Genomic DNA, 144,179 nt, shown 5'->3' with positions numbered 1-144,179 from the left:
CCTGCTGACTGGTCCTTTTTGCCTTAGAGAAAGCCAAAGCACTGAATGCTTTATGCCAATACGCTCTCAGCACTGTATGTACAGCTCACACTGCACTAAACGCATTTAATATTACCATATGCAGAGAAATGTTGTAAATAGCACCATAATACCGGTAAAGTTCAATATAAAATTGTATCATGTAGCTAATGTACCCCTTAATGCCCCATATAAAATTGTGCCATGTATAGTATATTTAGTCCTCCTCTACACCAAATTGAGAGCTGCTATACTGGCAAACATCTTTTTAACCCTCCCCTCCAATGAGTCTAAGGCCTTTCTCCCATTTGCATATAAAAACTGTGAGTGCAATGTGCAAAAAATCACATTGCGCTCACACCAATGTTATTAAATAATGGAGTGTTCATCTGCGAGTCGGCTATAATCAGGATGAGTTAAAAAAAAGCAGCATACTGCGAGTGGTCGCGTATATCGGATTGGATTTGCCAACGTAAGTCAATGGGTGAGAGAAAAATCAGGCGGCACACAGACCATGTGTATGCCGTCCGATTTTTACGTACACATCTCAAAAAGAGCCACGAAATTTCATCTGCCAAGTACAGTAAATTCACAGAAAAGAGAGATGAACTTTTAGATAGATACAATATATAGATAAAATAGAAAAGAATAGATAGATGTACTATATATGTATATATATATATATATATATATATATATATATATATATATATATACACTGCTCAAAAAAATAAAAGGAACACTAAAATCCCACATCATAGATATCACTGAATGAAATATTCCAGTTGTCTTTTTTCATTATATAGTGGAATGTGTTGAGAACGGTAAAACCTAAAATGATCAATGTAAATCACAACTAATATCCCATGGAGCTAGCATGGGAGAAACAAGAGTCAAAAAACTGGCCAAAAGAGTGACATAAAATTATATTTATTAATAATTAATTATCCACTAAAAGACATCATATATAGTAGTACAACGTTTGTAAACAGTGACTAAATCCAAAGTGCAACCAGTGCTCCAGGTTCACAAGATGGGACAATAGTATCCAAATTATTGCGGTAACAGTAACTTATAGTCTCTGCATATATGCAATTAGTTCTGATGCGTACTAAAATGTATACCGTAGTGGCGCAATATCACCAACCATATAACGCATCATATACTGACATCCCGCAATATGTAACATATTGGTAACAAAACAAAGGGGATTAGTTACCCATAGATGTCCGTAGTGGCCCGTCCGGATCCTGGATTCGTGCCCCAACGCGCATTTTGCGCTCGTATGTGACCGCTTCCTCACACCCCCTGATTAATAATATAATTTTATGTCACTCTTTTGGCCAGTTTTTTGACTCTTGTTTCTCCCATGCTAGTTATATGCTATTGAGTCGCCGTGTGCAGTAATTAACTGACGTTCATGTTTATGTAATATCCCATGGAGGTCTGGAGTTGAAATGATGCTCAAAATCAAAGTGGAAAATCAAATTGCAGGGTGATCCAACTTCAGTCGAAATGCCTCAAGACAAGGAAATAATGCGTGTGGCCTTCACGTGCCTGTATGACCTCCCTACAATGCCTGGGTATGCTCCTGATGAGGCGGTGGATGGTCTCCTTAGGGATCTCCTCCCAGACCTGGACTAAAGCATCCGCCAACTCCTGGACAGTCTGTGGTGCAACGTGACGTTGGTGGATGGAGCGAGACATGATGTCCCAGATGTATTCAATCGGATTCAAGTCTGGGGAACGGGCGGGCCAGTCCATAGCTTCAATGCCTTCATCTTGCAGGAACTGCTGACACACTCCAGCCACATGAGGTCTGGCATTGTCCTGCAGTAGGAGAAATCCAGGGCCAACCGCACCAGCATATGGCCTCACAAGGGGTCTGAGGATCTCTGTTATGATCTGGTGACCTTGGAGCCGCATGAAACTTTCTCTGGAGTCGGTGGAACCTGTACTGACCGCAAACCCTAAACTAACACCGCAACTAGAAGTAGCCGTGGGGTGTGCCTAACATACCCTAGACACCTCGACACAGCCGGAGGACTAAATACCCCTATAGATGGAAATAGGAATGCTACCTTGCCTCAGAGCAGACCCCCAAAGGATAGGCAGCCCTACACGAATAATGACTGTGAGTAGGAGAAGAATAGACACACGCAGGTAGAAAACAGGATTTAGCAAAAGAGGCCACTCTAGCTAAATAGGAAAGGATAGGACAGATTACTAGGCGGTCAGTATTAAAACCCTTCCAAAAATATCCACAGCAGATAATACAAAAAGTTCCACAATCTAACTAAAGACATGGAATGTATATCTGCCACTCCAGAGAATCCAGCAAGACTGAGAAAATACTGACACAATCTAAGCTGGACAAGAAAACACAAACAATAGCACTGAATTGTGAAGCACACAACATGTGTGCCACAGGAAAAAAAACCAGACACTTATCTTTGCTGATTTGGCAGAAAGGCAGGAGGAACCAGGCAGAGGTCCAACACCTCCCAACAACAATTGACAACTGGCAAGGACTAATGAATCCTGCACGCCTAAATACCCCAGTCAGAACTGCAATCAGCAGATACACCTGACCAGGACTGCAACTCAGGGGCAACTGCATTACCACCTACAACCACCGGAGGGAGACCAAAAGCAGAATTCACAACAGATCTCATCTCGGTACCTAATAGCAGACAGGCTACCTCTGGTGACTGGTGAGCACATGGAGGGCTGTGTGGCCCTCCAAAGAAATGCCACCCCACACCATTACTGATCCACTGGCAAATCGGTCATGCTGAAAATTGTTGCAGGCAGCAGATCGCTCTCCATGGCTTCTCCAGACTCTGTCACGTCTGTCACATGTGCTCAATGTGAACCTGCTTTCATCTGTGAAGAGCACAGGGCACTAATTGCGAATTTGCCAATCCTGGTATTCTGGGGCAAATACCAATCATCCTGCACGGTGTTGGGCTGTGAGCACAACCCACATCTGTGGACGTCAGGCACTCAGACAATCCTCATGGAGTCGGTTTCTAACCGTTTATGCAGACACATGCACATTTGTGGCCTGCTGGAGGTCGTTTTGCAGGGCTCTGGCAGTGTTCCTCCTGTTCCTCCTCGCACAAAGGCTGAGGTAGTGGTCCTGCTGCTGGGTTGTTGCCCTCCTATGGCCCCCTCCACATCTCCTGGTGTACTGGCCTGTATCCTGGTAGTGCCTCCAGCCTCTGGACACTTTGCTGACAGACACAGCAAACCTTCTTGCCACAGCTCGCATTGATGTGCCATCCTGGATGAGCTGCACTACCTGAGCAACTTGTGTGGGTTGTAGAGTCCGTCTCATGCTACTACAAGTGTGAAAGCACAACCAGCATTCAAAAATGACCAAAACATTAACCAGAAAGCATTGATACTGAGATGTGGTCTGTGGTTCCCACCTGCAGAACCACTCTTTTATTGAGTGTGTCTTGATAATTGCCAATAATTTCCATCTGTTGTCTATTCCATTTGCACAACAGCATGTGAAATTGATTGTCAAACAGTGTTGCTTCCTAAGTGGACAATTTGATTTCACAGAAGTTTGATTTACTTGGAGTTATATTCTGTTGTTTAAGTGTTTTCTTTATTTTTATTTTCTAAAGGTCAGGCAGCAGTAGATCAGAACTCACAGTACAGGAATCAGGCAAGCACACACCAGAGAACTTAAGTTTTTGACTTGCAGTGATCTGGGCCAGACACCTTACCTAAATAGCAGGGCAATAACTAAGAACAGCGAGCACCTGGAGAAATCTTAGCACCTTCTAGTTTCAGATAGGTCAACTAAGCTGTCAACCAAAGCGCTGACAGCTCAGCTCGCCCCAGCACAGGATAGGATGACAGAGCTTTCCATCACTGAGTCCCAGACACTCTGAGCGTAGGAATCGTGACAGTACCCTCTCTTCTGGGATGGGGCCACCAGACCCCCAGGTTTCCCAGGAAACCTACGATAAAAAGCTCTGACCAAACGAACAGCCTTCACCGAACGAGCCGGAACCCAGGATCACTCCTTAGGTTCGTATCCCTTCCAATGAACAAGATATTGGAGGGAATTTCAGATCCTCCAAGAATCCATGATAGTCTGCACCTTGTACTCCAAACCTCCATCAACAGAGACTGGAGGAGGCAGGGATGAGACAGACAAAACCGAAGGGACAAACTTTTTTAACAGGGATCTGTGGAAAACATTGGGGACATGAAGGGACAGTGGAATCTTTAATCTAAAGGCAACTGGATTGACTACCTCCAGAATCTCATAGGGGCCAATAAATTTAGGACCCAACTTCACAGAAGGTAATTTTAAAATTCTTGAACGATAACCATACTTTACTCTGAATGTGGAACCCGCCGAACTTTTCCTAATCGGCCTTACATTTTTTACCAAACTGAGACACCCCAATAATCTTCTGAACCTCGCTCCAAACATCCCCCACTTTCTGAATTCACCAAAAATTTGTTCTAACTATTGATTCAACCTCTATCTGACCTCTATAGAACAGGATGTGAAGACATTAAAGGGCCACTGTCACCCCCCTCCAGCCGTTATAAACTAAAAGAGCCACCTTGTGCAGCAGTAATGCTGCATTCTAACAAGGTGGCTCTTTTAGTTTTTGGTTCAAGTATTCCCAAAATAAAGCGCTTTGAAACTTAGCCAAAATACCTGTCTTTAGCCAGGGAGGCGGGTCCTCACTCCCCAGCTTGAACCGCTACTCTGCCGTCACTCAAATCTTCAGGGGCTTTCGGCGCCACCCCCTCCGCGCTTTTTTCTCTTCAAAACCGGCGCCTGCGCTGTGTGTAAGCTCTGGCCGTGTGACGTCCCAGCCAGGCTTGCAGACTGTGCCTGTGCGGGCATTGCGGCCACCCACCTTGGGAATCCCAGCCCCGCAGTGTGTTATGCATTATGCACAGTGCAGGGCTAGGATTCCTGGGCATGCGCACTGCGTGTGTCAGCCTGTCACCCAGGTCCCCCGCCTTACAGTGTCTGTATACTGTATTCAGCTGATCGTGCCTCCTCATACAGTATACAGTACAGTACAGTACAGTACACAGACGCTGTAAGGCGGGGGACCTGGGTGACAGGCTGACACACGCAGTGCGCATGCCCAGGAATCCTAGCCCCGCACTGTGCATAATGCATAACACACTGCAGGGCTGGGATTCCCAAGGTGGGTGGCCGCAATGCCCGCACAGGCACAGTCTGCAAGCCTGGCTGGGACGTCACACGGCCAGAGCTTACACACAGCGCAGGCGCCGGTTTTGAAGAGAAAAAAGCGCGGAGGGGGTGGCGCCGAAAGCCCCTGAAGATTTGAGTGACGGCAGAGTAGCGGTTCAAGCTGGGGAGTGAGGACCCGCCTCCCTGGCTAAAGACAGGTATTTTGGCTAAGTTTCAAAGCGCTTTATTTTGGGAATACTTGAACCAAAAACTAAAAGAGCCACCTTGTTAGAATGCAGCATTACTGCTGCACAAGGTGGCTCTTTTAGTTTATAACGGCTGGAGGGGGGTGACAGTGGCCCTTTAATGTCTTCACATCCTGTTCTATCCAGATGTGTCCGGATCCCAGAATTCCAAGCGGCGGAAGTTCACGACTTCCATATTTGGACACCCAAGTGATGGGAGTCTCAATATGGAAACTGCTGGTGGTACCAGCCTTTTGCGCGGTGCCACCAGCAGAACACTGTCGTACCACACACACACTCACACACACACACACAGTATACGCCATACGCACCGCACACACACAAACACACACTGTACATGCCATATGCACCACACACACACACGATGTATACGCCGTATGCACCACATACACACTGTATTCGCCATACGCAGCCTCTTGCACAGTACCACCATCGGAACACTGTTGTGAACACGCCACCGCCGGGATCAGCCAAATAATTCACTGACCGCCGCCATCTTTGTACAGGAGGAGCGCATGCGCAGTTTTAATGTGCAGTTTTAATGTTAAAAATTGTCTGTGTCTGACCGTGTACGGAGCATACCACATTTCCTGGGCAGGGGAGGAAGCAAAAGACAATACTGACATTACAGCAGGGGATCGCAGAGGATTCATTTTTTCAGGTAAAATATTTCACTGACTGTTTTTAAACAATATTTTACCTCACAAAATGTATCCTCTTGCTTCCTCCCCTGCCCAGGAGCTGTGGTATGTTCTGTACAAGGTCAGGCATAGACAATTTTTAAAGTGAACTTCCGTTCATGGGAAAACCCCTTTAAAAAGCAAAAATCAACGCCAACATGGCTCCTCCTAAAAAGTACGCCAATGACAATGAAAGGAAAGCAGCAAAGGCACAACACAGCAGACAGGGGGAATAGCACATGGGGTAGACAGGTCAAAGAAGAGCGCACAGACGGAAGAAGTCAGCACATGGGAAAAGAGAGAGTGTATAGGTGGGTGAGCACATGGGGAAGAGATTCTCAACGCTGCAAAGCCTGCCCCCATTGTGACATTATCGCCCTCCTGATGCGATAGCATCAGGCCTCCATCTAGTTGATAAATAACTTGGAGCGCATTTCAGCATTAGGTAACCCAGATAATGGAACAAAATGAGCTTGTTTACTGTATCTGTCAACTACCACACAAATAACATTTTGCATAATAATAATCTGTTTGCATCAGACAAAGGCAAATGCCCTCTGCTTGCTGTCTCATCTGCTGCAATATATTCTAATGGTACAACTCCCCTCTGCTTGTTGTCTCATCTGCTGCAATATATTCTAATGGTACAACTCCCCTTTGCTTCATATCTGATGTCTGTCATCTGCCGCTTTACAGTCTAGCAATATATTTTAATGTGCCTGCTAAATCATTGGTATAATTAATTTGCTGCAGTGTACTTAATACTCACTGTTGTATATCCATGACTGGGATCAGTCTAGACGTTATCTGGTGGAAGGTGCTATAGCATATAGATGTAGCCAGGCCCAATGTTTTTGATCATCTAGCGACCCCCTGGTGTGCTGGACCCAGCTGCAAATTATCCCAAACCAGCTCCCACAATCCATCTCTCCTGACCCTTTATTGTGGCATATAAATTTAGAAACATCTTAAGGGGTGCACGCAGGGCAGGGTGCACGCATCCCATAAGCAAAGCATCACAGAAGCTAAAAAAAGCAGTTATTCCATGGCAGTTAGTCAGGGCAGGAGTCAGGTAACCCACACTTAGCTCTCCCTTCTATCTATGTGCTTTATTTCTATCCTCCTATGTTCCCTTGCCATCCAAATTCACAGCACCATCCCCCCTCCCTCTCGACACATACACATCAGCCCCTCTCTACTTCCTTCTCCCATGTACAGCTCCCATGCACTTCTCACCTTCCTGAAAAACCTCAGCCCATCTTGCCCAAACTTGCTCCTTGTCTTCCTACTCCTACTGATTTCAGGGGATAGCACCCCCAACCCTGGTCCACCATTCCCCAACCTCCTCCCAAATAATATCCTTTAATTAGCCCCTACAGTAATAATATCCCACATTCTGGACCCTACATATCCTCCTATTCTGGACTCCACATGTCCTCCCATTCTGGACCCCAAATGTCCTCCCATTCTGGACCCCACATATCCTCCTATTCTGCCTCAAGTCTCTCCATATTGCCCCCATAGTCATCCATAATAGTATAATGCATCCCATAGTCATATATAGTAGTATAATGCATCCCATAGTCATATAAAGCAGTATAATGCAGCCCCATAGCAGTATAATGCAGCCTCATAGCAGTATAATGCAGCCCATAGTTATATATGGCAGTATAATGCAGCCCCATAGCGGCATAATGCAGCCCCATAGCGGTATAATGCAGTCCCATAAATCAAACTTATTGGCCACAACTTTAAGCGTTACATTTGGAGAGAGGTCAACAAGGCCTACGATGAACACTTTTCCTACTGTAAAGCACGGAGGTAGATCGCTGATGTTTTGGGGATGTGTGAGTTACAAAGGCACAGGAAAGTTGGTCAAAGTTGAAGGAAAGATGAATGCAGCACGTTATCAGCAAATACTGGAGGGAATTTTGCAAACACCATCCCGCAAGCTGTGCATGGGACGTACTTGGATGTTCCAATATGACAACGATCCAAAACACAAGACCAAGTCGACCTGTCAGTGGCTACAGCAGAACAAAGTGAAGGTTCTGGAGTGGCCATCTCAGTCTCCTGACCTCAATATCATTGTGCCACTCTGGGGAGATCTCAAGCGCACAGTTCATGCTAGACAGCCTAGGAATTTACAGGAACTGGAGGCTTTTTGCCAAGAAGAGTGGGCAGCTTTACCATCTGAGAAAATAAAGAACCTCATCCACAACTACCACAAAAGACGTCAAGCTGTCACTGATGCTAGAGGGTGCAATACACGGTATTAAGAAATGGGGTATGTGAACTTTTGATCAGGGTCATTTGGATGTTTTGGGTTGTAATTATGATTTATAAAGAGAAAACACAGTAGTTTGACAATAAATGGCTTCACCCAACCAATAACCATGAGTGGAGAAAAAGTTTTGGTGTTATTAATATTGTCTGAAAAAAGGCCAAGACAAAAATTCTGCCGGGGTATGTAAACTTTCGAGCACAACTGTATCTCTTCTATTCTATTCTATTCTATTCTATTCTATTCTATCTATCTATCTATCTATCTCTATCTATCTAGTCAAGATCAAAAAGGAAGGCAGCACTCCATTGATTAAAGGTGAAAAAAAGTCGATTTTATTCAGACCCACATAGCATTGAGACTTTTCTGCTCACACTGAGCCTTCCTCAAGCAGTGAGTCCCACACACAGGTGAGTATATATACACATTATTTCACAATTAATAATCATTCATAGTTATAATATAATGTGCAGAATTGTACATAATTCATTCCAATTCATATATATCAATTCAAAAAATGCACCTGGACCCGTAGAAGCGCTAGCAGCGCGAAACGGCAGTCGTCCACTCCTCACTCCCCGCTCCCTCGCATATACCTGCTTTGTCCAAGAAAATGTCTGTAATCTTTGGATGATTAATAAAAGACACTGATTTCACTGCAAACAGGGTGAGTGCCACATTTTTTCTTTACTTTTCAAATGGACACAATCACGGCTGTTCAATGTTGTGCACCAGACCCTTGCAGTAGTTTTCAACCATTCTCAGCAAGTCCATAAAGACTGAAGTTCGCACGGTCTGATTTTGCTCAACACCTGGTGCCATTCACCTTCTCTTTATTGAATATATATCAATTCCTTGTGCAATAACCATATGTTGAATGTGACCATAAAAAAGTGCTTTAGTGCCTAAAGTGCCTTGTGAGTACATTTGTAATAGTCCAAAATCATTATACAAGTAATTATCAACAAGATAAGTGCAGCTGTGATCATTTTTACCTAGCACATGGAGGACACCATTAACGTCGAATCCAGAGTTCTAAAACACCAACTGCACATGTACAAGGGCTTCAATACACAAACAAAAGCTGCCGGCCAATGTTAGAATGTGTGTGGCACATTTTTTATGCGCGCATGCGCAAATAAAGAATGTGCCACACACATTCTAATATTGGCCGGCAGCTTGTTAAATAATGTGTATGTACTGTATACTCACCTGTGTGTGGGACTCACTGCTTGAGAAAGGCTCAGTGTGAGCTGAAACGTCGCCATGCTATGTGGGTCTGAATAAAATCCACTTTTTTTCACCTTTAATCAACGGAGTGCTGCCTTTGTTTTTGATTTTATCTGGATTGGAGCAAGTATTGGATGGTATCGTGCTGTTCCAGTTTTTTGCAAATATCTGTCTATCTATATATCTTGGACACACATTCAGCTGAAGTGTTGAGAGACCCACCTGGTCTGTGCGCTGCAGTACACACTGCCAGCCAATCAAAGGCCAGCAGCTGACCATGGCGTGCATGTGACCCAGGGCGCGTGGCAGTAACATCATGCACTATCATTGTTTGCATGCTGAAGTCAGCGACTGGCTTCAGAAGAGGACACAGCATGGCGGGGAGCGGAGGGAAGGTGAGTAGAAACATTTTTTTTTTCTATGCATTAAACAACAGCAGCAGAATGAGGGATAAGAGTCATGATACTGTGAAGAGGGCTGTGGGAACATTATACTCTGTGGGAGGCTTTGAGTGCATCATATTGTTTGGGTGATTATCGGGGCCATCATGATGTGGGTGGGGTGGCAGTGTGAAAATCATACTGAGTTCCAAAGACATTATACTGTGGGGAGATCACTTTAGTGGCATTAGGCTGTGTTACAAGTTTTGGAGAAAATTATACTGTGTTATGGGCATTATACTGTGTTGGGAGCACTATATAAGTATTTTAATGTTTGGGGGGCATTTTTGGATCATCATACATTGTTATGGGACTGGGTAAATATCATGCTTTGCTGGGAAAAAGGTGGAGTCACAGTAGCGTACTGTATGGGGGAACTCACTGTGGGGGTATAATACTGTGTGTCTGGTGAGCATTTTTTGGGGTATCATACTTCCAAGGGCCCAAGAAAGGGGTATTGTAGTGGGTGAGAACACTAAGGGGCATCAGTATGGGCGCAATTATTGTGTTTGTGCTGCAATACATGTCCTCCTGTCTTTAAAATATATGAGGTATGCCCTCACTTTAGCACCATTTTTTTATTTTTACAAGGGTAATGGGAGAAATGGACCCCAAAATGTGTAGTGCAATTTCTCCTGAGTACACTGATATCCCATATTTGGGGGGAAACTACTGTTTAGACCATTGGCAGGGCTTGGAAGGAATCTTTTCAACTAAAAAATTACTGTAATCAAGAACGAACACCATGTCGCATTTGGAGAGCCCCTGATGTGCTTAAACAGTCGTACCCCCCACAAGTAACTCCAGTTTGGAAACTAGACCCCTCCAGGAATGTATCTATATGTGTGGTGGGCACCTTAAACCCCCATGTGCTTCACAGACATGAAAATAATAAGTCACATCTTTCCCACCAAAATGTTCTTTAGCCCCAAATTTTGCATTTTCACAAGGATGATAGGAGAAAATGCACTATACAATTTTTGTGAACTTTCTCCTCAGTACACCTAGACCCCATATCTGGAGGAAATCTACTATTTGGGCGCATGGCAGGGCTTGAAATGGAAAGGGTGCCATTTGAATTTTTGAACACAACATTTGTTGGACTCATTAATGGATGCCATGTCGGGTTTGGAGAGCCCCTGATATGCATAAACCGTTAAAAAAACACACAAGTGACCCCATTTAGAAACTTGACCCCTCAATGAATGTATCTAGATATGTGGTGAGCTCCTTGAACACCCTGGGGATTCACAGAAGTTTATAATGTAGAGCCATGAAAATAAATCATCACTTTTTTCTCATCAAAAAATGTTCTTTTAGATCTAAATTTTGCATTTTCAGAAGGGTCACAGGAGAAAATGCACCATACAATTTGCTGTGCAATTGCTCCTGAGTACAGCAATACCCCATATGTGGAGAAAAACTACTGTTTGGGTGCACGGCAGGGCTTGGAAGGGAAGGAGCGCCGTTTGACTTTTTTAACCCAAAATTAGCTGGAATCATTAGTGGACGCTAAGTCACATTTGGAGAGCCCCTGATGTGCCTAAACAGTAAAATCCCCCCACAAGTGACCCAATTTCAAAACTAGACCCCTCAAGGAATGTATCTCAATGTGTGGTGAGCAGCTTGAATCCCCAGTTGCTTCCCAAAAGTTAACATTGTGCAAATAAAAAAAAAAATCACATTTTTCTGACAAAAATGTTATTTTATCCACAAATTTTGCATTTTCATAGGAGAAAATGCACAGTACAATTTGTTGTGTAATTTCTCCTGAGTATGCCAAAAACTACTGTTTGGGTGCACAGCAGTGCTCGAAAGGGAAGGAGTGCCATTTGACTTTTCAAACTCAAAATTTGCTAAAATCATTAGCGGACACCATATTGCATTGGGAAAGCTTCTGATGTGTTTAAACAGTGGAAAGCCCCACATGTGGTCCCATTTTGCAAACTAGACTGCTCTAGGAATGTATGCAGATGTGCGGTGAGCACTTTGAATGCCCAGATGACCCCCATGGTAACAGGAGAAAATGCACAGTACAATTTTTAGTGTACTTTCTCCTGAGTACGCCAATACCCCATATGTAGAGGAAAGCTATCCCCAGGTTCTTTACAGAAGCAGAAGTAGAGCTGTGTAAATACTAAGTCACATTTTTCTGACAAAATGTTTTTTTAGCCCCAAATTTTGCAATGTCACAAGGATAACAGGAGAAAGTGCAACATTTATTGAGCAATTTCTCCTGAGTACACTGATACCTCATATGTGGAGAAAAGCTACTGTTTCAGTTGTGCAATTTCTCCTTAGTAAGGCGATACCCAATATATGGAGGAAAACTACTGTTTGGGCGCACGGCGCCACATTGGAGTTGAGATTTTGCTGGAATGATTTGAAGGTGCCATGTCACATTGAAAGAGTCCCATAGGTGCTAGAACAACAGAACCCCCCCATAAGTGACATCATTTTACAAACTGAACCTCTCAATGAATTCAACTAGGGGTGCAGTGATCATGTAGACACCACATGTGCCTCACAAAAATGTATACCATTGGGCACTGAGGAAAGAATAATTACATTTTTACCACTAAAATGATGTTTTAGTCCCAATTTTTTTATTTTTATAAGGGCTAATAGAAAAAAATGGACCACTCAGTTTGTTGTGCAATTTCTCCTGAGTACGCCAATACCCTACATGTTATTGGGAACTAGTTTTGATACACAGTGCGAAACTCAGAAGCGAAGGAGCGCCATATTATAGTGCAAATTTTACTGTTAAGGTTTGCAGGTGCAATAACCCACTGGAAGAGCCCCTCAGGTGTCAGACCAACAGAACCCCCACAAGTGACCCAATTGTACAAACTACACATCTCAATGAATTCATCTAAGGGTGCAGTGATCATATTGACACCACGGGTGTGTCACAGAATTTTATACAATTGGGCAGTGAAGAAAAAATAATTACATTTTACCACAGAAATTTTCTTTTCGAACCAGATTTTACAGTTTCATTAGGGGAAATGGGTAGAAATGGCACCAAACTTTGTCACTAGTGTTGAGCATTCCGATACCGCAAGTATCGGGTATCGGCCGATATTTGCTGTATCGGAATTCCGATACCGAGATCCGATACTTTTGTGGTATCGGGTATCGGTATCGAAACAACATTAATGTGTAAAATAAAGAATTAAAATAAAAAATATTGCTATACTCACCTCTCCGACGCAGCCTGGACTTCAGCGAGGGAACCGGCAGCGTTGTTTGCTTAAAATTCGCGCTTTAACTTCCTTACTTGAAGTCCCGGCTTGTGATTGGTCGCACGCCGCCCATGTGACCGCGACGCGACCAATCACAGCAAGCCGTGACGTAATTTTAGGTCCATCAGGATTTTAAAATTACGTTCCGGCGTTGTGATTGGTCGCGTCGCGGTCACATGGGCGACGCGACCAATCACAAGCCGTGACGTCACGGGAGGCAGGAGACGCGCGCATTTTAAAATGCGCGCGTCTCCAGCCTCCCGTGACGTCACGGCTTGTGATTGGTCGCGTCGCCCATGTGACCGCGACGCGACCAATCACAACGCCGGAACGTAATTTTAAAATCCTGAAGGACCTAAAATTACGTCACGGCTTGCTGTGATTGGTTGCGTCGCGGCCACATGGGCGACGCGACCAATCACAAGCCGTGACGTCACGGGAGGCTGGACACGCGCGCATTTTAAAATGCGCGCGTCTCCTGCCTCCCGTGACGTCACGGCTTGTGATTGGTCGCGTCGCCCATGTGACCGCGACGCAACCAATCACAACGCCGGAACGTAATTTTAAAATCCTGAAGGACCTAAAATTACGTCACGGCTTGCTGTGATTGGTCGCGTCGCGGTCACATGGGCGGCGCGCGACCAATCACAAGCCGGGACTTCAAGTAAGGAAGTTAAAGCGCGAATTTTAAGCAAACAACGCTGCCGGTTCCCTCGCTGAAGTCCAGGCTGCGTCGGAGAGGTGAGTATAGCAATATTTTTTATTTTAATTCTTTCTTTTACACATTAATATGGTTCCCAGGGCCTGAAGGAGAGTTTCCCTCCTTCAGACCCTGGGAACCATCAGGAATACCGTCCGATACATGAGTCCCATTGACTTGTATTGGTATCGGGTATCGGTATCGGATTAGATCCGATACTTTGCCGGTATCGGCCGATACTTTCCGATACCGATACTTTCAAGTATCGGACGGTATCGCTCAACACTATTTGTCACACAATTTCTGCTGAATGTGAAAAAAAATCCATATGTGGCTGTACAGTACTGCTTAGCCACATGGTATGAATAAGGAGAGACGAAGTGACCACTAGAGTAGTTTGCAGACTCCATATACAGAGCTCCTCAGTGCTGGAAGAGCAGAACACTCCCTTCAAGTGACCCCATTTTTAAAATTATACCCCTTTGGTAATTTATCTACAGGTTTAGTGCTAATTTGATGTTGTTGAGTGAAAATTGCAAATGTGCTATTGTGGTGTTTCTACTTTGTAATGCCCACACATTGTAGTGCCTAGTACAATGTAGTACCCAGTACATTATGCCCAGCTCGTGCTTCTGGAGACATGTACCCGTAAATTAGGTGAGCTCTCATCGCTTCAAAAATATCAGTGTGGACTCTAAATGTGGTTTACGCACACTGAGGGGCTCAGAAGGGAGGGCGGCATTTGGATTTGGGAGTGCAGATTTTTTTTTTTTTTTTTTGGGGGGGGGGGGTGAGGAGCCATGGTGCTTTTCCAGAGCCGTTGTGCTACCAGTAACGTGGAAGCCCCCTATATTTCCATTAACACTGACCAAAGTGGAGACTTGCTTTTTTTGTGGAATGAGCTGAAGTTTTTATTGGAAACGTTTTACGTAACATTTGGGATCACATTTATCCCTCTATGCTGTTCACTATAATGAAATTTTTTTTTACAATATTTTAACTTTTTTCACTTAGTCCCTTTGAGGGACTTTATGGGACTTTCACTTTCACTTTTTGCAGTCTGATCACTGTTATAAAGCATTGCAATACAGGAGCATTGCAATGTTTTAGAACTGTCAGTGTTGCACTGACACAAGCTTGTTAGACCATGCTCTGAGCATGGGCTTGGTGACCCTGATGTCATCATGACGACATCGGGTTACCATGGCAACGACAGGGCACTCACAATGATGTGGCGGTGGGGTGCCTATTGGAGGGGAGAGGGAGACCTCTCCCTTTCCCTGCCTTCTACTGTAAATGCTGCGATCAATATCAATTGCAGCATTTAGAGAGTTAAACTGTGGGCACCGCTTCTGGCAGTGAGAGTTGAGTGTCAGCTTCACTGAACACCAAGCAGCGATCGTGCATGCACAGCTTCTGTGGGTGCAAAATCACCATTACGTATCCATACATCTAAGGTCAGGAAGCCCTTCCCAAGCAGGAATTATGGATACGTCTAAGGTCGAGAAGTGGTTAAGATTGACAGTTCGGACCTGTGGCATGGTTGCGCCGCTGGTCCGAACTGTGCACTCTCCAATGCTGCAGCAGTATCCGAGGAGTGAAGGGGCATTAAAGATAGCAGAATCATGAGTTCCAGTGATCCAGCCAGTTTTACACTTTGCTTACAAACTATCAAATGAAGCTTGTAAGCTCTACACAAGCTCGGCCTGTAACCTAGACCAGAGGTGTCAAACTGCATTCCTCGAGGGCCGCCAACAGGTCATGTTTTCAGGATTTCCTTAGCATTCCACAAGGTGCTGGAATCATTCTGTGCAGGTGATTAAATTATTACCTGTGCAATACAAGGAAATCCTGAAAACATGACCTGTTGGCGGCCCTCGAGGAATGCAGTTTGACAACTCTGACTTAGACAATGACCTTTAAATAATAAAATAGAAGATTGCTTCATTCTTGATAATGGAGAGCATTTTAGTAAGAGGTAATATGCATAGTTGCTTGTTTTTACAAAGCATTTTGCAATTTAAACCATTAGTGCTGTTGAGACTAACCCTATAATAGGAATGTGAAACTATTGGCGGTTTCCTTTACTCTCATAAACTACAATGAGATGCGTTTATGTGTGGACACCTCAACTTTTTTTTCTGGAGTGCCAAATTGGGAAGGGGAGACCTTATTGTTTGAAAACTACATAAAGGGAACCCCTGTTTATCAGATGTTTTTAGGGTTCAATCAGACGTTCGATTGTTCCACCCATGACTGAAAAAACTGACCAACTATTTTTATCAGACTTTGATCAGAGTGTTGTCCCAGTGTCCTCAGCTTTTCTGATCTGTGGAGAGAAAAAAAAAGTTTCTCCATATTCTCCATTCTGATAGTTCATGAAAATTACACCGCACTCAAATGGCATCTGCATGCCATCTGACTTTTTCATGGACCCATTGACCCTTGGATCAAAATCAGACATGTCTCCACAATTTTATGCAGACCTATCAGTTCGCAAAAAATCATGGGCGCATGAATAGACTATCACATGTACGAGTGCTATCAGTGAAAAACACGGATGGTTCTTATACTTGAAACTCTTGGACACACAGTCATTGCCAAAAGTGTTGGCACCCTTGAAATTGTTCAGGAAAATGAAGTATTTCTCCCAGAAAATTATTGCAATTACACATGTTTTGTTATACAGTTGTTTATTTCCTTTGTGTGTATTGGAACAACACCTATTAAAATGTGGGTCCAATTACAACATAAAACTAGACTTGAGCTGACGATGTTAGCTTTTTCTGGTGACTGGTTTCTTTTAACAAAACAAGTTTTAACTAAAAAAGGTTATGCAAATTATAACTTATTCTACGTTCCCACGATGAACCCTGTGGTGAGGTTTTGATGTTGCAGATTTTCTGCACCATTTCTGCGCCTATTAGGTAAATTTGGTTAGGTTATGTGCTCAAACTGTCAGAAACAGACTCAATAAGCGTGGCATGAGGGCCCAACGTCCACAAGTGGGTGTTGTACTTACAGCCCAACATTGTGCAGGGAAATAGGCATTTGTCAAAGCACACCAAGATTGGCAGATTCGACATTGGCGCCCTGTCCTCTTCAAGGATGAGAGCAGGTTCACACTGAGCTCATGTGACAGACATGACAGAGTCTGGAGACGCTGTGGAGGACATTCAGCTGCCTGCAACATCCTCCAGGATGACCAGTTTGGCAGTGGGTCATTAATGGTTTGAGGAGGTATTTTTTTGGAGGGCTGCACAGTCCTCCATGTGCTGGCCAGAGGTGGCCTGACTGCCATTAGGTACCAGTATGAGATTCCCATACCCATTGTAAGACCATATGCAGGTGCAGTGGGCACTGGTTTCTTTCTGATGCATGACAATTCTAGGCCTCATGTGGCTGAAGTGTGTCAGCAGTTCCTGCATGATGAAGGCATTAATGCTATGGACTGGCTTGCCCATTTCCTAGACCTGAATCCAATCAAGCACATCTGGGACATCATGTCTCATTTCATCGACCAATGCCACTTTGTAGCACAGACTGTAGAAGAGTTGACTGATGCTTCAATCCACATCTGGACAGAGATCCCTCACGAGAACATCCGCTGCCTCATCAGGACCATGCCCAGGTGTTGCAGGGAGGTCATATAGGCATGCGGAGGCCACCCACACTATTGAGCATCATTTCCTTGTCTTGAGTTGTGTTGAGGCATTTCCACTGAAGTTGGATCAACCTGTAATTTGATTTTCCACTTTGATTTTGAGTATCATTCCAAATTCAGACCTCCATTGGATATTAATTTTGATTTACATTGTTCATATTTATGTTTTATTGTTTTCAACACATTCCACTATGTAATGAATAAAGATTTGCAACTGGAATATTTAATTCAGTGATGTTTTAGATGTGGTATTTTAGTGTCCCCTTTATTTTTTTGAGTAGTGTAGATCCTTCTGAATTCTTTCTCTTTCTTTTCTACTGTTAGTTATATCCCTCCTAGCTTTGAATCATCTGCAAATTTGATTAGTTTACCTTCAGGTCCCTTATCTAGATAATTTATAAAAATGTTGAACAACACTGGGTCCAAGAGAGAGCCTTGTGGTACAGCACTCTTATAATTGGACGTGCAACCACTTATTACCACTCTTTGAGTACGATCACTGAGCCAGTTATGAATCCACCTAACCATAGCCTTATCAATCCCATAATTTGTTATGTTTTCATTAAGGATAGTGTGAGACACTTCATCAAATGCTTTGCTAAAGTCAAGATATACTATATCTACCACATTTCCCTGATCTACCCAGGCAGAGATTCCATCATAAAAGGAAATTAGATTAGCCTGGCATGACTTGTTTGCCGCAAACCTATGCTGGCTCTGATTAATTACTGTATTCTTATCCAAGTACTTACGTACATGCTGTTTAATAATTTGTTCAAAGATCTTTCCTGGTATCGAAGTAAGACTCACTGGCCTGTAATTTCCCTGCTCCATCTTCTTTATTTTTTTTAGATAGGGGCAACAATTTCCCTTCTCCAGTCTTCTGGGACTTCTGTTCTCCAGGAATTTTCAAAGATTCTGGCTAGCTGTTCTGAAATTATTTCTGCTATCTCTTTCAGTACCCTAGGATGTAACTCATCTGGACCAGGAGATTTAATTTAAATTAGCTAAGTGTTCTCTCAACATCTCTCTGTTATAGATAGTGTGGATTTTGTATTCTTTCAATAGCACAGTGAAGATCAGTTGATGTTACAATTGCTTTCTTAGAGATCACAGATGCAAAATAGGAATTTAAAAGTTCTGTCTTCTCAACATAATTTTTGACCACATCTCCCTTTCATCCTATAAAAATGCTATAGCATCTTTGACTTTTCTTTTGCTTTTGACATACCCCCAAAATCCTTTTTTATTGCTTTTGGTCTCCCTTGCAAGCCTCACTTCATTACTGGGCTTAGCTCTTCTAACGCTTGCTCTGAATTCCTTGCAAACAGTATTATATTCTTCTTTATATATGCACCTCTCTTTCCATTTGATATACATTTCTTTATCCTGTTTTAGCAAATGTTCAATACCAGGAGTGGAACAATCAGCGGAAAAGTGTAATAGAAACAATGACAATCTTAAAATAATGCTATCGTTAACATCTTTCTGTTTCTGTATATTTTATAAAATGTAAAATAAAGGGCAAACATTTTTTGGGAAAAATTATATTCTCACTTGCTGACTGTGCATACACACGAATGAGTCACACAAGAGCCTAGATCACGCTGACCTCTACAACCTTTCCACTCCGCTTGTGAATCATGGCTGGTGGGCGGGAGATACAGCGTCTTACAAGTGTCTTTCTCTCGTGACTGATGACAACTTTTTATTTTGTAATTTCCTGGAACATGAAACAATTGTACTGGGGTCCTGAACTACAAAAAATGATGATTCTAAGGGGGCCTGAGTAAGGGGTCATTTCCTGGAACATGTATAGGATAGCAGATGGAAAACTCCTACAGGGATTTCTGGGAAACCCTAGTTAGTCTTGATTATGCCACTAATAGTCTTCTAAAATTGCAGCTTAGCGTTTTTGACAATTATGAACTATATCATAGCAAAGCGATACATCATAACAAATTAAAGGAGTGTTGTTGCATAATGGGATATTTGTGAGAAACACAGGAATAATTATTCTCCAACACTGGTTAATCTCTGCACACACCAATTTCACGTAAAAAATTCTACATTTAGGTAAGTCAAAAGATCAATGATAAACTCTAAAGCGATCATCAACTTAAAATTGATTATGCATACTTAACAGTCATCCTTAGCAATAATATTCCCAGTTAATATTGGTTGTGCATTTTTTGTCCTGAAATACATATGTTTTATTACAATGCTTAAAACGTTAAATTCATTCATGTTCCATGACCAATAGAATGCTATCAGTACACTACAGTCTTTCTATATGAAAGAAAATGATAGAGAAAAGCTACTTATACAGATAGCAGGCATTGTCCCATTAACTCTATATCCCAACTTATTAATACTTAACCTCTTCAACACCTTGGGATTTTCCATTTTTGCATTTCTGTTTTTTGCTTTTCTTCTTCCCAGAGCCATATTTTTTTTTATTTTACTGTCAATATGTCCATGTGAGGACTTTTTTACTGTGGGACAAGTTGTACTTTTGAACGACATGATTGATTTTGATACAGGAAAGAAATATATCTTGGTACCGTGTTAGCCAGTAGATAGAAAAATATTTAGAATTGAGAGCATTGATGAACTCTCATCGCCATACAATAAAAGAAAAAAGAATGGATATACCTGTGGCAATACATTTCTGTCTCCCAAATCATAACATTATGGACATGAAATTACTTGTATTAAAGGGTAACTTCAAATCGCAGAAAGACAGGAGAGTCTGGGAATATAAACTGATGACGACTAGTGTTGAGCGATACTTTCCGATATCGGAAAGTATCGGTATCGGAAAGTATCGGCCGATACCGTCACAGTATCGGAATCCAATCCGATACCGATACCCGATACCAATACAAGTCAATGGGACTCAAGTATCGGACGGTATTCCTGATGGTTCCCAGGGTCTGAAGGAGAGGAAACTCTCCTTCAGGCCCTGGGAACCATATAAATGTGTAAAAGAAAGAATTAAAATAAAAAATATCGCTATACTCACCTGTCCGACGCAGCCGGGACTTCAGCGAGGGAACCGGCAGCGTTGTTTGTTTAAAATTCGCGCTATTACTTGGTTACGTGAATTCCCGGCTTGTGATTGGTCAGGTCGGCCATGTTGCCGGGACGCGGACCAATCACAGCAAGCCGTGACGAAATTACGTCACGGCTTGCTGTGATTGGTCCGCGTCCCGGCAATATGGCCGCCCTGACCAATCACAAGCCGTGACGTCACGGGAGGCTGGACACGCGCTCATTTTAAAATGGGCGCGTGTCCAGCCTCCCGTGACGTCACGGCTTGTGATTGGTTGCGCCGCGATCAACCAATCACAAGCCGGGAGGCTGGACGCGCTCATTTTGAAATGGGCGCGTGTCCAGCCTCCCGGCTTGTGATTGGTTGACCGCGACGCAACCAATCACAAGCCGTGACGTCACGGGAGGCTGGACACGCGCCCTTTTTAAAATGAGCGCGTTTCCAGCCTCCTGTGACGTCACGGCTTGTGATTGGTTAATGGCGGCCATGTTGCCGGGACGCGGACCAATCACAGCAAGCCGTGACGTATTTTCGTCACGGCTTGCTGTGATTGGTCCGCGGCCCGGCAACATGGCCGCCCTGACCAATCACAAGCCGGGACTTCGCGTAACCATGTAAAAGCGGGAATTTTAAACAAACAACGCTGCCGGTTCCTGCGCTGAGGTCCCGGCTGCGTCGGACAGGTGAGTATAGCGATATTTTTTATTTTAATTCTCTATTTTACACATTTTAACATTAATGTTGTTCCGATACCCGATACCCGATACCACAAGAGTATCGGAATCCCGGTATCGGAATTCCGATACAGCAAGTATCGGCCGATACCCGATACTTGCAGCATCGGAATGCTCAACACTAATGACGACCTTTGACACTCTAAATGCAGGAATGAATGTGTCACACGGATTTATGTCTTTTTACATCAACTAATGAACTTGCCCATCAGACCATGTGGGGTCATCACAACAGAACCAGACCCTAATCACAGGACAATAAAACAATCCTTATCTAAGAATTGTCCCAATATTTATGGACGTAACTGTTTATCACCCATGGTAATTCTGCTTCATGTCACCTGGCTTATCCATGGTTTTTTTCCCCTCTCCCTTTTTTTTTCTATACTATGTTGTGCATAAATATGTGATTCTTCAGAATTTGTTTTAGTCTTTGCCTGATGAAGAGACGTATGTAGTCTCGAAAGCTTGCAATTTGTTACCATCTTTTCAGTTAGCCATTAAAAGGTATCAACCACTGAGGACTCTCAATTCTAAATATGATTGATTTTAACATATTGTGTACTGGAAAACATGGAAAACAATCATTGTGTTGTGAAATTGCAAAAAAGTGCAATTCCACAGTTGTTTTTTGTGTTTTTTTTTTACTATGTTCACCAAATGCTAAAACTGACCTGCCATTATGATTCTTCAGGTCATTATGAGTTTGTAGATACCAAACATGTCTAGGTTTATTTTTATTTAAGTGGTAAAACAGAAACTATATCAAGCACTCCAGTAAGTGACATATTTCTGGAATCAGGCTATGTGCCCCACCATCATGCTGCTCTCAGATCAATTAGCAAAAACCTGCCAACAGATTTCCTTTAAAATCTTTTCAATTAGGAAGAATATTTGATTATGTAATTGTAATATAGATATGATTGACTTGTCATTCTGTACTTATAGCATATAACAGAATTAATAGTGCAAGATACCGTATTTCTCCCAGTGCAGACACATATGACGGTAAGTGTAAAAATATCAAATACACCAAAGTCCAAATAATGGGCATCAGTAAATAGAAATATACAGATACACACAAACGTCCATATGACGGACCTTTGTTAATACACTTCCAATAACTGAAGTGTGGGTATATGCATATGCTCAGATCCTGACACGTTTCTGGCGTCCAGGAAGCCCTTAACAATTTTTTACTATGATTAAGGGTGTCCTTGGCACCAGAAATGCATCAGTTTTTTACCCTGTTTGTCTTTTTTATGTCTTGGAAAATAAAATCCTTCTTTTATCGAGCCACTGGAAGTGCTGCTCTCCCGCTTTTTTCCATCTATTGCTGCTGTCCTGCACCAGCTGGAGACATGGCACCCACCGTTTTGCCTCCGATGGACTCTAATCTTACAAGAGTGGTAAACATCCAACCATGCCCTTTTTCTCTACCATGAATGATTACACTTTAAAGATTTTATATAGATGCACTAGAGTACGGATGGTGGACAGATATCAGCTTGGGGAAATTAGCTAAAGGCCCCGTCTCACATAGCGATTTACCAATGATCACGACCAGCGATACGACCTGGCCGTGATCGTTGGTAAGTCGTTGTGTGGTCGCTGGGGAGCTGTCACACAGACAGCTCTCTCCAGCGACCAACGATCAGGGGAACGACTTTGGCATCGTTGAAACTGTCTTCAACGATGCCGAAGTCCCCCTGCAGCACCCGGGTAACCAGGGTAAACATCGGGTTACTAAGCGCAGGGACGCGCTTAGTAACCCGATGTTTACCCTGGTTACCAAAAAAAACAAACAGTACATACTCGCCTTTCGGTGTCCGTCAGGTCCCTTGCCGTCTGCTTCCTGCTCTGACTGAGCCGCCGTACAGTGAGAGCAGAGCGCAGCGGTGACGTCACTGCTGTGCTGTGCTCTCACTGTACGGCGGCACTCAGAGCAGGAAGCAGACGGCTAGGGACCTGACGGACATCAGATGGTGAGTATGTACTGTTTGTTTTTTTTTACATTTACGCTGGTAACCAGGGTAAACATCGGGTTACTAAGCGCGGCCCTGCGCTTAGTAACCCGATGTTTACCCTGGTTACCAGTGAAGACATCGCTGGATCGGTGTCACACACACCGATTCAGCGATGTCAGCGGGACCTCAACGACCAAAAAAAGGTCCAGGCCATTCCGACACGACCAGCGATCTCACAGCAGGGGCCTGGTCGCTGGTACGTGTCACACATAGCGAGATCGCTACTGAGGTCGCTGTTGCGTCACAAAACTAGTGACTCAGCAGCGATCTCGCTAGCGATCTCGCTATGTGAGACGGGGCCTTAAGACTTAAGCTAGAGCCCCGATGGTGGACTTTGGCCAGTGTGGTCACAAGAAATCTTTTTCTGTTGCATAGGGAGACTGTAGTGTATGCAAAGCATTCTATTGTTCATGGAACACAATTGAATTTTAAATTTTAAGTGTTAAAATGAAATCTAGTTTTAATAATATGTTTCTGACTTTTATCAATGATATTTTCAATATTTGGTGGACAGTACACATCTTGCAGCACGCGTGCTTGATCAATTATATTTTTTACAAATATATTCTATAAATGTATGCTGCTCTGATTAGATATAAAGTTGTGGGAAAAAGTGTTTGCCCCTTCCTGATTTCCTATTCTTTTGCATGTTTGTCACACTTAAATGTTTTAGATCACCAAACAAATTTAAATATTAGACAAAGATAACACAAGTAAAAACAAAGTGCAGTTTTTAAATGAAGGTATTTATTATTAAAGGAAAAAAAAGTTCAAACTTACAGGGCCCTGTGTGAAAAAGTGATTGCCTCCTGAACCTAATAACTGGTTGGGCCACCCTTAGCAGCAACAAATGCAATTAAGCTTTTGCAATTACTGGCAATGAGTCTTTTACCATGTTCTGGAGAAATTTTGAACCATTGATATTTGCAGAATTGTTGTAATTCAGCCACATTGGATGGTTTCTAAGCAAGAAGTACTTTTTTAAGGTCATGTCACAACATCTCAATCGGATTAAGGTCATGGCATTGACTAGGTCACTCCAAAGTCTCAATTATGTTTTTCTAAAGCTATTCAGAGGTGGACTTGCTGGGGTGTTTTGGATCATTGTCCTGCTGCATAACCCAAGTGTGCTTCAGCTTGAGATCACAAATAGATGACCGGACATTCTCCTTCAGGATTTTTTGGTAGACAGCAGATTTCATGGTTCCATTTACCACAGCAAGTCTTCTAGGTCCTGAAGTAGCAAAACAGCCCCAGACCATCACACTACTACCACCATATTTTGCTGCTGGTATAATGTTCCTTTTCTGAAATGACATCCTTCTTCTACGCCAGATGTATGGGACATACACTTTCTAAAAAGTTCAACTTTTGTCTCGTCAGTCCACTGAGATGAGCTTTTATGTTCTTTGGATCGCGGCTTGATGTCTAGGTTTTGAATATCTTTTAGTTTACTTCACTTTGTCAGGCAGATCCTATTTAAGTGATTTCTTGATTGAGAACAGGTGTGGCAGTAATTAGGCCTGCTTGTGGTTAGGGAATTTGAACAACTTCCCAAAGATGTGATAAACCACAGTTAGTTTTTGTTTTAAGGGAGGGGGGGGGGGGGGGGGTGGACAATCACTTTTTCACACAGGGCCCTGTAGGTTTGGATTTATTTTTCCCTTAATAATAAAGACTTTCATTTAAAAACTGCATTTTGTGTTTAGTTGTGTTATCTTTATCTATTTAAATTTGTTTGGTGATATGAAACAATTAAGTGTGACAAATATGCAAAAGAATAGGAAATCAGGAAGGGGTCAATACTTTTTCACACAACTGTAAGTGAATTTTGACATTCAAATTCAGATGCAATAAATTCTCTAAATAATTTTGATTTGCAGTAAATTGGTTTGCTGTGAATCAAAAGTGTTCCAAACTTCTAATTTCACTTATTTTTTCTTACACATTAATCTTCTTCTTAATTGCTACTCTGTCACTCACCACCTGTATAGTTTCTTCAATGCTTTAGGGCTTTCTTTTCCTACGACTATGGCTAAGCTGTGAGCTGTAACGTTCTCTCACCATCCAAATTCACCACCAAAATTTCAGCTGTATTTCCTGCTTCTGCTTTTATATAGGCTATTATAATCCCTGCTGATTGGCTGCGATATGCCATGTGATGTAAAAGCCGTAGCCACACCCAAGGTCCAGTGATCCTTCTCTGGTTGATGCAATATTCTGTACATTGTAAAATGACAGTGGCCATTTTATTTAATCCACGTGAAGTAAATCACAGAGTGTTGAAATTTGCTCAGTTCAAGGAACTAATAAAAAATTAACACAAATTTGATTAGCATCAAATCAATCCATTCATCTCTAGCTCTAAATGAACATGCATTAAAAATGGCTGTGTTTACATGGTACAGAGGATTTTAGATCTTTTGACTAGAAATAAATGGATGAAGAATCATACTGTAAAAGGGAAAATTTTCGAGAAAATCATCAGTGCCTAAAAATAGCAATAAAACTAATGCTAATTCAGTAATGTAAGAACTTGCTGACAAATGTTTAGCCGAGCCTAATTAGTATACAAGCCATTCACATGCTCTGATGGATTAGTTTTATGTCGAATCACACCAAGCAGCTTTAATGCTTTATGAAATGAGACAGTATCTCATACAAAGAATTCATTGCTGGCCTCCTCCCAGAATTCTCCTCTCTTGCTAAGCCAGTATAATATCACATAGACCAAATTAAAACATGAATTACAGTATGTGAAAGTAGCCCATCTAGTTATTATAGGCAATAGTGGTGGCTAGGGATATTTTTATATTACCTTTTTGAATTGATTTTATGTCTGATTTTTTTTTTCCTGAAAGACGAATGGCCATTGCTATTAAGAGTATTAAATAAGTAATAATATTCGCATACATGCAGATCTCTGTTCACTTCTATGGAAGTTAGCCTAGTAAAACGTGATCTGCTGTTCCTCTATTTTCGTTATTCCCATAGAAAAAGTGTGGATATGTTATACACAGCATGTTTAAAGCTGGTTTACAGAGGCATTTCTGCGTTTATTGAGCACTTGATGATTTAACATGTCAATCAGAACGCATTCAAAGATGTTATCCACTACTAGGAAAACCCTTTCTTATAGCATATGTTTGCCCCGTTAAAATAAAAACACTTATACTCCCTCACGTGCCGGCGCGGTTACAGCGGTGTCAACACTTGTGTTCCTAGAGTTCACATGAGACTATTATGTCATGCAAGCCCTGCGCACAGTCAGCACAGTCAGCACCGGCTTCACTGTCCCGGCCTTCAGACTTATCAAACGTCATCAGGAAGCCAGGGCTAAGGCAGCTCTCTGACTTCCTATTGTTGTTCGCTTTGTCCAAAGATGGGGCAGTGAAGCCGGTGCCCATTATACCAGAACAGTTTTTCCATTTTGGTTTTGTGGCAAAATTCTTTTTTACTTATGACTGCAAAGAGAAATAACATACTGGGGCTGATTTACTAAGTTATATACACCACAAATTTGACTTCTTTTGTGATAATTCATGCTTCTTATCACATTTATTTATGCGTTTTATACATATTAGTTATATATTTTGACATATACTCCAAGTTGGTATGGCCTGTTGAGAAATGATCGGAGAAATAGTGTACCTAAATTGTCCCAAAATTATATGTAACACGTTTTTCGGACTATAAGACGCACAATTTTCCCAAAAAATTTGGGAGGAAAATGGGGGTGCGTCTTAGACTCTGAATGTAGCTTACCTGGTTCTCTGTGAGGGGGAGAGGCAGCATCGATGGAGTAGGGTCACAGAAGGCAGGAGCAGAGCTCCTACATTGGCAGTCTACAGCAAAATTAGATCTCTATCGAGATCTCGGCTTAATGACTCATCTGAAACTGTGTGGAGCGCCCCCACGTTCAGGGCAATGGGGTACTCAGTACCGGGTCTCTCTCTGGGTTCTGAGGATGTCATGGTGGCCCGACCCGGTCTGTGGCCCTTCTGAGGGGCGTCCAAATTAAAGGTGTGAAGTTTGTCAAGTGTTCGTGACGCCACCTGTGGTATTCGGTCAGGGTGATCGACGCTGCTTAGGGGTCCACAGGGGTGATGTTATGGCAGCTAGATGGTATACCTTCCCACAGGTGAAGTATGTCCCCAGGGCTTCCCAAGATGTGTAGATGGTGATGGTGGACGAAGTAAGGCGCAGTGAATAATGAGGACACAAGGTTGCAGTCTCTTTACCGTTTACTGAAGACTTCAGCGTCCACAGTCCAGAGCACTGATCACAGGGCTGGCAGAGTCCGGCCGGTCCGAAGGCACATCCAGAGTTCCCTTGTGCAGGTGGAAATCAGTAGCCTTCCTACTAGCGCCTGTGTGTTGTAGTACCTGCCTGATGAGCACCACGGGATAGTCCTCACAACTTTTGTGGATGTTTCTGATGTTCTCTCTCTCTGTCCGCCAGATGGTATGGATAGGACAACCCGTATGACGGGGTAGGCCTGGAGCTATTTTATAGGGACCCTAGAGACGCCCCTCTCCCACAAATTGCCTCCGTGTCTTCATAGGTATTAAGGTCAGGCAACCAACTTGGAATTGACTGTCCTGCCAGTCTCTCAAGTAATGCCTATTACTCCCTCGGTGTTCCAGCCACCGGCTACGTGCCTCAGAAGGAGGCTGCCGATCTTGGGGCAGAATTCCTCCCGGTATTATCTCCTTGTGCTGTGACCTCGTTTCTCACTCTCCACAATATACTTCACTTCGTGTCCTTTCTTAGGATACTGCCGCAATGGGGTGCAGGCGCAGCTCCGTAATGTTCTATCTCGTGCTTTGCCTCTGTCAGGATCCCACCCCTGACAGGGATCCTCTGTCTGCAGCTCAGATGTTCCTCCTTTCCCCCTGTCTGCCTGACAGGTCCTCTCTGGGTCAAACCCAGGTAGCTTCTGACTAACTTCCTATCCAACCCACCAGTTTTACCCGTGTGTGAGGAGTGGCCTAGTAGATAGAACCTTTGCTCCCCCTGGTGGACTGGAGTGTGAAGTGTAGTGTGTGACTGTGATACCTGGCAAGGTGAACTCCTTTAGTACCATCAGACTTAATATCACTCCCCCTGGTGGAAGAGCGACATTACTGCAATGACCAGGACTCTGGGGCGCTGCATGTGCATGCGCAGCCACCATGCTAGCTGGAGACCGCCAGAAGTTAATCTGAGCATGCTGGAGAACACAGAAACATTAATCCCTTTACCCTCAAGGGTGGTTTGCACGTTAATGACCGGGCCGATTTTTACAATTCTGACCACTGTCCCTTTATGAGGTTATAACTCTGGAACACTTCAATGGATGCCGGTGATTCTGACACAGTTTTCTCGTGACATATTGGGCTTCATGATAGTGGTAAAATTTCTTTGATATTACCTGCGATTATTTGTGAAAAAAATGGAAATTTGGCAAAATTTTTTGAAAATTTTGCAATTTTCCAAATTTGAATTTTTATGCCCTTAAATCACAGAGATATGTCACACAAAATACTTAATAAGTAACATTTCCCACATGTCTACTTTACATCAGCACAATTTTGGAACCAAAAACACCATTTTTTTTTAGGGACCACATCACATTTGTAGTCATTTTGAGGGGTCTATATGATAAAAAAATAACCAAGTGTGACAACATTCTAAAAACTGCACCCCTCAAGGTGCTCAAAACCGCATTCACAAAGTTTATTAACCCTTCAGGTGTTTCACAGGAATTTTTGGAATGTTTAAAAAAAAATGAACATTTAACTTTTTTTCACAAAAAAATTACTTCAGCTCCAATTTGTTTTATTTTACCAAGGGTAACAGGAGAAAATGGAACCCAAAAGTTGTTGTACAACTTGTTCTGAGTACACCGATACCCAATATGTGGGGGTAAACCACTTTTTGGGTGCATGGCAGAGCTCGGAAGCGAAGGAACAACATTTGACTTTTCAATGCAAAATTGACTGGAATTGAGATGTGACGCCATGTTGCATTTGGAGAGCCCCTGATGTGCCTTAACATTGAAACCCCCACAAGTGACACCATTTTGGAAACTAGACCCCCTAAGGAACTTATCTAGATGTGTGGTGAGCACTTTGACCCACCAAGTGCTTCACAGAAGTTTATAATGTAGAGCCGTAAAAATAAAAAAAATTTGTTTCCCACAAAAATTATTTTTTTAGCCCCCAGTTTTGTATTTTCCCAAGGGTAACAGAAGAAATTGTACCCCAAAAGTTGTTGTACAATTTGCCCTGAGTACGCTGATACCCCATATGTGGGGGTAAACCACCGTTTGGGCGCATGGGAGAGCTCGGAAGGGAAGGAGCGCCATTTGGAATGCAGACTTAGATGGAATGGTCTGCAAGGCATCACATTGCGTTTGCAGAGCCACTAATGTACCTAAACAGTAGAAAACCCCCACAAGTGACCCCATATTGGAAACTAGACCCCCCCAAGGAACTTATCTAGCTAGATGTGTTGTGAGAACTTTGAACCCCCAAGAATTTCACTACAGTTTATAACGCAGAGCCGTGAAAATAAAAATATTTTTTTTTCCACAAAAATTATTTTTTAGCCCCCAGTTTAAAATTTTCCCAAGGGTAACAGGAGAAATTGGACCCCAAAAGTTGTTGTCAATGTGTCCTGAGTACGCTGATACCCCATATGTTGGGGTAAATCCCTGTTTGGGCACACGGTAGAGCTCGGAAGGGAAGGAGCACTGTTTTACTTTTTCAACGCAGAATTGGCTGGAATTGAGATCGGACGCCATGTCGCGTTTGGAGAGCCCCTGATGTGCCTAAATAGTGGAAACCCCCCAATTATAACTGAAACCCTAATCCAAACACACCCCTAACCCTATGCTCAATGGTAACCCTAACCACACCCCTAACCCTGACACATCCCTAACCCTAATCCCAACCATAAATGTAATCCAAACCCTAACTTTAGCCCCAACCCTAACTTTAGCCCCAACCCTAACTTTAGCCCCAACCCTAACTTTAGCCCCAACCCTAGCCCCAACCCTAACCCTAGCCCTAACCCTAGCCCTAACCCTAGCCCTAACCCTAATTCTAGCCCTAGCCCTAACCCTATCCCTAACCCTAACCCTAGCCTTAACCCTAAAGAGAAAATGGAAATAAATAAATTTTTTTAATTTTTTAATTTTTTCCTAACTAAGGGGGTGATGAAGGGGGTTTTTATTTACTTTTATAGCGGGTTTTTTAGCGGATTTTTATGATTGGCAGCCGTCACACACTAAAAGATGCTTTTTATTGCAAAAAATATTTTTTGCGTTACCACATTTTGAGAGCTATAATTTTTCCATATTTTGGTCCACAGAGTCATGTGAGGTCCTGTTTTTTGCGGGATGAGTTGACGTTTTTATTGGTAACATATTCGGGCATGTGACATTTTTTGATCGCTTTTTATTCCGATTTTTGTGAGGCAGAATGACCAAAAAACAGCTATTTATGAATTTCTTTTGGGGGGGTGTTTATACCGTTCCGCGTCTGGTAAAATGGATAAAGCGGTTTTATTCTTCGGGTCAGTACGATTACAGTGACACCTCATTTAGATCATTTTTTTATGTTTTGGCGCTTTTATACGATAAAAACTATTTTATAGAAAAAATAATTATTTTTCCATCGCTTTATTCTGAGGACTATAACTTTTTTATTTTTTGCTGATGATGCTGTATTGTTGCTTGTTTTTTTGCGGGATAAGATGACGTTTTCAGCGGTACCATGGTTATTTATATCAGTCTTTTTGATCGCGTGTTATTCCACTTTTTGTTTGGCGGTATGATAACACAGCGTTGTTTTTTGCCTTGTTTTTTTTTTTTTTAACGGTGTTCACTGAAGGGGTTAACTAGTGGGACAGTTTTATAGCTCGGGTCGTTACGGATGCGGCGATACTAAATATGTGTACTTTTATTGTTTTTTTTTTATTTAGATAAAGGAATGTATTTATTGGAACAATATATATATTTTTTTATTATTTATTTAGGAATTTTTTGTTTTGTTTTTCACACATGTATTTTTTTTTTTTTTAACTTTTTAACTTTGCCCCAGGGGGGGACATCACAGTAAAGTGACAGATCACTGATCTGACAATTTGCTGTGCACTGTGTCAGATCAGCGATCTGACATGCACACAGAGAGGCTTAACGGCGCCTGCTCTGAGCAGGCGTTGTGAAGCCACCTCTCTGCAGGACCCGGATGCAGCCCCGCGGCCATTTTGGATCAGGGCCTGCAGGGAGGAGGAGGTAAGAGACCCTCGCAGCAACGAGATCACATCGCATTGCTCCGAAGGTCTCAGGGAAGCACGCAGGGAGCCCCCTCCCTGTGCGATGCTTCCCTGTACCTCCGGAACACTGCGATCATGTTTGATCTCAGTGTGACAGGGGTTAATGTGCTGGGGGCGGTCCGTGACCGTCCTGGCACATAGTGCCGGATGTCAGCTGCAATAGTCAGCTGACACCCGGCCGCGATCGGCCGCGCTCCCCCCGTGAGCGTGGCCGATCGCTCTGGACGTACTATTCCATCCTTGGGAAGTAAGGCCCACCCTGTTATGATCCGGTGGTAGGATCTCAAAACTGACCTGATACATATAACCAGAATGTTAGGACAAGTTCTGGGGATGTGGAAGCTATACTGACCGCAATCCTGATCCTATCCACACACACTAAAGGCAGCCGTGGAGCGTTACCTAAAAACCTAGACTCCTCTTCACAGCCTGAGAAACTGACTGCCCCTAGAGAGAAAGCAAAGACCTCACTTGCCTCAGAGAAATAACCCCAAAGTTATAGACAGCCCCCCACAAATAATAACGGTGAGTTAAGGGGAAAATACAAACGTAGAAATGAAACAGGTTTAGCAAATGAGGCCCGCTAACACTAGATAGACAGAAAATAGATAGGAATCTGTGCGGTCAGTACAAAAACTATCAAAAATAAACCACACAGAAAATACAAGAACCCCCACACTGACTCACGATGTGAGGGGCGCACTCTGCACCCCAGAACTAACCAGCAAGCAAAAAATCACATAGAAGCAAGCTGGACTGAACTCATCATATACTGAGAAACGTTTTCAAGGAAATAATGAGCAAAATGAACAAGCAAACTTAGCTTCTCCAGCAGGAGACTGGTCACAAGGAATATTCAGGAGAGCTCAGAATCAGGACTGAATACACCGACAGCAGGCAACAAATGAAGGTCCAGGTGAGTTAAATAGGCCCAGCATAGAAGGAAATGAAGCAGCTGAGCCCAGCCATATCGCTAAAGGCCACCAGAGGGAGCCCAAGAACAACTCACAAAGTACCACTCATGACCACAGGAGGGAGCCCGAGAACGGAATTCACAACACCACCCCACATGGATGGAATAGTACGTCCAATGGCAGAAAGGGGTTAATATACGTCATGGGCGGCACTAGTGCAAAATTTTAAAAAAAGAGGCTCATGAAAATGCGAAGGGGCTACAGCAGAGCTGAAGATATTACCCACAGTGTCGCCCCAATGCACGAAGAGGCTATTGCACGAAAACTTCTAAAGTGAATTAAACAAGAACCAGGCTACAGATTTTCTCACTACAGGTATCCATTAAATCAGTATAGCAGTGCCATTATGGCCATACGTTTACTGTAACAGGTTAGATTGTGATGACAGGTTCCCTGTAACAAAGGCAAATTCCACTGCAGGGCCATCTGTCAACGTCACCCTGCAGCTGTTGCAAAACTACAACTTCTATCATGCTTGGACAGATTGGGATGATTGGAGCGGTAATTTAGCAACAGCTATAAAGCCACACAGGTTGTGCAAAACTGCTGTTCCCATATAAGCAGGTTTCACAACCTGCAGATCTCCGCCGTAACAGTGTCAGCAGATCTCCTCCATAACAGAGTCAGCATACATGTTATTAAATATTTTACCACATTTTATGTTTCAACATTTTTTTTCCTTATTTTCCTCCTCTAAAACCTAAGTGCATTGTATGATCCAGTGCATTTTATATTCTGAAAAATATAGTAATTCATTGACCGAAGCAAGCAAGCTAACAAATGGTATACAGACAGTTTAAAGACACACCTTGACGTGGTGTTAGCAATCTTTGATTAAAAATCGCTAAGTACCTTTACGTTTTTAACGTTTACAGCAATATTGGAGTGCATATATTCATTAGTCACAGTGTGCTTATGTAATGCAGGAGACCGAATGCAACACACAGAAAATGCAAGGCATTTACCACTGGGTAAATCTGACATGGAGAAGGACTTGGGTTCCTAGTTAACCCCTTTCTGCCATCTGACGTACTATCCCATCCATGTGCCGATCACGGCCATGTGTCAGCTGATTCTCACAGCTGACACCCTGCACAAAGTGCCATAAGTGGTTAAGGACCGCTCCCGGCACTTTAACCCCCGGAACACTGCGATCAAACAAGATCGCAGCGTTCCGGTGAAGGCAGAGGCATAGAGAAGCATCACGCAGGGAGGGGGCTCCCTGCGTGCTTCCTTCAGAACAACGCGATGTGATCGCGTTGGCCTGAGGCTCTCCTTTCAGACCCCCGGCTCCAAGATCACTGCGGGGTCCTGCAGGATCTGAGTCGCCCACCAGGGCCGTGGGGTACCCGGTACCGGGTCATGTATTCACAGGGGGATGTCACAGTGGCGACCCAGTCCGTGGCCCTGGGCACCCATGTAAAATAGAAATCGAATAAAGTTTATGTTCGTGACGCCACCTGTGGTATTCAGTCAGTAGGGACCGACGCTGCTTTAAGGGGTCCTCTGGGGTGAAGTACATTCCCAGGGCTCCCGGTGTGTAGATGGAAGATGATGGTGAATGGTCCAGTAAGGAACGTGGAAACACAGGTTTGCAGTCTCTTTACCTTGTTTACTGAAGACTTCAGGCAACCGCAGTCCAGAGCACCAGATCACAGGACAGGCAGATTCCGGCCGGCTTGGAGGCAAGTTGGGAGTCCCCTTTTCCAGGTGGAAATTAAAGCCTTCCTTCTAGCACAGTGGTAATGTAGTACCTTACTGCCTATTGCCTCAGACTGCTCCAGACTGCTCTCTGGCACTATCTGACTAACTTTCCCTCCAAGCCACAATATACATATAGGGGAGTCACCTAGGAATAGGATCAAAAGCTCCCCCTTGAGGCCTGGAGTGTGAACATGTTGCATGTTTGTGTTTACCTGGTGAAAGTTATCCTTCCTTGCCTCTAAGCGTGACATCACTCTCCCCGTGAGGAAAGCAATTCCACTGTGACGACCAGGACCCTGGGGCATCATAGATCCTGCAGGGAGGTGGCTTCTCAGTGCCTGCTAAGAGCAGGCACCAGCAAGCCTCCTTCACTGCCTGACAGATCGCTGATCTGATACAGTGCAGTGCAAAGTGTCAGATCAGCGATCTGACTTTACACAGTGATGTCCCATCCTGGGACAGCGTAAAAAAGTTTTTTTAGTTTTTTTTCCAATAAATACATTTCTTTATGTAAATAAAAAAACAATAAAAGTACACATATTTAGTATCACCGCGTCCATAACGACCCGACCTATAAAACTGTCCTACTAGTTAACCCCTTTAGTGAACCGCATAAAAAAAGGGAAAAAAAAACAATACTTTATCATCATACCATCGAACAAAAAGTGGAATAACACGCGATCAAAAAGACAGATATAAAAAAACATGGTACCGCTGAAAACATCATCTTGTTCTGCAAAAAAAGAGGCACCATACAGCATCATCAGCAAAAAATAAAAAAGTTATAGCTCTCAGAATAAAGCGATGCAAAAATAATTATTTTTTATATAAAATAGTTTTTATTGTATAAAAGTGCCAAAACATAAAAAAAGATATAAGTGAGGTATCGCTGTAATTGTACTAACGCGAAGAATAAAATTGCTTTATCAATTTTACAACAAGCAGAACGGGATAAACGCCCACCCCCCCCCCCCCCCAAAAAAAAAAAGAAATTCATGAATTGCTAGTTTTTGTTCATTCTGCTTCCCAAAAATCATAATAAAAAGCGATCAAAAAATGTCATGTGCCCGAAAATGATACCAATGAAAACATCGACTTGTCCCGCAAAAAACAAGATCTCGCATGACACTGTGGGCCAAAATATGGAAAAATTATAGCTCTCAAAATGTGGTGATGCAAAAACAATTTTTTGCAATAAGAAGTGTCTTTTAGCATCTGACAGCTGCCAAACATAAAAACCTGCTATAAATAGTAAATCAATCCCCCCTTTATCACCCCAGAGGCGTTTCTAGGGTTTCTGGCACCCGGGGCAAGAATTCATTTTGGCGCCCCCCCAGGACATATGCGATTTGCACACTTAGTCATGTACCCACGAGCCGCTCTCCTTAATGCTCTCAATATTCAGTGAAAAACTGAGAGAAGCAGGAAGAGAAGCTTGTTGTCACAGGACCATAAGTATGAAAATCACATATGAGTGAAGTGTCCATGTGATGACTACTGGAACCTGCAGAGCTGAATCCTGACATCGCAGCTTCTGAATTCTCACAACGCATGCACTGCACACTTTTAGGATTCTCCCTTGCCGGTGGACAGTCATGTCAGCACAAGCATGTGATTTGTATACTTCTGACCACATTCGGACCAGACGTGCTTGGCCTCACTCAGTTCATTTTCATAGAGTGAGGCCACGCATGTCTAGTCAGCACGTGACCGCATGTATGTAAATCGCCGGCACGAGAGAATCCTGACAGTGTGCAGTGCGCACTGTGAGAACTCAGAAGTCTGCAATCACATAGAATGACTGCAGACTCATCACAAACCTGGACATCCCCTTTAATGCTCCTAACATAAATAAAAACATGAGAATTAGTCAGTATCACAAATAACATTTATATCCAGGTACCTTATAGATGACGTCGTCTCTGGAGCCGTTCGCCTTCTTTTCTTCATCTTGTCCAGACCCCATGATGAGTTTTCTCATCCACAGCCGTCTCTGCAGACTTCCATCTCCGCTCTATTGCAGAAAATCTCCACATGATGCCCTTAAAGATACAAGTGTCATTATAATGCTCCTGAATAAAAAATTGCCCCTCACTATATTGTCTGCATAAAATATGACCCCCACACTGTCCCTCTTATGGTACATGCTCTTCACACTGACCTCTCCTTTCCATACCGGACCCCTCTTCACACTGTACTCTCACACTGTGTCCCCCCTATAGGGCCCAGTATTTATACTGTACTCTCTCATCACACTCCCCCTCCTTGGTATACTGTCCCCTCCTGGCTGTGCCCTTACACTGTCCCTCCATGCTACGCCCCCACTACTCAGTTTCTATTCTATGCCCAATCACTTTTCTCCCCCCATACTGGCTCCTCACACTATTCCACTCCCTCCTCATACTGTCTCCTCTCACATCCCTCCTGTTCACCATACTGTCTCGTCATATATTTACCCCCTCACTTTCTATACTGTCTGCTCACCTGACTCCCCATTGTGTCTGCACACATCCCATCACCCTCACTCCCCGTACTCTGTAAACATGCATTTTTCACATCGCTACTCATACTGTGCCCGCATACATTCCCCCATTCGCTCCCCATACTGTCTGCACCCATCCCCCCGTACTGTTTCCTCATACATGCCCCCCATTGCCCATACATGCCCCCCATTCTCCTGTACTGTTTCCTCATATATGCCTATTATTTTCCTCTACCCCACCCCATCATTGCTCTCTTCACCACCTCCATCTTCGCCTTCACCACCACTATCACTGCTTTCTCCCCCACCACCCCATAATTTCCCATTCCACCACCTCAATCATTTCCTCCTTTGTCTTTTCCACCATATCCATCATTTTCTCTTCCCCCACCATCCCCATCATTGCCCTTTCCACCACGATCATCATTGTCCTTTCCGCCGCCATCACCATACTTGCCCATTCCACCACCTCCATCATTTTCTCCCCCTCCGATATCATCAGTGTGCTTTACACCACCACCATCCTTGTCCATTCTACCACGTCCATAATTTCTTCCCCCCCCTCATTATTGCCCTTTCCACCACCTCCATGATTTCCTCCTCCCCACCATCATTGCATTCTCCCCCCCACCACCATCGACCATTCCAATTTCCACCTCCATCATTGCCCATTCCACCACCTCCATCATTTCCTCCCCCAAACATTGCCTATTCCACCTCCATCATTGCCCATTCCACCACATCCATCATTTCCTCCTCTCCCTCCATCCCAATTATTGCATTCTCCCCGTCAGCCCCATCATTGCCCTCTCCTCCCCGTACACACTCACACAAAACCATTTACCTCTCTGCACATTCACCCGCAGCGCTATGCATGCACACATAAACACACACACACATATTGCGTACAGTATAATGGCCACACCTAGTTACTCCTACACATGCGGCTGAGCTCCGTACACCTTGCACACACGGCTCCACTCCGTACACCTCGTACACACCCAGCTCCGCTCCATACACCTTGCACACACGGCTCCGCTCTGTACACCTCGTACACACCCAGCTCCGCTCCATACACCTTGCACACACGGCTCCGCTCTGTACACCTCGTACACACCCAGCTCCACCCCATACACCTTGCACACACGGCTTCCACTCTGTACACCTCGTACACACCCAGCTCCGCTCCATACACCTTGCACACATGGCTTCCGCTCCGCACACCTCGTACACACCCAGCTCCGCTCCATACACCTTGCACACACGGCTCCGCTCTGTACACCTCGTACACACCCAGCTCCTCTCCATACACCTTGCACACACGGCTTCCGCTCTGTACACCTCGTACACACATGGCTCCACTCCGTACACACACGGCTCCGCTCCATACACCTTGCACACACAGCTCCGCTCTGTACACCTCATACACACACGGCTCTGCTACATCCACACAAACCACAGTGACCCCACACAAAACCTTACCCTCGTCCAGCACCATGAAAACCAGCAGAGTCCTGCACTACACAGAGGTCCTCCCGTCCCGAACATGTGACTCTGACTCCTCCCCTCCTGTGACCTCATCCTAGGTCCTGTGCGCACAGAGCAGCAGCAGCCATAGTTGTGGTGTGCGGCTCTCTGCGGTGGAGGGGCTCTGCTTCGGGACAAGTGCAGTCCCACCTGCGACCGCGGTAGTTACGCTGCTGACACTTGGGATTCCACGCACAGCACTTTCTCTGAGCCGGCTGTCAATTTGACAGCTGGCTCAGAGAACGGGACTATAATCTCAGTGTGGGGGCGGCAGAATGCCGCCGACGAGGAGCCTCCTTGGACCGCCGCATCATCAGGCGGCCTGCTGGCGCCCCCTGTCGGCTGCGCCCAGGGCACATGCCCCGGCTGCCCCCCCCCTGGATACACCACTGTATCACCCCCTTAGTTAGGGAAAAACAAAGTAAAAAATGTATTTATTTCCATTTTCCCACTAGGGTTAGGGTTAGGGATAAAGTTACGGCTGCGCCGATTCTTTGGAATGCATCACCTAGGTTAATACGATTAATCCCCTATCCCCACAGTTTTAAGCGTGCCCTAAAAACTCATTTGTTCAGACTGGCCTACCGCTTCAATACATTAACCTAACCATCCCTGTGCGGCCCATTCAAAAAAAAAAAAAAAAAACATAATATGGTTCCTCTCATCATGTTCTCATACACTTTATGCAGTTAATAGCTGTTATGACCCCAATGGCGAGGGTCTCAGAGGAACGTGGAAGTCTGCAGAATACAAAAATCCAGCTCATAGGGCAGTGGTAACTGGGTTGACCATATATCTACTCCTAACGCCAACACTAGAAGTAGCCGGGGATCATTCCTACGTTGATTCTAGATGACACGCGCCAGCCGGAGAATCTAGCTACCCCTAGTAGAGGAAAACAAAGACCTTTCTTGCCTCCAGAGAAGGGGACCCCAAAGCTGGATAGAAGCCCCCCACAAATAATGACGGTGAGGTAAGAGGAAATGACAAACACAGAAATGAACCAGGTTTAGCACAGAGAGGCCCGCTAGCTGATAGCAGAATAAAGAAAGGTAACTTATATGGTCAACAAAAACCCTATCAAAATCCACACTGGAAATTCAAGAACCCCCGAACCGTCTAACGGTCCGGGGGGAGAACACCAGCCCCCTAGAGCTTCCAGCAAAGGTCAGGATATAGATTAGGAACAAGCTGGACAAAAATACAAAACCAAAACAAATAGCAAAAAGCAAAAGGCAGACTTAGCTGATATAACTGGAACCAGGATCAGTAGACAAGAGCACAGCAGACTAGCTCTGATAACTACGTTGCCAGGCATTGAACTGAAGGTCCAGGGAGCTTATATAGCAACACCCCTAACTAACGACCCAGGTGCGGATAAAAGGAATGACAGAAAAACCAGAGTCAAAAAACTAGTAACCACTAGAGGGAGCAAAAAGCAAATTCACAACAGTACCCCCCCCTTAGTGAGGGGTCACCGAACCCTCACCACGACCACCAGGGCGATCAGGATGAGCAGCGTGAAAGGCACGAACTAAATCGGCCGCATGAACATCAGAGGCGACCACCCAGGAATTATCCTCCTGACCATAGCCCTTCCACTTGACCAGGTACTGAAGCCTCCGCCTGGAGAGGCGAGAATCCAAGATCTTCTCCACCACGTACTCCAACTCGCCCTCAACCAACACCGGAGCAGGAGGCTCAGCAGAAGGAACTACAGGCACAATGTACCGCCGCAACAAGGACCTATGAAATACATTGTGAATAGCAAACGACACAGGAAGATCCAGACGAAAAGATACAGGATTAAGGATTTCCAATATCTTGTAAGGCCCAATAAAACGAGGTTTAAATTTGGGAGAGGAGACCTTCATAGGAACAAAGCGGGAAGAAAGCCATACCAAATCCCCAACGCGTAGTCGGGGACCCACACCGCGGCGGCGGTTGGCAAAGCGCTGAGCCTTCTCCTGTGACAACTTCAAGTTGTCCACCACATGATTCCAGATCTGCTGCAACCTATCCACCACAGAATCCACCCCAGGACAGTCAGAAGGCTCCACATGACCCGAAGAAAAGCGAGGATGGAAACCAGAGTTGCAGAAAAAAGGCGAAACCAAGGTGGCGGAACTAGCCCGATTATTAAGGGCAAACTCAGCCAACGGCAAGAATGTCACCCAATCGTCCTGATCAGCAGAGACAAAACACCTCAAATAAGCCTCCAAAGTCTGATTGGTTCGCTCCGTCTGTCCATTAGTCTGAGGATGGAAAGCAGACGAAAACGACAAATCAATGCCCATCCTACTACAAAAGGATCGCCAGAACCTGGAAACGAACTGGGATCCTCTGTCTGACACAATATTCTCAGGGATGCCGTGCAAACGAACCACGTTCTGGAAAAACACAGGAACCAGATCGGAAGAGGAAGGCAGCTTAGGCAAAGGAACCAAATGGACCATCTTGGAGAAGCGATCACATATCACCCAGATAACGGACATGCCCTGAGATAGCGGAAGATCAGAAATGAAATCCATGGAGATATGTGTCCAAGGTCTCTTCGGGACAGGCAAGGGCAAGAGCAAACCGCTGGCACGAGAACAGCAAGGCTTAGCTCGAGCACAAGTTCCACAGGACTGCACAAATGACCGCACATCCCTTGACAAGGAAGGCCACCAAAAGGACCTGGCCACCAGATCTCTGGTGCCAAAAATTCCCGGGTGACCTGCCAACACCGAGGAATGAACCTCGGAAATGACTCTGCTGGTCCACTTATCCGGGACAAACAGTCTGTCAGGTGGACAAGACTCAGGCCTATCAGCCTGAAATCTCTGCAACACACGTCGCAGATCCGGAGAAATAGCTGACAAGATAACTCCATCTTTAAGAATACCAACAGGATCAGCGACTCCAGGAGCATCAGGCACAAAGCTCCTAGAAAGAGCATCGGCCTTCACATTCTTTGAACCTGGTAAATACGAGACAACAAAATCAAAGCGGGAGAAAAACAATGACCAGCGGGCCTGTCTCGGATTAAGGCGTTTAGCAGACTCGAGATACATCAGATTTTTGTGATCAGTCAAGACCACCACACGATGCTTAGCACCCTCGAGCCAATGACGCCACTCCTCAAATGCCCATTTCATGGCCAACAACTCCCGATTGCCCACATCATAATTTCGCTCGGCAGGCGAAAACTTCCTAGAGAAAAAGGCACAAGGTTTCATAACAGAACAACCAGGGCCTCTCTGCGACAAAACGGCCCCTGCCCCAATCTCCGAAGCATCCACCTCAACCTGAAAGGGAAGTGAGACGTCAGGCTGGCACAAAACAGGCGCCGAAGTAAACCGGCGTTTCAACTCCTGGAAAGCCTCCACGGCAGCAGGAGCCCAGTTAGCTACATCGGAGCCCTTCTTGGTCATATCCGTCAAAGGTTTCACAATGCTAGAAAAATTAGCGATAAAACGACGGTAGAAGTTAGCGAAGCCCAAGAACTTCTGAAGACTCTTAACTGACGAGGGCTGAGTCCAATCAAGAATAGCTCGGACCTTGACTGGGTCCATCTCCACAGCAGAAGGGGAAAAAATGAACCCCAAAAAGGGAACCTTCTGTACACCAAAGAGACACTTTGAGCCCTTGACAAACAAAGAATTTTCCCGCAAAATTTTAAAGACCAACCTGACCTGCTCCACATGCGAATCCCAATTATCAGAAAAAACCAAAATATCATCCAGATAAACAATCAAAAATTTATCCAGATACTTCCGGAAAATGTCATGCATAAAGGACTGAAAAACTGAAGGCGCATTGGAGAGCCCAAAAGGCATCACCAAGTACTCAAAATGACCTTCGGGCGTATTGAATGCGGTTTTCCATTCATCACCTTGCTTAATGCGCACAAGGTTGTACGCACCACGAAGGTCTATCTTGGTGAACCACTTGGCACCCTTAATCCGGGCAAACAAGTCAGACAACAGCGGTAAAGGATACTGAAATTTGACAGTGATCTTATTTAAAAGCCGATAATCAATACAAGGTCTCAAAGATCCGTCCTTTTTTGCCACAAAAAAGAATCCCGCACCAAGAGGGGAAGAAGACGGACGAATATGTCCTTTCTCCAGAGACTCCTTGATATATGAACGCATAGCGGTATGTTCAGGTACCGACAGATTAAACAGTCTTCCCTTAGGAAATTTACTGCCTGGGATCAAATCTATAGCACAGTCACAGTCCCTATGAGGAGGCAGTGCACTGGACTCAGACTCACTGAAGACATCCTGATAATCAGACAAATACTCCGGAACTTCCGAAGGCGTAGAAGAAGCAATAGACACAGGCAGGGAATCCTCATGAATACCACGACAGCCCCAACTTGAGACTGACATAGCCTTCCAGTCCAGGACTGGATTATGGGTCTGTAACCATGGCAGCCCTAAAACAACCAAATCATGCATTTTATGTAAAACCAGGAAACGTATCACCTCGCGGTGTTCAGGAGTCATGCACATGGTAACCTGTGTCCAATACTGCGGTTTATTTTCTGCCAATGGTGTAGCATCAATACCCCTAAGAGGAATAGGATTTTCTAATGGTTCAAGAGTAAAACCACAGCGCTTAGCAAATGAGAGATCCATGAGACTCAGGGCAGCACCTGAATCTACAAACGCCATGACAGGATAAGATGACAGTGAGCAAATCAAAGTTACAGACAGAATAAATTTAGGTTGCAAATTACCAACGGTGACAGGACTAACAACCTTAGCTATACGTTTAGAGCATGCTGAGATAACATGTGTAGAATCACCACAGTAGTAGCACAAGCCATTCCGGCGTCTATGAATTTTCCGCTCATTTCTAGTCAGGATTCTATCACATTGCATTAAATCAGGTGTCTGTTCAGACAACACCATGAGGGAATTTGCGGTTTTTCTATCACATTGCACCGAATTAGGTGTCTGTTCAGACAACACCATGAGGGAATTTGCGGTTTTGCGCTCCCGCAACCGCCGGTCAATTTGAATAGCCAGTGCCATAGTATCATTCAGACCTGTGGGAATGGGAAAACCCACCATAACATTCTTAATGGCTTCAGAAAGGCCATTTCTAAAATTAGCGGCCAGTGCACACTCGTTCCAATGTGTCAGCACGGACCATTTCCGAAATTTTTGGCAATACACTTCAGCCTCGTCCTGCCCCTGAGACATAGCCAGCAAGGCCTTTTCTGCCTGAACCTCAAGATTGGGTTCCTCATAAAGTAAACCGAGCGCCAGAAAAAACGCATCTAGATCAGCCAATGCCGGATCTCCTGGCGCCAGCGAAAAAGCCCAATCCTGAGGGTCGCCCCGTAAGAACGAAATAACAATTTTTACTTGCTGAGCAGAATCTCCAGATGAACAGGGTCTCAGGGACAAAAACAATTTACAATTATTCACGAAATTCCTAAACTTAAACCTGTCTCCGGAAAACAGTTCAGGAATCGGTATTTTAGGTTCTGACCTAGGATTTCTGATAACATAGTCTTGTATGCCCTGCACACGAGTAGCCAGCTGGTCCACACTTGTAATCAAGGTCTGGACATTCATGTCTGCAGCAAGCATAGCCACTCTGAGGTAAAGGGGAAGAAGAAGAAAAAAAAAAAAAACTCAGAATCTTCTTTCTTATAATCCCTCTTCTGCAATGCATTAAACATTTAATACTGGCCTGGCAAACTGTTATGACCCCAATGGCGAGGGTCTCAGAGGAACGTGGAAGTCTGCAGAATACAAAAATCCAGCTCATAGGGCAGTGGTAACTGGGTTGACCATATATCTACTCCTAACGCCAACACTAGAAGTAGCCGGGGATCATTCCTACGTTGATTCTAGATGACACGCGCCAGCCGGAGAATCTAGCTACCCCTAGTAGAGGAAAACAAAGACCTTTCTTGCCTCCAGAGAAGGGGACCCCAAAGCTGGATAGAAGCCCCCCACAAATAATGACGGTGAGGTAAGAGGAAATGACAAACACAGAAATGAACCAGGTTTAGCACAGAGAGGCCCGCTAGCTGATAGCAGAATAAAGAAAGGTAACTTATATGGTCAACAAAAACCCTATCAAAATCCACACTGGAAATTCAAGAACCCCCGAACCGTCTAACGGTCCGGGGGGAGAACACCAGCCCCCTAGAGCTTCCAGCAAAGGTCAGGATATAGATTAGGAACAAGCTGGACAAAAATACAAAACCAAAACAAATAGCAAAAAGCAAAAGGCAGACTTAGCTGATATAACTGGAACCAGGATCAGTAGACAAGAGCACAGCAGACTAGCTCTGATAACTACGTTGCCAGGCATTGAACTGAAGGTCCAGGGAGCTTATATAGCAACACCCCTAACTAACGACCCAGGTGCGGATAAAAGGAATGACAGAAAAACCAGAGTCAAAAAACTAGTAACCACTAGAGGGAGCAAAAAGCAAATTCACAACAATAGCACTCTATGTCTGTACTGCTACATACTTAGGCAGTTAACTGGTTCATGCAGCTTTACATGAACACCCGAGCCTTACGCTATGGCTGGTCCAAATAACTAAAGCAATTGTTACCATCCACCTCTCGTGTCTCCCCTTTTCCTCATAGTTTGTAAGCTTGCGAGCAGGGCCCTCATTCCTACTGGTATCTGTTTTGAACTGTGATTTCTGTTATGCTGTAATGTCTATTGTCTGTACAAGTCCCCTCTATAATTTGTAAAGCGCTGCGGAATATGTTGGCGCTATATAAATAAAAATTATTATTATTATTATTACGGTTAGGGTTGAGGCTAAAGTTAGGGTTAGGGTTGGGGCTAAAGTTAGGGTTAGGGTTGAGGATAAAGTTAGGGTTAGGGTTAGGGTTGGGGCTAAAGTTAGGGTTGGGGCTAAAGTTAGGGTTGGGATTAGGGTTAGGGTTGGGATTAGGGTTAGGGGTATGTGTCACGGAAATCCCAGGGAAGTTAAGGCTGGTTACCCGGGACCCTGTGATATCCCTCAGACTAGGGGGAACCCTGTCTGTCCCTCTCCCAGAATTTACACTAATGGTGTGCTTGTCTGGGCCACCAGGCCTGGCCCGGACTCCTGTTTCAACCCTAAGCTGAAACCACAACCCGCCACCCAGTGAAGAGATATCACACCAACCCCCACAGAAAGCACAGACAGGGTAAACTTAAAACGCACCATGCCGCAGACACACAGGAAAACACAATAATGTGCTCAGGGCAAAGCAAATACAAATATAGGAAGGAGAAATATGACAAAGGTTAATACACCACCAGATACGATATATCTCCTACAAGACCACCACTCCAGACCGGAATCACTAGGCACGAGGCACAAGCTATAATCGGCGACGCCCAAAGTCCAGCACGACTATTTAAAGGCCGTGGGCGTAACCCAGCCTCCAACCCGAGTACCAGCTAGATTAATGATAAATAAAGTCTTGCCGGCGCCACTGAACGTATAATGGACGTATGTGGAATTACCGCTGTCTGTCGGACGCCCTAGTGTGAATAGCGTCCGTCATGACAGTATGTTAGGGTTAGGTTTGTGGTTAGAGTTATGTATAGAGCTGGGATTAGGGTTAGGGGTGTGTTGGGGTTAGGGCTGGAGTTAGAATTGGGGGGTTTCTACTGTTTAGGCACATCAGTGGCTCTCCAAACGCGACATCTGATCTCAATTCCAGCCAATTCTGCGTTGAAAGAATCAAACGGTGCTCCTTTCCTTCCGAACTCTGCTGTGCTCCCAAACAGTGATTTACCCCCACATATATGGTATCATTGTACTCAGGACAAATTGGACAACAACTTTTGGTGTCAAAATTCTCCTGTTACCCTTGGGAAAATAAAAAATTGGGGGCGAAAAAATCATTTTTGTAAAAAAATGTGATTTTTTTTAATTTTTACGGCTGTACGTTATAAACTTCTCTGTGAAGCACTTGGGGGTTCAAAGTGCTCACCATACATCTAGAAAAGTTCCTTAGGGGGTCTAGTTTCCAAAATGGTGTCACTTGTGAGGGGTTTCCACTGTTTAGGTACATCAGGGGCTCTCCAAACGCGACATAACTTCCAATCTCAATTCCAGCCAATTTTGCATTGAAAAGTCAAAAAGCGCTCCTTCCCTTCCAGCTCTGCCATGCACCCAAACAGTGGTGTACCTGCATATATGGGGTATCAGCATACTCAGTACACATTGTATAACAATTTTTGGGGTCCAATTTCTCCTGTTACCTTTGGTAAACTAAAACAAATGGATCTGAAGTACATTTTTTGTGAAAAAAAGTTAAATGTTCATTTTTTAAACATTCCAAAAAATCCTGTGAAGCACCTGAACATAGTAACATAGTAACATAGTTTTTAAGGTTGAAGGAAGACTTTAAGTCCATCTAGTTCAACCCACATCCTAATCTAACTTGCCCTAACATGTTGATTCAGAGGAAGGCAAAATAACCCTATGTGGCAAACAGTAAGCTCCACTTTGGGGAAAAAATTTCCTTCCCAAGGGTTAATAAACTTCTTGAATGTGGTTTTGAGCACCTTCAGGGGTGCAATTTTTAGAATGGTGTCACTTTTGGTTATTTTCTATCATATAGACCCCTAAAAGTGACTTCAAATGTGATGTGGTGCCAAAAAAATGGTATTGTAAAAATGAAAAATCGCTGTTTAACTTTTAACCCTTATAACTCCCTAAGAAAAAAAATGTTGGTTCCAAAATTGTGCTGATGTAAAGTAGACATGTGGGAAATGTTACGTATTAAGTATTTTGTGTGACATATCTTTGTGATTTAAGGGCATGAACATTCAAAGTTGCGAAATGTTCAAAATTTTTGCCAAATTTCAATTTTTTTCACAAATAAACGCAAGTCATATCAAAGAAATGTTACCAATATCATGAATTACAGTATGTTATGAGAAAACAATGTCAGAATCACCAGGATCCATGGAAGCTTTCCAGAGTTATTACCTCATAAAGGGACGGTGGTCAGAAGTGTAAAAATTGGCTCGGTCATTAACATGTAAACCACTGTGAGGCTGTGTCCCCTGTTACAGCTAGGGGGTGCTGTTTTGTGCTCCCCAGAATAGGCATAGAGGCTCATGAAGGCCTTAGGTGTGCATGGCAATCGCAGGTGTAGCTGTGATTGCAATGTTAGGCAGTGACTCGTGTCACAGGTAGGGGTCGCTGTGTGTTCTCCCAAGGTTGTGCATGCAGACGGATGAAGTCCATAAGAGTGCATGAGAATCACAGATTTCCGATCCGGGTTTTCCATGTGGCTGAAGGCCACAGGATTATGTGTTAAAAGCCCTGCAGTAAGGGGTATGGGTGTGTCAGGTGTCAGGTGAGGTGCACGTCAGTGTCAGTCTGGTGTGTGCTGGTGTGCAGAGCAGAGGACTGCAGAGCGCTAATGAGTGCATGGAGGCACAGGCCAGCGGAGACAGCACCCAGGGCAGCTGAATAGCCTGGCACCCGCAGTGTATATAGTGATGCAAGTCGCCCATGGTACTGGTCTCAGATGTGGACAGTCCTGTGCCCGGGGGTGGATGTCCTGTGCCCGAAAGAGACAGATGTGGACAGTCCTGTGCCCAGAGGTGGATGTCCTGTGCCCAAAAGAGGACTAGCATGTGTAACGATTGCAAACAGGTGGAAATGGTGCCTGCTATCCAGAGGATATCCTAGGCTGTGTATGGCTGTGTGAGTATAAGAGACTGTGATACAGTGATGCAGGACACCCACAGGAACTAGTCACAGGAGGGCTGGCATGTGTAGTGTCTGCAATATATGAGGCTGTGTATGGAGACTGTAATATGTTATGCGGTCGCCCAGGGAAACTGGACAAAGGGAAATCTGGCCTGTTTAGGGACTGCAATCTAAAAGCCATATGATATGTAGTGCTATGAACTGGTGTGAACTGAACACTGATAATATACACTGAAATGATATGCACTGAAATGATATGCACTTCTGTGTGAATTGGATTTAAAGCTGTGAGGAAACACATTAAAGAGACACCACTCTCGGGGGTAAAGGGGTTAATGATAAACTTACATGGAGCAGCCAGTGCCAGGCAGCGGCTGCCAAAGCAAACAGGATCATGGGGTGCATTAAAAGAAGTCTGGATACATGTGATGAGAGCATTATACTGCCTCTGTACAAATCCCTGGTTAGACCGCACATGGAGTATTGTGTACAGTTTTGGGCATCGGTGCTCAGGAAGGATATAATGGAACCAGAGCAAGTACAAAGGAGGGCAAAACAATTAATAAAGAGGATGGCGGAACTACAATACCCTGAGAGATTAGTAAAATTAGGATTATTTAGTCTATAAAAAAGACGACTGAGGGGCGATCTAAGAACCATGCATAAGTATATAAGGGGACAATACAAATATCTCTCCGAAGATCTCTTTATACCAAGGAAGTTGACGGTCACAAGGGGGCATTCTCTGCATCTGGAGGAGAGAAGGTTTTTCCACCAACATAGAAGAGGATTCTTTACTGATAGGGCAGTGAGAATTTGGAATACCTTGACTGAGGAGGTGGTGATGGCGAACTCAGTCGAGGGGTTCAAGAGAGGCCTGGATGTCTTCCTGGAGTGTAACAATATTGTATCTTACAGTTATTTGGGTTCTTTAGAAGGACGTAGATCTGTGGATTTATTCTGACAGAATATAGGCTGAACTGGATGGACAAATGTCTTTTTTCGGCCTTGCTAACTATGTTACTATGTGGGAACAGTCGGTGAACAATATAACTTTGTTGAAATGCAACAAGATAAACCAAACAATAAATCAGAGACTGCTATGAGTCAATTAACAACGGACATTTTCACTATGCAATAATAAAGTTCTCTGCATGAAGGTGATGCGTGTTATGACCCCAATGGCGAGGGTCTCAGAGATATCAGCAAGTCTTGCGAAGTACAAAAATCCAGCTCATAGGGCAGTGGTAACTGGGTTGACCATATATCTACTCCTAACGCCAACACTAGAAGTAGCCGGGGAACATGCCTACGTTGGTCGCTAGATGTCTCGCGCCAGCCGGAGGACTAACTACCCCTTGAAGAGGAAAACAAAGACCTCTCTTGCCTCCAGAGAATAGACCCCAAAAGTAGGATACAAGCCCCCCACAAATAATAACGGTGAGGTAAGAGGAAATGACAAACACAGAGATGAACTAGGTTTAGCAAAGAGAGGCCCGCTTACTAATAGCAGAATGTAGTAAGATAACTTATATGGTCAACAAAAACCCTAACAAAATTCCACACTGGAGATTCAAGAACCCCCGAACCGTCTAACGGCCCGGGGGGAGAACTCCAGCCTCCCCAGAGCTTCCAGCAAGGAAAGGATACAGATAATGAACAAGCTGGACAAAAATGCAAACAAAAACAAATAGCAAAAAGCAAGAAAGCGGACTTAGCTTAATCACGCAGGAACCAGGATCAGTAGACAAGAGCACTACAGATTAGCTCTGATATCAACGTTGCCAGGCATTGAACTGAAGGTCCAGGGAGCTTATATAGCAACACCCCTGACCTAACGACCCAGGTGAGCATACAAGGGATGAAAGACATACCCAGAGTAAAATCACTAGTAGCCACTAGAGGGAGCCAAAAGGTAAATTCACAACAGTACCCCCCCCTTAGTGAGGGGTCACCGAACCCTCACCAAGACCACCAGGGCGATCAGGATGAGCGGCGTGAAAGGCACGAACTAAATCGGCCGCATGCACATCAGAGGCGACCACCCAGGAATTATCCTCCTGACCATAGCCCTTCCACTTGACCAGGTACTGAAGCCTCCGCCTGGAGAGACGAGAATCTAAGATCTTCTCCACCACATACTCCAACTCGCCCTCAACCAACACCGGAGCAGGAGGCTCAGCAGAAGGAACCACAGGCACAAAGTACCGCCGCAACAAGGACCTATGAAATACGTTGTGAATGGCAAACGACACCGGAAGATCCAGGCGAAAGGACACAGGATTAAGGATCTCCAATATCCTGTAAGGACCAATGAATCGAGGCTTAAATTTGGGAGAGGAGACCTTCATAGGAACAAATCGAGAAGACAGCCATACCAAATCCCCAACACGAAGTCGGGGACCCACACCGCGGCGGCGGTTGGCAAAACGCTGAGCCTTCTCCTGTGACAACTTCAAGTTGTCCACCACATGATTCCAGATCCGCTGCAACCTATCCACCACAGAATCCACTCCAGGACAGTCAGAAGGCTCCACATGTCCCGAGGAAAAACGAGGATGGAAACCGGAGTTGCAGAAAAATGGCGAAACCAAGGTGGCAGAACTAGCCCGATTATTAAGGGCAAATTCAGCCAACGGCAAGAAGGTCACCCAATCATCCTGATCAGAAGAGACAAAACACCTCAAATACGCCTCCAGAGTCTGATTAGTTCGTTCCGTTTGTCCGTTAGTCTGTGGATGAAAAGCGGAGGAAAACGACAAATCAATGCCCATCCTACCACAAAAGGATCGCCAGAACCTGGAAACAAACTGGGATCCTCTGTCCGACACAATATTCTCAGGAATGCCGTGCAAACGAACCACGTTCTGGAAGAACACAGGAACCAGATCAGAAGAGGAAGGCAGCTTAGGCAAAGGAACCAGATGTACCATCTTGGAGAAACGATCACATATCACCCAGATGACAGACATGCCCTTAGACACCGGAAGATCCGAAATGAAATCCATAGAGATGTGTGTCCAAGGTCTCTTCGGGACAGGCAAGGGCAAGAGCAACCCGCTGGCACGAGAACAGCAAGGCTTAGCTCGAGCACAAGTACCACAGGACTGAACAAATGACCGCACATCCCTTGACAAGGAAGGCCACCAAAAGGACCTGGCCACCAGATCTCTGGTGCCAAAAATTCCCGGGTGCCCTGCCAACACTGAGGAATGAACCTCGGAAATGACTCTGCTGGTCCATTTAGCAGGCACAAACAATCTGTCAGGTGGACAAGAGTCAGGCCTACCAGCCTGAAATCTCTGCAACACACGTCGCAGATCTGGAGAAATAGCTGACAAGATAACTCCTTCCTTAAGAATACCCTCAGGTTCAGCGACTCCAGGAGCATCAGGCACAAAGCTCCTAGACAGAGCATCGGCCTTCACATTCTTAGAACCTGGTAAATACGAGACCACAAAGTCAAAACGAGAGAAAAACAATGACCAGCGGGCCTGTCTAGGATTCAGGCGTTTAGCAGACTCGAGATACATCAAATTTTTGTGATCAGTCAAGACCACCACACGATGCTTAGCACCCTCGAGCCAATGACGCCACTCCTCAAATGCCCACTTCATGGCCAACAACTCCCGATTGCCCACATCATAATTTCGCTCTGCCGGCGAAAATTTCCTAGAGAAAAAGGCACAAGGTCTCATAGTAGAGCAACCAGGGCCTCTCTGCGACAAAACGGCCCCTGCCCCAATCTCCGAAGCATCCACCTCAACCTGAAAGGGAAGTGAGACGTCAGGCTGGCACAAAACAGGCGCCGAAGTAAACCGGCGTTTCAACTCCTGGAAAGCCTCCACGGCAGCAGGAGCCCAGTTAGCTACATCAGAGCCTTTCTTGGTCATATCCGTCAGCGGTTTAACAACGCTAGAGAAATTTGCGATAAAACGACGGTAGAAGTTAGCAAAACCCAAGAACTTCTGAAGACTCTTAACTGACGAGGGTTGAGTCCAATCATGAATAGCTCGGACCTTGACTGGATCCATCTCCACAGCAGAAGGGGAAAAAATGAACCCCAAAAAGGGAACCTTCTGTACACCAAAGAGACACTTTGGCCTTTTACAAACAAAGAATTTTCACGCAGAATCTCAAAAACCATCCTGACCTGCTCCACATGCGAGTCCCAATCATCAGAAAAAACCAGAATATCATCCAGATAAACAATCAAAAATTTATCCAGATACTTCCGGAAAATGTCATGCATGAAGGACTGAAAAACTGAAGGTGCATTAGAGAGCCCAAATGGCATCACCAAGTACTCAAAATGACCTTCGGGCGTATTGAATGCGGTTTTCCATTCATCGCCCTGCCTAATGCGCACAAGGTTGTACGCACCACGAAGGTCTATCTTGGTGAACCACTTGGCACCTTTAATCCGGGCAAACAAATCTGACAACAGCGGCAAAGGATACTGAAATTTGACAGTGATCTTATTTAAAAGCCGATAGTCAATACAAGGCCTCAAAGATCCGTCCTTTTTGGCCACAAAAAAGAATCCCGCACCAAGAGGGGAAGAAGAAGGACGGATATGCCCCTTCTCAAGAGACTCCTTGATATATGAACGCATCGCGGTATGTTCAGGTACCGACAGATTAAACAGTCTCCCCTTAGGAAACTTACTGCCAGGAATCAAATCTATTGCACAGTCACATTCCCTATGAGGAGGCAGTGCACTGGACTTAGACTCGCTGAAGACATCCTGATAATCAGACAAATACGCCGGAACTTCCGAAGGCGTAGAAGATGCAATAGACAAGGGCAGGGAATCTCCGTGAATTCCATGGCAGCCCCAGCTTGACACTGACATAGCCTTCCAGTCCAAGACTGGATTATGGGTCTGTAACCATGGCAAACCCAAAACAACCAAATCATGCATTTTATGTAGAGCAAGAAAACGTATTACCTCCCGATGTTCGGGAGTCATGCACATGGTAACCTGTGTCCAAAACTGCGGTTTATTTTTTGCCAATGGCGTAGAGTCAATGCCCCTAAGAGGGATAGGATTTTCCAATGGCTCAAGCACAAATCCGCAGCGCTTGGCAAATGACAGATCCATAAGGCTCAGGGCAGCACCTGAGTCCACAAACGCCATGACAGGATACGATGACAGTGAGCAAATCAAAGTTACAGATAGAATAAATTTAGGTTGCAAATTACCAATGGCGACCGGACTAACAACCTTAGTAAGACGTTTAGAGCATGCTGAGATAACATGTGTAGAATCACCACAGTAGTAACACAAGCCATTCTGGCGTCTATGAATTTTCCGCTCATTTCTAGTCAGGATTCTATCACATTGCATTAAATCAGGTGCCTGTTCAGACAACATCATGAGAGGATTTGCGGTTTTGCGCTCCCGCAACCGCCGGTCGATTTGAATAGCCAGGGCCATAGAATCATTCAGACCTGTGGGAATGGGAAAACCCACCATCACATTCTTAATGGCTTCAGAAAGGCCATTTCTAAAATTTGCAGCCAATGCACACTCGTTCCACTGGGTCAGCACGGACCATTTCCGAAATTTTTGGCAATACACTTCGGCCTCGTCCTGGCCCTGAGACATCGCCAGCAAGGCTTTTTCTGCCTGAATCTCAAGATTGGGTTCCTCATAAAGCAAACCGAGCGCCAGAAAAAACGCATCAATGTCAGCCAATGCCGGATCTCCTGGCGCCAGCGAGAAGGCCCAATCCTGAGGGTCGCCCCGTAAAAAAGAAATAACAATTTTTACTTGCTGAGCGGAGTCTCCAGATGAACAGGGTCTCAGGGACAAAAACAATTTACAATTATTCCTGAAATTTCTAAATTTAAATCGGTCTCCGGAAAATGGTTCAGGAATCGGTATCTTAGGTTCTGACATAGGATTTCTGATAACATAATCTTGTATGCCCTGCACACGAGCAGCAAGCTGGTCCACACTTGTAATCAAGGTCTGGACATTCATGTCTGCAGCAAACACAAGCCACTCAGAGTTAAAGGGGAAAAGAAAAAAAAAATGAGAGAGAGAGAAAAAAAAAAAAACTCAGAACTTTCTTTCTTATAATCCCGCTTCTGCAATGCATTTAACATTTAATACGGGCCTGGCAAACTGTTATGACCCCAATGGCGAGGGTCTCAGAGATATCAGCAAGTCTTGCGAAGTACAAAAATCCAGCTCATAGGGCAGTGGTAACTGGGTTGACCATATATCTACTCCTAACGCCAACACTAGAAGTAGCCGGGGAACATGCCTACGTTGGTCGCTAGATGTCTCGCGCCAGCCGGAGGACTAACTACCCCTTGAAGAGGAAAACAAAGACCTCTCTTGCCTCCAGAGAATAGACCCCAAAAGTAGGATACAAGCCCCCCACAAATAATAATGGTGAGGTAAGAGGAAATGACAAACACAGAGATGAACTAGGTTTAGCAAAGAGAGGCCCGCTTACTAATAGCAGAATGTAGTAAGATAACTTATATGGTCAACAAAAACCCTAACAAAATTCCACACTGGAGATTCAAGAACCCCCGAACCGTCTAACGGCCCGGGGGGAGAACTCCAGCCTCCCTAGAGCTTCCAGCAAGGAAAGGATACAGATAATGAACAAGCTGGACAAAAATGCAAACAAAAACAAATAGCAAAAAGCAAGAAAGCGGACTTAGCTTAATCACGCAGGAACCAGGATCAGTAGACAAGAGCACTACAGATTAGCTCTGATATCAACGTTGCCAGGCATTGAACTGAAGGTCCAGGGAGCTTATATAGCAACACCCCTGACCTAACGACCCAGGTGAGCATACAAGGGATGAAAGACATACCCAGAGTAAAATCACTAGTAGCCACTAGAGGGAGCCAAAAGGTAAATTCACAACAGATACGCCATTCAGTCGAGTTACCACGTAGGTGTTCTGTCTCGCTTTCCAGAATTCTGGCCATAGCTGGGGTTGCCGGGTTTACCCCCTAGGCCACAAGTTTCTCTCTGACGTAGTCTGTTAATGGGCATGGAGCCTCCCGCTCCCCAAATGGACCCCTCCGAACCTGTAGTCTTAACCCAGGCAAATGCCGGTACTGTATGTCTAGGCTGGAAGTGACAGCCATGGTCACTTGCGGTCACAGACATGCTTTCTGTGGCGTCACCTCCTTGTGAGTCCTCGTGGCCTGACCGTCGGTGAGTTTCTGTCAGGCCTGGAGTGGAGAAGACAAGGACTTGGCTCATGACTGGCGAAGTCCGGCCTCCAGGTCTTTTCAGACGTGGTCTGACCCTTAACAGGCAGTGTCCAGCACTCCGGTGGCATAAACTTCTCAATGAGGTCAATTACGCCGGCATGTACGACACTCTGGGTCTGCGTCTTCTCTGCTGCTCTTGGGGCCAAAACCCCCAGAGCTTTGTCATGCAAGGTTGTTATATCCCAAGGCTCCGCCATGTGAGTCACCTGACCAGGATTAGTACTATACATGGAGCTGCCCCCTCTCAAACTCTGCAAGTACAAGTTGGTTCCACCTGCCTGCACCCACCCAAGCATTCCTTAAGGGTATCACCGCTTCCTCTTACACTAACACATCGTGTATGTACAGTGGGGCAAATAAGTATTTGTAGGTTAATTTTAACATTGAGAGATAGAATATCAGAAATAAAATCCAGAAAATCACATTGTATAAATTCTATAAATGTATTTGTATTTTGCAGTGAGAAATAAGCATGTGATCCCCTACTAACCATTAAGAGTTCTGACTCCTACAGACCAGTTAGATGCTCCTAATCAACTCGTAACCTGCATTAAAGACAGCGGTCTTACATAGCCACCTTTATAAAAGACTCCTGTCCACAGACTCAATTAATCAGTCAGACTTTAACCTCTTCAACATGGGCAAGACCAAAGGGCTTTCTAAGGATGTCAGGGACAAGATCATAGACCTGCACAAAGCTGGTATGGGCTACAAAACCATACGTAAGACACTGGCTGAGAAGGAGACAACTGTTGGTGCAATAGTAAGAAAAAGGAAGAAATACAAAATGACTGTCAATTGACATCGGAGTCAAAACAAAAGAAAGTCAAAAACGCACCTTTATATATAGATTGAAGGTCTCAGCGGACACAAGGGCGCACGTCCAAAACCAGGGAGCCCATCCCGGACAGTACCAAGACCACAAAAAAACAAAAGGACAGCGCCACAATGGATGGTGAAAAAATAGGAGCTTACATTTATTCTGCCTCCTGTAGCGACGTTTCGGTCAACAGACCTTTATCAAGCACATAAAGGTCTGTTGACCAAAACGTCACTACAGGAGGCAGAATAAATGTAAGCTCCTATTGCAGCGCCCCAGAGTCCTGGTCGTTGCAGTACTGATGCTCCGCCGCTAAGGGGGGCTATGGTACGTCTGATGGCACTGAAGGAGTTCACCTGACCAGGTATCACAGACACCAATACACTTCACAGTCTGGCCTCCAGGGGGAGCTAAGGGTGCTATGTATTAGGCCACTCCTCACAATCTGGTAAAACTGGGGGTTAGATAGGAAGTTAGTGAGAAGCTGACTGGGTTGGAACCAGGCAACCTCCTGTGGCAGAGGGTGTTGCAGGGGAAGATTCAGGGGGGTCCCTGTCAGGGGTGGGATCCTGACAGAGGCCTAACGAACCGAAAGAACGTTACGGGACCGCGCCTGCACTTCATTGCGGCGGTACCCCAAGAAAGGACAAGAAGCGAGGTTTATTGTGCTGAGTAAAAAAACGAAACGAGATCAACGCAACAAGGAGAATCACCAGTAGGAGTCGTGCTGTAAGACGAGGCAACATCCTACTGAGGCGCGTAGCCGGTGGCCGGAACGCCGAGGAAGTATTGAGCTCCAGGCCTTACTTCAAACCTACGGCAGGACAGTCAGTTCTAGGCGGGCTGTCTCACCCAAAATCACCTAAGCAGACACAGGGGGCAACATCTGGAGAGGGGCGACTCTAGGGTCCCGGAAGACCTCCGAGCCTACCCGTCATACGGGTGCGTCCTAGCCATATCATCTGGGGGACGAAACAGAACATCATAATCGAGTTGTGAGGGAACTTCAGAAACAGACACAACAGTTGTGAGGACTATCCCGTAAGCACAGCAGGGAAGGACTACAACACACAAGCGCTAGAAGGTAGGCACAGAGTTCCACCTGCAAAGGGAACTCTAGAGGTGCCATCGGACCGGCCGGACTCACGCAGCCCGGTTAACCGTATTTCGGACTGAGGATCCTGAAGCCTTCCGTAAAGAGGTAAAGAGACTGCAACCTGGTGTCCTTGTTATTTACTGCGACCGGCACCACACCACAACAGCATCACTCTCCACCTTCACTGGACGCCCCTCAGCAGGGTCACGGGCCGGGTCTAGCCACCGTGACAACCCCAGGACTGAGACAGAGAGGCCCGGTACCGGGTACCCCTCGGCCCTGCGGCAGTGGGGGCGCTCCAACTTGGCGTCACGAACAGGATCTACTTAAGCCTGAAGAATCAGGTCATGTGTGCCTTGGAACTGTGATTTATTGTGCTTGGACTGTGACTTATTGCAAAGACTGTGGATTGCCACTTGCCGCCAAAAGTTCCCGCCAAAACCGCCGCCATTACAGCGCTAAGGAGAGCGCAGGAGAAAAAGAAGGGCGTGTAAGTGGGCGTGAACAAGCTGAAGAGCGCGAAAGACAATGGCCGCCCAGTCTAAATATTTCGGCCCCTTGAGGACGTGTCCGTCAGCAGCCGAGATCCGCCTCCTGATCCTCAATGGTGGGCAGAGACAAAGAAAACGAAACCGCCCATGGAGGAGAGAGCGGGAAAAGGACAAAGAGGAAGTCAGCCACGTGGAGGATGCCATGGCGAGCCACCCGGAGCCGGAGTGTGGGGTCGGAGCAGAGGACTCCCCCAGCCACCCGGAGGGGCACCGCAACCAGGCCTCCACCGCTGATGCTGAATTCCTGCAGGCCGGAGTGGACGAGCTCAGCGACCGACCCCGGTGGACGCAGCTGAGCACTGAGGCCGGGTGGAAGAAGATCTTCATCGGGAGCCTCGCCAGACGCCTGTCGGCAGCCTCGTCTGGTCCGGAGCAGGAAAGAAGTTCCAGCGCTCCGAAGCTGGAAAGCAAGGCCCTGCCGGAAAGCGGGATGCTGCAAGCAGAGATGACAACATCGCCGCACAAGGCCCCGCAACCAGCGTTCCAGACCCCAGCAGAGACGGCGCAGACCGGCACCGGAGGGACCGCATCTGAAGCAGGTATGAACGACGACCCTGCCCTGACGACCCACACCACTCCAGTGACTGCTAGTGCCACAGCTGCTGACTCCGTTCCAGTGACTGATCTTGCAGCAGCCGCTACCTCTGCTGCAGCAAATGCCCATACTCAAGCTGCGCAGACCTCCATCGCTGCGTATGATTTAACCGTACATGAAAGATGGATTAACGGCGTTTACCCAGCACTGGGTGTAACCCTGGACCTTACTTTTCCCAGGCCAAGAAGGGTTAAGTGCCAGGTGCAGCCCTGGAAGCCGTCCAACTAAACCTCGGAACCATGAGTATGTAAATAGTTAACTGTTTGTTTCCCTGCTTGTTTGCTGCTAATACCCGACCTGGGTTATTCTTAAAGGGATCCCTTAGTTTAACCGGGATCCCTACTTTTGCCTTTTTGCTTTTGTTTCTCGTTCATCATTGTTGAAAAGAACTGCTGGATCATGAACACTGCATGATTACAAACTTATTGTAAATAGTTTGCACCTTCTTAAAGGTGCCCTCTACTGGTTTTACAAAGAAAAGGACTCTTTGCGAAGAAACTGTTCTTGGAAACAGCACCGGAGTCCTTGCTGTATACAAACTTGCAGCTTGAGGAGTTGCACTACCTCCAAGAGACTTGGTCCCCTCTTAAAGGGGACGTTCACCAATAGCACTTAAAGTCGAATAATGCTTACATGTCAAAGTTATATGTAGATAGCTAGTTAATTGTAGGAAATGCTTAATAATGAGAATGAGGACAGGAAGTGAACCCGTATGACGTGACCCCGGCTGCAGCCGCCACTGACATCCCTGTACTGTGACATCACTGTGTGCATTTTCCCTGTATGGTGACTTGTTTGTGTGCATTATCTGTGTATGGTGACTTGTTCGTGTGCATTATACCTGTACTGTGACATCACTGTGTACATTATCCCTGAACTGCAACATTGCTTTGTGCATTATCTCTACACTGTGACATCATTGTATTCATTATACCTGTACTGCAACATTTCAGTATGCATTATCCACAAACTGTGACATCACTGTGTACATTATGACTGTACTGCGACATTACAATATGCAATATCCCTGTTCTGTGATATCACTCCGCCCTTTATACCTGCATTGCGATATTACAGTGGGCATTATCCCTGTACTGTGACATCACTATGTATATTATCCCTGTACTGTGACATTACTGTGTTTATTATACCTATTATACCTGTACTGCAACATTTCAGTATGCATTATCCACAAACTGTGACATCACTGTGTACATTATGCCTGTACTGCAACATTACAATATGCAATATCCCTGTTCTGTGACATCACTCCACCCTTTATACCTGCAGTGCGATATTACAGTAGGCATTATCCCTGTACTGTGACATCACTATGTACATTATCCCTGTACTGTGACATAACTGTGTTTATTATACCTATTATACCTGTACTGCGACTTTGCAGTGTGCACTATCCACGTACTGTGACATCACTTTCGCTCTCCATAAGGGAGATCAATCATCAGCTTTTCTAGGGCTCCATTCCACATTTTGATATGGGGCCTGATGGTTACTTGTTATGCCCTCATTATGAACCTTAGATTTTAAACATTCATATATCACGTTTTTCTGTGCAAAAGTGTCCTATAAATACGTCATAAAATCATTTGCCAGCACATGCTAAGTTGATTCATTAGTATTGCATAAAAAATAGGGAACTGTACACGAATCAACGTCATCATTAAGTAATATCTACATTCCTCATTCTAGGCACTTTCCTCTTTCTAACCTTGTCTACATCCGCTTTCTTCACCGTTATAGCTTTAGGAAGTTCAGAGGTCGCAGCCACTACTGGACCCGGGTACGAGCATTTTCTATAGGGAAAAATGGGCAAATATTGGAAGAAAGTAGCATTCCTTTGTCTCTTTTATGTTTAGGACAGAGGCTATTTACTTTTAAGGATAAAATTAGTTTTATTTTGTTTTTTGACCCCTGGCATTGCAAAGGCTATCATTTTTATTTTTTATTATACGTTCAGTTAATTGCTTTTGCCATTGATAACAGCTTATATGGCCAACTAACATGGTAACAATTAATCATTCAGCTTTCTGTACCAATAGTAAGGGACTTAGAGACCCATCATCAAATTTATCATAGCAACACAAAAAAAGGATGACATAAGGTCAGACCAAATACCATAACCAAAACACTTTATTGACAATTATTAAAACAAGTGTGCAGGAGGCGATACAGACATTGGCGACATAAGTGAGGACATTGTAAAAATAGCAGGAGGCGCGTCCCCAGGACTGACGGTCTACTCTGCGGTGGGTAATTTCTGCAGCGTTTTTTCTTCCTTTATTATATTATGGGCCCATTATTGAATGTGTTCACCACTGGCTCCATATTGAATGTTAGATCCGATTCTGGTTTATGATTAAGCCTGTGGTGATTTTGGGATTGTGGTTTATAGGGATTTTTTCCTGGCCTCCACATGCAGACTTTATCCCCTACCACCGTATACTACTCTGTACATTTATCTCCATTTTTTCTTTCAATTTTGTTCATTTTTTATGGTATTATTTTTGTATTTTTTTCATTTTTTCTATTGGGTGACACCTTATGGGTATGAATTAAATTATTGATACTAGGAGTGGTAGTTACTCTTTTCTTTGTGGACTTACAGTCCTGTGTACGTGCCTCCTGCTATTTTTACAATGTCCTCACTTATGTCGCCAATGTCTGTATCGCCGGCTCCTGCACACTTGTTTTAATAATTGTCAATAAAGTGTTTTGGTTATGGTATTTGGTCTGACCTTATGTCATCTTTTTTTTGGGTTGCTTTTGCCATTGATGTATGGGCTTTGCTTCATTTTTGGGTCTCCACACTGCAGAGCCGTTCTTACTAATCTTGCGACTGCCTGTGAAGTGAAGGGAAAATAGATGATTTCCTTTCACTGATAAAGCAGTAGCTCTGTGATTTGAAAAAAAACCCTATTTTTTTCTTATTCCTGGAGAACCACGAATATGTTAAAAAAGTAAACAGTGACCACAGTGTTTGTGTGACGCTAGTCACTACTCACGGACAAGCCGTGAGGCTGTATAGTCAGAGGTCCGAGATCAAAAGCCAGGAGGGTACGTCATAGACAGAGGTGTGAGACAAAGGCTTAGTCAGGTAGAAGGTCCGATGTCAGAATTCCAAGAAGGTAGCAGATCATGACAAAAGGGCTAGGCAAACGGATGGTCATGGAAAATCCAAAGTCGAGCAGCAAAGATCAGAATAAAATACTAGGAACACAGAGCAAACAGACACCTCTTAAGCAAAGCTACGATTGGCAGCAATCTAAGGCAGAGCGTTGGCTAAATAGCCAAGTAATTACTCCCAACAGGAGACACATGGATAATACTCCAGCACGCTCTGGTCTTGATTGGATGGCTAAACTGTCACTCTAAACACTGACAGTTCAGCATGCCCCAACATCTGATTGGACGGCTGAGCTGTCAATCGCCATCAGCATGCCTCTGTCCTAGATTGGATGCAGAACTGTCATTCACTGCATCCAGACACACGGATAGGAAGAATCGTGACAGTTTGCACAGTGATGCAGGAAATCACATTGAGAACACAAAGCCCCAATGTTTGAGAGTAACACAGAGGAAGAGTAGTATTGGAATTGTCTAGAGTCACAACTACATTTTTAGATTCTGCTTAAAGGAATTATCCACATTAAGTGAATAGCTGCTCATTGGAAGCAATACTGCAAAAATAATTAAATAATATATACTCACTCTCCAATGCCTCACAGGATATGCCATAAATGTCTGATAGATACGGGCCCCCTTGAGACTGGGTTCCTTTAAGTGTTGTCTGAGAGGTCAGTGCACAGAAATCTGCACTTGCATAGGAATTCTGCAAAATGCCAAGGACAGGCTAAGAAAATGTAGGAAATCACATGCAAGTGAATGGAGAAAGTTGAGCACCTTTCCCTTCTCAGAGGAGCATGACAGACTGCTATTCTCGAGATGGATCCAAGTGTGTGACCTGCAGCGGACATTTCTGGCATATCCTGTTTACATGTCATAGAAGTGTCAGATGGGAATAAACCATTAACTGGGCTAAATTCTGAGTCCAACTGGGCCATAAGTTAGTAGCATATTTTAGGGAAAGATGAATCCTGCATGGAATGACACAAGGATATCATCTACATATTTTCAATAGATCAGTCAAACACTTTTATAATCACATACAGATGTCATTTGTTTAATGGATTTGTAGTCTTTTTTTTAAGGGAAAATTTTGTTTTCCTATTTTCTTTAGAGTCAACCAAAAATATACTGTCCATACATTTACTCATAGAGTTGGCTCTGTCTGCCATTTACTTTCAGAACTGAAGCTGCTTACATGCATTTAGCTTTCTGCATTTTTGTGTACTGCACTGCACTTTCCAACTGTAAAAAAAAGGCTATGGCGACAGATACGTTCCAAATGGGCCATTTCATCATCTAGGATACTGGATGTCTCGATAGTTTATGTGTTTCAAGTGTATATTCCTGACCTGCTGGCCAAATGTGGTATAACTAGAATCTAATTTGAGGTTCAGGCAGAGTATTTTCTATTATCAAAATAACTGTCATTGTCCGAGAATTACCCTGAATTTTGTGAACCCCCCTAGTCTATATTCCAATAGATTGTAACTGCCTAGTGCTTGAGCAAACTGGCTGTAACCAACAAGCACCCTCGTATCTATAGACTGTACCCATCATGGCTTTGTAGTACTTGACAGTCACTGTATGATATACAGTATGTGCCAAACTAAGCGGGGTGCAGAGCAGGGTCCGAATCCACACACTCTAACACTGACCTTGTGATACATTCAGTTATTATCTGTTAATCGTACTATCCCATCCGAGGTCAGAAAGGGGTTAAATCCTACTGTTAATCATTGGCAGGGTCATTTAAATGGCTAACTAGCTAGAGCATGTGAGAGTGTGCCCGTGACCCACCTCACCCACCATTCCCCTATAACACAATTGTTGGAGCCAGAGGGTTACCGTGGCAGCCAGTAGCTTACCAGGTTTTTGCTAAATCATCTGACAACAAAATGATATAGGAAAAGAGACCCTGATTCTAACAATGTATCACTTATTATACTGGGTACATCAGTTCTGACACAATCAGAATTCTTAGATTTAGTATGAAGCAGAGCTGAGAAAGCTAATCATGCCCACACCAGGTTCTGTATTTACATTGTCTGTTGATAGTAAGCTGCTTATCACAGGAGGAGGCAGAGTCAGACTAGCAATGATAGACCTGGCAATGATAATGTCCTAGTGATTAAACCTTCACTGTAAGTAAACAACAGCACACAGCTTCATAAATGACACATGGTTGAAATCTGTGTTTTAACCCCTACATCATTTTGTCCTCAGATTACTTACAGTATCCCTTTAAGGCCCCCACAATGGCAATGTTAGAATTCCTATAAAGTCCAGCTCGCAGCTTCTTAGCAGGACAGCAATTTATCTCTATGCTGCAATATAGTATGAGTGTAGAGATGAGCGAACCCGAACCATAAAGTTCAGTGTCGGTACAGAACACCTAGTGTCCCATGCTGAATTCTGGACAGACTTCTCCCGGAAGAGAGTGTGAGGCTATGTGCACACGTCAGGATTCTTTGCAGAAATTTCCTGAACAAAACCGGACTTTTTCTGCAGGAAATCCGCATGCGTTTTTTTCCTTTTTTTGTGTGGATTTTTCACGTTTTTTTTCCCGGAGCTTTCCAATGCATTAAATAGTGGGAAATCCGCGAAAAATCCGCAAAATTAATGAACATGCTGCGTTTTTTACCGCGATGCGTTTTTTTGCAGAAAAAAACACATGTGCACAAAAATTACGGATTGCTTTCAATTAATAGGATGCTTATTGGATGCGAATTTTTTCACGGTTTTATCACGTTTTTATAGCAAAAAACCACGGATAAAAAAACGCGAAAAATCTGGAACGTGTGCACACAGCCTGAAAGTGTGTGAGTGTGTGACAGAATGTGAGAGAATATGAGTGTGAGAGAGTGTGTGAGAGAATGTGAGAGTGTGAAAGAGTGTGAGTGTGAGAGAGTGTGAGAGAATGTGAGAGTGTGTGAGAGAGTGTGACAGTGTGAGAGAGTGTGACAGTGTGAGAGAAGGTGGGAAAGAGAGATTTTCCAGCTCCAGAGTACCGGAACCCAAACTTCTACGGGTCTGCTCATCCGTAATCAAGTGATCTCAGGTTCAAGTGCCCTAAAGGACTAAAAAATAATGCTTCTTAAGTTACGTTTTTCCCATTTAGAAAAAAACTAACATATTTGCTACGGCCACATCTGTAAATGTCAAAACTATCATAATCTAAAATCAGTTAAAACAAGTTAAAGGGAACCTGTCACCCCCAAAATCGAAGGTGAGCTAAGCCCACCGGCATCAGGGGCTTATCTACAGCATTCTGTAATGCATTCTGGAATGCTGTAGATAAGCCCCCGATGTATCCTGAAAGATGAGAAAAAGAGGTTAGATTATACTCACCCAGGGGCTGTCCAGTCCGATGGGCGTCGCGGTGCGGTCCGGGGCCTCCCATCTTCTTACGGTGACGTCCTCTTCTTGTCTTCCTGACGCGGCTCCGGCGCAGGCGTACCTTGTCTGCCCTGTTAAGGGCAGAGCATAGTACTGCAATGCGCAGGTGCCGGGAAAGGTCAGAGAGGCCCAGCGCCTGTGCATTGCAGCACTTTGCTCTGCCCTCAACAGGGCAGACAAGGTACGCCTGCGCCGGAGCCGCGTCAGGAAGACAAGAAGAGGACGTCACCGTATGAAGATGGGAGGCCCCGGACCGGACCGCCCCTGGGTGAGTATAATCTAACCTCTTTTTCTCATCTTTCAGGATACATCGGGGGCTTATCTACAACATTACAGAATGCTGTAGATAAGCCCCTGATGTCGGTGGCCGCAGCTCACCTTCGGTTTTGGGGGTGACAGGTTCCCTTTAAATGCTGAAAAGAATAACAGAATTTGCAGACCTTTGGTCACTCCATTTGCCACATAAAATACAATTAAAAAAATGATCAAACCATGATGACTTATATTCCAAAATAGCGTAGTACCAATATGAGCCACTGTGGCACACAAAACTACCCAAACCCTCACATACCATCATCTATGGAAACATAAAAAAGTTCGAGGACCCAGAAAAAGACAACAGAAACCATTTTTTTGCAAATCTCTGAATTTTTTTATGTGACTGCTAAGGCGATTTGGTATTGGCGTAATCCATACATTCACAGTCTAGCGAATGATGTCTCTCAGAACACAAGTCCTCATTCCTCAGTGTCAGCGGGACATATAAAAACTTTATGGTCCTTGGAAGAAAGGGAAGAAAAAGGTAATGGCGAAATGGAAAAATCGCCTGATCATGAAGAGGTTAAAAAAGAATAGCCAGCGCGGCCACCTCCAGCTGTGTAATGGGACAGTATGAACCCTGGCTCCAGTGATGCCCACTATCTATAGTGAGAACTGGAGAACAGTATGTCGTGCACTGGGTAGAACATGTACTGGCCACGTAGGGCACACAACGGGCAGTGCCAGCATCAGGGACACTCCGCGTCTGTGCGGACACCGGGGGCTATAACGGGGACACAAGCACGACAGGAGGGCGTGGCTAGCATGCAGATTACCGGGCCTGGGCGTTACCTCTGCGCCGCCGCCTCATACATAAGGAGCGTCCCGGGGAGGATTCCCAACAAGTGCACGATCACGGTTACCTGCCTCCAGGGTGACGATCGCGGCCCCAGCAGCTTCCAGGTAAGGAGAACCTTGGATCACTTCCATGCTGGTAGAGTTCTGTATGTCTGGAGGTTGATGGTGAGGCAGGTGACCCGTCATCTAGTGACTGTACCGGGCTAGGGAGCCGGCAAAGTTACTGCAGCCATCGGAACTTTCACTTAACCCCTTCACTGCTCAAGCAGCTGGTGACCAGGGGGCATAGACCCACCAGTAAGGAGTCGGGAACATCTTTCCTTCAGAACTTCTTACGTTCCAAGCCTTTGATCACTAGTAATGATTGTGGGAACATTCTACACAGTAGAAGACAAATGGCCAGATTGGTGTAAAGTCGCTTTCTAAAATGATGTCTTCTGCTAAGATTAGAGACCGTGATCCCATCCCTGCAGATCCGGACTATTATCTTTGCACCCATCATAGCTGCATCTCCTATAGTGTTCTTCATGAAATAATAATGCAACTTTTCCTACAGCTCTGTGTTTTACCATTCCTCTACTATTCCCCCTGGAAATGTTGGCTCCAACATAAATTGAGAGATTTAAAAAAAAAAAACAAAGAAAAAAACATTCATGGATTGAAAAAACAATATAAAGTTATAGCAAAAAAAACAAGTCCCTGTTCATTGATGTGATTATCACTTGAAAACAGGGCAGGGAATCTGAAGGGTGGGTTTACAGCACATGTGTCATTTTTTAAATGCTTTTTTTTTTACTATAACTGGCCAGAGTTCATGCACGCGTCAGAAATGCAATGTGTGAACAGACCACAGCTGCTATCACACTTTCTTATTTAAGCATCACCATTATGCCCGCAGTGCCCGTGCCCCTCACTACAAAGCTGGCGCGGTCTTGGCATCCCGTGATGACCCAGGTCTGGTTCAGTAGATCTAGAGTAGGTCCGAGCATTGCAGACAGAATTCAGACACTAAAACGCACCTGTATTGTAGGTGTGAAATGGTCTGAAAAGGATAGAAACTGGGAATCCTGGTCACATATAACCCTGCAATGGTAAATCGTGTGTTAAATACATCGTATCGTATGCGGAGAAAATATCTATGTGTCTCGGGTGTGTTTGCAGATGTTGCATGTGCACCTTGCATATTCCATGTGTACTTTACGTCATAATCCAAGGTAGAAATACCTTATGGACATCCACATGGGGTGAGAAAATCCGCTCTGGATGTTTCCGCAAAATCTACAGCAAATTCAAGGTGAGATGAAATCAGTAAGGCAACGTTCACACGGTCAGTATTTGGTCAGCATTTTACCTCAGTATGTGTAAGCCAAAACCAGGAGTAGCTAAGAAATACAGAAGTGGTGACGTGTTTCTATTATACTTTTCCTCTGACTGTTCCACTCCTGGTTTTGGCTTACAAATACTGAGGTAAAAAACTGACCAAATACTGAATGTGTGAAAGTGGCCTAAGAGTAAGGCCGTATTCACATGTCAATTTTTCACGTACGAGTGCTAGACATTGTTTTTATGGCTAGGACTCGTACCTATGACAGTCTATGGGGCTGTGTAAAATCACGGAGACATGTTCGATATTGATGCATGTGTCGGATCAAAATCAGCAATGCACGTCTATGGGTTCGGGAAAAAATCAGACAGCATTTGGATTCCAGCGAGATTTTCACTGTCTGATAGGAGAAGGTGGAGAAACTTTTTCATCAGTGAAAAACAAAAATGATAAAACTGCTGATAATCTGATTAATCTCAGTCCGTTTTTAAAAATTGACATGTCAATGAGCCTTTGCATGCCGATTTGATGTGAATTCTGCCATAAATATGTCTTAGATTTGACCCTATAAATTGCAAAAGGTTTAATCCCTGATGAAATTCTGCCAAATAAATGGAAAAATATTTAGAATTGAGAGTCCTCAGTGGTTGATACCTTTTAATGGATAACTGAAAAGATGGTAACAAATAGTAAGCTTTCCAGACTACTCAGACCTCTTATTCCTCTGCCAAATAAATGGCCACTTCAGGTTTCCGCTCCGAATATTATGTTTTACACATGAAATTTCATCAATGTGTGACCGTGCCCTTACATGCTCTCTTCATTCTGTCACTGCTTTCCATGACAGTGTTTGGCCCATACAGCTATGGAGTCCAGCACCTTTACGCGTTCAGTCTGACTTGTACCTATCTGAGAAATGTCTCAGATTTCACTTTATTACCAATATTGAATACGTGTAAAAGCTCATCAGACGTCAGTTTTTCACATACAAGTTCTGTATTTTTTACTGATAGAACTTGTACCCATTTTAGTCAATGGAGCTGTTCACATATCTGTGTAATGTTGATGACTGAGAGGTTTTCATCAAAATCAAAGAGACAATTATGATCCAAGTAACGGATCAAAGTCAGCAGTGCAAGTATATAGGCGCGTGAAAAAATGGATGCATCCGTGTGTTTTGCCACGGACTTTTTAGAGATGCTTGAGAAACTTTTAACGAGTTTTTTTCATATGAGAAAAACGAATTAAACTCTAATGGTAAAAACTGACACAAATTGATGACATTTTTGTGAACAAGAAAAAGTACTAGTATTGAAATGAGCTTTAAAGGGAACCTGTCACCCCCAAAATCGAAGGTGAGCTAAGCCCATCAGCATCAGGAGCTTATCTACAGCATTCTGTAATGCTGTAGATAAGCCCCCCGATGTATCCTGAAAGATGAGAAAAAAGGTTAGATTATACTCACCCAGGGGCGGTCCGATCCAATGGGCGTCGCGGTCCGGTCCGGGGCCTCCCATCTTCATACGATGACGTCCTCTTGTCTTCAAGCTGCGGCTCCGGCGCAGGTGTACTTTTTCTGCCCTGTTGAGGGCAGAGCAAAGTACTGCAGTGCGCAGGTGCTGGGCCTCTCTGACCTTTCCAGGCACCTGCGCACTGCAGTACTTTGCTCTGCCCTCAATAGGGCAAACAAAGTACGACTGCGCCGGAGCAGCAGCGTGAAGACCAGAGGAGGACGTCATCATAAGAAGATAGGAGGCCCCGGACCGTGACAGCGACGCCCATCAGACCGGACCGCAGCGGGAACACCCCTGGGTGAGTATAATTTAACGTGAGGTTGTTACGGCACATTACCTTTAATGAACATGCATTATTCACTGTGAGGTCAGCGAGGTTATTAGAGTAAAATATTTGCGTTTGTTTCATGGTATTTTGTAATTGTTATTAAAAATATGTTCAATTAATCAATATTTACCCACACGATAGTAATGTATGTTTTTGCTGGCCATAAGTATGATTCATGTCTTACACGTACCAGCACATTGACAGGTTTACGGTTTAGAATTATAGTAGTCGTGTTTATGGTGTAAACTTGTTTTCAGTGACTTCTGCATGAAATTAAGTGAATAAGGCCGATCTGCAATAATGTCTACGATATGAGTAGCACTGTTTCTAAGGCCTCATTCAGACTTCCATGTTTTACGGACATATTCTATAAGGTTACGTGCACATGTTGCGGATTCCATTGCGGATTTTTCCGCACGGATTCTGCAAAATTTAGTGCAGATTTCACCTGCATTTTTACACCTGCGGATTCCTATTAAGGAACAGGTGTAAAACGCTGCGGAATCAGCACAAAGAATTGACATGCTGCAGAAAAAAACCCTCAGCAATTCTCGCGGAATTTTCCGCAGCATGTGCACAGCGGATTAGGTTTTCCAGGGGTTTACATGCTACTGTAAAACGCATGGAAAACAGCTGCAGATCCGCAGCTAAATCCGCAATGCGTGCACATACCCTCAATGTTTTTCAAGAAAAACAAAGTCTATGAGCATTTTTACTTGTCTGTTTCTTTAGTGGACAATTAGTCTGCTCCCCCTTAAACGTGTCAAGCGATCCATGCTGCCAAAACCACGGGCAGCATGAATTTCAGCCAGGTATAACATTCTCTGAAATTCATCAGCGTTTCAGATAAAATATACTTTGAAGGTTCGGCCAGGGAACATAGGCAGAGGAAAGAATATTCCGGCATCACGTACGACCAGCTTCTCCCAGCGCCACAGTAGATGATTGAGAGGCCTCTCCCAATGTACATGCGAGGGAGAGACCTGTCAATCACATGCAGCGTTGCTAGGAAGAATTGGCCAATTTTGCATCAGAGTTTCATCTCATTAGTGTTTGGTCAGTGTTTCAGCTTTTACCAGTAGGCCACGTGCACACATTCAGTGTTTGGTGAGTTTTTTACCTCAGTATTTGTAAGCCACAAGCAGGTCAAACACGTCACCACTTCTGTATTTATCACCCACTTCTGGTTTTGGCTTACACATACTGAGGTAAAAATCTCACCAAATATTCAACTTGTGCACATGGCCTTAGATTTTCATCAGTTTCTTTTTTTTTGCATTAGGAAAAGCTGGAGAGAACTTTTCTGTCAAACAAACATGGAGACAGGACAGCACATGGATGGCATCCAAATGCTGTCTGATTTTCTCATACACCTGTAAACTTGTATTATTGAGTTTGTTCTGTGACTCAGATGAAATATCAAATCCAGTATGTCTTCATGCTTTAGTGTGGACCACTATGATGAAACAGCAATACAAGTATTCCAACAACCCACGATATTTATGAATACCATTTGGTCTGAAGCTAAACACTGGAAAATAAAGATAATTCAGCTCAGCGAACCGTGAATAGGCTTTTATTCACAGACCGTGCATAACAGAGGACATGATCAGCAGTACAGCTAATAGAAATGCAACATCAACGCGTTTCGGGTGTCAGCCGACCCTTAGGCAAACACTGTATCTCATGTTAAGGAGGCACGGATTGCCACTGGGAGCACTGACTGACCAGACCGTAATGACACAAACCCTAACTGATAACACTCAGGTGTATTTTTGTTTTTTTAATACATTTGAAGACTAAAGGCCCCGTCTCACATAGCGAGATCGCTAGCGAGATCGCTGCTGAGTCACAAGTTTTGTGACGCAACAGCGACCTCCATAGCGATCTCGCTATGTGTGACACGTACCAGCGATCAGGCCCCTGCTGCGAGATCGCTGGTCGTGTCAGAATGGCCTGGACCTTTTTTTGGTCGTTGAGGCCCCGCTGACATCGCTGAATCGGTGTGTGTGACACCGATCCAGCGATGTCTTCACTGGTAACCAGGGTAAACATCGGGTTACTAAGCGCAGGGCCGCGCTTAGTAACCCGATGTTTACCCTGGTTACCAAAAAAAACAAACAGTACATACTCGCCTTTCGGTGTCCCTTGCCGTCTGCTTCCTGCTCTCACTGACTCCCGGCCGTACAGTGAGAAGTGAGAGCGCAGCAGTGACGTCACCGCTGCGCTCTCGCTGTACGGCCGGATCTCAGTCAGAGCAGGAAGCAGACGGCAAGGGACACCGAAAGGTGAGTATGTAGTGTTTGTTTTTTTTGGTAACCAGGGTAAACATCGGGTTACTAAGCGCGGCCCTGCGCTTAGTAACCCGATGTTTACCCTGGTTACCCGGGTGCTGCAGGGGGACTTCGGCATCGTTGAAGACAGTTTCAACGATGCCGAAGTCGTTCCCCTGATCGTTGGTCGCTGGGGAGAGCGGTCTGTGTGACAGCTCCCCAGCGACCACACAGCGACTTACCAACGATCACGGCCAGGTCGTATCGCTGGTCGTGATCGTTGGTAAATCGCTTAGTGAGACGGGGCCTTAAAGGCCCCGTCTCACATAGCGAGATCGCTAGCGAGATCGCTGCTGAGTCACAAGTTTTGTGACGCAACAGCGACCTCCATAGCGATCTCGCTATGTGTGACACGTACCAGCGATCAGGCCCCTGCTGCGAGATCGCTGGTCGTGTCAGAATGGCCTGGACCTTTTTTTGGTCGTTGAGGCCCCGCTGACATCGCTGAATCGGTGTGTGTGACACCGATCCAGCGATGTCTTCACTGGTAACCAGGGTAAACATCGGGTTACTAAGCGCAGGGCCGCGCTTAGTAACCCGATGTTTACCCTGGTTACCAAAAAAAACAAACAGTACATACTCGCCTTTCGGTGTCCCTTGCCGTCTGCTTCCTGCTCTCACTGACTCCCGGCCGTACAGTGAGAAGTGAGAGCGCAGCAGTGACGTCACCGCTGCGCTCTCGCTGTACGGCCGGATCTCAGTCAGAGCAGGAAGCAGACGGCAAGGGACACCGAAAGGTGAGTATGTAGTGTTTGTTTTTTTTGGTAACCAGGGTAAACATCGGGTTACTAAGCGCGGCCCTGCGCTTAGTAACCCGATGTTTACCCTGGTTACCCGGGTGCTGCAGGGGGACTTCGGCATCGTTGAAGACAGTTTCAACGATGCCGAAGTCGTTCCCCTGATCGTTGGTCGCTGGGGAGAGCGGTCTGTGTGACAGCTCCCCAGCGACCACACAGCGACTTACCAACGATCACGGCCAGGTCGTATCGCTGGTCGTGATCGTTGGTAAATCGCTTAGTGAGACGGGGCCTTCACAAGAGGTTGCATTGGTGAGTAATACAAGTATTTACCTAAACAGACATCTTAAGAGATATCACAGGTTCTCTTTGGCAAAATGCTGGGTATAATCTGTATTATTAAATTAACTTCAGAATTAGCTGTGTGTAAGTTATATTAGTATTAATATAGAGACTAGATTGTGCATCAACAGTTTGAATAAATGGACTAAAATCAGCCCATGTTATGTTGGGAGGAGAATCTTCTTGCCATAATAACAAATGCAGGTTTAGATGACCCTGAAGTACATGACATGCTGTACACTGATTTCCAATTCTATATCAGTTCCTGTTTCCAGTAACAATTTCATCCTTTAACTGTAGATAAGGAAAAAAGAATTCCAAACACTGTCTATACCCTGCACCAAGATTCTGGGTCAGAAAAACATTACATTCGAAGATACTAAGTCGGAATTTCTGACCTCTGTAGCATAGTGCCTAATATGACTCTTCTACATGTCCAGTGTAACTAATCAGCAAAAATTCTAGGGCTATTTTCATGTATTTTCATCTGTTATCCATTATCTTATTGGATAGGTCTACAGTGCTCTTTTGGGTAGGGCTACACGGTGACTTTGGCCTCGACGCAGATCGCACAGCCAAAGATCATTGTTACATTGCAGCTCTATACAAGTGAAATGCAACCCCTAGAGCAGTGTTCCCCAACTCCAGTCCTCAAGGCCCACCAACAGATCATGTTTTCAGGATTTCCTTTGTATTGCACAGGTGATGCAATTATCACCTGGGCAAGACTAAGGAAATCCTGAAAACATGACCTGTTGGTGGGCCTTGAGGACTGGAGTTGGGGACCCCTGCCCTAGAGTACCGTGTCCAAAACAATAAAGTCACAATAAAATGTTATGTTGTGGTACCATTGGGTTCACAACGCGACCCCATTCACTTGTATTATTCTGTGGGGTAGCAGCAACACAGCGATCTTTGTCTGCGTGACCTATCTCGCGGCCAAAGTCGCCTTGTAGCCTTAGCCTACATTATACAACAATTGGTTAAAAGGTATAATAAGTATATTAAGACAGTGAAGAGTAATTGCCTCCTTTCTACATGTTTTTTTTTTACCTTTATTCTTCACTATTCTGGTTCCACGACATATCTTTTTTAAGTTGGGTGCACCTTTTCAGAAATGATAGACAAACTAAGACAACTTTGCAGTTTACTTCTCTTAAATGTCCCCCTCTTTTCTCAAGTGTGGAAGGATTTTTAATTCTATAGTTCACTGCTCATTTCCCAGGTTACCAGCCACCTCTAGAGTGCATCAGAAGTGACCAGTTTTCTAAGCAAGTAGTGTAGACTTGTTGTAAGCTCTTCAAACTTTTTGCATTAGAACTTGCAAGTGCTGCTCTGCAGCTGGATGGATCGCTTCCTCTATTAGAAGCATGCGCAAGAGCATACAGTTTGGAACAATGGCAGGAGAATGCCATGGGTCCAAGCTTTCAATTTTCAGAGTGTCGCACTGCCCCCAGGAGGCAGCAGAGTAGTGCGAAAACGCTTTTATTGGCTTATACAATACCTAATTTTCCACCTTGTATGGTTCCCAGTACCTGGTATCAATTCAATCTAAACTTGGCAATATTTTGTAACCCACACTTACACACTTAGTAAGGCTAGCTTCACAGGAAAGTTTAAAAAATCATCTTAACGTCATCCAGAAAAAAATTGGATGAATTTAATCTTAATTATTATTCATATACAATCAACATGGAATCCGTATGGCATTCATTTATATATATATCAGCCGTTATTACAATTGAAAAGACCACAGTTTTCTTTTGTTAAAGAATTGCATAAAAATTGAATGCTATACTGTTGATCCATATGGGATCCAATTTTTTTTTTGCGCACCCATAGACTTTAAGGGTACGTTCCCACAATCAGTGTTTGTGGGAACTGCACGGTGGCTCAGTGGATAGCATTGCAGCGCTAGAGTCCTGGGTTCTAATCCCACCTTGGACAACATCTGCAAGGAGTTTGTATGTTCTCCCCATGTTTGCGTTGGTTTCCTCCCACATTCTAAAGACATACTGATAGGGAATTTAGATTGTGAGCCCCAACGGGGACAGCGATAATAATATGTGCAAACTGTAAAGCGCTGCGGAATATGTTAGCGCTATATAAAAATAAAGATTATTATTATTTGTAAACGCTTTCACGCAGCTCAATTGCCATTTGAATCCCTCAGCTCCCTTGCGTTTTCATCTCTCTTTGGTATGTTAGATTAGATGTGCAAAGATTTAGATAGATGGATATGGAGGTAGGTAGGTAGATAGATATCCGTGAGATACATAATTAATGTCTTGCGTGTGTCGTTTACTGTACATGTATTAACCAAATAAATAAATGTAAAAAAATATGTAGGATCCCCCCTATTTTTGATAACCAGCCAATGTAAAGCAGACAGCTGCGGCTGATATTGTTGGCTGGGAATGTCCATGGTTATTGGGCCCTTCCCAGCCTAAAAATAGCAGCCCACAGCCACCCCAGATTTGGAGCATCACAAGCACCAATTCTTGCCCTTTGCGCTGCTCTTCCCGATTGCCCTGGTGCGGAGGCAATTGGAGTAATGGTAGTTGAGGCATCAAGCCCCAGAGGTAGTAATGGAGAGATGTCTACCAGACACCCCAATTACTAACCCAGTAATAAAAACAAACACCGAAAAAAATCCAATACAGGTCTGCAGTAATCTACCGAATCTGATGTAGTTCAGAAATGAATACCTGAAAAACATAAAAAGACAGAAATAAATACAAGGGACTGTCCCTCATTAACCAATTTATTGCTCTCATGTATTCCACATTCAAAAATAAGGTTGACCCACATCATGTTTTTTATTAGGTAAAACCTGGCTAAAAACGTACTTTTTTTTAATGTGGATTTTCCGCATCCCACAAGAAGGATTGACATGCTGCTGCTAGAATACCCGCACCGCAAGTGATTTTACACAGCGTAAAAAAAAAAGAAGCACAGTGGGCATGGGATTTCTATAAATCCCATCCCATGTACTGTACAATGCAGCGTTTTGGATGCAGCTAACTCAATAACATTGGTCCTATTAGTTTTGACAGGACTAGGACCGAAAATGCAGTCCTGTGGACTTGGCCTAAGAATGTCACCCTTTGCTCAGTGAAGTACGGTAACCATAATCCTCCAAGTGTTAATATGTAACATGCACAGGGGGTAAGGAGTGCTTTACTGTGAAGGTTCCAGACATTCCTGGAATAACATGTAAGTCTTGTCATCTAGTCACCTGATGACGATGGCTGCATTGTGATTTTCAGGACGACAGAGTATAATTTGCTTTAAAAGGCTGTCAGGAATTGCATTGGCAGAAAGCATATTTTTTATGTTTACATAGGTAATCCTAAAACTATAGCCTGGAGGAGAATTCTCGCACAACACATCGTATATACACTCTGTTCTACATAGATGCATTTCTATAGCGTTGGTTGCTTTTTTAAGCCACCCACTCACATGAAAATAAAAAAAATGTCTTAAATGCCTCCATACTGTAATCAATTTCCTGGCAGATAGAATCAGTACATTTTTGTACCTGCTGAAACACATTTTCTGTTTCACAGTGTTACGCTGGTCACTGGTGGCACTGGAGCATTTATTATTGCGTGTGAGAACAGAGTGACATAAGAGTAGGATTCTGTATGGACAAACTCCATGAGATGTTCCATGTATGGTGGTATCTGTAGCATTGCTGTCTATACTGGATGGTATAAGTGGAAAGGGTTATTCCCAATATTAAAAGCTATCACTTATCTAAAAGGATAGTTTTGTCCCATGCCTGTCCCACTCCATACCAGTGGGGCAGTTCATAGCCCTGTTCTCAGCATCATTGGCCTCCCAGCAGGTGGACGACCACAGATCCTCAAGTTATCACCCAACCTACAGATAGGACCAGGTTTGGACTGGCCCACAGTCGAACAGGAGAATCCTCCGGTGGGCCCCTTTGCAAGAATGGGCCACCACCCTCCTATATGAGAAGTATTTTTCACAATATATTTGAATCACTATGTACAAAGGCAGCATCTTATGTTTTTTTTTTGTTTTTTTTAAGTATGTTATGTTTTAAAGAAAGCTGCTGTTTTTGATACTTCTCAGTAGTTGGTTTTCACAAAACGTTATTGATATAGTGAAGTGTGGATTACATGCGTTTTTGATGCGCTTCCACAGCTGAAACACATTACAAATGCTAATGCATTTTTTTACCTGTGGATCTTACACACATAATGCAAGTCAGGGGAAAATCTGCACAGAAAACTCAGCGTACCTGCAAGAGGTATTGACATGTTACAGATTTGGAAAACTCACCGTCAGTTTACGCAGCATAATAAAGCACAGTGGGTATGAGATGCCTATAAATTCCATCCACTTTGCTGGAACTGTAAGACGTTGCAGCTTTTGTGCAGTGAAAGTATGCAGTATCAGAAGCTCATGGGACTGTAGCATTATGGAGATTTTTTTCACAGTGCAAATAATGTCTCATATATGAGGGGGTAGGGCCGCCATCAGGGCATTACTGCCCTTATTGCTGTATGGGGCCCAGTGAGCAGCAGTACAGGGGGCCCAACGAGCCCCACTCTTGTGCTTCTGCTTACCAGGCCCCATTGTGCACTAAAGTACTGTGGCGCACACGTCAGCGCTGGGGCCTGGGAGCATTTTCGGAGTTCCACGGTTGTCTAACCTTGACGGCTGCAAAGCTCCTGCTCTCTTCCCTACCTGGACTTCTGGTCAGGTGATGGCGCGTATGAGCTGACATGTACGAGGACACCAAAAGTAGAGCTGCGCCTGCTGGGGATTGCCTGTGAGGTAAGTGTGACAAACTTTTTTTTCTTTTCTTTATAAAATTAATTAAATGGGCGAGGGGGAGGCAGACTGCAACTTCTGCAAGTGATGGAGGGGGACTGCAATGATGAATTTGAGGGGAGGAGGACTGCACATGTTGAAGTGATTGGGGGAGGGGGACTGCAAATGATGAAGTGAGTGAGGAGGACTGCAAATGATGAAGTGAGTGGGGAAGGGGGACTGCACATGATGAATTGAAGGTGGGAGGAGAGCAAATAATGATGAATTTTGAGGGTGGGGGAAGTAAATGATGGATTGAGACTGGTGGATGGGGACAGTTAATGATGAATTGAGGGTGAAGGACAAAAAATTATGATGAATTGGGGTGGGGGCAGCAAATGATGATTGAGGGTTAGGGAGAGTAAATGATGTATTGAATGTGGGGGAGAGAAGTTGATAATGGATAGAGGGAGGGGGTGGGAGAGAGAAAAGATATGATATAATGAATTGGGGCAGAAGAGGCGTGTAAATATAATGAATCAGGGGAGCGGGAGATACATAGTGGGGGGCCGTTGACGATCCAGTGACTGGTATTGAATTGGGGGAAAGAGTACAGGGGCTAAATAATTTATATATTTATTAGGTGGGGAAAGTGGCTATTTATAGTTAGTGGGGGCACAGTGGTAAAGTAGAATTTATATTTGGAATGGTGGTTGTATAGTAACTAATTATATATTAATGGTGGGTGCACGTCTATATTCAGCTGCGTAGTGTAGAAGTAAGGGAAAAAGTGGGGAATGTGCTCTAGGTAACAACAGTATGTGTTATTTTCTGCAGAGACGAGTCCTAGCTGGAAGAAGTGATGGCGGTCTGCACTGGATGAAGAAGAAAAGAAAGATGAAGGACTTCAACTAGAGATGTCACTAGTGAGTCAGTGTTACCTGTACGCTGACACTGTATACTATATACAGAGCTGTGTATATTGTCACTGGTGATCACTGTATTACCTGTACACCAACACTATATACCGAGCTGCTGTGTATTTGTCATGTCGGACGCTGTTCAGACCAGGTCGTTCGACAGACAGCGGTAATTCCGCTTTTGACCACTATGTGCTCATTGGCGTCGGCTAGATTTTATCTAGCTGGTCCGGGGTTAATTTACCTGATGCTCGGATTGGAAGCTGGGCCATGCCCATTGCCTTTAAATAGTTCTCCTGAACATTGGGCGTCGCCGATTATAGCTTCTGTCTTGTGCGTTGTTATCTCGGTCTGGAGTGGTGAGCTAGAAGTTGGAGTATCGTTGCTGGTGGTGTATTTCCCTTTGTCTTATTTACTCCTTCCTATATTTGTATTTATTTTGCCCTGCGCATTTATAGTGTATTCCTGAGTGACTGTGGCGTGGTGTATATTTTCCGTTATCCTTGTCTGTTCTACCTGTGGGTATTGGTGTATGATCTTTTCACTGGGTGGTGGGCGGTCGTTTCAGCTTAGGGTTGAAACAGGAGACAGGGTGAGGGTCGAGGCCTAGACATGCACACCATCAGTGTAAACTCTAGGTAGAGGGTCAGTCAGGATTTCCCTAGTCTGAGGGAAATTGCAGGGGCCCGGGTTATTAGCTCTTGCCCACCTAGTCTCCCCGTAACAGTATTATGGCACTTAGTACTGTGTTTTGTTTTTTTTTATTAATGATCAGTATTGTAGTATTCGGTCACTATGTGGTGTTAATATGTGGTCTGGTCATGGTATGGCGGTATTTGTCCCTTGTATGTGGTATTATTTGGTCACTATGAAAAAAAATGTTTGTGACTAATTCCCTTAAAGAAAAATAAAAATATACCTAAAAAGAGTATTGGATATTTTAACAAATGTTTAATAGTTTTACTGTAGAGTAGTGCACGGCCAAAAGAGTCTACCTTGTCATGGTGGCGGTTAAAAAAATCTTTTGGCCAAAACAAAAGCTGGTAAGGACGTGGTGCAGAAGAGTTTTTCCAAGAGTGGGCGGTGGGACTGTGTAAGGTTTGAGAGGTGGAGGCAGAGCTGGGGTGGTGCCTGGGCGGTGTCTCAAGGGGGCCCCAAATGTTTTGTCAGTATGGGGCCCTGAAATTCCTAGTGCCACCCTGTGAGGGGGGCCCACTACTGGTTCCCCACCAATCACTGGAATTTGACTGTCCCTGTCATCCTCATAGCTCCTGAATAGCGTGCCGTGGCTTAATACTCATAATATTATGTGTTGGATAAATGTCTTGTGTGCATTGTATGCGCGCACATTCATTGGCATTTACTGTGCTGTCCTACTACAAACTCTTTAAACCTTTGAAGAAAGCATTCTTGTTATTACAATCCTGGAAATTAATCAAAAAATTTGGCTTCTTATTTGGATGGACTATTTGAGATCGTTGAACTTTTCTGCGGATATTTTATATATTTCTGGCAAAACACAAATCAAGCTATTGCTTGTTCAGGAAATCAGTGATACAGTTCAGTCATTTCTCAAGAAATGAACCTGTTTGTTTTGTCCTTCCTTGAACAGGTGCTTTGATCAACTAGTTGTGTAATGTGAAATTGTGTGCCAAAGAAAGCAAGAATTTAGCTGTTTGAGAACTATTCCTAACTTTAATTTCAGTATTGCTGGTCTCATGTATTATTCTGGACTACTGCTGGTTTAGACTCTTGCTACTTAAAGGGTTTGTCCATTAAATGTTATATCGCCTATCTGCAGGACAGATGATAAATGTATGACGGTTGAAACACCCACCCATGATTCCAAAAAAAGGGGGCCTAAAGCCTGTATGAATGTGCATTAATGCGCATGTGCGAAAATTGCTCCATTAACTGTCTATTAAAGGTTGTCAACTACTAGGACAACCCCTTCTTAAACTAAATGTTCGGCGTCGATTAAAAAAACCAAAAAACAAACCTATACTCACCTCCAGTGCCGGCACCATTCCAGCGGTGTTGGCGTTCGCAGTTCTGGGGCTGTGATGTGGTGGAATGACACGTGGTGCCCATTGCCCAATCAGCGCTGGCATCACTGTCCCCACCTCCTGTATATAGGAACATGAATTTCTCTTGTGGAAACTCTGTCTGGAAAGATGCACCTCATGTCTGTCTCCGCAGGTAAGCCACAGGAGTCTGTAGACGAATAGTGAAAATTGTATTTCTTGAAATCCAGTTCACTGTGCTATAATAGCTTGATGCTGTGGGTTGGACACTGCATAAGCACAGTGTCCAACCCGCAGTGTTTACTGATTGTGTGCACATACATTGTTAGGGTATCAACTTTAATGGCAGAGTCTTCTCCGCAGAACGGATGATAATAGGACATGCTCTGAGTCTCATGCATCGGAGACACAGGTCTGTTTTTAAAACTGATGTACATGTACATATGGATCAATGAAACTCTATGGGTCAGTGTGCTGTCTGAGAAAAAAAGGGAGCACTAGGACGTATCACACAGATGAGTATTTTACCTCAGTATTTGTAAGCCAAAACCAGGAGTGGGACAATCAGAGGAAAAGTATAATACTTCCCCCAAAAATTATGGAATCACCAGCCTTGGAGGATGTTCATTCAGTTGTTTAATTTTGTAGAAAAAAAGCAGATCACAGACATGGCACAAAACTAAAGTCATTTCAAATGGCAACTTTCTGGCTTTAAGAAACACTAAAAGAAATCAAGAACAAAAAATGTGGTAGTCAGTAATGGTTACTTTTTTTAACCAAGCATAGGAAAAAATTATGGAGTCTCTCAATTCTGAGGAAAAAAATTATGGAATCATGAAAGACAAACAAACAAAAAACACCCCAAAACATCACTAGTATTTTGTTGCACCACCTCTGGCTTTTATAACAGCTTGCAGTCTCTGAGGCATGGACTTAATGAGTGTCAAACAGTACTCTTCATCAATCTGGCTCCAACTTTCTCTGATTGCTGTTGCCAGATCAGCTTTGCAGGTTGGAGCCTTGTCATGGACCATTTTCTTCAACTTCCACCAAAGATTTTCAATTGGATTGAGGTCCGGACTATTTGCAGGCCATGACATTGACCTTATGTGTCTTTTTTCAAGGAATGTTTTCAGTTTTTGCTCTATGGCAGGATGCATTATCATCTTGAAAAATGATTTCATTATCCCCGAACATCCTTTCAATTGATGGGATAAGAAAAGTGTCCAAAATATCAACATAAACTTGTGCATTTATTGAAGATGTAATGACAGCCATCTCCCCAGTGCCTTTACCTGACATGCAGCCTCATATCATCAATTACTGTGGAAATTTGCATGTTCACTTCAGGCAGTCATCTTTATAAATCTCATTGGAATGACACCAAGCAAAAGTTCCAGCATCATCACCTTGCCCAATGCAGATTTGCAATTCATCACTGAATGACTTTCATGCAGTCATCCACAGTGCACGATTGCTTTTCCTTAGCCCATTGTAACCTTGTTTTTTTTTCTGTTTAGGTGTTAATGATGGCTTTCGTTTAGCTTTTCTGTATGTAAGTCTCATTTCCTTTAGGCGGTTTCTTACAGTTCGGTCACAGACATTGACTCCAGTTTCCATCCGTTCATTCCTCATTTGTTTTGTTGTGCATTTTCTGTTTTGGAGACATATTGCTTTAAGTTTCCGGTCTTGACGCTTTGATGTCTTCCTTGGTCTACCAGTATGTTTGCCTTTAACAATCTTCCCATGTTGTTTGTATTTGATCCAGATTTTAGACACAGCTGACTGTGAACAACCAACCTCTTTTGCAACATTGCGTGATGATTTACCCTTTTTTAAGAGTTTGATAATCCTCTCCTTTGTTTCAATTGACATCTCTCATGTTGGAACCATGATTCATGTCAGTCCACTTGGTACAACAGCTCTCCAAGGTGTGATCACTCCTTTTTAGATGCAGACTAACGAGCACATCTAATTTGATGCAGGTGTTAGTTTTGGGAATGAAATTTCACATTTCCATAATTGTTTCCTCAGAACTGAGTGATTCCATAATTTTCCCCCTATGCTTGGTTTAAACAAATAACCATTACCGACTACCACATTTTTTTTGTTATTAAATACTTTTAGGGTTTCTTAAAGCCAGAAAGTTGCCATTTGAAATGACTTTAGTTTTGTTCCATGTCTGTGATCTACTTTTTTTCTACAAAATTAAACAACTGAATGAACATCCTCCATGGCCGGTGATTCCATAATTCCACGTCGCCACTTCTGTATTTATCACCCACTCCTGATTTTGGCTTACACATACTGATGCAAAATACTGACCAAATACTGAAAGTGTGAAAGTGGCCTAAGTCCTATAAACAGATAATAGAGAAAATCCAATGAAAAGAACATTGAAATGAGTTTATAGTATTGCATTTTTGATGGATTCCTAGAAAGCAAAGAATAGCTTTCAGTTCACCCTGGAGGCAACAATTTTCACCAATCTGCTACTGGAATGCTACATTTTGACTTTCCGTATATTGTACAGTAAAGTTACCCCATGACTAGTGTTGAGCGATACCGTCCGATACTTGAAAGTATCGGTATCGGAAAGTATCGGCCGATACCGGCAAAGTATCGGATCCAATCCGATACCGATACCCGATACCAATACAAGTCAATGGGACTCAAGTATCGGACGGTATTCCTGATGGTTCCCAGGGTCTGAAGGAGAGGAAACTCTCCTTCAGGCCCTGGGAACCATATTAATGTGTAAAAGAAAGAATTAAAATAAAAAATATTGCTATACTCACCTCTCCGAGGGAACCGGCAGCGTTGTTTGCTTAAAATTCGCGCTTTTCTTTCCTTACGTGAAGTCCCGGCTTTGTGATTGGTTGCGTCGCAGTCACATGGGCGACGCAACCAATCACAGCAAGCCGTGACGTAATTTCAGGTCCTTAAGGATTTTAAAATTACGTCCCGGCTTTGTGATTGGTTGCGTCGCAGTCACATGGGCGACGCAACCAATCACAGCAAGCCGTGACGTAATTTCAGGCCCTTAAGGATTTTAAAATTACGTCCCGGCTTTGTGATTGGTTGCGTCGCAGTCACATGGGCGACGCAACCAATCACAAGCCGTGACGTCACGGGAGGCTGGACAAGCGCGCATTTTAAAATGCGCGCGTGTCCAGCCTCCCGTGACGTCACGGCTTGTGATTGGTTGCGTCGCCCATGTGACTGCGACGCAACCAATCACAAAGCCGGGACGTAATTTTAAAATCCTTAAGGACCTGAAATTACGTCACGGCTTGCTGTGATTGGTTGCGTCGCCCATGTGACTGCGACGCAACCAATCACAAGCCGGGACTTCACGTAAAGGAAAGAAAAGCGCAAATTTTAAACAAAGAACGCTGCCGCTTCCCTCGGTAAGGTGCAGGCTGCGTCGGAGAGGTGAGTATAGCAATATTTTTTATTTTAATTCTCTCTTTTACACATTTTTACATTAATGTTGTTTCGATACCGATACCCGATACCACAAAAGTATCGGATCTCGGTATCGGAATTCCGATACCCGCAAGTATCGGCCGGTACCCGATACTTGCGGTATCGGAATGCTCAACACTACCCATGACGCTCCACATTTATTACACCTACAAATCTGTGTTCAAAAATATTTGCCACATTTCAGTGTTATTCTGTAGGGCTGAATAACCCAGTCTACATGAAGATGTGAGCACATTCCTTCATGTGCTTCGGAAACATTCAGCAAGGGTTCCTGTGATCTTCCAGCTTCTTATCTCTCTAGTTAGGAGTTTGCATCACCATGACATTGATGTGATTCCTGCACTGTCCGCAAAGTTCAGGTCAGCCACTGTATATTTATGCAGACCTCCCAGAACAGTACCACACTTCTATTGTCTATAATTTCTATTATAATTGTAAAATAATGAAAAGGGCATGGTTTTATTTTTAAACTGCAGCTAAATAATTATTTAAAGATGTTGTCCACTACTGTATCAGTGATACCCTATCCTCAGAATAGGTCTTCAATGTCTGATTGGTCGGTGTCCGACAGACAGCACTCCCTCTAATCAGCTGTCAATAGTGTCGGCGGTGGGACCACCAGCTAGAACGGCTCAATTGCAGAGCTGCTCTGTCTTCTGATGGTAATGGGGTACTGCACATCTGCCTCCTATTCAAATCAATTAAGGGTAGGTCATCAATGATAAAGTAGTGGATAACCTCTTTAATTTTGTTTCAATATCTACATTTTTGTCACATTTGAACTGTATATTTTTTATATGCATTTTATAGGGTAGGTTCTATTTTTCTACCACATATGGTATTGAAATAATAAGAAAATAAGAAAAGATGTACAGATCTGAAGGGAAGGTATACTGGGTGTTGCATACTTGTCTCATGCAATTGCCCTGAGTTGCCTGTACATGCTACTTTCTACTAAAGGTCCTTCACTGCCCTGCAGCTGGTCATTGCCTTCTCATTCCTTACATTCTGAAATCTCACCTGTTGCATCTCACTTTTAATTGCTCAGCTTAAGCTTTCTGTCTGTAATTTGCCAAGGGTAATTATAGGAAAATTTGAACTTGGGGAAAAAACAAATTGTAAATGTCCCGTTTCACCTTTTTGAAACAACATTGTGTTGCGCACATGCTAAGAATTTGTCCCATGTTCCTCTCTTGCGGAAGAGACCAATAATGGCTGCACTGCTTAATCCTGCCTAATTGTATATTCTAGGAAAAGTGCTATTCTTATAAGTACCAACAATAAACTATTACAGCACTGTAATTCAATAAATTGCAAATTTTATTTAAATATTAAGATACAATTAATCACAATGAGAACAACATAAAAAGGGCGTAAAATCTAAGAAGACCACAATGCAGTCCCTAGCGGTGCGCAGACTAGTGAGTGTGTACGAAGAGATTACTTACCAGAGGGTTGCTGTACAAACGATGTTAGGTTGGGAAACCCGATAGATACTCATAGAAATCACATAAGAAATTAATCACTAAAAATAATAATAACTAAATAAATTGGCTTACTAAACAGACATTGTAAGATTAGTGGAGTGGCGTGAGATGGTTAGACACATAATCCAAAACCCTAGTAGGTCAATTATGAAGAGAAGAGTCAATTTTAAGTACATCTTTAGATAACGTGTAACCATCACATTCATTCATAGACTAACCAAGCAATGTGAATCATAACAACATGAATGATAAAATATTGCTGCAGGGACCAGGGAAGGAAACCTTTTGCATCAATTATATATCCAATATTTCATTCCCGCTTGGGTTGACTAATGGGGAATCCCATGTTTTCTTAACATGATGCTCCTCGCCCACTTTATGTTGTTATTTCTATTGGATGAAATAAGTATTTTGGCCCCGATTCATCAAAACCAGCATTTTACATGCCAGTCTTCATGAGCAGTGTGCTGGAATAACATGCGCCAAATTCATTAAGAGGTGTGCACCTGTTAAGGAATTTGGTGCATCCTTCAGGTGCCATGTACCAGTGTAAGATGTGTACTACTGTTGCAATTTACGAACCTTTGTGGCATAAATTATAATGAATTTGCTGACCGTTCATGGTCACACCTCTTCTGGTAAAGCTATGCCCACTGTTAAGAAAGTTGTCTGAGCTGTCTGGGACTAGGCGTTAGTATGGCAAAAGTCACAAAAGTTTTTTCTTTTGTTCTACCACAAGTTGATTACAAATATTGCTCCATTTCCAACTATTTTACACTAGAATACTGACAAGTCACTCGGGTGCTAACCGAGTGACTTCAGCGTGCTCGAATAATATGTTCAAGTCCCCACAGCTACATGTCTCGTGGCTGTTTGACAGCCACAACAGATGCAGGGATAGCCTAACAAACAGACAATCCCTGCATGTGTTGCAGCTGTCAAACAGCCACTAGAACATATTTGTCGAGCACACCAAAGACACTCAGTTAGCACCTTATCCGAGAACATTCGCTCATCACTAATGCTGATGAAAACTGCTGAATTGAGACCTAATAATAATAATAATAATTTTTATTTATATAGCGTTTGGTAAGAGGGAGACCAATCAGAAGAGAGTTGCAGTAGTCCAGATGGGAATGAATAGGAGCGACAGTAAGAGTCTTAGCTAGTGTTGAGCATTCCGATACCGCAAGTATCGGAATTCCGATACCGAGATCCGATACTTTTGTGGTATCGGGAATCGGAATCGGAAGTTCCCAGTGTATGGTTCCCAGGGTCTGAAGGAGAGGAAACTCTCCTTCAGGCCTTGGGATCCATATCCATGTAAAAAATAAAGAATTAAAATAAAAAATAGGGATATACTCACCCTCTGACGCGCCCTGGTAGTAACCGGCAGCCAGCTTTGCTTAAAAGGAGCGCGTTCAGCACCTTCCATGACGTCACGGCTTCTGATTGGTCGCGTGCCGCTCATGTGACCGCCACGCGACCAATCACAAGCCGCGACGTCATCCCTCAGGTCCTAAATTCCCTTCTAGGAATTTAGGACCTGAGGGATGATGTCACGGCTTCTGATTGGTCGCGTGGCGGTCACATGAGCGGCACGCGACCAATCAGAAGCCGTGACGTCATGGAAGGTACTGAACGCGCTCATTTTAAGCAGAGAAGGCTGCCGGTTCACAGCGGTAAGGTCCAGGCTGCGTCGGAGAGGTGAGTATATCAATATTTTTTATTTTAATTCTTTATTTTACACATTCGTATGGATCCCAGGGCCTGAAGGAGAGTTTCCTCTCCTTCAGACCCTGGGAACCATCAGGGATACCTTCCGATACTTGAGTCCCATTGACTTGTATTGGTATCGGGTATCGGTATCGGCGAGATCCGATACTTTGCCGGTATCGGCCGATACTTTCCGATACCGATACTTTCAAGTATCGGACGGTATCGCTCAACACTAGTTAGCAGTTTCAACGGTGAGAAAAGGTCGGATTCTGGAGATGTTTTTAAGATGCAGGTGACAAGAGTGAGTGAGTGATCGGATATAGGGAGTAAAGGAAAGTTCAGTGTCAAATATGACCCCAAGACAGCGGGCATGCTGCTTGAGAGTTATGGTTGAACCCTCCAGGGTAATTTCGATTTTGGGTAGAGTGAGGTTAGTAGAAGGGAGAAACACAAGAAGTTCCGTTTTGGAGAGATTTAGTTTCAGGCAGAGGGAGGACATGATGTTAGAGACAGCAGACAGACAATCCTTGGTATTTTGAATTAGGGTAGGGGTACTGTCGGGTTGAAGAAGTGTATAATTGGGTGTCATCAGCATAGAGATGATACTGGAACCCAAATCTGCTGATTGTCCAATAGGGGCCGTGTAAAGAGAGAGAAGAGGAGGGGGCCTGGGACTGAGCCTTGCGGAACCCCGATAGTAAGGGGACGAGGAGAGGAAGAGGAGCCAGCAAAAGATACAGTGAAGGAGCGGTCAGAGAGGTAGGAGGAGAACCAGGAGAGGGCTGTGTCCATGAGGCCTATAGAGCGGAGCATAGTGAGGAGGAGCTGGTGATCCACAGTGTCAAATGCGGCAGAGAGATCCAGGAGAATCAGCAGAGAGCAATGACCTTTGAATTTAGCTGTTATTAGATCATTAAAGACTTTAGTGAGGGCAGTTTCAGTGGAGTGTAAAGAGCGGAAACCAGATTGTAAGGGGTCAAGAAGAGAGTTATCCGAGAGATAGCGGATTAGACAGGAATGGACCAAGCGTTCCAGGAGTTTAGAGATGAAGGAAAGGTTAGACACAGGTCTGTAGTTAGCAGTGCAGTTCTGGTCCAGGGATGGCTTTTTAAGTAAAAGGGTTATGATGGCATGTTTAAATGAGGAGGGAAAGATACCTGAAGAAAGTGAGTGGTGACCACTGGTGAGAGAGACTGCGGGATATGTGAAGGAATGGGGTCACTGTTGCAGGTTGTAGGTCGAGCAGAAGCGAAGAGCTTGGAAACTTCTTCTGAAACAGGCTCAAAGATGTCTAGTGAGCTTGAGGTGCGGCAGGGAAGGGGATCCAGGCAGTGAGGAGATTGCACTGAGATATTCTGATGGATGTGGTTGATTTTTTCTAAGAAATAAGTGGCCAGATCCTCACCGCTGAGGTTGGTGATGGGGGCCTGTACATTAGGTTTCAGGAGGGAGTTTAAGGTTTCAAAAAGTCGTTTTGGGTTGTTGGATAGTGAGGTGATGAGGGTGGTGAAGTAGGATTGTTTGGCCAGATAAAGGGCAGAGTTATAGGTTTTGAGCATGAACTTATAGTGGATGAAGTCTTCTGCTAAGAAAGATTTTCTCCACTGCCACTCTGCACACCTTGAGCAACGCTGAAGAAAGCGTGTTTGCATAGTGTGCCAGGGCTGCCGTTGTCTGTGTCCGGTCTTTCTGCGTGTAGAAGGTGCTGCTTCATCTAGGGCATTCTTCAGTATATTATTGAAGTGTGACAATGCTAAGTCTGGACAGGAGAGGGAGGAGATGGGGGCTAAAGATGTGTGGAGAATGGAGATTGTCCACAAGCTGCTGGGTACGTGTATTCCGATAAGTGTGGTATGTGGGGGTGTCCCGGGTGAGGAGAGAATTCTTCACCTGGCCTTTTTGTATTTTATCTATGTATTGTAAAAGAACAAAGTTTAGTGAAATTTCCATTACATGTACGGATTCAAGAAAGTAAAATTATATGTGACCGTCTTGTCATTCATCTCTTTACAGGAAACTTCAACAGTAATATCCAAGGATGAAGCTGATTCTGCTGTCTCTAGTTTTCCTGGTTTTAGGGGAGGTCAGCAATGTCACTTCCTCTAGGTCTCGTACAAAGCGTGAGCTGGCCCCAGGACTTCACCGCCTTGGTATGAGAGATGCAGGGGGCTCATATTGCCAGCAGAGAGAATCGTGTTGCCCCGGCAGAGATGATGCCTGCACTGTGCCGTATTTGGATACTATCTGCTACTGCGATCTGTTCTGCAACAGAACTGTGTCAGATTGCTGTCCGGACTTCTGGAGATTCTGCTTGGGTGTTAGCCCCCCAAACATTCTGAAAGGTGAATGACTCAACCAGACTATATTTGTTATATGTTGTGGCACATCACTCGGATATGACATTACATTATGATTCATAGCAGTCCAGAAAGCCTACAAACTCATCCAACACTCCATGCACACTCATGCAGGGGCCTAGTGCTTCCACCAGCTGAGCTGAGCACCTTGCATGACCCAAACTCCCACCAGTCAGCAGGACATGGAGGTTATGGAAAAGATATATATTAAAAAAAAAATTCTGTTCCATTCATAAGAGAAAGTACAGCACATTGTTTCCATTTTATTTTGTTGGAATTGAGCTATAATCTAATCTCAAAAAAAGTAGTCAATTCATTTGTATAGGAATTCTGACTACCATTACACTGACAGCTATCGAGATCGATAGCGAACGTGCTTGGATAAAGTATTATCTGAGCACGCTCGGGTGCTAACCGAGTGTCTTCGGCGTGCTCGGAAAATAAGACTGTTGCTGCATGTCTCGCGGCTGTTCGACAGCTGCAACACATGCAGGGATTGCCTAACAAACAGGACATCTCTGCAGGTGTTGTGGCTGTCTAACAGCTGCGAGACATGCAGTCGCGGGGACTCAATCATATTTTTCGAGCACACTGAAGACACTCTTTTAGCACCCGAGCATGATCACTCACCACTAATGGATACAAATCACACCTGAGGATATGCCATAAATGTATGACATTGAAATGTATGGGTCTCTTTATGGTCCTTTTTAAACTGACAGCAGATGGACAAGACTAATTACCGAACATTAACTATGGAAGCTTAACCATAAAGAACAAAGACTGCCTGCTATTGTATTAAAGTGTGAAAACAATCCTTCGGGATTATGAATTCTTGAGCCAGGCATGTACATGCATGCAAGCTGTGAAAGTATAATAACTGACCATGTCAAAGACACCGAGTCAGGAATGACGATATTAATGGACGTCTCCCCATGTCTACACTTGCATTCCTCTTTTAATTGTTATTTGCTGAGTGCGAACCTGTCAAAACTCTTACGCTAGTGCATTAGTCTCCTGCGTCTCCTGCATTGCTGACCCTTTAGACTTGACCAGGACCGATTCATTATACTGTTCATTAATATTAATGGCTCCACTATGGCAAATATGGGGATTAAAATGTGAAGGCCTTGTTCACACAGTGCAGTTTTTTAAGGCAAACCAACAGTAAATACAAAAAAATATGCTCAGCATTAGTCTTTCTTTAGAATCCAGTCTGTTCTGTGTAAATCTGGCCTAAGGAGGATTCTGAAGTTATGTAAATAATTCAATGTATAAAGAAAATCTGTGCAACTATGAAATTACTCCTTGTTTCCACTACTCGTAAGATTCTGTTCCATTCACCAGGCTTGGTACCTATCATCTGTTCCCATGATAAGTATCAGAAAGTAGAAATGTGTATATGGCTTTATTTATGATAAAGAGCATATCTTAATGTCTCCTTTAAATCAAGCCCTGGCTATACATCATGTCCTCAGCTGGCAGCTATCTCTCCCGACTCCCCCATATTTATTAATAGTTGGCTCAGCCAAGCATTACTGCTTCCTTTATGGAAGGAAAGGAGAAAGCGCTATTTGGCAGTAGCTTTTCTGTTTACAGGACAAAAGGATCAAACATGTTGACCCTTATCCCCCTTGACTTAATCTGTTGATAGTCAGGAGGCTCCACATATACATTAGATGGTTGGCCGATCACACCGTAAATCAACACACAAAATTCAGTGTGTGCTGTTGTTTACTTACACTGAAGGTTTTATTACAAGAACATTATCAATGCTGTGACTAGCTGTCATGTGAACACTGGTCGGACCACACACCCTCCTGTGATAAGCAGCTTACTGTCAATAGACTATGTAAATTCAGAGCCTGGTGTGGGTGGGGTTAGCTTTCTCAGCTCTGCTTCATTTTACATCCAAAAACTCTGATTCTATAACAACTGCCGCACCCAGTGACCTAAGTGATACATCTTTGGATTCAGGGTCTCTTTTCCTACACTATGTTGCTCTCAGATGAGGTAGCAAAAACATTATGACAGATTCCCTTTAAGGGCTACACAGTGACCATGGTCCCCAGGCATGAAGGTTGCGATGTAGCAATGTGACATTACCTCTAAATGATTGAAATTGAATTACGGTACTTGGCAATATATCTAAAAAGCCCCACCATAAAAAAATAGAAAAATCAGGAGAAATCATTTTAGGGATTATTTGATTGAAACACGAACAGTAATAAATATAAACTAAAAAGAAAAACTAAATAAAAATAGTTTTTCTCTATATTCGTCGCAAAAACATAACACAATTACACAGTAATTTGTGTACCCAAAACAGTGCTAAAAAATACGATCAATTCCACATAAATCAAAGCCTCATCAATATTTTTTACCCCAGTACTTATAAGGCTATGTGCGGATTTTGCTGCGGATCCGCAGCAGTTTTCCATGCGTTGGACAGTACCATGTAAACCTATGGAAAACAAAATCTGCAGTGCACATGCTGCGGAAAAAAACTAGCGGAAATGCAGCGGTGTTTATTCCGCAGCATGTCAATTCTTCGTGCAGATTCTGCAGCGGTTTACACCTGATCCATAATAGGAATCTGCAGGTGTAAAACCGCAGGTGGAATCCATACAAATACCACAGTAAATCCGCGGGTAATCCGCAGTGTGGTTTACCTGTGGATTTTGCAAAACCAGTGCGGAAACATGCGCACACCAATCCGCAACGTGCGCACATAGCCTTAGCCAAAACCAGGAGTGGAACAATCAGAGGAAAAGTATAATAGATACATGTCACCACTTCTGTATTTATCACCCACTCCTGGTTCATCAAAATGGTTCACGATGATTAAGGGAAAATGTAAAGAGATGCCTTTTTACTTTTGTTACTGCTTTTTGGAGTTAAGTCACATGTTAGTCTGAGGGCTCGCTCACATGAGCGTATACATTGGACGAGTGCTATCCGTTTTGTTTTGTTTTTATCAGATAGCACTCAAACCAATGTTTTCCAATGGGGCAGCGCTGATGCACAATTTGTCACTGACAGAATCTGTCAGTGGAAAGAAATTGCAGCATGTTTCTATTTAACTTTGAAATCAAATGAGTCTATGGGTGCGTGGAAAACATCGAACTGCTCTCGAATGTCATCTGAGTGCAGTCCGATTTCCGCAGACTCATAAAATGGAGAAGATGGAGAAATTTTGTTCTCCATCTTCTCTTCAGTGTGCTCATCTGAGAGAATCAGATCACCCTATACTGACACTTTGGTCAATCTCTGATCAGAGTTTGATCAGAGAGTCCATTGCATAATTGTCCTGTCTGTCTGGTTATAGTCAGAAAAAAATCTACAAAAATACTCCAGGAGGGCAGTAGAGTACGTTTCATAGAGTTGCACGTGATGAATGAGACAAAACCATCTAGAATTTTCTAACTACACCCACAATAACAAACAAAAAATGGAGAGGGTTGTAAACAGCTTAAAAAACCATCATAAAGGCACAAAACTGATAATAAATTAGCTGAAAAATGAAAACAAAACAAAAAAATTTAAAAACACTCAAAAAATGGGCAAATTCAGTGATGAATCAGCAGCTTGGCTTTTAAATTGTCTTCTATTCTTATTATTATCTTATCTATTTCTAGTATTTACAGCTTATTTAGGGAAAGATAGTTTTCTGCCACCAGTAGTAAAACCAATTACATTGTCAAAAGTTTTAAAATGCTTGGTTAAGCTGAATAAAGGTAATTTACATTTTGGTTACATGTGCAGGTTTTAGAAAGGACATTGCATAAATTCTTCCCCATGATGTAGAACAGAACAAAAAAAAATGTGAGCTTCAGAAGCCTTTCATGTACAGGAGAAATAGATTTTCATTCCATTTAAAGGTGTATTCACAGACCTTTTAAAACAGCTAATACCATAGCAGATGTGCAGTGCCCCAGGGTCCTGGTCGTTGCAGTGATATCATTCTCCTCTAGGGGGAGTGGTGTTACGTTTGGAGGCAAAGAAGGACAACTGCATCCAAGTATCACAAACATGCAACACATTTCACACTCCAGGCCACCAGGGGGAGCTCTGCTCCTATTTATTAGGTCACTCCCCACACTTAGGTAAAACTGGTGACCTGTAGCGAAAGTGAGTTGCTGGCTGAGCTTCGCTTAGGTAGTTGCTCCCTGACAGGGGTGGGATCCTGTCAGAGATCGAGGAAGAGGGACACGGAGCTGTGCATGGCCTGAGAGCTGCAGCTTCCAGAAAGAGACACTGAAGGAGAACTGTATTGCAGAGAGGGTGAAAGAAGTCGTAGCAAAGGAGTGGATACCAGATGGAGCCCAGCCCTACACAGGCTGCCTCCTTCTGAGGCGCAGGATCCCGGTAGCCGGAACACCGAGGGAGCAACAACCCTCTATGCCTTGCTCCAGAGACCGGCAGGACAGCTAATTTCATGTTACCTGCTCGTCCCATACCCAGGAGGCAAGGTGGCACCCCTTAGAGGCTGGGGCATGATAGAGTCCCTATAAAACGCATCAAGCCACCGGTCATACGGGTTTGTCCTATCCGGGGAACAGAGAGAGAGAGACATAACATCCATAACATCTGTGAGGACCTTATGAGAAGCTTAGCAGTAAGGTACTACAACACCAAGGCGCTAGAGGAAGGCTACTGATTTCCACCTGGACAAGGGAACTCTGGACTTGCCTCCAAACCGGCCGGACTCTGCCTGCCCTGTGGTCTGTGCTTTGGACTGTGGATGCTGAAGCCTTCAGTAAAAGGTAAAGAGACTGCAACCTTGTGTCCTCATTCTTCACTGCGCCTCACACCATCCACCATCTACATACTGGGAAGCCCTGGGGACATACTTCACCTGTGGGAAGGTATACCATCTAGCTGCCATAACATCACCCCAACGGACCACTTAAAGCAGCGTCGGTCACCCTGACCGAATACCACAGGTGGCGTCACGAACATTATCCCTTTAAAGACCTTTCCCTTTTGCACGGACGTCCCAGGGCCATGGACCGGGTCAGCCACCGTGACATCCCCCTGTGAACCGAAGGACCCGGTACCGAGTACCCCACGGCCCCATGGGGGCGCTCCAGATGCTGCAGCCAAAACAAGCTCCATTAAAAATAGTAATTCACCTCAGGGTATGTTCACACTGAGTTTTCTGAGCGGAAACTCCCTACTCAAACCTTGTGGGTTTTGAACTCCTCATGGTTTTTGGAGTTTCTGCAACAGAAACTCCTACAGAAATAAAGCTCAGTGTGAACACACCCTAAGGGCTCATACTCACTTGCAAGAAACTTGGATGAGTCTCGCATGTTAATACCCGGAGCTGCTGCCGGCACTCAGATTGGGGCATGCGGCCGCATAGGAATACATGCAGCCACACGCTCCGCTCCTGAGTGCCGGGTGCAGTGCCGGGTATCGCCGTGTGAGACTCATCCGAGCTTCTCGCAAGTGAGTATGAGCCCTAAAGGGGAAAATAGCATACTATAGTGACATAAGTGATTGTCGTAAGTGACTGCTATGATCTGTTAATTAGCTCTGCTATGCTGGCAGACTGATTATGTGATTGCCAAGTCCTACAAAAATATAGGCACTACCAATGCTTTTTTATATTACATAGTAATCATTGAGTGCTATGTAGCAGGCAAAATGGTAGACAGAAGCGATAATAAACCACTTCTGTCTTCTCCTCAGGGTCTCCAGATGAGTCAGACACCCAGAGACATGACCTGCTCCTTCTAGATTGCAGGAGCTTTAGTCAAATTTAGAATAATACAAGGTTAAAGCCCAGGAATAAGCACCATATATTTTCTACACTGCGTTGTAATAAGGTTATAAAAAAACAAACTAACTAAAAAAAAAAGCAGCACAATGGGTATGAAATTCATATAAATTCTATTGACTTCGCTGTAACTTTATCCATGCAAAAATATGTGTCAGAAAAAATGCACCAAATACTCATCTTGGGAACTTAGCCTAAAAATGAACCACATCTGGTATAAAATTATTGATAAAATGCAGTGGTCACTTAAGAATTGTTGGGGTTCACCCACACCAGTCTTGTATGGGCCCCATAGGCATTCTTGCACCCATTATACTTACGCCCCTCTCTATGTAAGAAATACAAACATTGCTCAATAACTGTCATTATCGCTATGCTTGTCAATACACTACAATGCTATGTCATTGAATGTTTGACAGTTGTGGAATTTTTTGTCCAACATGTCAGAGATTCGTCAGGAGAAAAAGAACGCAACATGCTGCAAGTTGCTGCGCAAATCGGATCGCAAGTACCCATTCAAGTCTATGGGTGCTGTTGTGCATTCCGTTCTCGGGCTCTCTCCTGTGGTCATGAGTGGTACTGTGTGAGTTTGTTCTTGGGCTCCCTCTGGTGGCCTTTAGCGATATGGCTGGTCTTGGCTGGGCTCAGCTGCTTCATTTCCTGCTATGCTGGGCCTATGTAGCTCACCTGGACCTTCATTTGTTGCCTGCTGTCGGTGTATTCAGTCCTGATTCTGAACTCTCCTGAATATTCCTTGTGACCAGTCTCCTTCTGGAGAAGCTAAGTTTGCTTGTTCATTTTGCTCATTATTTCCTTGAAAACGTTTCTCAGTATATGATGAGTTCAGTCCAGCTTGCTTTTATGTGATTTTTTGCTTGCTGGTTAGTTCTGGGGTGCAGAGTGCGCCCCTCACATCGTGAGTCGGTGTGGGGGTTCTTGTATTCTCTGCGTGGTTTATTTTTGATAGGAATCTGTGCGGTCAGTACAAAAGCTATCTATTTTCTGTCTATCTAGTATTAGCGGGCCTCATTTGCTAAACCTGTTTCATTTCTACGTTTGTATTTTCCCCTTAACTCACCATTATTATTTGTGGGGGGCTGTCTAAAACTCTGGGGTTATTTCTCTGAGGCAAGTGAGGTCTTTGCTTCTCTCTAGGGGCAGTCAGTTTCTCAGGCTGTGAAGAGGCATCTAGGTTTTTAGGTAACGCTCCACGGCTGCCTTTAGTGTGTTTGGATAGGATCAGGATTGCGGTCAGTATAGCTTCCACATCCCCAGAACTTGTCCTAACATTCTGGTTATATGTATCAGGTCAGTTTTGAGATCCTACCACCGGATCATAACAGTACAGCAGGCCACAAAGTGTTAATGCAGCAGAAGAGGGAGAAGAGAAATCCTGAAGTCATTTTTTTTTTTCTGCACTGTGTTTAGCCTCTCTCCTCCCCTTAATATCTGGGTGGTTCTGAATTCAGTTGCAGATATGGACATTCAGAGTCTGTCTTCTAGTGTGGATCATCTCACTGCAAGAGTACAGGGCATTCAGGATTATGTAGTCCGCAGTCCTATGTCAGAGCCTAAAATACCAATTCCTGAGCTGTTCTCCGGAGATAGATCTAGGTTTTTGAACTTTAAGAATAATTGTAAGTTATTCCTTTCTCTGAGACCTCGCTCCTCTGGTGACTCTGTTCAGCAAGTTAAAATTGTTATTTCTTTGTTACGTGGTGACCCTCAAGATTGGGCATTCTCTCTGGCGCCAGGAGATCCTGCATTGCTAAATGTGGATGCGTTTTTTCTGGCGCTTGGAGTGCTTTATGAGGAACCAAATCTGGTAGACCAAGCAGAGAAGGTTTTGCTGGCTCTCTCTCAGGGTCAAGATGAAGCAGAGGTTTACTGTCAGAAGTTTAGGAAGTGGTCTGTGCTCACTCAATGGAATGAGTGCGCCCTGGCGGCGATTTTCAGAAAGGGTCTTTCTGAAGCCCTTAAAGATGTTATGGTGGGGTTCCCCACGCCTGCGGGTCTGAATGAGTCAATGTCTTTGGCCATTCAGATTGATCGGCGTTTGCGGGAGCGCAAACCTGTGCACCATCTGGCGGTATTTTCTGAGCAGAAACTTGAGCCTATGCAATGCGACAGGATTCTGACCAGAGTTGAACGGCAAAACCACAGACGTCAGAATGGGTTGTGATTTTACTGTGGTGATTCTGCTCATGTTATCTCAGAGTGTTCTAAGCGCACAAAAAGGTTCGCCAAGTCTGTCACCATTGGTACTGTACAACCTAAATTCATTTTGTCTGTTACCTTGATTTGCTCTCTGTCATCCTACTCAGTTATGGCTTTTGTGGATTCAGGTGCCACCCTGAATTTGATGGATTTGTCATTTGCCAGGCGCTGTGGTTTTATCTTGGAGCCTTTACAATTCCCTATCCCACTAAAGGGAATTGATGCTACGCCATTGGCCAAGAATAAACCTCAGTACTGGACTCAAGTGACCATGTGCATGGCTCCTGCACATCAGGAGGTGATTCGCTTTCTTGTGCTACATAATTTGCATGATGTTGTTGTGTTGGGTCTGCCATGGCTGCAGGCTCATAATCCAGTCCTGGATTGGAAAGCAATGTCTGTGTCAAGTTGGGGTTGCCAGGGAATTCATGGCGATGCTCCTTTGGTGTCAATTGCTTCTTCTACTCCTTCTGAAGTCCCTGAATTTTTGTCGGACTACCAGGATGTATTTGATGAGCCCAAATCCAGTGCCCTACCTCCTCATAGGGATTGTGATTGTGCTATAAATCTGATTCCTGGTAGTAAGTTCCCTAAGGGACGACTTTTTAATTTATCTGTACCGGAACATGCCGCTATGCGGAGTTATATAAAGGAGTCCTTGGAGAAGGGGCATATTCGCCCGTCCTCGTCCCCTTTGGGTGCGGGGTTCTTTTTTGTGGCCAAGAAGGATGGTTCTCTGAGACCCTGTATAGATTATCGCCTTCTAAATAACATCACAGTCAAATTTCAGTACCCCTTGCCACTGTTGTCCGATCTGTTTGCCCGGATTAGGGGGGCCAGTTGGTTCACCAAGATAGATCTTCGAGGAGCGTATAATCTTGTGCGCATAAAGCAGGGCGATGAATGGAAAACAGCATTTAATACGCCCGAAGGCCATTTTGAGTACTTGGTGATGCCTTTTGGGCTTTCTAATGCCCCCTCTGTGTTTCAGTCCTTCATGCACGACATCTTCCGAGAGTATCTGGATAGATTTATGATTGTGTACCTGGATGATATTTTGGTCTTTTCTGATGATTGGGAGTCTCATGTGAAGCAGGTCAGGATGGTATTTCAGGTCCTGCGTGCCAATGCCTTGTTTGTGAAGGGCTCTAAATGTCTCTTCGGAGTCCAGAAGGTTTCCTTTTTGGGCTTTATTTTTTCTCCTTCTACTATTGAGATGGAACCAGTCAAGGTCCAGGCTATTCATGACTGGACTCAACCGACATCTGTGAAGAGTCTTCAGAAGTTCTTGGGTTTTGCTAATTTTTACCGTCGCTTCATCACTAATTTTTCTAGTGTGGTTAAGCCTTTGACGGATTTGACCAAGAAGGGTTCTGATGTGACGAATTGGTCTCCTGCGGCCGTGGAGGCCTTTCAGGAGCTGAAACGTCGGTTTTCTTCGGCTCCTGTCTTGCGCCAGCCCGATGTCTCTCTTCCCTTTCAGGTCGAGGTTGATGCTTCTGAGATTGGAGCAGGGGCTGTCTTGTCGCAGAGAAGCTCTGATGGCTCTGTGATGAGACCATGTGCTTTCTTTTCAAGAAAGTTTTCGCCTGCCGAGCGGAATTATGATGTTGGTAATCGTGAGTTGTTGGCAATGAAGTGGGCATTTGAGGAGTGGCGACATTGGCTTGAAGGAGCCAAGCATCGTGTGGTGGTCTTGACGGATCACAAGAATTTGACTTATCTCGAGTCTGCCAAATGGTTGAATCCGAGACAGGCTCGATGGTCGCTGTTTTTCTCTCGTTTCGATTTAGTGGTTTCATCTCTTCCGGGTTCGAAAAACTTGAAGGCTGATGCCCTTTCTAGGAGTTTTGTACCTGACTCCCCGGAAGTTTCTGAACCGACTGGTGTCCTCAAAGAGGGGGTGATTTTGTCTGCCATCTTTCCTGATCTGCGACGGGTGTTGCAAGAGTTTCAGGCCAATAGACCTGACCGTTGTCCACCGGAGAGACTGTTTGTCCCGGACAGATGGACCAGTAGAGTTATTTCCGAGGTTCATTCTTCGGTGTTGGCGGGTCATCCTGGGATTTTTGGTACCAGGGATTTGGTGGCGAGGTCCTTTTGGTGGCCTTCCTTGTCGCGGGATGTGCGTTCCTTTGTGCAGTTCTGTGGGATTTGTGCTCGGGCCAAGCCTTGCTGTTCTCGTGCCAGTGGATTGCTTTTGCCTTTGCCTGTCCCGAAGAGGCCTTGGACGCATATTTCCATGGATTTTGTTTCGGATCTTCCTGCCTCTCAGAGGATGTCTGTCATCTGGGTGGTTTGTGATCGTTTTTCTAAAATGGTCCATTTGGTGCCCTTCCCTAAGCTGCTTTCCTCCTCCGATTTGGTGCCACTGTTTTTTCAGAATGTGGTTCGTTTGCATGGTATTCCGGAGAACATTGTGTCTGACAGAGGATCCCAGTTTGTGTCCAGATTTTGGCGGTCCTTTTGTGCTAAGATGGGCATTGAATTGTCTTTTTCGTCGGCCTTCCATCCTCAGACGAATGGCCAAACCGAACGAACTAATCAGACCTTGGAAACTTATTTGAGATGTTTTGTTTCTGCTGATCAGGATGATTGGGTGACTTTTTTGCCATTGGCTGAGTTCGCTCTCCATAATCGGGCTAGTTCTGCTACTTTGGTTTCACCTTTCTTTTGCAATTCTGGTTTTCATCCTCGTTTTTCCTTGGGTCAGGTTGAACCCTCTGACTGTCCTGGGGTGGATTCTGTGGTGGATAGGTTGCAGCAGATTTGGTACCATGTGGTGGCCAATTTGACGTTGTCCCAAGAGAAAGCTCAGCGCTTTGCTAACCGCCGTCGCTGTGTGGGTCCCCGACTTCGTGTGGGGGATTTGGTATGGTTGTCTTCTCGTTATGTCCCGATGAAGGTTTCCTCTCCTAAGTTCAAGCCTCGTTTCATTGGTCCTTATAAGATTTTGGAAATCCTCAACCCTGTATCATTTCATTTGGACCTCCCAACATCGTTTGCCATTCATAATGTGTTCCATAGGTCACTGTTGCAGAGATATGTGGTGTTGTGAACTCTATTTTTGGGCTCCCTCTAGTGGTCACAAGCGGTACTGTGTAGTGTTGCCTTTCTGCAGGTTGGCAGCATCAGCTGGTTCGTTATCCTTGGTTGGTTTCCTATTTAGCTCACCTGGATACTCAGTTCCTTGCCTGCTCTCAATGTATTCAGTGCTCTTCAGATTCCTTGTGACTACCTTGCTCCCAGTCTCTCCAAGACAAGCTAAGTTTTTGTTTGTTTATTTTTTGATTATCAGCATTCATCATGTTTCTTGTCCAGCTTGCTAAAATGTGATTTCCTCGCTTGCTGGTTGCTCTAGGGGACTGAGTTTCTCCCCCCACACCGTTAGTTGGTGCGGGGGTTCTTGAAATCTCAGTGTGGATATTTGTAAGGGTTTTTTACTGACCGCACAGACCCCTTTTCTATTTTCTGCTATCTAGTATTAGTGGGCCTCATTTGCTGAATCTGCTTTTACCCCTGTGTATGTGCCTTCCTCTTACCTCACCGTTATTATTTGTTGGGGGCTTCTATATCTTTGGGGATTATTTCTCTGGAGGCAAGTGAGGTCTTTCTTTCTCTCTAGGGGTAGTTAGTTCCTCAGGCTGGTTCGAGACGTCTAGGATTTTAGTCACGTTCACCGGCTACCTCTAGTGTGTTGGATAGGTTCAGATTTGCGGTCAGTCCACTTTACCACCTCCCTAAAGCTTGTCCTATGTTTTGTTACTTAGCTGGAGTATTTTGTGATCCTCAACCACTAAGGATCATAACAATGTGGTGCCTGTGATCTCTTCTGTTGATCCTCCTGCTCCTGTCTTGGTCGAGGGGGAGTTGGAGTATGTGGTGGAGAAGATCTTGGATTCTCGTATTTCGAGACGGAAGCTTCAGTACTTAGTTAAATGGAAGGGCTATGGTCAGGAGGATAATTCCTGGGTTGTCGCCTCCGATGTCCATGTGCCTTTCATTCGGCTCGTCCTGATCGGCCTGGGAGCTCTGGTGAGGGTTCGGTGACCCCTCCTCAAGGGGGGGGTACTGTTGTGAATTCCGTTCTCGGGCTCCCTCCTGTGCTCATGAGTGGTACTGTGTGAGTTTGTTCTTGGGCTCCCTCTGGTGGCCTTTAGCGATATGGCTGGTCTTGGCTGGGCTCAGCTGCTTCATTTCCTGCTATGCTGGGCCTATTTAGCTCACCTGGACCTTCATTTGTTGCCTGCTGTCGGTGTATTCAGTCCTGATTCTGAGCTCTCCCGAATATTCCTTGTGACCAGTCTCCTTCTGGAGAAGCTAAGTTTGCTTGTTCATTTTGCTCATTATTTCCTTGAAAACGTTTCTCAGTATATGATGAGTTCAGTCCAGCTTGCTTTTATGTGATTTTTTGCTTGCTGGTTAGTTCTGGGGTGCAGAGTGCGCCCCTCACATCGTGAGTCGGTGTGGGGGTTCTTGTATTCTCTGCGTGGTTTATTTTTGATAGCTTTTGTACTGACCGCACAGATTCCTATCTATTTTCTGTCTATCTAGTATTAGCGGGCCTCATTTGCTAAACCTGTTTCATTTCTACGTTTGTATTTTCCCCTTAACTCACCGTTATTATTTGGGGGGGGCTGTCTAAAACTTTGGGGTTATTTCTCTGAGGCAAGTGAGGTCTTTGCTTCTCTCTAGGGGCAGTCAGTTTCTCAGGCTGTGAAGAGGCGTCTAGGTTTTTAGGTAACGCTCCACGGCTGCCTTTAGTGTGTTTGGATAGGATCAGGATTGCGGTCAGTATAGCTTCCACATCCCCAGAACTTGTCCTAACATTCTGGTTATATGTATCAGGTCAGTTTTGAGATCCTACCACCGGATCATAACAGGGTGCATGGAAGACATCGCACGGCACACGGATGACATCCGAGTGCAGTCCGATTTCTGCAGAATCACACAATAGAGAAGATGGAAACATTTTGTTCTGTCTTCTCCGCACTTGTGCTGCAATTCTTTCATCCGAGAGAATGGGATCACGCTAAGGGTACATTCCAACAAAGAGCTTTTGGTGAGTTTTTGATGTTTCAGAACTTCTGCACCTATTTAAATTTGGTTACTTGCGTTTTTGTGTGCATTTTTTATTTAAATACGCTTTTATCGCATTTTTAAAGCTGCAGTGTTTGTCTCTGTTCAGTGTGTCATTCTTTAAATAAAGTTGGCTTATTTTTGAAACTTCACCAAACTTTATTGATATACTTAGGTGCTGATTACATGCATTTTTTTATGCATTTCTGCAATAAAAACATGCGTTTTTTACCTGCGGATTTTCTGCATCTAATGTGAGTCTATGGTGAAAATCTGCACATAAAATTTGAAAAACGTACAGTTTATGCAGCATCAATAAGAAGCACAGTGGGCATGAGGTTTCAAGAAATCCCATCCACTTTGCTGGAACTGTAAGACATTGTGTTTTTGACGCAGGAAAACACGCAGCGTCAAAAACGTGATAAAAGCTCATTGTGGAAACACAGCCTTAGCTGACAATCTGATCAGAGTTTGTGCCGAGTGTCATTTTTTTTAATCGATCTGATTCTTTTGCATGAGAGAATCTGCGCTTGTGTGACCCCGGCCTTAATCTGCTAATGGTATATAAAACAATTTTTACTAATCATTATATTTATATAAGTCCCCAAAAGTAATACAAACAACATATCAAGTGTCCTTATTTTTGTAATAACCCATGAAATAAAGTAATGGTATAATTTGAGCTAAATAAAATGGTAAACAGCAACATAGACATAAAAATACCAATGTAGTCCTATAAATAAAAAAGCTACGGCTAATGAAATGTAGGAAGTAAAAAAATGTTCTAAAAAACACTTGTCTTTAGCGAAAGAATTGGTTTTGTCCCGAGGGGCTAAATGGCTGTAACTATATAATAATGTATAAATCTGTCAGTAAACTTTTAATGTGACATAGGCACGGTTTCCAAAACGGATATTTTCTTTAAGTGAAAGCGTAATGTCAGCCATTTAACAGGATACTTTATGAAAAGACTATATGAAATCAGGAAAAGTTAATTATGGCCCTGCCCAAACTATATACATATCATCTATACTAACAGCCAGGATATTACTGGGAACAGGGAAAGTCTTTAAAAACCTAACCCAAAACTCAGAGCAACGATGTTGATAAGCAGGCAGATCAAGCAAATGCAATGAAGAACTTTGACGTAACCCAATAGCTTACTGTTGACAATGCAAGGAAGCTGGAAAAGTGGGAAACATATAAATGGCCTTGTTGTATTCATATAGATTGATGTAGAGGGGAGACACAGTGATTTTCCCAAGGCTGAGAAGAGACTCTCACATTCTTGAACAGCTAGTAAGGGCCATCGGTCCAATTCCCAATCCCTTTACTTTTTGCAGCAAATGCCAACGGGCAGCTAAATTGTATTTATAATATCTAATATTTATAGCATGTATCCAAATTATTTTCATACAGTGGAGAAAGACCACAAGTCTTAAATAAGGATATCAATTTCTATAGAACTGACAAGCCTACCCTAACTAACAACTACAAGTGCTTCTCACTAAATTAGAATATCATCAAAAAGTTAATTTATTTCATTTCTTCAATACAAAAAGTGAAACTCATATATTATATAGTCATTACAATCAGAGTGATCTATTTCAAGTGTTTATTTCTGTTAATATTGATGATTATGGCTTATAGCCAATGAAAATCCAAAAGTTATTATCTCAGTAAATTAGAATAATAAAAACACCTGCAAAGGCTTCCTAAGTGTTTAAAAAGGTCCCTTAGTCTGTTTCAGTAGGCTCCACAATCATGGGGAAGACTGCTGACTTAACAGATGTCCGGAAGGCAGTCAGTGACACACTCCACAAGGAGGGTAAGCCACAAAAGATCATTGCTAAAGAATCTGGCTGTTCACAGAGTGCTGTATCCAAGCATATTAATGGAAAGATGAGTGGAAGGAAAAAGTGTGGTAGAAAAAGGTGCCAAGCAACCAGGATAACCGCAGCCTTGAAAGGATTGTTAAGAAAAGGCCATTCAAAAATTTGGGGGAGATTCACAAGGATTGGACTGCTGCTGGATTCATTGCTTCAAGAGCAACCACACATAGATGTATCCAAGACATGGGATACAAGTGTCACATTCCTTGTGTCAGACCACTCATGACCAATAGACAACGCCAGAAGTATCTTACCTGGGCCAAGGAGAAAAATAACTGGACTGTTGCTCAGTGGTCCAAGGTGTTATTTTCAGATGAAAGTCAATTTTGTATTTCATTTGGAAATCAAGATCCCAGAGTCTGGAGGAAGAGTGGAGAGGCACAAAGTCCAAGCTACTTGAGATCTAGTGTGAAGTTTCCACAATCAATGATGGTTTGAGAGCCATGTCATCTGTTGGAGTAGGTCCACTATAAAGTATTCTAAATTACTGAGATAATGACTTTTGGGTTTTCATTGACTGTAAGCCATAATCATCAACATTAACAGAAATAAACACTTGAAATAGATCTTTTTTTTTTAATGACTCTATATAATATGAGTTTCACTTTTTGTATTGAAGAACTGAAATAAACTTTTTGATGATATTCTAATTTAGTGAGAAGCACTTACATATCATAACTGAATATGGTGGTGACTAATTACAGTGCTATCATCATACAGGGGACTGTTGAATAGACTAATGGTGACTAATTACAGTGCTACCATCATACATGTGACCAGTAAATAGACTAATGGTGACCAATTACAGTTCTACCATCATACATGGAACTGGTGAATAGACTAGTGATTAGAGGCTGAAAAAATTCTTTACACTTTGCTAAAGTCCTTTCTATGGCTGGGTTTACGCCACCGTTAAATGCCAATTAGCTAATTTTTTGCTTATTGTTGGTCATTTAATAGTCTCTTTACAGGTAGACCATATTTCCTATTTGTAGAGAACAGTTAGTAATAGGTCGTCCTTTGCTCATAGACAGCCATTGTTCTTAGCAGCACAGCACCTGTTTACACCAGACGATGTGCTGCCGAGGACAAAGATTTTTAAGCAAGCTTATAGATCATTTCTCCAGAAAAAAATGCTCAATTATTGGGAAATGAGCTTTCCGAGGGAACACTCATTCATGATAATCAACCAATGTAAAGGCTCATGCGGATGACTGTAATTTGATCCGAGGGCGATCCTGCAAAACATTGCCTTTTTTTCCTCGGACAGTCTATCTGAGGAAAAAAAATTGCAGCTTGCATGATTTGCATATGTTGCATAAGTTAATGAGTTCATGGGAAACATCAGACTGCATGCGGATGACATCTGAGTGCGATCCAATTTTCAACAATCTACAGAATGGAAAAGATGGAGATTTATTTTTTCCATCTTCTCCTCATAAGAATAAATCGGATCACACTCTATTCAGAGCGTGATCAGTGTGATTTGCATAATTGACCCTAGCTTAAGGCCTAAGGCTAGGGTTAGCAGTGGCATATAATGGTTTGCCACCACCTGGGTCAAAGCAAGACATAACCTTTTAAAAATAAAGTTATAGATTGTTATAATAATTTTTATTTTTACATTTTTATTACATTTTTGTGTTTTTGCTATAAGACTATGTTTTCATACTAGTCCTATCCCTAACCCTGGTCCCATCCTTAACCCTTCTTCTATCTCTCACCCTATTCCTAACTTTTTTTAGACTGACAGTTTTTTAAAATTTGGGACAACTTCGCCTGCAGGTCTGTTTCTCCTCTAACAAGATTTCGAGGCAGAGGAGAGGCCGGTAGCTGTAAGAAAGCTCAGTGCAACCTTTCTCATCTCAGTTGCTTCTTATGCAGAGCGCAGCAGTTGAGTTTGTCATTGACTGTTGTGCTCGACATAGACAGCAACTAAGATGACAAAACTCTCTCCATCATACTGACAGCTTTGTCATCTTGGTTGACGTCTATGCAGAACGCAGCAGTCAATGACAAATTCATCTCCGCTCTGCACATGATTCTGTGGAATCGACTTAGAGTACATATCAAAGGAGTCCCTGTCTGCTTTAATCAACTAGTTTGTTGTTCTGTGGGTAGGCACTCATTGCTTTTCTGTGTTATGACAAGAAGTGGCAATGGCAATGGGGGCGGGAGAAGAAATGTTGCACCCCCATAGAATTTGGAGAAACAGCCCCTGTGTCCTCCCTAATGCTATGCCACTGTGTGTTACGTGTGGATTTTTAGCTGTGGATTTGATACGATTTTCATCCTCTGAATTTTACATTTAAAATGTAATGATTATATACTCCCTTGATGTGGTCAGCTCCGATGTTTTAGTGATAAAGATGTGCGTCTCAATCTAAGCACTGCAATGTGATGTGTTAAATTTTCTGCCATTTTGCTTTTTTGATTGGTAAAATTTAGCCTTTTAATTTGATTAAAAATATCTTGTAATCCTAATCCTCTCTTGTCAATGATCAGCCCTAATAACAGGGACTCTTTTCTTCCAGTATGTATCAGAAATGGCAAGAACTATCCAAATGGAGCAACTTATCAAGATAACTGCAATCGATGGTAAGAATGTAGATTCCATTATCGTGAATGGAAGGATACCAGATGCAGAATTTATAATCATGAACCATGGCAGGCTATGGGCTTTGTATTTAGTATCTCTGCAGAGTGAATCTAAAGTATGGCAATGTGCATGAGGTCAGTGTCTGTGTATCCGGAATAAATACTGACAGAAATTCAGCTTTTCCCCATAAAACATTGTCGTGTTTGGTGTCATCCCTACATGTGAACATTGCAGTGGTGCTCAGGTACCTAGATGACAATCCGCTCACTACCTGTCATTGCTATTTACTGGACACCCATATATTGCACATATAGGGCAGATTCAACAAGACCGAAGATTTCCACACCCCTGCGGCAACTCCATCCCATCCCAGTTCCAGCCATTTTGCCAGAATTGTGTGTAACTGGCTTGGAAATGCCAAAAGTCGCAAAATTGCTGCACAACTGTGTTGCGCAAAATTTTTTCGACTTTTCAAGGTGATTTACAGCAGAATTCACTATGATGAATCAGGACCATAATGTGACCCTGCTGCAGCCTTGTCTACATTATGTACTGTAGGTATTAACGGGCCTGCCTATGGACCAACCTAAGAATCGCGGCAGTGCTCAGACCAGTTGGTGCTAGAGGGGAGGCAAATTCTTTTTGAAAATATGTAATAGGAATACTAGCCCAAGGGCAGACTCTTCAAGCTGTAGATTGGACATGGTGCCAATTATCCTGTCCCCACTGATTTAATAATGATGGCTTATTCGCTGGATAAGGCATTCGTTTACAAAAAGCTAGATACCCCCTTTAATGCGGACGCTTGAATTCTGCAACATATCTACCACGTGTGGACTTTTCATCGTCCATGCGTCACAATTTTTTTTGGTAGTTAAATGCTATAATTTAGAATTCACTTCATATCGATATAAAGTTCAGACAGATTTTTATTTGGGTTGGAATTATCTGACATGGCGTCCAAGAGAAATCCGTGTCAGATATCCATTTTTTTTTTTTCAACTGGCTTTCAGATCTAACACAGTTGTTGTTGCATGTTTTTTAATCACATTTTTTGCAGCCTTTTTTATTTAATTGAGAAAAAATTAGACCCCTAGTTCCGTCCTACCTCATACTGTGACACTGGTTATTTTAGATCTGCTTTGTATCTCCCCCACATAATTTTCTCTAGAGACAGAAATCTAATTTGATTTCAAAAGCTGGCACGCTGACAGAGGGGAAAACTCACAATCATGCTCTTTCTAACTGTAAGGAGGACAAAGTATTTCCTCAGTGCCACAAGTCTTGTCATCCGTAACGTAACCACCTATGCAGAGAAATTACAGCCGCATGACAATCCGATCAGAAGACAATATTTACTAAAAAATGCTGGTCAATTAAGAAATAATTGGCAGGGTGAGTCAGAAAAAAACATTGAAAAATAGACACTTTCCATATTAGAAATAGGAATATGACAACAGGATTGTTAGGGTTTGCGGAACGCACCGAATATATTTATTGATGTGATTGGTGCGTTCGCAACCCGGGGTCCACCGTGCAGGAAATATCCTGCCGCTAAGTGAATGGCGGCTCAATATGGCGGTATTAACCAGCTCTGTTAGCTTCACAGAGCGGCCGAGAAAGCAAAGCTCTGTGCCCTGTTAACTCTCACAGAGACACAGGCTAACTACCCAGAAGAGAGCAGTCAGTGGTCATGCATGCACACAACACTCCTCGCCGGAGGTGCCAGCATTCTAGGGGCTTATTTCAGCCGGGTCCCTGAATACTCTCATACACAATCTCCTCACCGGAGGTGCCAGCATTCTAGGGGCTTATTTCAGCCGGGTCCCTGAACACATTTACGCATATGACCACAGTGGCGCAAAGCATGTAACTTTAGAAGATACTAGTGCATGGCCGTGCGGCCATGCGAGCCTTAAATAGCAGCAGCACGTACAGGACCTTCCAAAAGAGGACCAATGAGAAACTGCTACAGAGCCTGCGTACCTACAGGACCTTCCTAGAAAGACCAATAGATTTGGCTGCAGTACCTGAACATGTGACCCTTGATCTCCAGTGAGAGATCTTACCCTGGGCATGCTCAGTGTGTGCAAAGCAGGACTTAGTCCCAGAAAAGCCTGTTCGCCGTAGATCAGTGCAGGGTACAATAGCAGAGCCTGGAGAGGCAGCAATAACCCTTTGCACTGAATCAAACTCAGTGAGACGCTGGGACCAATGTCTCCGCTGAGCAGGCTCCACTGCGGCCGATGGAGAATGGGAGACCGCAGCAGACACGGATCGAGATTCCCCCTGTGCAGCAGAGGAAACTCGACTCCTAACAAGGATTTACCACTAAAAGGTATTACAAGCGCTTTATCAGCATTCTAATATCCACTTTAATGATGCCTAAATACTAAATGTATGTGTGTTAATTCTCAGGGCTCTCTCCACCTACGGTCACCGGACTAGTCCGGAGCCACCGTCAATCAATGCTACTGACTAGTATATGCTAAATAATCATTCCTACTCTCCCTGCCTGCGGTAACCGGACTAGTTTGGGACTGCTGTCAAGCAATACTGCTGATCAATGGAAGCACGCCCACCGCGGTGTAACAGACATCCTAGTGTGTGCAGGGAGGCAAAGGAGATGGGCACCTTCTCATTTTTTCTGCACACATTGGGATGTCAGTTACATTGCTGTAGCCGTGTTTCCACCGTTCAGCAGTATTGCTTGACAGCAGTCCCAAACTAGTCCAGTTACCGCAGGCAGGGAGAGCAGGAATGATTAAACTTTGTTTTTAAACACATAGATTTAGCATTTAGGGATAATACATTATTGTTGAAGAAGCTATTAGGAGGCTGATAAAGTGTTTATAATGCCTTCAGGGTAAATAATAACTTTGCACTTTACGTTTTATTAAAAACCCTGTCTGTTCTCAAGAATAGTGGTATTTGTAATACTATTGTTTATTGTTTGTTGCCTAGGCCACTGATGAAGTCTATCAAGGGTGGCTAGTGTCCCAGGCAAGAAGCGCACTGTTTTAAGCTCTTTTCAATAGGGCATGCAAGCTCAGCTTTGAAGCTGGGCAAATGAATGACTATTGATTAGGTTAACTTTATTGCCCGTGCATTTTTGATACACAGAGGCAAAGCAGCCAATACTTGCAGTATCAGAGTGTGCACAGTTCAGACTAGTGACATGGCAACACGCTGGTCCAAACTGTCGGTTAAGCAAGCTGGAATGTGGTGCCCCCAGCAAGTAGGAAGTTAGGAGGCAGGAGAGCAGTGCACCCAGCAAGCAGGAAGTTAGGAGGCAGGAGGGCGGTGCCCCCAACAAGTAGGAAGTTAGGAGGCAGGAGGGCAGTGCCCCCCGCAAGCAGGCGGTTAGGCGGCAGCAGGGCGGTGCCCCCCAGCAAGCAGGAGGTTAGGCGGCAGCAGGGTGGTGCCCACCAGCAAGCAGGCAATTAGGTGACAGGAGGGTGGTGCCCCCAGCAAGCAGGAAGTTAGGGGGCAGAGAACGGTGTTCCCAGCAAGCAGGAAGTTAAGAAGCAGAGGACGGTGTCCCCAGCAAGCAGGAAGTTAGGAGGCAAGAGGGTGGTGCTACAAGCAAGCCAGAAGTTAGGAGTCAGGAGGGTGGTGCGCTCCTGAAGACAAGATCTTTTGGTCCGACTGTAATGTAGCTCAGGTAAATAGTCGAAGTAATTAATGGTATCACTGATGGACACTACAAGTAGACCAAAATCTAACATTTTTTTCCAGAACACTTTTCAGCTGAAAAGAATATAATGTGTGACGTAGTTTAAAAAAAATTAGGACAGTCAAGATGTCAAGACTGGTGTTTTCTTTTAATTATCTCATTGATTGACCTAATTCAACAAGGATATCAAACACAAAGGCCACTGGCACTGACGATGAATGATCTAGACATCCACTGTAGACAGCATCACCGGAGTGCGCTCATGATCAGCACTTTCCAAAACTCACGCACAGGGAAAGCATATGATTGCTGTGTACAGCATATTCTCCTGGCACCGCGCGGGAGCCACCAAGCCAGAGAGATCTCGAAAAGTAATTTTACAAGAATGGGATTTATTTCTGAAACTGTAGAAAACCTTTATACAAATCTGGCATTTTATAATAATATTAATGACAATGCGCTGAAGGTGACAATACTTTTCACATTACACAACCAATACTTGTAGATGAACTGACAGGTTGCGATGAGTCATTTAAGTTGTAATTGTAACAAGTCTAAAGTAATATTTTTATAAAATATCAAGTAATTTTAAACCCGAGGTGCGACAACTGACCTCAGGCTGAGATAATAAGTTTTGAGATGCTGTGAATCAGTGGGAAAATCAGTAGGGCTTAAATGATGAGATTCCCAGGATAGTTCTTCTGCTAAACTTAGACTCCTGTATGCAGCCTTAAAAGGAAGCTGGAGACTTAAAACGCATAGCAAAGAACAAGTAATCCTCATACCCTGCAGTTTGTCTGCCGCATAGTTAACTGTCTGCATGCAAACACGGCATACTGTGTGTGTTTATATGGCACTTTCATCCGCACAGACATGCTTAATTCTCAAAGTGTCATTTTACATGTATACCGCCTTTATACTAGTAACTTTTTATATGGCAGAGGGACGTATGGGCCTAATAAGGAACCAGGTCTTGTTTTGCAATTTATACCTCAATAGTTACATCCATAGTATATACAAAAATGTTTTTTTATGATGAGAAAAAATGTAAAAACATAACACTACTTACCATTCGCTTACCCCAATAATCCAGTGTTGATTCCCAGTTTGAAATTCTAGCAATGGGCCTGATCTATGTTTAAAGGTAAAAGTATGTGACCTCTGCCGTCAGACACTGAGGGCAGCGTTTGCATGTTTGGCCACCTGTGGACAAATACCAGGAGTACTGCTAGGACTAGGAGTTTTTTTTCGGTTTCTTTTTCCTTTTGTATAAAATCTGCTTCTGTTATATCTAATTTTCTAACACTCGCTGTACCTTTGTTTCATCATCTGTCAAATAGTGTCTTTGGTGTAGTTCTTATACAGTTGTGTGAAAAAGTGTTTGCCCCCTTCCTGATTTCCTATTCTTTTGCATGTTTGTCACATTTAAATGTTTCAGATCACCAAATAAATTTAAATATTAGACAAAGATAACACAAGTAAAAACATAATGCAGTTTTTAAATACAAATATAGAAAAACTGACCGTCACATCCAAACATAGACTAAATGTGAACAGGTGCTACCCTAGAGTCACCAACTCATGTACAATAAAATAAATAAGGCAGCACACTGTAGCGCCAAAACTTGCAAACATGAAATATAAAAATTGAATTGCATTACTGCACTAGAAATATGAAAAATTGAAAACGTTTAGCCCATAAATTGGCCAATTCATGTGTACATGGTAGCCACGATAAGGCATTTCTCGTTTACCAGGACTTATCAGTGCCATCCTCACTTAGAATAAAGTCTTCATCTGTATGGGAACTTGTGAGTCCTCTCTTTGACTAAAAATCTACATCTCAGTGGAGGGGTAGGGTTCTGTCTTGATTAAAAATGGCTGAAGCTGAGAGGCGGAGTGCTCAGTCTGAAGGCTAATGAATACAAATATCAAAAAACTGACCGTCATATCCAAACATAGACTAAAATGTGAACAGGTGCTAACATAGAGTCACCAACTCATGTACAATAAAATATATTTTTTGAACTGAAGGTCTTTATTATTAAGGGAAAAAGAAATCCAAACCTACAGGGCCCTGTGTGAAAAAGTGATTGCCCCATAAACCTAATAACTGGTTGGGCCACCCTTAGCAGCAACAACTGCAATGCAACATTTGTGATAACTGGCAATGAGTCTACTACAACACTCTGGAGGAATTTTGGCCCAATCATCTTTGCAGAATTGTTGTAATTCAGCCACATTAGAAGGTTTCCAAGCATGAACCACCTTTTTAACCCCTTTCTGGCATTGGACATACTATTCCGTCCATGTGACCTGGGACTTAATTCCCATGGACTGAATAGTACGTCACGTGCAATCAGCCACGCTCAGGGGGGGGGAGCGCGGCCAATAGTGGACGGGTGTCAGCTGATTATCACAGCTGACGCCCGGCACTATGTGCCAGGAGTGGTCACGGACCACTCTCGGCACTTTAACCCCTGGAACACTGCGATCAAACAAGATCGCAGCATTCCGGTGGCATAGAGAGGCATCGCGCAGGGAGAGGGCTCCCTGTGTGCTTCCCTGAGACCCTCAGAACAACGCGATGTGATCGCGTTGTTCTGAGGGTCTCCTCCCGGATCCAATATGGCCACGGGGTCCTTCCGGGTCCTACAGGGAGGTGGCTTGTCAGTGCCTGCTGAGAGCAGGCACCTGCAAGCCTCCTGCACTGCCTGTCAGATCGCTGATCTGACACAGTGCTGTGCAAAGTGTCAGATCAGTGATCTGACTTTCTACAGTGATGTCCCATCCTGGGACAATGTAAAAATGTAAAAAAAATATACTGTGTAAAATTTTTTTTTTTTAAATTCCTAAATAAAGAAAAAAATAAAATATTGTTCCAATAAATACATTTGTTTATGTAAATAAAAAAAACAAAAGTACACATATTTAGTATCGAAGCGTCCATAAAGACCCGACCTATAAAACTGTCCCACTAGTAAACCCCTTCTGTGAACACCGTAAAAAAATAAATAAAAAATGAGGCAAAAAACAATGCTTTATCATACTGCCGAACAAAACGTGGAATAACATGCGATCAAAAAAATGGATATAAATAAACATGGTACCGCGTAAAACATCATGTTGTCCCGCAAAAAACGAGCTCCAAAACAGCATCATCAGCAAAAAATTAAAAAGTTATAGCTCTCAGAATAAAGCAATGCAAAATTTAATTATTTTTTATATAAAATAGTTTTTATTGTATAAAAGCGCCAAAACATAACAAAATTATATAAATGAGGTATCGCTGTAATCATACTAACCTGAAGAATAAATCTGCTTTATCAATTTTACCACACGTGGAACGGTATAAACGCTCCACCCAAAAGAAATTCATGAATTGCTGGTTTTTGTTTATTCTGCCTCACAAAAATCATAATAAAAAGCGATCAAAAAATGTAATGTGCCCGAAAATGATACCAATAAAAACGTCAACTTGTTCCACAAAAAAGAAGACCTCACATGACTCTGTGGGCCAAAATATGGAAAAATTATAGCTCTCAAAATGTGGTGATGCAAAAACTAATTTTTTGCAATAAAAAGCGTCTTTTAGCATGTGACAGCTGCCAAACATAAAAATCTGCTGTAAAAACCTGTTATAAATAGTAAATCAAACCTCCTTTATCACCCCCTTAGTTAGGGGAAAAAAAAAAAAAAAAATGTATTTCTATTTTCCCGTTAGGGTTAGGGTTGGGGCTAGAGTTGGGGTTAGGGTTTGGATTACGTTTACGGTTGGGGTTAGGGTTGGGATTAGGGTTAGGGGTGTGTCAGAGTTAGGGGTGTGGTTAGGGATATGGTTAGGGTTTAGATTAGGGTTAGGGGTGTGTTGGGGTTAGGGGTGTGGTTAAGGTTGGGATTAGGGTTAGGGGTGTGTTCGGGTTTAGGGGTTTGGTTAGGGTTATCGTTAGGGTTGGGGTTAGGGCTAGGAGTGTGTTGGAGTTAGAATTGGGGGGTTTCCACTGTTTAGGCACATCAGTAGCTCTGCAAACGCAACATGATGCCTGCAGACCATTCCATCAAAGTCTGCATTCCAAAATGCCACTACTTCCCTTCTGAGCCCTGACGTGTGCCCAAACAGTAGTTTTCTCCCACATATGGGGTATCAGCATACTCAGGAGAAATTGGACCCCAAAAATTGTTGTGCAATTTGTCTTGTTACCCTTGGGGAAAATACAAAACTGGGGGCTATAAAATCATTTTTGTGGAAAAAAAATGATTTTTTTATTTTCATGGCTCTACGTTATAAACTTTAGTGAAACACTTGGGGGTTCAAAGTTCTCACAACACATCTAGGTAAGGTCTAGTTTCCAAAATAGGGTCTCTTGTGGGGGGTTTCTACTGTTTAGACACATCAGTTGCTCTGCAAACGCAACATGACGCCCGCAGACCATTCCATCAAAGTCTGCATTCTAGAATGCCACTACCTCCCTTCCGAGCCCCGACGTGTAACCAATCAGTAGTTTTCTCCCACATATGAGGTATCAGCTTACTCAAGACAAATTACACAACAACTGTTGTGGTCCAATTTCTCCTGTTACCCTTGGGAAAATAAAAAATTGTGGGCGAAATGATCATTTTTGCGAAAAAAAAATATGATTTTTTATTTTTACTGTTCTACATTATAAACTTCTGTGAATCACTTTGGAGTTCAAAGTGCTCACCACACATCTAGGTAAGTTCCCTAGGGGGTCTACTTTCCAAAATGGTGTCACTTGTGGGGGGTTTCCACTGTTTAGGCACATCAGGGGCTCTCCAAACGTGACATGGCATCCTATCTTAATTCCAGCCAACTTTGCACTGAAAAGTCAAACGGCGCTCCTTCCCTTCCGAGCTCTGCCATGCACCCAAACAGTGGTTTACCCCCACATATGGGGTATTGGTGTACTCAGGACAAATTGTACAACTTTTGGGGTCCAATTTCTCCTGTTACCCTTGGTGAAATAAAAAAAATTGGATCTGAAGTAAATTTTTTGCGAAAAAAAGTTAATGTTAATTTTTTTTAAACATTCCAAAAATTCCTGTGAAGCACTTGAAGGGTTAATAAACTTCTTGAATGTGGTTTTGAGCACTTTGAATGGTGCAGGTTTTAGAATGGTGTCACTTTTGGGTATTTTCTATCATATAGACCCCTCAGAGTGACTTCAAATGTGATGTGGTCCCTAAAAAAAAAATGGTGTTGTAAAAATGAGAAATCACTGGTCAACTTTCAACCCTTATAACTTCCTAACAAAAAAAAATCTTGTTTCCAAAATTGTGCTGATATAAAGTAGACATGTGGGAAATTTCTTTTTTTTTTTCCACAAATAAACGCAAGTCATATCAAAGAAATTTTACCACTAACATGAAGTACAATATGTCACGAGAAAATGTCAGAATCACCAAAATCCGTTGAAGCGTTCCAGAGTTATAACCTCATAAAGGGACAGTGGTCAGAATTGTAAAAAATTGGCCCGGTCATTAACGTGCAAAGCACCCTTGGGGTTAAGGAGTTAAATGAATCCTGTCTGTTATGCCCTCCAATCCAGCAGCATTCAGCTATGTGTGATTAAACTCCCTCCATTACCAGCTCTGTATAACATAATTTCAGTTAAATAAATGCTTTAAAAAAGCATTTCAAACCTCCACTTTGCCTATGCTAATGAGGGCTTAGACTAGTCAATTGGGCATTAGTTTCCCAGTCTAGTTAGCCCTCTATCCATGTTATAACATAATTTGCATGAGCGGCATCATTGCCAGTTATACAAATCTAGCACGTGTGCTGTTTATTCTGACTGCGTCTCCGAAATCAGGTTTCACTGGGGAAGCACAGTGGCTCAGTGGAAAACACTGCAGCCTTGCAGCGCTGGGGTTCTGGGTTCTAATCCCACCTTGGACAACATCTGCAAGGAGCTTGTATGTTCTCTCTGTGTTTGCGTGGATTTCCTCCGGGTACTCCGGTTTCCTCCCACATTTCAAAGACATACTGATAGGGAATTTAGATTGTGAGCCCCATTGGGGACAGCGATGATAATGTGTGCAAACTGTAAAGCACTGCGGAATATGTTAGCGCTATATAAAAATAAAGATCATTATTATTACCCCAACAGAGAGAAGACTGCAGCGTCTGATTGCTCCTTCTCCTGTGCTGAAAAGTAGCACTTCACCTTCTTTTTAAACGGTGTAAATTTCATTTGGCAGTAAAGTGGTTAATCGGCCTTGTTGGGAGCTAGGGCTCAAAGCTGAGCACGGTTAGCCACTCCTATCCCCTATATAATCTGGGTCCTGACTGTCACACATCGTCAGAGTAGCTTTTGCTGCATGGCTGGGACGATAGGTGTTGGTGGTTATATGAGTAATATAATAAAGCATTGATTTAACTGAATTATGTTATACAGGGAGGGAGTTTAATCCCACATACCTGAATGCTGCTGGATTGGAAGGCATGTTTCCCTTAAGGTCATGCCACAGCATCTCAATCAGATTAATGTCAGGACTTTGCACAGACCACTCCAAAGTCTTAATTTTGTTTTTCTTTAGTCATTCAGAGGTGGTCTTACTAATGAGTTTTGGATCATTGTTCTGCTGCATAACTCAAGTGTGCTTCAGCTAGAGGTCACAAACAGATGGCTGGACATTATCCGTTAGAATTTTTGGGTAGATGGCAGAATTCATGGCTCCACTTACACAGCAAGTCTTCCAGGTCCTGAAGCAGCAGAACAGCCAAAGACCATCACACTTGGTTTTCGTCTTGGAACGCTGCCATGCAGACCATTTTTGCCCAGTCTCCTTATGGTGAAGTCATGAACACTGACCTTAAGTGAGGCCTGCATTCCTTTGGATGTTGTTATGGGGTCTTTTATGATCTTTTGGATGAGTTGTCGCTGCGCTCTTGGGGTAATTTTGGTCGGCCAACCACTCCTGGGAAAGTTCACCACTGTTCCATGTTTTCGCCATTTGTGGATAATGGCTCTCACTGTGGTTCGCTGGAGACCCAAAGCTTTAGAAAAGGCTTTATAACCTTTTCCAAACTGATAGATCTCAATTACTTTGTGTCTCATTTGTTCCAGAATTTCTTTGGCTCGCAACTTGATGTCTAGCTTTGGAGGAGCTTTTGGTCTACTTCACTTTGTCAGGCAGGTCCTGTATAATTGATTTCTTGATTTCTTGATTAAGAACAGGTGTCACACTAATCAGTCCTGGGTATGGCTTGGGAATTTGAACTCAGCTTCCCAAAGATGTCATAAACCACAGTTAATTTTTGTATTAGGAGAGGGAAGGGAGACAATCATTCTTTCATGCAGAGCCTGGTAGGTTTGGATTTCTTTTTCCCTTAATAATAAAGACCTTCATTTAAAAACTGCATTTTGTGTTATCTTTGTCTAATATTTAAATTTCTTTGGTGATATGAAACATTTAAGTGTGACAAACATACAAAAAAATCAGAAATCAGGAAGGGGGCAAACACTTTTTCATACAACTGTAATTGTGCTAATTAGGGCTCTCTTCATCAAATATTTTAAAGCGTTTACCTTGTCTCAGATTTTATTCCAATAAGTCATCAAAATTTATATATAATGTATTCCACATGTAGAAATAATTATTGAATCTCTTAACCTTCCCAGCACATGCACCCCTGATGGTAACTGGCACTGTGAGCAGAACTCCTGTCTTATAAACTCAAGAATCATTGATGCCATTAATCAAGGTTTCTATGGGTAAGATAAATACAATGTAATAGTTTACATTTTTTATTCTGTAACCACGAACCCCCACCCCCCAGCATAATAAATGTAACTATCTTAATATTTTGTATAGGGTATCTCATAATTTTTTTTATTTGTAAACAAAAACAATTCTGATGTTGAATATTTTCATAATAATTTTCCATTTCCTTGTACAAAACCACAGATTCACTGACAATCTTACCAAAGTTATTGAGGCAAATGGTTTTCCCACAATGCAGATTTATTATTTTTTCACAGAATAGATAATAAAAGCCTAATCAAGGGGCATTCCACTGTATAGACCACTAGTGTTGAGCATTCCGATACTGCAAATATCGGGTATCGGCCGATATTTGCTGTATCGGAATTCCGATACCGAGTTCTGATATTTTTGCGATATCAGAATCGGAAGTGTGTGGTGCGTATGGTTCCCAGGGTCTGGAGGAGAGGAGACTCTCCTTCAGGCCCTGGGATCCATATTCATGTAAAAAATAAATAATAAAAATAAAAAATATTGATATACTCACCCCTCCGGCGGACCCTGGCTCTTAGCGGTGCCTCCGTTCCTAAGAATGCAGGGCGTGAAGGACCTTCGATGACGTCGCAGCTTGTGATTGGTCGTGTGAGCGGTCACATGAGCGGTAACGCGACCAATCACAAGCCGCGAAGTCATCGAAGGTCCTTCACTCTGCATTCTTAGGAACGGAGGCAGACGCTTGGACCGGTGAGAGCCGGGGCCGTCGGAGGGGTGAGTACGGTATATCAATATTTTTTATTTTTATTCTTTATTTTATACATGAATATGGATCCCAGGGCCTGAAGGAGAGTTTCCTCTCCTTCAGACCCTGGGAACCATTCCGATATTTTGTGTCCCATTGATATGCATTGGTATCGGGTATCGGTATCGACGATATCCAATATTTTTTATATACCGATACCTTTGCATATCGGAAGGTATCGCTCAACACTATAGACCACCATTGATTGCTAGAACAAGAGAAGCGAGCCCGCGATTCCCTATCATCACAAAGAACTCTTATGATTACATGATGAATGTCCATTGTGGGAAAACTTGTCTAAATAGTAACATTCTGGCTACCAAAAACCAGCCACCACTACGGTAAGCTTAGAAGCTTACTCCATAACAATTTATAATTTTGTTTAATGAAAGCTATCTAGTATTAACGGATAATCTTAAAGAAGTATTCCCATCTCCAAAATCCTATCCCAATAAGTTGTAAGTGTATAATAATAATAATACCATAATATTAGCAAATACCTCCAATTATAAATGTAGTATAGTTCTTTGCAATGTTGCTTACCCCATGTGCAGGGCATTACAGTAGCTTAGGTATCCATGGTTGCAACCACTAACAACTAACTGTCACTATGTGAGTCGATATAACCATGGATACCTATAACTACTGCAATGCCCTGCACATGAGGTAAGTGACATAGCAAATCAAAAGAACTGCACTACATTTCTATTTGAAGGTATTTGCTAATATTAATATTATTATTACACCTAATACATATTGAGCTAGGATCTAGGAAATGGGAATACTCCTTTAACCATCAATTTTAAAAGTCTTAATAACCCCTTTAAGGCATAGCTTCACAATAAAAAAATTGATGTTGCTTTTATTTCTATAGATGGAAGGCTGGCAATTATAGCCAATTTTGGGGTATGACACTGGATGAAGGAATTCAGTATCGACTAGGAACAACAAAGCCTCCTTCTTCTGTTATGAACATGAATGAGCTACATGTGAGTATATGATCCACAATGATAGTATTTAGTTAAGTAGCAGAATACTAAGCAGAATGTTGGGAAATATGAAAAAATAATCGTCATACGATGCAATAAAGATGATAATCTAGATCATTTTTGCATTGTTGTATACGATTTGACCATAATAATGAAATATTTCCTAAATCCCCATAGCAGTACAATGCAATCAGACTGCCGTCTTCCAATGTTAACATGCAGTTGGAATGTGCCCATTATTCTTCCGCCAGTCATAGCTCTTTCCTGAGATTGGGGTCAGCGTGTAATTCTTGGCAGATCCCAGGAGAAGAAGCACAATACACATGTGATTAAGCCAGTTTTTGCAGGGAACTTCCACTCAGGAAGTCCGGAGCCCACTCCACTCTGAATAAGTTGTAATGAAAAAAGAAACATTGCTTGCTACTGTTGTGTGAACCCCTCCTTTACTGTTCCTTTGGAGTAGAGAAAGGACAAGAGACTGGAAAATTCCTTGAGCTGGGAAAAATTAGGTCACACAGGACCCATAGGACTAAACCTTCTAACAGTCTGCCTATTTAGGAAATCCTTGTCTTTCCAAGTATATACGTCAGTGTAAATAGTTGAGATTTTATTAGACTAGGGCACATTTATTTTTGTATCTGATGGATTGAAGTGAAAGTGAAGATATTTAGGTCCTAAAAAGTCTACAAGAAGACTTTAATAAACATTGGGGGGGGGAATGGATCAAGTAAGTAATTTGCATCTAAAATGTTGCCACCATTTCTGGTATAAAGTAAGCCAAGTAATAGGTGGTGTACACTTGGGCACTGATTCATTGTTCTTTTTGTGCTTTTTAGAGGGGTTGAAAGCTTTGATTTGAGGCTTTTTTTATTTTTTGCGCCAAATTTATGACTTCTGTTTCATTTTTGTGCTAGTCTCTTTAGCTCTCTTTTAACATTTCTTTTGTCTAATTTCTTTAAGTTATCCTGCTGTCTGTCCTCATATTTTTGCTAGTATAATTTGCAGAAATTTGTCAATGTTTTATGAAATTTTGCACCTTTTCAGACTAATATTGAATCATTTTATTACGTTTTTAAAATAATACACATTAGTCTTCAACTGTGCAAAAACAAAATGTAGACAGATTATTCACTCTACTAGATTTTTTTTTTTTCAATGCATGTATTTGGGGTAAAAAAAATAATAATTTTTGCTATTGGGTTTCATTAAAAATTTTGCACCATTTGGCTTTTACAGACCATTTATTTCCTGACACATTTAACTTTGATATTGGACTGTTCTCATAAATCAGCTGAGAGGAGCACTAAAAAGGCAGATAAGAGTTGCAAACTCTGTCAGACCATCAGAATGAGTTCATTAAAGGACCCACAGTAAACTCATTCTGCAGCCGGCAAAAGCCAGTTCAACACAGAGGCTACAGAAGGCAAACAGTGCAAAATGTTTAATGAAAACCAATTGAAATATAATTATTTTCAGCCCTGGTTGCATACACTTATGTAAAAATTAAAAAAAAATCCCTACAGGTGGATATCCCTTTTAAACCCTTAACGACAAATACAATGCTCTGGAAGTGCGTTCCCGCAATGCGAAGTACATATATGCCTCTGCTATTCCAAGCCAACACACTGCATCGACCGAGTTAATAAAATTTGGTTTTACCCTGTTGACACAAAATGCTATTATAGTCTGATGTACTCTACACAACCTACACACATAGCACCACATTATAAATTCATACACCAGTAAAAGCAAAAGCATTATAGTCATTACTATAAGTATGCCAATAGGTAAATTCCTTAAGGGTTGTAGTTTCCAAAATGGGGTCACTTGTGGGATATTTTCACTGTTTAGGTACATCAGGGGCTCCCCAAACGCAACATGGTGCATGCACACCATTCCATCAAAGTATGCGATTCAAACGACCACTTCTTCCCTTCCGAGCCATGCCTTGCGCCCGAAAAGTAGTTTTCCACCTCATATGGGGTATCAGCGTACTCAGGAGAAATTGCACAACAATTATTGGGGTCCATTTGATCCTGTTACCCTTTTGAAAATAAAAAAAATTGGGGTTAAAAGAACATTTTTGTGGAAAAAGTGTGATATTTTTTTAATCTATTTATTTTTTTTATTTTCATGTCTTAATGTTATAAATTTATGTGAAGCAACTGGAAATTAAAGGTGCTCACCACACATTTAGATAAATTCCTTGGGGGGGTCTAGTTTCCAAAATAGGGTCACTTGTGGGGGGTTTCCACTGTTTAGGCACATCAAGGGCTCTCCAAACGCAACATGTTATCCGCTCTCGATTCCAACCAAGTTTGCTTTCAAAAAGTAAAATGATTCTCCTTCCCTTCTGAGCCCTGCCATGCGCCCAAACAGTAGTTTTCCCCACATATGGGGTAACGGCGTTCTCAGGAGAAATTGCAAAACAAATTTTGGGGTCCATTTTCTCCTGTTACTCTTGTAAAATTAAAAAATTGGGGAATAAAGTAAAATTTTTGTGGAAAAAAAAGAAAAATGTTAATTTTATTTTTCCACATTGCATGAATTCCTGTGAAGCACCTGAAGAGTTAATAAACTTCTTGAATGCGGTTTTGAGGACTTTGACAGGTGCGAATTTTAGAATGGTGTCTCTTTGGGGTATTTTCTGTCATATAGGCCCTTCAAAGTCATTTCAATTGTGACGTGGTCCCTAAAATAAATGGTTTTGGTAAATTTTGTTGTAAGAATGAGAAATTGCTGATCAACTTTTAACCTCTCTAACTTCCTAACAAAAAATATTATGTTTCAAAAATTGTGCTGATGAAAAGTAGACTTGTGGGAAATGTTATTTAGCAACTATTTTGAGTGACATAACTCTCAGGTTTAAGGGAATAAAAATGAAAAGTTTGAAAATTGCGAAATTCTCGACAAATTTCAGATATTTTCATAAATGAACGCACGTTGTATCAAACAAATTTTACCACTATCATGAAGTACAATATGTCATGAGAAAAAAAGTCTCAGAATCACTAGGATCCATTAAAGCGTTTCAGAGTTATTACCACATAAAGTGATGCTGGTCAGAATTAAAAAAGTTGGCCTGGTCAGGAAGCTGAAAACAGGCTGTGGGGGAGGGGTTAAGTAATGAATATTTCACAGTAGCATGTGCCATGAATGAAAGGTGAGCTGTTTCTAAAACATTTAGGATATAATTTGTTATCAAATTGTACCTGAATTTTTAAAATAAAGATGATTTTTTTTCTATAAAAATAATAGCTGCCATTTAGTAATTATCTACAAGTATATGTATTTATTATTGACTTCTTGACTCTAATCTGCAGGTGAACATGAACAATGACTTCCTTCCTACTAACTTCAATGCTGCGGAGAAGTGGCCGGGAATGATCCATCAGCCACTTGATCAAGGCAACTGTGCTGGCTCCTGGGCTTTCTCAACAGCAGGTAGGCTGCTAAAATATTTCAGTTCAGCCCGGACCACAATTGATAATTGCGCATTTCCCTAACAAATATATGTTGAATCTTTTATTCCTCTCTAGAAATGGTTAGATAAAATGTTGCACATAATTGCATTTTTTATTATTTTAGACGCCATAAGTAAATAAAGTAAGTTTTAGGGGACTAAAAGACCATTCAGGAAATGAAACGTGTGGCATCTTCATGCAGTTATATGGAATTACATAGTGTACTATTAAAAATGTATCAAAAATGTCCAAAGCTTAGTGATATTAGAGCATGTTTATGGTACATGCTCTGCCTCCTCTTCTTATAAAATCATCTATACACTAGACCAGAGGTGTACAGCTTGTCAGGAGCCAAATGTAGCCTGCAATGCCACTCTGTGCGGCCTCCAACCAACAGATCACATACACGCTTTTCTGTGTCTAGTGACTGCTCTTCTGATAGTGGCACTGAAACCTAGTAGCCAATGAAGGAAACTTGTCAACTTCCCAAACGCTGTTAATGCTTTAACCATGTTTTGCTACATGGAGAAAATTAAGTTGTAACCTCTATGTAGCCGTTCCCTTCCAGTCACTTGGATGGTGCAGAGGGCTGTTACAGTCACCGCTCGCTATATTATCATTCCTCCTGTGCCTTGATTGACAGCCTGCCCTGCACACACACACAACAGAGCAGTCTGTCAGTCAAGGTGCGGAAGGAGTGTTTATAGCGTGCTCATTGTCTCCTGAGTTCTGAGTGTTACAGCCCCCTGCTCTGCCCCGATGACTGGAAGCAAGTAGCTGAAGGGAGAGCATAACTTCATTTTCTCCCTACAACTGCTGCTCCAGTAAGGCAGCCAGGCATGATTTAAATATATTTTACCTCCAGATTACCACTATATCTGCAGGTAAATAGCGTTTTTGGAGTTGGCACACACTTTTGATGTGCCATAAATTTCTCAGATGGCACCCCTGACATTGGATAGTATTGAAGCCCCCAGCATTGGTTCAGTCTGACAATGTTGCTGCCCTAGACAGTGTCCTGCTGTAGAAGCTAATTTTAGACAATCCAAATGTGATGTGATATCTACACAATGTCACGCTGTGACGGTCTTCGGTAAGGAAGGGGGGCCTCAAACTGTCCCTGTGCTGTGGGTACTCTTAAAGGTAGAGAGGCCTGGGACTGATATATTAGTGTAAATACATACAAGTCAAACTGGGATAACAAAAAGCATCTTACGTACAAAAACACTCACCAAGAGTAGAGAGGAATGGAAGGATAGGAAGGTACAAACCAAATGGGAATAGGATAATGGAGAATGCATACACCCAAAAACAACAGACAACAATTTCAGCACACCAACTCCAGCAAGATAGAAGACAAAACTTTCACAGGCAGGGATAGGAAGGTCTGGGCAAGTTTTATAGAGAGAGAAAATGAGCTGGTTAGGAGCAGCTGTGAGATAGAGCTGCATGACTCTAACCAGCATACAAAGAGTCATTAACCTGTTCAGCACCAAAGGAAACAAAGTCCATTTAATATGAGGAACAAAACACACAGGTTAAATGGAAGACCTGCGATTCGCAGTACGTAAAGATCACCTAACCCCAGATCTCGTGATACACTGGCAGTAAAATCTAGATTTTAGTTTACATAATTATATATTATTGTAATTGCACGTATATATCTGTCTTTTCACAGGCGTTGCTTCTGATAGGCTCTCCATTCAGTCTATGGGGCACATGACTCCTGCTCTGTCCCCGCAGAATCTACTGTCATGTGATACAAAAAATCAGCAAGGATGTCGAGGAGGACGTGTAGACGGGGCATGGTGGTATCTGAGAAGGCGAGGGTGTGTGAACCAAATAGATCTCAATTAATTTTATGTGGTTGCATATGTTTTATGTCCATTTATTGCAAACCTTTCTTTCCTCATTTCCAGTTTCAAGATGTTAAAAAATATGTATTTTCTCCATACAGGGGAAAAAAAGAATGATTTACAGTAGTAGGATTTACACAAGCTGTGATCTTAAGAGTAGTCTAGCCAGGTGTATTAGCTATAATCATATTATGATCATCACATAGGAATGGTGAAAAACAAAATAAACCCTAGCAACAGGACAATTAGTAAAAAGGCTTCCAAAAATATTTTCACGTATCATATACTGTTTCATACAGAATCATATTGGACACCCGGGCCATCACGACTGATAATGACATTGTGGGATTTATAGATTATTGTTCTGCTTCTGAAGAGATATCTCCTAGGATGAGAATTTTAAACAATAGATTTTTTATAAATGTTTCTATGGTTTGAATATTCTGGTATGTAACTAAATTCTATTTCAGGATTGTAACAGAGGACTGTTATCCATTTGTGGCTCCTAATACAAATGGACCTCCTGCCTCTTGCATGATGCATAGTCGTTCCATGGGGCGAGGAAAAAGACAGGCTACTAACAACTGCCCAAACCCATATGCGTCTTCTAATGAAATCTACCAGTCCACACCTGCTTATCGCTTGGCATCCAGTGTAAGTTGGCTTTCAGTGAGTTTCAGTATTGGTATTTAGTTCATCAACAAGTTAATGTGGCCTAGAGTGTTTTGGAGGCGAAGAAAAGTGTACATGAATTTGAAGCAAACTGAGTTGTTTCACTGTCTGTGTCACACACCTGGACCGTGGAACCACTGTGCCATGAGCCAGGCTTACCCAGGAGGGGTATGGCTAACTTATTACCTGGTCTTCGCTAGAGCTCCTGATGGTGGAGTTAGACTTGCGCTGCAGTTATCCACCAGGTACCACTCCTGGGCAGTCCCCAGTACTGCGGAAGCTGACCCCAATGGCAGGAGAGGAGTCGGATACTGGTATAACAGATATCGGAGCTGGTACAGATGGAACAGATTCTGAATCACCAGCAGGTACGGACTGGGGCTGAAATTCAGCCCTGGCATTTGAAATCACACAGGCCCATGTTGTCCCCGTCCCCATGAACCAGATGGGACATATTACTAATATTACCCTGGATGGAGGAAAGGAAGATTTTATACAAGACCAACATTTCTAATGATATCTGTGGCCTGCTGGGGTAAGTGACAGGGTCAGCAACTTTGTACTCAGTCACAACTCTTAACAGTATGGGTGTCTTGAGAACACCGATTCTGTTATAAATGCAGCAGACAAGGCAGCCCATGACCAGACAGGCCCTTCTGGCATTTGCCAGAATTGCCAAATGGCCAGTCCGGCCCTGATCACCAGACAGGACTGACACTGGTCCTAGTGCAGACAACACGGGTTTCAGGAACAGGTTCAGGTTCAGACAACACGGGTCTCAAGGACAGAGACCTGGCAACATTAGATGCACACACACTAAGTAGGGAAACTATCCTACCTACTCTGGAGGGTGCCTTATATACCCAATGCCTCCCAGCTATTGGCTAGGGGCATTTCCAAAATGCATGTGCTGCCCCTTTATGAGTTGCATGGAGACCCGCAGAATGTGCACAAGCCCAAGATAGTAGGAAGCCACATCAGGGAATAGAGACACCGCTGAGTGGCCAGGCGGTGAGTATGCCGGCGTCCCTGTTGGGAGGAGTGAGAGGTACCACGTAGGGATGCCGGCATTGGTGTTACAATCTGCTTATGGAAATCATTTATAGTTTAGCACTATCTTTGGCGCTGTACATTGTTGCATACAGTAACACGTAGATTAGTAAAAATCACTTTAGATGATAAGGGGGCCCATTACCCCCTCCAAAGCAGGGGGGGGGGAATTGTGCTTTATGATGAGCTACGTACCGTTCTTGCACAGGGGCTATCTCCTGACTATGTCTGCAAGTGGCACTGAGCAAGTGCTTTTTTGACAGAGACCTATATTCATTAGATAAGTCAGCTGAAATGGCCAATTTTGACCATAACTAAAGTTACAGTGAAGTGAATGTTGTTTTAACTGATGACCAACCAATCAATGTCTGCTATTATCCAAAACACCAAACAATGATAATTCTGCATCATTCAGCATTGGCTGCATCATCCGGCTAAAGAAATTCCATCACAGCCCGTGCAGTCTGAGATTTTTTTTCCTGCTTCCAAACAACCACTCGTCCGACTATAATCAGTCATTGATCCCTGATGATCTAATGTCTGGGGAGCCTTAAATATTAGACTGGGTGTTTTTGCATCACAAAGAAAGGATGCTAATAAAATTAATATATAACCAGGAGTAAATTGTCTATAGAAAAGTAATTGAAATGGGAAGTATCAGTGTTTAGCATGATGAATCCTGTGTTAATGGACAATCTGTAATGATAGAACAGTAAATACAATGTTAGCTGTGACAATATTGGCACAATCATGAACTCATTATCCCATTTATTTCTGGCAGGAAAAAGATATAATGAAAGAGATATTTGACAATGGTCCAGTGCAAGGTAGGTAATGTATAGGATCAGTAGCATAATGCTGTCCAATAAAATACTAAGGGCTATTTCTATTGTATTATGTGTGTGTATATGAGTGTAAATTAAGAATAATATTACTACAACCATGGCTTGCACTGTATTGGTTCTTTGTGATTGCCATTTTATGAGACTATTTTGGCTTGCAATCCTTATATTGAAGAGGAAAGAGTTTGTCATAATTGGTGACAATGTCAAAAGGAGGTTCTGCAGCAACTGAGGTGTGATCTTGCTACTTTATCTGATCATTCTCAACATCTTTTAATATTCTCATAATTTACAGATAATGTTACATTACCCCATATATTCAAGGTCAACCTAAAGACTACAGTGGCTTTGGTATATGCATAGACATGAAGACCAGATGTCATCCTAGTTTTTACATCAGGGACATTATTGCATGAAATAACCATTAATGAAGGTTATATCTATATTTAAAGTTAATAAATAACTTTGGACTTATTTAGATTTATTATTTACATTTATTGAAAATTATATAAAATGTGTATGAAGTGCAAAGTTCACCATAGTTTGTGCTAATAACATAACAAATAACCTCATGCACGTGATAGCCACACTGTGAACTTTTCTAAATGTCATTGTTCTCTAATTTCCTAGCAATTATGGAAGTGCATGAAGACTTCTTTATGTATCAGAGTGGCATCTATAGACATATTCCAGTGATGGCTGGAGAACCCGAGCGATTCCGTCGTCACGGCACACATTCAGTTAGAGTTATTGGGTATGTAGCGGGTTTAATCATTTCGATTGGTGGTTGTGAATGCTAACAGTATTTTTTATGACATTTGTAGAGAATTTTTTTGCATTGAATATAGACAATTGATCGTGCTACAAACTTATGTTATATTTGTGGGATTGACCTCTCATAAAATCTTGAAAGACATATTCCCAAAAGTTTAATTGTCTGTAATGCCAATCAAAGCCCCCTCTGTGATAGTGTAACAAGAGCGACCGGGGTGGTAGTCATGACCGAGTCCATTAAAGCAACAGTCCATAAGCACCCTGGCCCCTTGCACATGGAAAGACAGATAAAGTCCCGGTCCTGCAGCACAGTCAGTTACCTCTATCATAGGATTGCTCTCCGTGCTGGAAACACAGGTCATGATTCGGTCCAACGTTAGAAAACTTTTAATGAACAGGAGGTAACATGAGGAGAATAAAGTAATGCTTCCTGCACTATCCCTGCAACTTCGTGATCCGGTCCAGCATCACCAGCTCCCATCTGGGTTTGGGAGCCACCAAACTCCTTCTGGGGATGGTCCCACAATGCTAGGGCCCGTACACACTGCCCGGCAGTCCTTGACAGTCAGTGTTCCCTTCGACTGGGGTATCCTCTGCTCCTGGCAGTGGAGCATGTTCTGCCTCGGGCAAACTTGCCCAGGCTCTGCTCAAGAAACAGGAAATTCTTCTCCTGTAAACCTGTGGGAACGGCCCATTTTTTAACTCCTTCTATCCCTAATCTCAACATATGCAACAGATATCATGTTCAGTACAGTTTACACAATATGGGAACTTACATAACACATTGCATTGGTAACACAGTAATACATAGCATTAACACAGGGGTGAACAATTGGGGTGCCGCATGGGACACACGTGCCCACCATATAGGAGAGAGGAGGCAAATGAGGGTCCCCGCCACCTCCTTACAATAGTAGCAGATTTTGAGTCACGTGATAATAAATCAATCTTTCCTGAACTTTCAGAAGTACAGTACTTGGATAATTTCCTGAGATCAGTTTTCTGCATTTTCCCATCTTATAAACTAATATCATTTTCCTAGGACCCCCGACCCCTGAAACTGTCACCGATCCTTAAAATGAAGGGTGGGTTTTCCTGCACATTGGATGGCAGGACACAGTGAAGGTGATGTAGTACTAAAATCAGGTTTCATTGAGGGCTCAGAGGTTGGACTCTGACCCACCATGAAGTGATGGTGTATCCTAGCCAGAAGAGGAACATCCAGTCCTTATATATAAAACAAAAATATCTGTTTGTAAGGAAACCTTTGCTTTGCTGTCCTGTCTTAGTAAATTTTGATGCAGGATAATTACAGTTAGCCTGAGGACACTGTAGTAGAATCTCCATGGTGGCTGCACAGCTTTGATGATGGAATGTATCAAGTATTTGGGAAAATGAGAAATGGTAAAGTAAACTTGGCTAGCATTGTGCCCCCACTGAATACATAGCAATGTTTAGCAGGATGCAGAACAGTACTGTGTACCGTATTTATTTATGGATATGTATTTTCACTAGGGGATTAACAAAATAAGCTTTTTACATTTTTTTGTATCCTTAAAAAACAGTATGCTGAAACATAAAAACAAAACATTTTAAAAAATTAAAGTGGTATTTCCAGAACCACAAATTATCACCTATCCATGGTATATAGGATATCTCACTGATCGCTGGGGGGTTTGATCTCTGGGATCCCCAATGATCCTGAGATTTGGGCCCTGCAGAGTCCCTTCTTGGATGTAGCATAGATGCACATGCTTAACCTCTGCTCCTTTTATTGTATATGTGACTGCTGGAGAAGGTCGAGTACAGTACTCTATTTCATGCAGATGGAGCGCCCCCATGGGGCCGTGGGGTACTCGGTACCAGGTCCTACGGTTCACAAGGGGATGTCACGGTGGCTGACCCGGTCCATGGCCCTGGGATGTCCGTGTAAAAGGGAAAGGTCTTTAAGGGGAATGTTCGTGACGCCACCTGTGGTATTCGGTCAGGGTGACCGACGCTGCTTTAAGGGGTCCGCTGGGGTGATGTTATGGCAGCTAGATGGTATACCTTCCCACAGGTGAAGTATATCCCCAGGGCTTCCCGGTGTGTAGATGGTGGATGGTGAGAGGTGCAGAGAAGAACAAGGACACAAGGTTGCAGTCTCTTTACCTTTACTGAAGACTCCAGCATCCACAGTCCAGGGCACCAGATCACAGGGCAGGCAGAGTCCGGCCGGTTTGGAGGCAAGTCCAGAGTCCCCTTGTCCAGGTGGAAATCAATAGCCTTCCCTAGCGCTACAGTGTTGTAGTTCCTTACTGCCTAAGGCTTCACATAATTTCCTCACAGATGTAATGTCTCTCTCTCTGTGCCCCGTGTAGGATAGGACAAACCCGTATGACTGGTGGCTAGAGGCTGTTTATAGGGACTCTATCACGCCCCAGCCTCCACAGTTTGCCACCGTGCCTCCTGGGTGTAGGGCGGACAGGTAACTTGCAATTAGCTGTCCTGCCGGTCTCTGGAGCAAGGCATAAAGGATCGTTGCTCCCTCGGTGTTCCGGCTACCGGGATTCTGCGCCCCAGAAGGAGGCAGCCTGTGTAGGGCTGGTCCCCTTCTGGTATCCTCTCCTTTGCTACGACTTCCTTCACGCTTGCTGCAATACAGTTCTGCCATCTGAATGTCTCTTTCTGGGAGCTGCAGCTCTGAGGGCATGCACAGCTCCTTTTGACCCTGTGTCCACCTCAGACTACTGTCTGGAGCGTTATAACTTTCCCTACAGACTACCAGTTATATATATATGGGGAGTGACCTAATAAATAGGAGCAAGAGCTCCCCCTGGTGGCCTGGAGTGTGAAATGTGTTGCATGTTTGTGATACCTGGATGCAGTTGTCCTTCTTTGCCTCCAAATGTAACACCACTCTCCCCTAGAGGAAAATGATATTACTGCAACGACCAGGACCCTGGGGCGCTGCACAGACCAATAGTCAGTCCCAGGTCTTAAATTGCAGAGGGACCAAGTAGTCAGAGCCCCAACGATCAGTAAATTAACTTTGTCTGCATGGCCGTTTCTAACCATGTCTTTCTTTTAGAAAAGAGAGCTTTTTTTAGGTAGCTCCCACCCAATGGGAACTGAAATTCAACCAATCTAAATTCTACCCTGCCCTTTCATAAATCCCACTGATGACAATCTTTAGAACTATTGAGCTTAGAGATTATATTCCTGACAGCAGAGGTGGCTCAAAGTGTTTGTATCATAAAGGCAAGCACGGTGCATATTGGCTACTATAGCTTGAATGTCATAAAACAAGGTGGTCTAAGATTATGCAAGGGTTGATTGAAATTAATATCCCTGTGGTCTACGATAGTGAATGGGTCCAGCAGGTTACTCATCTCACCAATATCCGGTAAAGTGACTGCTGCCTTTGGCACGTGTTACATTTTCAGCACTAAACTATTGGAATGCCAAGTTACTCCAGCCATACACAAGCAAAATTAGCAGAAATTACATATATAGATATTATGCTGCATTTTAGGTTTTAGCATTTCATAAAATTTAGTTCTTCAAAATGTATTTGGAAAGGATTTTTATACAAGTAATCTTGGTGTCCCTGAATTTAGAGGAAGGGAGAGGCAGGAAAATTAAAATGATCTCCTGAAGGGATAAGGGGACATGTAGTGCCTTGTCCTGAACTCTTCTCTCCACCCAAAGGAGACTCCAACACATCCTGTACTAGCCTTACTGTGCTGGCCAGGCTGGTGCCAAGTTTGTGATGTCTAGCCAAAGATAGTAGTGACCGTAAAGGGCAGGTAGGGTAAGCAACACAATTAATAAGGAAAGAGATGCTGGTGCAATACCGTGAACTGGATGAGACGTGTAGTGAAAAATGTATACAGTGTGTGTCTCAGCTGTATGTGATTATGATAGAAGGACGGGAGAGGAATTACAGAGTTCACATGACACATTATTTGTGGAGTGACCTTGCTAATTTGTGTCTCACTAAATTCCACACACTGCTCAGGAATGCCGCAGCTATGGCGGTCTGTAATCTTACCTCTGGCCCAGATCTTGATCATATCACTAGCTGTGCAATGTTTCTATAGGGGCATGGTGCCCACTTTCTGTACAACCATCTCTTTTCTACCCATGGTAGATAAAAAAATAATTTCTATATACCGTAAATGAAGCTAGAATAAGTATGTCCTAGATATTTGCAAACAAAAAATATATTATTATAAAGGACTGCATACAAAAAATATCTGCCCCCATCTAAATATCATGGTGATGCTGAAGCATTGATATTGTGCTCTTTTTAATAGAATTTCAACAAGACTAACTGGAAAGCCATCAAAACAAAGAGCAAAGCTGACAGGTCTACGAAGCTCATTGACCATGTGAAGACTCTTTGTAGATTGACTTTTCTCTTTTAAATGCCATCTACAGCATTGAGTTTCCTTCATTCTTATTTGTGATAATTGGAAACTCACAGCACAGAAAGTCTCCATATATCTGCAGCCATAAGGTGCATTTACACATCCCAACTCGCTGAGTTAAGATCTTACCGATTGTTAACATGCTTGAAGGTTGGCGGTCATGTAATAGACTGTGGACTGCACCTGGTGATGCACATAGAACTGTCAGCAATATAGATCATTCTGTGCGCATAGACTGCCAATTATCTCAACAGACCAGTAGCTGTTTACCATGGACGATTTGCTGCCGAGTATGATGATCTTTTGGACAAACCTAAAGATCATTTCACCTTTTTTGGTTTGCTAATTTGCCGGATGATTGGCAGCCTGTTTACATTGCATCATTATCAGGATTGCTCTTTCCCAATAATCGTGAAGTGTTAATGCCCCTTTAGGTCTGATTCAGATATAAGATAGAATAATTTTTCATCAGTTGTGCTGGATTCAGTTTTCATTCATTTTTGGTCCATGTGTCTTGTTTTAATCATCAGTGTGGAATCTATTTTTTTTTTCTCATATGCAAAAAATTCAAAATTTCAAGCCTCTCCTAAATAGTAAAAAGCAGACAGCACTCGGATGACACGCCAATGGCGTCTGTGTGCTGTCCATTTTATTCACAGACCCATTGATTTTAATGGGCAAGTTTGATCCAGGATTAAGATAGAAATGGCAACGTCTTTCTTTTTTTTGTCAGACAATCAGTCTGCAGAAAAATGTGGTCATGAAAATAGTCTAAAAAATATAATGGGTATGTGTTATATCTGCGAAAAACACATTACACAAATACACAATGCAAAATATGTACTTTGGCAAGAATATTGCACATGGTGTTCAAAAAATATATATTTGACTATCTTTTTCTGTCTTTACCAGGTGGGGAGAAAGTATGACTCTTAATGGACGTGTACAGAAATACTGGGTAATATAACATATAGCAATTTATGAAGATATAAGTGCAATAGATGGCGAGTTGCTTTAATTTCACTAAATGTATAATGTACGCAGCAATAAGTCTGCCATATACATCAGTAGATATATCAAAGTAGCTGCCATCACTCCTCCTTAGTTTCTGGATAATACTGGCAATCTTGGATTTGCTGCATCTAAGGCTATGTGCACACGTTTTGGATTTTGCTGCGGATCTGCAGCTGCGGGTCCACAGCAGCTTTCCATGCGTTTACAGTACAATGTAAACCTATGGAAAACGCAATCCGCCATTTACGGATTTCCATGTTAATGAATTGCAATGTATCCATAAAAAAAGCATTTTTTTTTGCGCATCCATAGACTTAAGCCTCATCCGACACTTGGAAAAAAATAGTGCATACTGCAAATTTTATTTTTCACACGCAGATTCAGTTAGTGAAAAAAAACACGCTTATCTGCTCTGTCTCATTGTATAACATTTGTCCATGTACTATACGTTTTTTCACGGACAGCACTTGGTCCTAAAATACCATCTTGTGAGCCTACCGCAAAGGAAGGGGTCTCAAGTGCCAATTCTTTCCTATTAATTTGTGTAGTTTATGTTCCTTACTCATGTCCCTTTTTTGTCCTATTTAGTTGGCTGCTAATTCTTGGGGCAAGGACTGGGGAGAAGATGGATATTTCCGTATCGTTCGTGGCGAAAATGAGTGTGAAATAGAAACTTTCGTAGTTGGAGTTTGGGGAAGAATCAGTATGGAAGATGTTTCACACAAGAAATAATGATATCAACAAAAGTACAAGACTTCGTTAAAATTGTAACAGGCAAACAGTGGGATGTATGTTGCTCTTTACCTCCAAATATGTCCACTGCCCAATAAGTGGATGTCCTAGGTGCCTGGGTGTGTAGATCACACAAAAGGAGGGTACATTATCAGCTTGATGTGAGGGATATGATTCCCAGGCCATCTACCCACAGTAATCACAGCACACAGACACTGGAAACATGATGATAAATGATATGATATATCAATATCATTGACTATTTCACCCACCATTCAGATGTTCTCCTCAACACATCCCGTACACATCTGAGCTATCACCTGAGAAGTACCTTCTCTATCTAGAATTCTGCTGCTGACACATCAGTTTTATCACTATTCTCTAGATAAATGGCCACAGCTCAGGATGAGGGCAGGACATAATTACTGACCCTGTGGTGCTGACACGGGAGATTCACAGCCTGTGGCTTTAGAGGGGATAACAGTGCACATAATCCTATAAGCTCTACAGGGATCAAAGGCGTATTGTTTGGGGGTATATACCGGGGGCACGCAGGCCTGTGAACCTGTCATAGACAGACATTTCCCTCCGGGGCCAAAAATTGCGAGAGGATTGAGGCTTCCATATAGAGGTCACTTAATGGAATAAAGCTAAATATCATTAGGCCCAATGATACTGTGTGTTGATCTGATCTGTATATACATCTGTAAGATACCGGATGCTTTGTATACCACATTATCATTCACATTCCACTAACCCCCAAATACTATTTTTGTAATTCAAAGCTCACTTTTATTAGAAGCCTAAATTGTAATGTATAAAAACTTGAAATGTGAAATCTATTTATTAATATGTTTATATATAAAGATCGTTTCTATCTATGCTCCCCCATACAATTGGATTTCTATCATATATTAGGTAATAATATGATAAATGATGACATTCTGAACATTCCAGTCTGAATAAAAATATTGTTTTCCACGAAACGTGCAAAATGGTGTTCTTAATGAAAAAAATACTACAAAATAACATTTTGATTCATATAACTAAGGTTAGCACCAGTTGGCCCAGGAAGACTACCTATAATTATGCATACTGTCTCCTTTCATGTGATCCTACGATACTTTGATGTGTGTAGACATTTGCTGTTCAGAGGCAGAGAGAGCACGCATAGGCATTTCTGTGTTCATATCCTGAGCATTGGTCTGTGAAATATCGTCTTTGCTTCATAAACAGTTGGTCACTTTGATGAGTAACCTCTGTGTTTGGTGTTAGAGGGCCCTAAAGGTCACATGCCACCCTTTGTGGCATCCCACGGCCCATCCTTGCTATCTTTTGTGCACTAGCCGTGCCAGACATTCTATGACAAAGACATGCACAGACAGTTTATGTGGTCTCCATGGAACTTTTCACAAGCTCTACAGTGCTACTTTTCCCAGAAGGAGGGTTGAATATTTCAATATTCCTTTCTTTTTTTTTTTCTTTTTATTACATATTAAGGGGCAAATATATTATTGTAAAAGGTTCCAATGGTAGCAAATCTTCACATTGCTACTGGAATAATGGCAAATCTTGCTATTTTTTGGGAAACTCCTCACCAGCTTTCAAAGGAGCCCTGGTTTAGAGACACTGACCTAAATGGAAACAGGTGTAAGTATATCACGAAGCTCAAAGATTCTGAGTTAGAAAAGTCACAGAGAAGTCCAAATTCCCATCCAGTTCCTACCATCGAATCGCATGTAAATCAGCAATATAATATGGAACTCAGAAGCAGAAGATTGAGAAGAGATAACAATAGAGGAGTTACTCCGATATAAACCAAATAATTTTATACTACAAGATTATCATGAACAAGCCCTCCTATGAATGCTTGCTTCACAATCATGATTCAGTCTATGAAAAGGCTACACAAAAGATCATGGTTCTCGGCAGCACATCGTCCTGAGGACCAGCACTATTAAATACAATGGCAGCTTATGCGCACTGGCCAACCAAATCAACCAACCAAATTGTTTAGGACGCATCTGAAGCTGGTTTGGCATGTGAAACAACTACAGACAGGCTTCCTTAACAGTTCTACAAGGGGGGTAAGGTATGTACACACTGAGTGAGCAAAAAGCAGATAACATCAGTAATAGTAGTTGTGTATGTACACATAGGGTGTACATGAGGCAGCTAAATCCACTAATGGGGGTAGTGTATGTACTTACAGGGTGTACTTGCAGTAGATAAATCCACTAATGGTAAGGAATGTACACACAGGGTGTGCTTGCAGCAGAAAAAGCCACTACTGAGGGACGGGTATGTACACATTGGGTGTACATAAAGTAGATAACATCACTAAAAGGGGTTGTGCATGGTAGATAAAGCACCTAATGGGGGTAGTGTATGTACAAACGGGGTGTACATGCAGCATATAAAGCTACTAATAGGAGTAGAATATGTGCACACGCAGCAGATAAAGCCACCAATAATGGTAGGGTATTTTCACACAAAGTGTACATGCAGCAGATAAAGCAAGTAATTGTGGTAGTGTATGTGCACATAAGGTGTGCATGCAGTTGATAAAACCACTGAGTTTTATAGTACCATTCTTGTAGATGAGATTTTATTTAAAAAATATACACTGCTCAAAAAAATAAAGGGAACACTAAAATACCACATCACAGATCTCACTGAATGAAATATTCCAGTTGCAAATCTTTATTCATTGCATAGTGGAATGTGCTGAGAACAATAAAACATAAAAATGACCAATGTAAATCAAAATTAATATCCTGTGGAGGTATGGATTTGGAATGATACTCAAAATCAAAGTGGAAAATCAAAATACTGCTGATCCAACTTTAAGGAAAAAATGCTCAGTAGCGTGAGTGGCCTTCACATGCCTGTATGACCTTCCTACAATGACTGGGCATGCTTCTGACGAGGCGGCAGATGTTTTCCTGATGGATCTCCTCCCAGACTTGAATTAAAGGATCATTCAACTCCTGGACAGTCTGTGGTGAAATGTGGTGTTGGTTGATGGAACAAGACATGATGTCCCAGATGTGCTTGATTGGATTGAAGTTCAGGGAATGGGCAGGCCAGTCCATATCATCAATGGCTTCAACATGCAGGAACTGCTGACACACTTCAGCTTCATGAGGCTAGCATTGTCATGCATCAGAAGGAACCCAGGGCCCACTGCACCTACATATAGTCTCACAATGGGTCTGGGGATCTCTCCCCCGGTACCTAATGGCAGTCAGGGTACCTCTGGCTAGCACATGGAGGGCTGCGTGGCCCTCCAAAGAAATACCTCCCCAGACCACTACTGATCCACTGCCAAACTGGTCATACTGGAGGATGTTGCAGCCAGCAGAACGTTCTCCACATCATCAAATCTGCCAATCTTGGTGTTCTCTAGAAATTGCCAATCGCCCTACATGGTGTTGGGCTGTAAGCACAACACCCAATTGTGGATGTTGGACTCTCATACCACCCTCATGGAGTCTGTTTCTGACAGTTTGAGCAGACACATGGATATTAGTGGCCTGCTGGAGGTCATTTTGAAGGGCACTGGCACTGCTCCTCCTGTTCCTCCTTGCACAAAGGAGGAGGTAGCGGGCCTGCTGCTGGGTTGCTGCTGCTCCTCCTGTTCCTCCTTGCACAAAGGAGGAGGTAGTAAGCCTGCTGCAGGGTTGTTGCCATCCTGTGGCCCCATCCATATCTCCTTGTGTACTGGCTGTCTCCTGATATCTGCTCCATGCTCTGGACACTGTGCTGATAGACACAGCTACCCATCTTGCCACAGCTTACATTGATGTTCCTTTTCTGAAATGCTGTGTTACTTCCATGACAAATGTAATGGGACATACACTTTCCAAAAAGTTCAATTTTTCTCTTGTCAATCCACAGAGCATTCTCCCAAAAGTCTTGGGGATCATCAAGATGTTATCTGCCAAAGCTGAGACAAGCCTTTATGTTCTTATTGCTCAGCAGTGGTTTTCATCTTGGAACTCTGCCATGCAGGTAATTTTTGCCCAGGTCTCTTTCTTATGGTGGAGTCATGAACACTGACCTTTACTGAGGCAAATGAGGCCTGCAGTTCTTTGGATGTTGTAGTGGAGTCTTTTGTGACCTCATGGATGGGTCATCACTACACTTTTGGGGTAATTTTGTTCGGCTGACCACTCCTGAGAATATTGACCACTGTTCTATGTTTTCACCATTTGTGGACAATGTCTCTCACTGTGGTTCGCTGGAGTCCTATATCTTGAGAAATGGCTTTAGAACCTTTTCCAGACTGATAAATCTCAGTTACTTTGTTTCTCATTTGTTCCAGAATTTGTTTGGATAGCGGCATGATGTCTAACTTTTGTGAATCTTTTGATCTACTTCACTCTGTCAGGCAAATCCTACTTAAGTGATTTCTTGATTGAGAACAGGTATGGCAGTAATCAGGCCTGTGTGTGTCTAGGGAATTTGAACTCAGCTTTCCAAAGATGTAATAAACCACAGTTAATTTATGTTTAAAGAGGGGTGGGGGGGGGGGCAATCGCTTTTCCACACATGGTCCTGTAGGTTTGAATTATTTTTCCCTTAATAATAAAGACCTTAATAAAAACTGCATTTTGTGTTTACTTGAGTTATCTTTGTCTAATATTTAAATTTGTTTGGTGATCTGAAACATTTAAGTGTGACAAACCTGCAAAAGAATCGGAAATCAGGAAGGCAAACACTTTTTCACACAACTGTATACCTTCAATGGCAGGAAACCTCCAGCATATAATGCTATATATGGGATATTTTAACTCAATACATTTATGTAAAAAATAATTAATTAAACCTACAACGTGCACAACAATATTTAGGTGGACATAATGTGGTGCTCTGCTTAAGTATTCACCAGTATGGCTTCTGACAGGTCACTAACCCCTCAGTGACCTGCCCCGTATTTTACGTAATGAATGTTATATATATATATATATATATATATATATATATATATATATATGTATATAAAAAATTGTCTCCACGATCCGATAGCTGCTACTTGCTAGAGAAAAAAAATTGCCTCTTCCAAGATAGCGGCGCCTGCGCAGTAGCGTCTATCGGATGGCCGATAGATGCTACTGCACAGGTGCGGCCAGTGCTATGTTAGGCTGGGTTCGTATTAGCATTTCTGTGCGCAGGGTATGATCCGCATGTGTACATATCTTTAACATGGTGTACGCAGGGACATGCGCTTGCATGCGTTCGCATGCTTCGTTTCGTGGTGTGCGGCGTTGTCCAGCGAACGCAACATGTTGCGTTTTTTTAAGGCATCAAATATTGTGCAATCATGCACATGATTGCAGATGAGTGCGTAAGAAAATGCATTACTGTCTATGGGAATGTATTGGCAAGCAAGTACATGCGTACGCATGCGTTCAATACGCATGCGTACTTTAGACTGCGCATGTCAAGGAAATGATGTCACCATGTCCACCATGCGTATAAAAAATGCAAACGCAGGCCAAAACGAATTTAAACACATGCACATGCAGCTTTTTTTTGCGTCATGCGTAAGATGTTGTGGAGGCGTAAGCATGCGTTTGTATGCCTTTTGGCATGCGTTTGCGCATGCAGATGATACGCTGCGCACAGAAACGCTAATGTGAACCTAGCCTTAGTGGAGACAAATTTTTTTCTCTAGCAAGATGGCACCGCCTGTGCAGTAGCAGCTATCAGTGATCTGATAGCTACTACTGTGCAGGGGCTGTCATCTTGGAAGAGGACATTTTTTTTTCCTCTAGCAAGATGGCGCCATCGATGCCTGCACAATAGCAGCTAGCAGCAATCGCCGATAGCTGCTACTGCGCAGGCACGACTGGCATCATTTTCAAACTGATTTTTTTTAATGAATTTATGGATACCATCAAAAAGAATAATTAAATGCACATTCCACAGGTGATCATGCTGCAGCGCACGCCCCGCCGCCTGCCTGCAGAAGGCGATTTAAAAAAAAAATATATATATATAATATTCATTATGTAAACTAGGGGGCAGGTCACTAAGGGATCAGTGACCTGTCGTAAGCCATACTGATGAATACCTAACCAGAGCACCACATGAAACCCTCCCACAGGCCACCCGGAGCACCAGCATATTATTAACTCAAAAATGAAAATAAAGATTAAATAACAACCACAAGACGGATTGCATGATCCAAGGTATCATTTTATTTAATATAACTGTGACAACCTGACATTGTAGGTTACTGTGCACATTCCTGCTGGAAGGTTCCCTTTAAAGGGAATCTGTCACCTCACCACATTTGACCTACCTAAACTAATAATACGGGCACACAGGTTATACAGTGGAATGCTGAAAAAGTCCTACCGGTGTGCCTCATATCAGATGCCTTGTTGTTGATAAACTAATTTTTATCACTTTATATACATGAGCTCTTCCAGCCTATGGGGAGGATGCTGCCTGGAGATAACTCTGCCTCCAGAGCTTGTTTTAGATGAAGGAGATACCAGTGTGATGTGTAATGGTTTCCAGTGTTACCAGTGTGATGTGTAATGGTTACCAGTGTTACCAGTGTGATGTGTAATTGCCGCTCTCTGCTCTCCTGATAACTGACACATCTGCAGGTTTCTCTCAGCTTTATCTTCCATCTCACAGGCAGACAGGCTTATAATATTGTTGCAATACAGCAGAGCTCAGAGAGAAGCAAAAAACAAAAAATGTGTTTGCAAGAAGACAAATTTAATTTCTAGTGTTATGTGTTGGTTACTTGTCTTACTTGTAAAGTCCCCTTTCATGTAAAACAAGCTCTGGAGGCAGAGATATCTTCCAGGCATCGTCCTACCTAGAGCCTGGAAGACATAATTTACCTAAAGTGACAAAAGATGATTTCTCAACAAATCATCTGATATGAGGCACACAGTCATCACTCTCCTTAGCAGTGAGCATATTATTAGCATATTATTAGTTTAGATAGGTCAAATGTGGTGAAAGATTTCCTTTAAATGTATCTCGTATACTATGGTAATATCACCTCATGTGTTGCTGTACACATTTCATACACCTAACATAATAGAGTCAGCATTTATTACAATTACCAGTTGTCAATAAGATTAGTCAGACACACACAGGATCCCCTTTTCACCAGCATAGTCAATCATGATGCCAACTGATGAGTAACTAGCTCAATGATGGTGACTGATGCAGTATCTAAATACACTGCTCAAAAAATAAAGGGAACACTTAAACAACAGAATATAACTCCAAGTAAATCAAACTTCTGTGAAATCAAACTGTCCACTTAGGAAGCAACACTGTTTGATAATCAATTTCCCATGCTGTTGTGCAAATGGAATTGACAACAGAAGGAAAATATTGGCAATTATCAAGACACACTCAATAAAGGAGTGGTTCTGCGGGTGGGGACCACAGACAACATCTCAGCTTTCTGGCTGATGTTTTGTTCACTTTTGAATGTTGGTTGTGCTTTCACACTCGTGGTAGCATGAGACGGACTCTACAACCCACACAAGTGGCTCTGGTAGTGCAGCTCATCCAGGATGACACATCAATGCGAGCTGTGGCAAGAAGGTTTGCTGTGTCTGTCAGCGTAGTGTCCAGAGGCTGGAGGCGCTACCAGGAGACAGGCCAGTACACCAGGAGACATGGAGGGGGTCGTAGGAGGGCAAAACCCAGCAGCAGGACCACTATCTCAGCCTTTGTGCAAGGAGGAACAGGAGGAGCACTGCCAGAGCCCTGCAAAATGACCTCCATCAGGCCACAAATGTGCATGTGTCTGCAAAGTGGTTAGAAACTGACTCCATGATGATGGTCTGAGTGCCCGAAATCCACAGATGGGGGTTGTGCTCACAGCCTAACACCATGCAGGACACTTGGCACTTGCCACAGAACACCAGGATTGGCAAATTCGCCACTGGTGCCCTGTAGTGTTGAGCGATACCATCCGATACTTGAAAGTATCGGTATCGGATAGTATCGGCCGATACCCGAAAAGTATCGGATATCGCCGATACCGATACCCGATACCAATACAAGTCAATGGGACACCAAGTATCGGAAGGTATCCTGATGGTTCCCAGGGTCTGAAGGAGAGGAAACTCCCCTTCAGGCCCTGGGATCCATATTAATGTGTAAAATAAAGAATAAAAATAAAAAATATTGATATACTCACCCTATGACGCGCCCTGGTTGTAACCACCAGCCTCCGTTCATAAGAATGAGCGCTTGAAAGTCCTTAGATGACGTCGCGGCCTGTGATTGGTCGCGGAGCGGTCACGTGACTGCAACGCGACCAATCACAAGCCGCGACGTCATCTAAGGTCTTTCAAGCGCTTGAAAGACCTTAGATGACGTCACGGCTTGTGATTGGTCGCGTTGCGGTCACGTGACCGCTCCGCGACCAATCACAGGCCGCGACGTCATCTAAGGACTTTCAAGCGCTCATTCTTATGAACGGAGGCTGGCGGTTACAACCAGGGCGCGTCAGAGGGTGAGTATATCAATATTTTTTATTTTTATTCTTTATTTTACACATTAATATCGATCCCGATACCGATTCCCGATACCACAAAAGTATCGGATCTCGGTATCGGAATTCCGATACAGCAAATATCGGCCGATACCCGATACTTGCGGTATCGGAATGCTCAACACTAGTGCCCTGTGCTCTTCACAGCTGAAAGGTTCACAATGAGCACATGTGACAGACGTGACAGAGTCTGGAGACGCCGTGGAGAGTGATCTGCTTGCCACATCCTTCAGCATGACCGGTTTGGCAGTGGGTCAGTAATGGTGTGGGGTGGCATTTCTTTGGAGGGCCACACAGCCCTCCATGTGCTCGCCAGAGGTAGCCTGACTCCCATTAGGTAACGAGATAAAATCCTCAGACCATTGTGAGACTATATGCTGGTGCAGTTGGCCCTGGATTCCTCCCAATGCAGGACAATGCCAGAACTCATGTGGCTGGAGTGCCAGCAGTTCCTGCAAGATGAAGGTATTGAAGCTATGGACTGGCCTGCCCAT

At 43.3% G+C, this 144,179-nt stretch overlaps 1 protein-coding gene across 1 annotated transcript; it reads left to right on the top strand.

Moving 5' to 3' along the window:
- Window positions 1–66,193: 66,193 nt before the first annotated feature.
- TINAGL1 (tubulointerstitial nephritis antigen like 1) lies at window positions 66,194–136,126 on the top strand. Its single transcript, XM_077296055.1, has 12 exons — window positions 66,194–66,309; window positions 89,220–89,548; window positions 107,071–107,134; window positions 118,455–118,547; window positions 120,210–120,324; window positions 123,648–123,768; window positions 125,467–125,617; window positions 126,115–126,298; window positions 128,148–128,193; window positions 128,839–128,962; window positions 134,307–134,352; window positions 134,997–136,126. Exons 2-12 carry the CDS (start codon window positions 89,245–89,247, stop codon window positions 135,138–135,140), a joined length of 1,392 nt encoding a protein of 463 aa, XP_077152170.1. The 5' UTR covers window positions 66,194–66,309; window positions 89,220–89,244; the 3' UTR covers window positions 135,141–136,126.
- The last annotated feature ends 8,053 nt before the right edge of the window (window positions 136,127–144,179 follow it).

Source organism: Ranitomeya variabilis, chromosome 3 (assembly GCF_051348905.1).
Source record: "Ranitomeya variabilis isolate aRanVar5 chromosome 3, aRanVar5.hap1, whole genome shotgun sequence".
Lineage (NCBI taxonomy): Eukaryota > Metazoa > Chordata > Amphibia > Anura > Dendrobatidae > Ranitomeya > Ranitomeya variabilis.
Note: the sequence above shows the minus strand (reverse complement) of the source record. Positions and strands in the feature narration are given on the sequence as shown.

Bases quoted from the DNA above. Each gene is read 5' to 3' on its own strand.
- TINAGL1 (XM_077296055.1), top strand. From the start codon at position 89,245: ATGAAGCTGATTCTGCTGTCTCTAGTTTTCCTGGTTTTAGGGGAGGTC. The intron at 89,549-107,070 runs GTGAATGACTCA...CTTTTCTTCCAG, and splicing joins CCCCCCAAACATTCTGAAAG to TATGTATCAGAAATGGCAAG. The intron at 128,194-128,838 runs GTAGGTAATGTA...CTAATTTCCTAG, and splicing joins TGACAATGGTCCAGTGCAAG to CAATTATGGAAGTGCATGAA.